This window comes from Durio zibethinus, chromosome 26, assembly GCF_047325235.1.
Source record: "Durio zibethinus cultivar Kanyao isolate XHJ-2024 chromosome 26, ASM4732523v1, whole genome shotgun sequence".
Lineage (NCBI taxonomy): Eukaryota > Viridiplantae > Streptophyta > Magnoliopsida > Malvales > Malvaceae > Durio > Durio zibethinus.
The window spans coordinates 19,271,284-19,405,000 of record NC_143187.1 but is presented as its reverse complement, the minus strand read 5'-3'; the positions used below and the strand labels follow the sequence as shown (position 1 = coordinate 19,405,000).

Genomic DNA, 133,717 nt, shown 5'->3' with positions numbered 1-133,717 from the left:
CCAAACCCCAAACCCCAAACCCCAAACCCCAAACCCCAAACCCCAAACCCCAAACCCCAAACCCCAAACCCCAAACCCCAAACCCCAAACCCCAAACCCCAAACCCCAAACCCCAAACCCCAAACCCCAAACCCCAAACCCCAAACCCCGAAACCCCGAACCCCGAACCCCGAACCCCGAACCCCGAACCCCGAACCGAGCCCCAAGCCCCCAACCGCCAACCCCTAACCCTAACCCTAACCCTAACCCCTGAACCCCGAACCCCGAACCCATAAACCCCTAACCCTAAACCCCGAACCCGAACCCGAACCCCGAAGACCCTAGACCATAGACCCTAGACCCTAACCCATCAACCTAAACCCTAAAACCCTAAAACCCTAAACCCCGAACCCCGAACCCCAAAAAATCTTAAATCCTTAACTTTAAACCCTAAACTTTTAAAAAACTCACGTAATCCCTATAACCTAAATACCTTGACCAGAAAATCCTAACCCTAAACTCAAAACCCCAAACCCAAACCTCTAATCCCAAAACCCATTTGATAAAAGGAATTTGCTAAAATTTACTGGCATTCGCTTGGAATTTGCTAATCAGTGGCATAATCTTTGCTCAACTTTTTTCTTTGTTTGTTCATGTTTTATTTTGCATAATTGATTCTACTTATATAGATAGTTTGGAATGAGATATAGATTACTTTCAAAAATCTTATCTGATAAAAATCTTCTCTCAATCATACTTTAATTCAAACCCATCTTCACTTGTGATTTATCCATAAAATTCAGGTTTCGTTTGTCTATTTCATTTTCCAAAATCAAATAATAATAACCTAAACTCAACCAAAATTAACTCAAAAAAATGAGAATTGGGCTTCTGATTCAAAAGCCCTAATTATAAACAAATCCACAAGGAAATGGACTAGCTCAAACCCCACCATAAATCCAAGATGATCGAGACTCAAAACAATTCCAATGACAGCAAACAAAATTGGATGTCTATGGCTACTCTTGCTTATGCATTTTCTTTGAAATAAGAATTACGCAAAGACATAAACATCCATTACATCTAAGGTTAAATCAAAATTGAAGCTCAAAGATTCTTATATGAAATAAAAATTCATGATTTCAAATTCAAGGATTACCAACTTGAAATTTAAAAGTTCATAATTTGAAATTCAATGATTCACAATTAAATTTAAAGGTTCACATTTTGAAATTCAAATGTGTGCAAAAACTCAAAGATTCACAAGAATTCAAAGTTATGCAGGATTTTAAAGATTTGTAAGATTTGAAAATTCGTAAGATTAGAAGATACACAAGAATTTAAAATTTGCAAAAGGTTAAAAGTTCACAAAATTTTATATTCACAAGATTTTTAGATTCATAACAATTTAAGATTAGCAAAAATTTAAGATTTCCAAGAATTTAAAAGTCTCAAGATTTCAAATTCGCAAAGATTTAAGATTTACAAGCTTTTTAGATTCACGATAATAAAAAATTTTCAAGAATTGAAGATTTGTAAGATTTTTAGATTCAAAGATTCTCATATATGCAAGAATAGAAGATTCATGAGATTTTCAAATCCGCAAGAATTGAAAATTTACAAGATTTTTAGATTTGGAAGTGAATTTTCAAAACTTCACTATTGTAAAGATTCGCAATTGTAATGTTTAGAAATCCACATCCAAGATTTTTAATTTCACATCCAAAATCCAAAGATTTGCATTTGAAAATTTTAGAGATTCACAACCAGAATTCAAAGATTCTCATTTAAAAAATTCAAAGATTCACATAAAAAATTTCAAGGCTTACATCAAAAATTCAAAGATTCACATTCAAAAATTTTAGAAATTCACAACCAAAATTTCAAATATTTGAATTCGAAAAGAATTAAAGATTCACATCCAAGATTCAAAGATTTTCATTTAAAAAGTTTTTGATACTCACACATAAAAATTCAAAATTTCTCATTTGAAATTTTAAAGATTCACATTTTAAAAAACGTGTACTAATTTTTAACTAAAAATTCAAATATTCACATTTAAAAATTTTAGAGATTCACATCCAAAATTTCAAATATTCACATCTGAAAGCTTTAGAGATTATTCTCGAAGGTCTTACAAAATCATTCTTATCATTGAAAAATGTTCCTTTAAAACAAATGCTTCCATAACTTTAAATTTTGAAAAAAATACTCGAAGATTTTTTAAAATCATGCCTAGAGGTTTTATAGATCATGCCTATCTTTGAAAAAAAAAAACTTTTTTAAACAAAAGCTCTAAAACATTAAAAGTGTAGAATGTTTTCCTCATCTAAAAAAATTTTCATCATGAAAATTTTTCCTCGTTCAAGGATTCAAAATCTCATTATGAAAAGGTTTTCCTCATTCAAAGATTCAAAATTGTATCGTGAAAAGCTTTCTTCATTTAAGGATTAAAATCTCATGTTGAAAATTTTTTCTCATTCAATAATTCAAAGTCCAAAATTGTTTCCACCAAAGTCAAAATTTTGCATGTGATAAAGTTATGTTAATAATGCAAATGTCTTCTAAATTATGCAAGTACAACAATCTAGATTCTTACTAAATGATGCAAATGCATGTCCTAAATAATAATAATATAGATGTCATACACTAAACCATGATTCAAATGTTTACTACATAGTGCAAATGCATGTCCAAACCATGATGTGAATGCAATTATCAAAATAAATATTTAAATATTCACCAAATAATGCAAATGCATCATCCAAACATTGATGCAAATGCAATACTCAAGACAATAATCTATATACTCACCAAATAATGCAAATGCATTATTCAAATGAAAATGTAAATGCAACATTCAAAACAATGACCTTTATATTCATAAAATATAGTAAATGCATGGTTTAAACAACAATGCAAAAGAAACATTCAAAATAATGATCCTACTTGCCCTAGAAAAGTCACTCTTCTTATATTGGTATGGAAATCGTCTGTCTTCCACATCACAATATAACAATTCAAATTCAAGTTTTTTTTAAACTCACAAAAAAATACAATAACAATTGCCTTAAAAAGATCGTTAGAACCTCATTTCTATAAAATATTCATATTCTCGTCTTAAACTCGTTGAATGACAATAGTAATTTACCCTACTTAACTTATTTTTCATGATATAGATGAAAGTGAATCAATTCTTCATTTGAAAGACATGTGATGAAATCTCTTGAAAACTAGTGATGACTAGCTAGAATAAATACAGTGAATCACAATTTGATCTTTCCAAAATGATACAATGCTTTCTTACATCAGAATCTTAATTATCAAATATAACTATCATAGGATAAGAAAAAAAAATCGATAGTTTTTCATCAAGACTCACAAATGATAATTCTCTTTTAAAACACAATCAACTTTGGCATTTTTTTAGGTTCTTAATATGTGGCATTTTAACAAATACCAAGACCAATTATAGTTGGCTCAAAATTTTAGGTATGAAAAAAGAACGAGGCTCAAACTTTAGAAAGAATCTTTAAAGTGAGGTTAATCTCTTTTGACTTTTAAAGGCTCTTGATTTATTAAAAATATCATTTTATCAGTGCTCTTTGTTTTTCCTTAATGCATAAAAAGTCATAAGTTGCTTTCAAAACTTCAATTTTGCCCCGAACTGCCCTTTTCAAGTTTTCACCCTAAAGCTTCATTCTTTCTTTTCTTTTCTTTTCTTTTTTGGATTGTTTTACCACACATTTGAAAATTCAAAATTCATCCAAAATCAAATAATAATAATTTTTTAAGGAACACTTAGGTATTCACATATGATTATAATGGACTTTTTTAACAATGTAACATAGGCCAAGGTTTAAAGTTCAAAAAGAAAAATTAACAAGCCCAAAAATGTGTTTAAAGGTGATTAAACCAAATATCATTTTCTTTTGATAAAAACATTTGTCCTTTCCACTTCCCAAACATGTTTTTCATCTTTTCTTTTTTTTTCTTATTTTTTCTCTCTTTTTTTTTTCCATGCTTCCATTTTGACAAAATGAGTTTAAAATTTTTAGAACTCAGCTTACTTCAAACTTGCCTTTTAGCATAAGGCATCTCTCTTAGCACTTAACATAAGATCTATGCCATCTTGACAAGTTTTTTTTTTTTTTTTAATTTGCCCCCCAATGTAAAGGGTGATTTTTGGTTTAGGTTTATTTAAAGGGAAAAAAATCAATAGGCTTAAAAGAGGTAAGCGAATGGATGATTAATTATTTTGTGAAAGGAATAATAAAGTATGGTTATTTATCATTTCAAAAATGGATACTTCTATTGAAAAGTAATTCTCAATAGATGACTTTCTTTTTTTTTTATTTCGAATTCATTTGAATGCATCACACGCATGATATTACAATCAACACTCTTTTTTCATTTTTTTTCATTTTTTTCCTTTTTGTTCATAATTCATGCTTAGAATGCACCATCTCAACTTTCTAATCAAGGGAAAGCCCAATGTATCAAGTCCATTCAGGTTGTTCATGCAATTTTCATTCAATGACAATAAATGTCACACCAATCAAAATGGTGAAACAAAAGATACTATGGTCATAAAGTAATTTGGCTTTTTAGGTAAATTTGCCTTAAAATGTGGGCAAACTTTGGGAAAAGCGTGAAAAAGAAATGAATGTTGCACAAGCCAAAATGTTGATAAAAGATATTTAAAAAAATATGACTTTTCAGTAATTGTGGCCCCAAGAAAGGAATTAAAGGATTTAGGTTTCATGAAGAAACTTAGGTATTGATGTGTTTGTAAAAGATTTGGGTTTCATGAAAAAACTTGGGTATTGATGTGTTTGTAACATTCTAACACTCTTTAAACTGATACAGTTCAAAATCTTTTAGATAGTGCCTTATATACTAGCTTACAAAGAATTTTTTAGATGATTTTGCAAATTAATCATCCCTTTCATTGCTCATAACATTAAAGTTTATGAAAATTAGGAATTCAAGCTTTTTAAGTGGTGTAATGAGATGGCTAGTGAAACAACTTAATATTTTCATTTTTGACAGTAATCACTAATTCCCTTAAAATTGTTATCACAAGAATTTTCTTCTTCTTTTTTTTTAAAAGTCACTTTCTTTAATTAAGAAATAAAATCATGTGGATCTTTATTTTCAAACATTCCTAAACTCAAAAGATTAAGGAAAACAACTTTCATTATTTACAAATCCCTTTCAATTCAAGGCAACATGTTACAATGCTTAAAAAGCCTTTTTTAAACAAATAAAATAAGTGTTCATTTTTAACTAAACTATACAAAACTAAGGAAAGCAAAAATTGCACCTAACAACTAAACCAATATACCTTAAAAAACATTCACACGGATGAAAAAAATGTACAATTACATGTGTGCCATACATAAAGAAAAATAATAATTTATTTCCAATTATATTATGCTCAAGACTAAAGAAAATGAAATTTCCCTAATATAATGTACATACAAAGATGTTTACAAGGATGAAAATATATGCCTCTATGCAATGCAAAAATTCATTTCCAATTAGAATATGTGCAATCCTAAAATGCAAAAAACTAACTTAACAAATGAAACGATGTAAATAAAAAAATTGTTTAAATGGATGAAAAGACGTATGTACAATTACATGTATGTCAAATATTGTTCATTTTTAATTCATATGCAAAATATAGACAGCAATCCAATTAGACTATGTGCAATGAAATGATGTACATATAAAAATGTTTTCATGGATGAAAAAATGTATGTACAATTACATGTATATCAAACAATGGTTTATTTTTAATTCTATATAAAAATAAAGAGAGCAAAGATTGCCCCAAATGAATGAAACATATATGTACAAATACATGTATCCATTAAATAATGTAAATCAAAACTTCATATTCAAAATTATATGCAAAATAAAAAAAAATAATGAGATAATGTATATAATAAAAAAAATTCACTAAAAAAAAATGTAAAGTTACCCCCAATTAACAGTTACACATTCACACGTTATCCATAAACATGGACAAGTGAAATAATGCTTGTACGAAAGTGTTAACATGGATAATGTAACAAATGCATGTATCTAATGAAATAATATTGTGATGCAAAAAAAAAAAAATTCCAACTTAAAATCTTACATTTTCTTTTTTTTAAGTAAAAAAAAATCTTTGAAAAAGCTTTTTATTTTTTAAAATTAAAAAAAATTTATCTCAACAAAATATAAACAAATATAAGATTATTACAAAGACATGTCTTACATGAGAGATTGACATATCTCTACCTTAAGGCCGAGTTCTCTAAGTTTACTATATGATTAATTATGATGTTTCACAATCTAAAAGATTCTCAAATTGTTTTCTACTATCATCAATGTTGGACTAGCAAAGCACTCCAATTCTCACTCATCATAGGCTACAAACAAAAAAGATATTCAATTTGAATGGGAGTATTTCGCTAACCTATGTGGAGATATAAAACCTCACGAAAATGTAGATACTTTACTCCTTTCTAGAAGGATGGAGCCTGGGTATAAAGCTTATACATGCATATGCAAATAGTATGTGTAGAAAAAACTATCAAATGCTAATAAACATAAAATTAAAGAATAAAATAAAAAACTAAATGGAAAAAAAATTAAAACCATTAAATTAATTAAGGATTGAATAACATAAAATCAGTTACTGGCTCGACTTTCGAAGTTTCAATGTAGTCGTTAAACTATTATAACATATAGATTCATGAACCTATCACTAAACATAAAAAGAAGAGTCATCACCAATCTTTTTTTTTATTTAGGTGCAATTGACCACCTAACTAAATTTATCTTATTTTAAAGAGAAATCCTATATTTGACTTAGGTATCTTTAAAAAAATACCTTATATTCTACGAAACTAGATCTAAGTCTATGAGTACAATAATCCGTAAAAAAGATTATAACACTCTCACAACGTCCATCCAAAAGATAGTAACCATTGATTGCATGTTATCCAAGCCTTAAAACATGTTTTTAATTTTACCAAGTAAATTTAATATTGAAATTTGTACTTAAAATTATTCCAATAGTTTGTAACAATTTAAAAAAAAAATTCTCACCTTAAGAGTATTCATGGAGGCTAGTGTTTCACTTAAAAAAGGCTCCGTCATCAAATTCATTGATGTGTATTCAATAAATTAATTATTTTTAAAAATAGTTAATAAAATCTTTCAATAATTTGGTAAAATTTTATTTTGATGCACATTCCTAATAGTTTGGTAAAAATTTTATTTGAAATTTTATTTATGAATTTGTCTTAAAAAATATCGTTCAGTCTTCCAATAGTTTGGTGTAAGATCTAACTCTGAGATTTAAATCCTCAAATAGTTTAGTATGATTGAAAATTTTATTTTTTCTTATAAAAATAATTAAATCTTTCAATAGTTTGGTAAGATTTAATTTTGAGATTTAAATCATCCAATAATTTGGTAAGATTAAAAATTTTATTTTTTTAAATAATTAATTAAATAGTTTGATAAGATTTAATTTTGAGATTTAAGTCCTCTAATAATTTGGTATGATTAATTTTAAAATATTTTTACTAAATTTTCTTATAAAATCCTCTAATAATTTGGTAAAATTCATAAATTTATTTTATCTAAACAAAGCAATTTTAGTTAACAAATAAATAAAATTCAAAAACAAAAAAAATTAAAAATAAAAATACCAAAGTTGCTTTCGGCTAGGCTCAATGGCTCGGCTTGGCTTACCCAATCTCTCAAAAGCATTAATTGAAAATAACTAACTGGTAACTAAATTTAACTACATAAACTACCTTTAACTTCTAACAAAAGAAATATCTGGAAACTTACTAAATTTGAACCAAACTTTTAAATTAAAAGAACATAATGTAAACTAAGATCAAAACACAATGGAAAAGAAAGTAATAAAGAGAAATCATATAAATTAATAATAACAAGGAAAACCAAAAACTAAATTTTAAATATGGAAATTACCAAATCTTGGAGAAAAAAATTAGATCTATAACTCTATAGATCAAATAACTATCTCGGCCACCAATACCCTGGCCTGGTTGGCCTTTCACACGGCCCCTGATCCCTCGACCCCTACCACTACCACCTTGGGCCCCATTATCCCTTCCCTCTGTACTTCTCTCATTATCACTAGACTCCCTTATAATTATTTTTCTTTTGGATGCCATTTATCCAAGCCTAATCAAATATAAAGAAAACGTAAAAATAAGACCTAAGGTCATTTTTTATATACAAGATTATGATAAGATAGGATAAAATAATATTATAAATAAGATTAGATTAAATAATATTATCTTATTTTGTGTTTGATCTATGCAAGGATTAGGATAGGATAATTTATTTATTTGTCAAAATTATGTTTCCTCAAAATTTATATAATTTAAATTATTGATATAATTTTTAAAGGTATAATTGAACATATAAGTTTAATCTCATGGATTAAAAATAATTCTTTCCACTTAAGGATTATTGAATAATCATATGCCAAAAGGATATTAATCCTCTTTGAAATCCCTATCCTTCTCATTAAATGCAAATCAAACATGATATAAGATAATTATCATTTTCTCTTATTAATAATCCTATGCATCAAACATGACCTAAATACTTACCTAAAAATTCGTGAAGACAATGCCATACGTTCAATACACAATAAATCATACACCAAACATTACTCTTACTCGAAACACTTCACAAGGTGAGTCTAACTTCCTATTTTCCTCTATTTATACCCAGCCAAGCTTTAGTAATATAAGGATATGAATTAAAACACCATTTAAAATGGTCACGACACAGTCCACAATAATTTCCCAATTCAGATTGACGCTTTGGTTACACAATTTTTCAAAAAAAAAAAACATTTATTCCCCATTTTTAAACCAGTACAATTTAAAATTCAAACCCATTAATTTTACCTAACAAGTCTTCAACCCTATTAAGCCACGTGTCATAAACAGCCACACATTTCATAAACATGGGCACGTGTCTCAAAACACGCTCGAAAACACGTTCCATCCACTTGTACCATGTGCATTGCATAGTGTCTAAGACAAAAAAATTTTCTTAAGTTCTCACCAACCACTCCCTATGTCTCTACAAAGCACCTAGCTCGCCATGACCCAGTGCTTTGCCCAACAGGGACATATTATTAGTATGGCTCATCAAGTCAAAGTCCCTCACCAAAAAGGACATATCATCAACATAACTCACCAAGACAAAGCCCTTCACCCAACAGGGACATGTCATCGAAATGGCTTGCCCAGACAAAGTCCTTGTTCAATAGAAACAAGTCATCAGCATAACTTGCTAAGAGAAAGTCCCTCCATTCAATAAGACACATCATTAAACGACCTTAAGAAAGCCCACCAAAATGAAATTCTTCAACCTGATTCACTTGCCAAACTCCATAATGCATCTTCCCATTGGTTTAAAGGTGGTCACTTTATAACCCTATCAGACTTGGGGAACAATTGTTATACCTACCCACTCAATCAATAAAGTCAATCCCTATGCTTGCCAAGTCAATATATGCCCAACTTTCACGTAACCATTGAATAGGGTCAACATTCAGACTCCTTACAACAAAACGAGCTCACCCTTACCCAAAGGGAATTCGTCCAACTACCTTCATTGACAACCCAGCAGGGCATCACCTAACAGCAAACTAACTAGCCTCTAACTTGTCTAGGATCATTAAATGCAACCCAAGTTGGCCTTAAATCATTAAATGCAACCTACACTTACCTACGTAGCTTTTCCTTGATCTCCACATGGATTTACCATCAACTGTCAACAACCCTAGTCAATCACCACATTTTCTCTTATATATAAGATAAAAAGGAGACTTATATATGGTAAAAACTCTGAATTCTTCTCCTTTAAGCTTCCTTGAACATTCCTTGCAATTCACCTTTTTTAAGACAAACTCTAAACAATAAACTAACTTAAGCGTCAAAGCATGTTCCAAAGAATCAACCTTGATACCCTTTAACTATGTTGTCCTATTACAAAGTCCAAGCCAATCCCAGCTTATCTTTCAGATCACCAATCAACTCACCTTCACTCAAAACACCACCAATAAGAGTGAAAAAAAAAAATATTGTGCATGTTCTTTTTTAATGTGATTAGATGCAGGAAATATGGTTTGAGGTATGCTATTGACTTAAGGTTGACAAGGATAGCATTAGCATTGTTGATGGATGGCTGATGAGAATCTTTAATTGTTTAATGGAGAATGAGACTCCAAGTAGGATATGGAGAGATTAGCATTTTCCTGTTAGCTAATCTGGAAGGCTAGATGTGTTGCTCTAATAGTGGGAAAAGCTAATCTGGAAGGTTAGATATGCCGCTCTAATGGTCGGAAAAGCCTAAATACAAATGAAACTATCTTTAGAATTAGATCACTTGTAGATGGGTTTGGTCAAGTTTAGGAAACAAATTGTTGAGTGAGTGGTGTAAAATCTTTGGTTAGAAATAAGGTCCTTTATAGCTGGTGTGGAGGAGATTGCAATAAAAGTTGGGGTGGAGGAGATTGCAGCTAACAAGAAGTATCATAAGGAGATTTTGGAGATTGATTCTTAGGTTGTGTTCTCGGAAATGCTACATAGGAAGAGCCGCTCTTATTGGAAGCTGAAGCTTATTCTAATGCAAGTGGATCAGCTCTTGAATGTTATTCCTATAAAGGAACTAAGAACAAAAAGATGACAAGCAAATATTACAGAAGCTTGGATAGCAACTCACTCTTAAGAGGCGTATGTTCCAGTAGAACCACCATCTTCCTTGGTGTTTATCTTGGCCAAAAAACAACTACCTATAAATTTATTTATCTTCATTTATCCAAGAAAGACTAACCTACAAAACTCTCTAGAATCAACTACCTATAAATTGTCAATGAGACCTTGTCTTACCGTATAACGCAACTTCCTAAAAATCTCATTTCAAGATCGTAGCATGCCGCAAATCTTGATTAAAATTTACATTAAACATACACGTACTCTGAAATTTGAATTACAAACAATTATTCCTACCTTACCAATTTAATCACTGGGTAATTTTTTTTAACTTTTACAAAATAAAAATATTTATCAACCCACTCTTGTACTTTTAATCTTAAAAAAAAAACCATTTAAAAGTTTTTTTTTAATTTATCCAAAAAATACTTTTTGTTGCACAAAAGAAACCATAGTTTAAGAATATAAAAAGAAATCGCAAAGTGTTGGAAGACACCTCTTAATTTGGTGGCATGAAACGACTAACTTATAATTTAAGATGGCAGGATTAAGAGTAAACAGTACAACATTTGTACAATTTAACCAAACATCAATACCCAATCAAACTCCAAAAATGCGCAATCCCAACTCATTGTAGCGCAGCAAGAGGCAGGCAGGCACTCCTCTGGCAAGGCCATTTTACAGAGGCTTTCTCCTCTGACAATGGCATACACATACAACTATTATCGGACATTGATCTGGAGAACACAGACAGACTGGTTGAGCCAGGCTGTCCAAATTTTGGAAAAGCAAATAGTCTCAATAAAACCAGACACCAAGCCAAACCAGCACATCAGAACAAAGTTTCCAGAATAAGAGCATGCTAGGCAAAAATCAAAACTGATAAAACATTATCATTCTCAAAAGTCCTAGCAAACAATAATAACATCAATCAAAACACACAGACTAATGTTATTTGTGGCATGGCTCTACCTTAGACTCAGTCACATAACTGCATCTTAGAACTCTATGATCCATCATGCTTGCTGTGTATGAATTGAAAAAGAGAATAATAAGCAAGTGTAAAAAAATCCCAATCTATAAAAGCATCACAAAATGACTAATCATACTTTCCATGTACAGTAATAAAATCTAAACAAAGCAAATGGAGGAACTGGAAATTAGACAATTTAAAGGTGAACAAAAAGTAACAGCAAATCTTTCCAGACGTGGAACAAGCTTAAAAATCATCAAGAATAAAAACCTGATAATCCACCCCAATTAAACCTGGTTTCCCATTTGCCAAGACAGCTATTATAAGACATATAATAAGCATGTCTTCAAAAAAAAAAGAGGGGCCAATGATGCACAAATTTTGCAACAGAAGAAAAGGTTATCCAAACAACAAAACAAGAATAAGCGTCCAAACCAAGATATGAAACTGCCCCTTTTACATTTACCCCTCTACTTCAGTCTCCAGGACCAATATAGATAATAGACAGACAAATATAAGGCATCCATTCCCTTTCCAGTTTAGTACATAATCAAGTCATTTCCAAAAATTTTAACTAAGACGGGTAAACTGCATTGCAACTCTTTCAAATAATAATAGAATTAAAAGAGCCTCTAAGCAAGCTAATAAAAGCATAGTAAACAATAAACAAAATCAAGGAAGGCCAGTCATAACAGAGTTTTTTTTTTTTCTTTTTTTTTTCTTTCTAATATTGCAAAGATTATCTGTTATCAAAAGACCAAGATTGATTAACTGAAACATGAAATAAAAAATAAGGAAAAGCATTGCCCCACATTCCCCACCCCCCAAACCCTCAATATATCAAAACTTACAGAAGAATCTTTTTCCAAAGAAAAAAGAACTACTAGGAAGACAGAGGAGGTGGAGGTGGCAATAACTGATGTAGATTCTGAGCAACCTGATGTTGTCCTCTGACTACAAAAGGATGCTGCAACAACTGAGCCGCCGTCCATCTCCCCGCCGGTTCCCTCTGCAAACAACACGATATAAAATGTCTGAACTCATAGGAAGCACTAGGCGGCGCCGCCGGTGGCTGAGACATACAAATCGCACACATAAGACTGGCCCAATCCCCTTGTCTCCCAACAGCAAAAGGAAACCTACCTAAATAAAATTCCAATATGCTAACCCCTAAACTCCAAATATCCCCAGCGTAACCATCGTAGAGCCCATGGTTCAAATCAGTGTTAATCCTTTCAGGACTCATGTAAGCTATGGTCCCTACCGATGAATTACATGGATCCATGGTTTGATCCAAGATTCGGCTCACCCCGAAATCAGCTATTTTCACCTTCTTCTTTGAATTGATTAACAGATTCGAGGGTTTTATGTCGCGGTGAACGATGTGTCTCCGGTGAAGGTAATTTAGACCGCTGAGGATTTGTCGGGCTAGATCTGATAAGATAGACTCGTGAGATATGTGGGTCCCTTCTAAGGATCCGCCATCCATGAATTCCAAAAGGACCTGGATTTCGCCGTTGTGATCGTACATTTCATGGCACTTGACGACGTTAGGGTGGTCCACGTCACGGAGGATCTCGATCTCCCTACGGATCTGACGGCGTACGGACTCCTCGTGGTTTCCATAGATGACTTTCAGGGCATAATCGCGAGACGAAGGGCGGTGGACGACTTTGTAAACGGTACCTCCCGTGCCGCTTCCTATTCGGTTGACCCGATCGAGTTCCGAGAAGTTGACTTGGTGAGCCGTTGCGTTAGCGTTGGAGGAGGTTGATGGAACGGAGTTGGGGGCAGGAGGAAGTGGAAGAGGGACGGCGAGAGATGGGTCGCGTTGAGGAAGCGGTAGGGTTAGGTCAGCTCGTCTACGTGGACGGCTCCTATTGGCTGATGAGGAGGAGGAGAAACCTGCCGGTGGTGGTGGTTGTTGATTGGATCTCATCTCTCCCTTCTTCTCATTCAACTTTGCAAATCCTTTTTTATTATGATCTTTTTCTTTCCTTAAATATAAACTTTTGGGATGAAGGAAAGAAGGAAAAGGAAGTCAATGATGGAAGAGCCTGTTGCTCTTTATTTTTTAAAGAAGAGGAAGGTTGTGGGAGGAGGAGAAAAAATAAAAGAAAAAGAAAGAAAAATTATAAAAGGAAAAGAAAGTTGCCTGGAAAGATTTTCCCTCATTTGTTGAAGGGTAGCGAGAGGACGCGACAGCTAAATCTTTTTATATTATTTATTATATTATTTATTTGAAAAGAAAAAGAAAAGTTTTTATGGCCATAAAAGAGAAATTATTTAAATAAAAAAGAGAGATTTAAGGGGATATTATAAGAATTTTTATATTTTGGTCTATAAAAAAATAATTACTCAAAAAAATAATAAAATCTAAAATTAATAACAAGAAAATTGATTTTACCATATTAACCATTATAAAACATAAATATTGATTAGTTTCTTCCGATTTCAATTCATCGTTATTTCTTCCCTCTCTTCCCTGACAGTTCATTTCTCCTCCATTTGTCTAAAATCACTGTGGCCTTACCTTGTTTCCTTCCTCCTCCAGTCCCGTTACCCTCCCTTGTTATTTTCATTTTTTTTCAATTGTTTTGCCCCTCCAAAATCAAAAATAAAGGGTTTAGGGTTTTAGTTTTCACTCTTTTTTTTCTCCATTTAGATTATTGAAGGTAAGCATCCCTTTCGTCTCTTCACTCTTTATTCTGACTATTTGAGTTTTTTGTTGAATTATTTGTCTCGTTGACTATTCCTCAAAATCTCACGAAGGCGAAGAGATTTTGGGAATCCGAAACCGTGGGAAGGAAAAGCAAAGAAAGGAAAAAATATAAATATATACAAATTTCAGCCGGTTTGGACGACGGCAAGGGAATTTTCTGGCGGCTTAAAACTTTGGATTTTGATTTTAGATTTAGGTTAATCTGTAACTTTTTAGGAAAATTTATTAGAGAAAAGGAAAGAGGATACTGTAAGGAATTAGTTGCTACATTTTGGGCAAAACGGACACCGACTAACGGTGGCAGAAGGCTGCCACGGCTACTTCGGAAACGTTAGCGGCGGCCGAAAATCCTCGTGGGAGAGGGTTCATTTTAAAGAGAGAAGGGGGAGGAGAGGAAAAGGGGGAAAGAAGGAAAAAGAAAAATACTAAAGAACAAAAAGGAAATAAAAATTTTCATGAAAAGGAAATAATTTTTTAGAATTCTAAAAAAAAAAATTCGTTTGGTTTGAAAAAATATTTTGTTTTTATTTTTTATTTTTTATTTTTGAAAAAATGTATTTGATAAATAAAAATAAAAATTATTTTTTAAAATGTAAAAATAAATAAATAAATAAAATATTCAATAATATTACTATTAATATCATCTAATTATAAATATAATATATTTTTATTAATTAATGATATTAAAAATCATTAGATATGATAATTTGTAAAATATAAAAAAAATAATGTTCATTTCTTATTTTCACAGTTAAAAAAAATTTTGTTTTCATATATCAATTTATTTTTATTTTTTAAAATAATATTTTTATTTTTAACTATCAAACACGTTTTGATTAATATTTTCTATTGTTTACAAAAATAAAAATAAAAAATAATTATGTTTTCTTAAATCAAATATTACCTTAATTTTTTAAAATACAAGTGTTAGTCACGTTTTTATTACATGTCATTGCATTAATTAAATAATTTAATAGATGAAAATAAAATTCAGACGTCCATTTAAAATATATTAAAAAATTGTAATAATTCAGGGATTATTTAGGGAATTATCTCATTTTTTTTAAAGAATATTTTGTAACAATGTTAGACGTTTGAAGGACGTTTATAAATAAAATTAAAATTGAAGTATCTCGTCTAATATTTTTAGTCAAAATACTACATTAAAAATTTTCCAAATCTAAATATGACATTCTTTTCCTTTCTTTGGTTGAAAACTAATATGATAATTCATTGCTTTTATGTGGTTGAAAAATGAACCTTCTCTTTTATTTGGTTGAAAACTACATAACACATTCAATGTGGGTAACGAGATCGAAGAAATTAACTGCCCAAGTTGAACCCAGTAATCGTTATCATTCTCAAAGAGTTTTAAGTCCAAAGCGCCAATCAGTTCTTTCTCTTTCGGACTTCCACATCTCTAATCTTCAAAAATTTTGAAAAATAATAATAATGAGGAAAAAAACGTTTGTCCACTGATGGATTAAACGTAAAGGGGAAATTAACTATCTGCATGTTTGTTGGACTGGGTTCCAAAAATTAGTGGCAGCACACATTGGAATTAACTGCAATTTAAGGGAAAAACATGTCAATTAAATATCAACATTCTTGTGCCAAGGTTCCATTACCATCCAACTTTCGCAACAAAATTTTAGTCTATCAAAAAGCCTGTGACTGAATGCTAATGTCATAACAATTCACAAAACCCCAAATCGCATTTTCAAAATTTACAGAAAATAAAAATAGGTACAGCTACACTAAATTAAATCTAGAAGGGCATTTCAACCAAAAGAGGACAGGGCTGAGAATACCATATACAGATGCCGTTGGTAACACTGTACATATGCATTTCTGGTGGTAACTGCACTGGGCTGCACTAAATAATTCCCTTCCATTTAAAAGAATGGCTTTTGATGCAAGGTTGAAGAAAATTGCACAAAAAGATTGTTTTCATTTCTCACATTTTAAAGTGGTTCAAGTGCTCCACTTTTTAGTCTTTCCATCCGCGCTTGAAGCCCAGACAATGCCTTCTCATCCATGGGAAGTACACCTCCTTGTGCAGGATTCTCCATACCAGAATGATCTAAAGCACGAGTCAGAGTAGGGAGACCAAGATTTAAGCTGTCATTTACAGACATCAAGGGGCGGGTTCCATAATCAATGTTCCCAGCAGCTGCTGCTAGTTGCATACTCTTCATCCTTTCTCTGATTGCATCCAATGTACCACTGGTTACTGCAGTTCCAACAATAGCTTCCTCGGTGAGTCCTTAAAAGTATATGAACAAACAAAAATAAAAGGAAACGTAACAGCAAATTACCTCCACTCGTAAATTTTTCATTTCTTGGGTCTGCCAATGCATTTTCAGGGGCAAGAACTCTCACACTTGTGGCATTACCAGCCCTGCTGTCTTCAGTATATGATGGTGGTAAATTCAAATTTGTTGGTTCAGGTTTTGCACTTAATGATTTAGAATCATTTAAAGAGTTCGTATGTACTAGGGAAAGAGAAGCAAATTCAGGTGATGAAACAGTAAGAGAAGCAGGGGGAGGGGTTGAAATTGGCAAACTTGAAGGAGTCCTTCCTGCTGCAGCATTCTTCTCCATCTACAATGCAAGTAAAACTCATTAGCAAGCATAAAATCTAGCCAATAAATTTTACTCAGCAGGGGTAAAAAAACAAACCTGAGCTAAGCCATCTCTAATATAAGTGCGAAATGCCTCACTAGCATTTTGGAGCTGAGCAAATATATCAACCTAAAACAAATATAAAAATAAGTCTCCACAGTTAGCTTAGTTACCTTCGAGATAGATAATAGAAACTATACTAATTACCTTGGGGTATAGCTGAGTGATGCGATAAAGTTCATAGAGACCAATTGTGCATGTTTGCTTGTCACCAATTTTCTTGAATATTGCCGCAAGTTCTTGCTGTAAGAATGGAATGGGAGAAATAGATTTTAAGGACCAATAAATTTCAATAATACAAACATCAATCAAGGACAATCACAACTTTATTACTAGACAAACATCAAGTAATAAAAACAATAAGAATACTTTCAACTGGGCATCAGAATTTGTGGCAGGGGTGGAATTGTTGGCTCCACAATCACCCCAATGAGTTTGACCAGGGCCAGTTGATGTCAGCATTCTTGCCGCAGCCAAAGTCTGTTAAATTAAATATAAGGGATAGTGGTAGTTAAAAGAAGATGCCGCCATATACAAACTTAAGAAAGTTGGAATAGCCATTTATTCAATTAACTATTACCTCAAGATTGAGATCAATATAGGCAAGAATAATCGGTTGAGGCTTCATGTCTATCGGCACCAAAGATAGGTGACCCTTTATTGCAGCCCCTCGAAGCTTGACAAGTTCATGTAGAACAGTTTTTACCATTCGCAATGGTTTATCATCAGCTCCAGCTCTTTAAACAGAACCATGAAGGCAGGAAAAAGAAAGAGAATAGAAATCAGTTATCAATTCAAGACCAAGATAAAAATTAACATTCAACACAGAGAAAAAGGAGAAAGAAAAATATTTGGCTTAAGACATGCCTTCTCCGGATTTCTTCCATCCCCAATTCTTGCAGGTAGACATGGATACTTTGAAGGATGCGGTCAAGATCAACATCATAGATAGTGCTTTGAAGAACCTGCATCCCAGAGAATGTAATTGATGATATCATGAAATTAAACAAGAAAACAACCAAATCCATACATGTACAGATATAAATGCCTATGGCGGAAAATAAAAGAATTTTCTCCAACATAAGCCACAATTAGAAGGAATTTTCTTATCAGTTTAATCGAATGATATCAGATGATTTCATTCAATCTCTCAATTATGACGAGAATATATAAATTTTCCATTAATCTTCAAACCCAAATTATCATATTTCATCAGAAATTACTAAGTACTAACAAAGAAGTTCTAGCAATCCTTCTAGGTTTAACATCAGAAAATGAATAGATAGATGACCTTAATTACATCATAGCCAACAGAAATGGTCTCCTCACAAGTATAAAGTCAGACAAGGCACAACTGATAAGACAAGGCTGTTCTAAGATAGATTACTAAGTTCATGAATGCTAGTGGCACAAAATCTTGTTCAAAATTTTATAGGACATCAAATTGACCAAAAAAAAAAAGAAAGAAAAAAACATGGACAATATAATTTTTGGTACATGGATCACAACATAAAAGAGATATTCTTTTGAAGTGAAAATTAAGTTGCTTGTGTGGATAATGATTTCCTGGCAACTTAAGGATTGGCGCTTTATTCATAAATAGCACTGTTTCAGACAATATTCCTAGAAGCACCAAGAATGAAAAAGTACCTTCGTGAGTTTAATCAGACATTTGACGACCAGATCAGAGAACTTCTGATTTCTTGCAGCAAAAGTTTCATTTTTTGCAGGTGAAGGCCATCTTGAAGGATCTAAAGGATGCAAGAGATTAATCAGGACAACAAAGGATGAGGTTCGATCAGCATTGTCCTGCATGTACAATCATCAGTTAAAACCTAAGGAAGAAGATCCATAAATTTGAGGTAAAAAATAAGCATTTTAAAGCAGATCAACCAGAATTTTAAGCATCAAGACATTCAAAGCTTTTAGAAGTTGGCTGCCATCATCCATATGAGGAACCCTTTCATCCAAAAGCCATAGTAGAAGTTCTGTAATAAGATTGTCAAGTGTGTTTTCCTTGACAGCATGTGCAAGTCTCTTATTTTGAAATGTCTGCCAAAAAATTCAAAAGAATTAGTATTTGCCAACAAAACATCCAGTATTACCTAGTTTCTTTGCCAAAAAAAAAAAAAAAAAGATGTTAAGTAACTGCTTAGACCAGAAAAATATTAAAAAAAAATTTTGGAGTTAATTACACGTTTAGTACTTGAATTATAGTAAAATTATCAATTTGATACCTAAACAATTAAATACTTCAACTTTCATTCCATTAAGCAAATTGCACCCCTCACTAGCTCCAACAGTCAAACAATTGATGCGTCCCCAAATACCCAAATAGAATGTGCCATGTGTCTAAAATCGCCACAATTTTTTTATTAGTTTAATTGTCTAAAATTTTTTAATTAAAAATTCAAAAAACAACAGGAAGTGGAGCCTCCATTTCCCTCTCTTTCCTTCCTTTCCCTCTGTCCCTAATTTCCCTATTTCTCTCTGCCCAATTCTTTTTTTTTAATTTTTATGTTTCTTTGGTCAAAATTTCTGTTTTTAATTTTTTTATTTTCAGAATTTTATTTTTTAAAACAAAATAAAAAATTTGTAGAAAGAATTAAAAAAAGAAAAAACATGAGGTGGCTTTTTAGACACATGCTTATTGGTAATCTTAGGACACATCACACATGTTGGTCTAATGTGCAAAATACCAATTTGACAATTCCACTATAATTTGAGCACCAAATGGATAGCCTTTTCTTTAATAGTTTTCGTTCCCAACCCCTCCCAACCACAATCCGGATTCTATTAGAAAGTTACTAGTAATTTATAACGCAGATTTACCTGCATAAGCGTGTTTAGAACATATTTGCAAGCTCTTGATGATGCTCCAGTCAAACTGAAGTCAAAAGTTTTGGCTACCTGTTAAGTGAAGACAGAGAAAGGATAATTAAAAGGAGAGAATATATGTCCTTTTAACAAGAGTACGAACAAAATTAAACTATTTATTGCTATGCATAAGGAACTCAATGCTTGAGATAATTAATAATCATATCATAATGAAACTATGAAGCTTGATTGCCTTATTCGCCAAGCATGAAACAAGCCTATCTGCATCGTTCACTAGTTCATCCATCAAACTGCCTTCTGGGTCATTGGTGGCCTGTGTTAACTCATGGCAGACAACTTTCATTCCTTCAACAGACTGCAATACAAAATGTATCTGATGCTAAGAACATGGTTCTCTTTCAAAATGTGGAACACAAGAGATATTAATTAGAAAGCAATCATGACTTCAAATGAGTAATAACCAAAATGAAACCGAAAATAATAAAAAACAAACATGTCAAGAATGAATCAAGACAAACATGATATAGAAAATGTAAATATTGATTTTCCAATATATATCCAGCAAAGGTACAACTAGCAAGTGAAAGATGGTTTATAGTTAAAGGAAGCAATTTAAATGAGGCCATAATCTCATAACCAACCTGATTAAATTGAGTCATTCACAAACCAAAAATATATATATTAAAAGTACAAGCAGCCTTTCTAACTCATACAAGAAAAGCCTACCAACCTACCCAAGAGATTTCATCTGATTCAAAGAGTAAGGTTATGTCAAAGGCATCGTACTTCTAATCAGAATCAGAAATATGAAAATTCAATTCTTAATACTAATAAACAGAAAAGAATATCCAGGCTCTACGAAATAACTATGAGACACATATAATTTGTGGATTCATTTTGATGGAAAATCTTGAACATTGTAAATTTAAGATGGAAAGTTATTATTTTACACACTCGATAAATCAATGCAACATTTTGCGTTCCATTCTAAAAATCTAATCCTAGCACACAGAAGTTTCGAATCAAGATGCTTTTCAGGGTAGACAACTCTGAACCTACTTATAAATGGGGTAGAAATCATATTAAGAGAAATGATTGACATTAGACAGAGAGAAACCTGCTCAGGGGAACCAAAAGAAATGATATCCAGAGCTTCATTCCAGTTTGTGGGGCCATTGACACCAACAAGCACACGAGGCAACAAATGTCTCTCAATGTTAAGGTCAGGTTGCCCATAGTTTTTCCTGAGGTTTTAAAGACATTCAAAACAATGCTAGCAAGGAGATCAACATGAATAAATCCATCATAGTGAAACCACACTCCATGATTGAAAAGATGACATAAAAACATGATAAAAATAAATAAAACCTTGCAAATATTGACCCAGAAACAGATTGTGAAACTTCACCACTCTGCTCTGCTACATCAGGCCTGGCAAACAAAAGGATATAAGGATTAAAAGTTGAACAATTGAAGTAAACTACCACATCTTCAAAACATTCAGGTATGAAGAAACTATTAGGAAGGCCTATCTAGAGGGTAATACCTTTCACTAATCTGACAGTCATTAAGCTGTGGTCTGAATTAAATTGACATGGCCATTTTCAAAAATGTTTCACATGCAGATTAGTTGAGCATACAGCTAACTTTAGAGGAGAAGCTTACCAAATAAATTTTAACAGCCACAATAACTTCATTTGCTTTTACAGAAACTATAACCAGAAATTGTAGAACATGGCACCACATCAGACAAGGCAAATCACAATTAGTGCATGTGACAATGGTTTATGGGCCATCAAAAATTTTTTAGAGAATCAAAGAAACGAAAAACATAAGATTCATAAAGCAGAAACTAATAGAAATTATTAAAAAAAAACGTGAAAACAGAAAAGCCCAATTTTTTTTCTTGTAAGTTTATCATGATAACATACAAATAAAAAAAAAAGCATCAAGAATCTGTGAGTTAAATCCTCACATTGAAAGAATGGCACTCACCCATTTTCCCTTACTGAACGCCTTAGAGCAGCTCTTGCTTCACCAGGTCGGCCTTCCCTCCTTTTTTCCATCTCTCGCACCTGACACAACATATTACATTGAAAAGGAAGAAATGGAAACATATAAAAGCAAAAACATACTCACCTTCCACTTAAATCTATCATCTAGCATGCTTTTTTGGGCATCCGTCAGCTTCCCTACGTATCTCCATATGTCCTCACCTAGACAGAAGAAAAGCATCTCAACAATCACAAAGCAGAAGCAAGAAGAATAGGAGGAATCCAAAACTGAAATGAATTGAATGACAGCACAAAGAAATAACTTTGAAAGAAAACTCTTAAAATTATATTTGCTTATGCAGCATACAACATTATGTTAATATAGGAGTTACATAACATCATAGCATACCAAGAATCTTATAACCAGTAGCTAGTGTATTTAGGGCAGCTTTCCTAATTTCACCATCTCGTTCTGCTGTCAAGCTTGCAACAATTTGCAATGATTTTAATTGTCCACTTATCTGTTTAAAAGGGAAAAGAATTTATTATTCTAGAAGAAAGAATGTATGAGTGAGACAGTCCAATCCTCTTACCTCAGCTCCATGATGATCAATCAAGAAACCAACAAGATCAACACACTCTATCCGAGTGCGGTTGTTTTTAGAACGAAGACCCTCCAAAATGTAAGGGTAACTTTTTGTGGCTGAATACATTTGAACTATTTGTTTTGTCAGGTCCCGCATTTTTTCTCGAACTTTTTCAATGTTATGTCCCAACTGCAACCAAATTCAGAAATCAGAATATTTGTGCAACATGCAAATATCATACCCATGTAGGAGTATGATTTACCAAGCCAAAACAATAAAGTACTCAGAGTTTGGATTGACCAAAACCAAAACTCAGCTTGATCTCAACCAAGCTTCATCTGTCAAACTTCAGGTCAAAATGGAGAAGTACCTCAATCTGGACTCAAGTTGGGTCCATGATTATCGAGATAAAGCATGAACAAACTTTAATTCCTGCTTTATTTATAATATTTGCATAATAGATATAAAATATAATATTGAAATATTCATATATCAAAAGCTTAACTAGGTCAGCAAGCTGCTCAAGCAAAGTATTAAAATAGTAGAACTTGGCTACATTCAACTTGATGATAAAACCAGTAAGTATTCCACAATTCGAGTCTGAAAAGCTCGCAAATAGGCTTGACTCACTTACACCAAAATACCACATTATAATGGCATAGTGCAAGGTAGAATACAACATGTCTCTCAAAAGAATCTAATTAACCACCAAGCAACATTCATTGAAATGCAGATGTCTGCACATACAGCAAAATCCATGTAATTGAAGATAATGAACAAGACCTTCTCTATCAAGCATGGAAGAAATATGGCAGCTTCTGGCTCTGTCAAAGCATATTCCTCACCCTTCAATGAGTCACAAAGTTCTGGAAGAAACTCCAGCACCTATTAAATGCAAACCAAGTGGTCATTATATCACAAAATGCACATTATTTATCCACTCTACAGGAGAAATCATGAAATTGAAGCATTAATAAAGCGAATAAATTTTACCTTCAACAGGCATGTTGTGTTAGATTTACAGAACTGCAAAACAAACCACCTCAAAAGTATGTCCAGAACTTCAATTATTTCCTTCCCAATAGAAGGGAGTGCCTGCAGTTATTTTGAGAAGATTAAGATAAGAAAAAATATTCACAAAACCCCCTTAAATAACTTTTAACAAGAATGTACTTGTGGAAAACCTTCTGTAACATCTCAAGACCATCAACTTGCTTCTTGAAATCTGTGCTCAATAAGCGCCTATGTAGATCCTCTCTAAAATACTTCATCATATCATTCTGCAATAATGGTGCATACCACACATCTCTTACAAATCAATACTAATTAATGGTAAACAGCAAATTCTTATAAGCAAAGGCCTACAAAAACAAACCTCAAGATCTTGGATCTGTTCAATCCGCGGCTCTTCAAACTTAAGCTTTCGTGCCACCATTCTCTCCCTTTCCTCCTGTGACAAAGGACAAATGAAACATTTTAAGAATATAAGTGGTTATGCACCAAGTTAGCATGCATGGTTATATTTATATGCTCCATAAAAGTCTCAAATTAATAAATCACCCAACCATACCTTATTTGAATCCTTGACATTCAACAAAGCCTGGGACTGAACAGTTATATCTTGAGCAGACAATATCGTTTCTGGTCTCAACCCCTTTGTTGGGATGGCTCTCTTCAAAGCCACACAAAAACAAGATAATTAATAGTCTTCTGATAAAAAAAAGTAGCTAACCAAATCAATCAAAACGTACCAAAGTAACAGTTCTATTTCCATGCTTTGTGACACCATTGGAACTAGATTTTGTAACCTTTCCATTGGTTTTTGAGGCTAGTCCAATAGAAGCTCCTTTGGATGATTCAATTGATTCTAAGAGATATAAAACAGATTAGCATATGAAAAGATTGGGATTTCGAAGGGAGAGGAAATGGTGATGGAAGCAAGCCAAAGCAAACAAAAACATACCTTGGAAAGACCCATAAGGTTTTACCCGCTCAAGGATAAGAGCAAAAGCTGGCCCTTGTATATCTTTAAGATTTTTGTCAATCTGATAACATGACATATGCAAAAGCTAAGATGCTCAAACATTACTCTATAACACAAATGAATGCCAAAATCAAAGAGGTAAATACAACAACAAAAATAAATTAAAAAAGCAACATAATTCTGGTAGACATACTATTTCCTGTCCACTAACTCTTAAAATTTCACCGATGCATCCCTCTGCTGCTTTGCGAACATCCGATGATTTATCCTAGGAAGGATTACAGACATGCAGATACGTTTAAAATGAATCAGAAAATTTGTATAGGAAGAGGACATGCAGAATATTTATCCATTCAACAAAAATTTACCATCATGGCAGTGGCAGCTGGTTTGAGCAGATGCACAGCATCAGAAAATTCACTAAGTCCAGAGAGTTGCCTAGATGACCAATCAAAAAGATCTTTGCGTCCTTCCACCCCAAGCTTAGAGTCTGTTAGTGCTGAAGTGATATATGGAACCTAAAACAAAAAAATTATTTTAGATACCTAACAACAAAGCTAGTTAAAACTACCAGAATGAAATTGGATAAACAGTTACCATCTTATCAAAATGAACGGCTGCACTCCAAGCATCTAAAGTAGACAAAGTGCTCTCTCTCATATGCTTCTTATTGTCACCAAGGCATTTCAAAATATCCAATAGAATTCCCTGCAATTAACAATTTCATGCATGAATTAATTCTTCTAAACAAATAACAAAAACAAGATATTTTAAATGGTAGATTGTGTCCACAAACCTTGCTTGCCTTCTCGACAGCAGGTCCTAACGCAGATGCAACAACACCAATGGTTGTCAAAGTGGCCATAACCAAATTTTTGTTGCTATCATATAGGCGCCCTCTAAGAGCACCAAATAGTTCGACTGGCAGTCAAATAACCCACATGATCAGAATGCTTATCAGAATGAACAATATAGATGGTCCCAATTAGTCCAGAAAAGTTCTCAAAGCCATAGCATACCAGTTCCGGTAGATTGAATGCGCTTGTTAGCCTCTTCCAAAATTTTATTGACAGCTTCAATAGACTCCAACCGAACCTAGAATGGGTAAACAACATGGTAAAACGCCATAAATTCTTATTAAAGGAATCATCATGCATCAAGATGCACAACAAACACGAGAGTACTGAACTGCAAAACATGATCAAATATATTGATAGCAATACCTTCCAATCAGGACTTTCCAAGCTCTTTAACAGGGTAGGAGTGATCTTTCCGCTAATATCTTCACGTGGCAGACTATCCAGTCCACCAACAGACAAAGATGTTGATTCTGATGCCCTGACAGTTTTCTTTGGAGCAGCAGTACCCTGAACAGTAATAGATATAAGACGATCAGTATCCTATTCACAACAACTGTCTAGAATGTAGGCCACTTACCATTAAACTTAGCATGTACTATAATAAGACACACCAGATGTTTCTGCATACATACATTTTTATTTATAAATTATTAATAAAAAATTACTAGAGAGAGAACAGGATAAAAGAAAATTAAAGTACCAGAAAATTGAAGGGAATAGAGAAAGGACATAGTTGTACTGTCCCTAACTTTATTTCACTTCATAATAATTTATTTAAGGGTATTATGGCATTCAATGATTCAAGACAAATAAGTTAGAATTTAATTAATCAGTGGATTAACATGATAGTATACATACCTCAAATGGAGTTTTTTCATATTCAGCATCAAGTGCACTAAGCAATGCAGGTTTGACATCCGTAAGAAACCCCTTGATGTCTGTGAAAAAGGAAATTCATAGAATGTTCAATCATGAACCATAGGTAGATAGAGAACTTTAAATAGGACAATGACAGGCATTAGTCATCACCTGGACCGATAAACTTATGTAAAGCACCCAAAACCTTAATTGCAGCATTTCGGGTGGCTGCAGCACTGGACTGCAGTCCAGTATCTTTACAGAAATCAATTAGATCCTGCAATACAGTTAGCATCAATGTCCATGCCGACAGTTAAAAATTATGAGCGATGACAAAAAATAAAATTAAAAAAAAAAAAAAAAAGTTCAGACAAGTGAAATACCTTCAATTTCAGATGTGATACGCCAAAGTCCTCAACAGCCGAGACCATCCACAATAAACCCTCACTAAGAACCTTGGGATTCTTGTGCTCTTTCATTATTTTATAAAGCTGAAATAAATAATTCTTTACTGCATTAATCAAGAGAAAGAAAAACAAAAGTTGAAAACAAAAGTAACAGAGCAGAGTATTCTTGATCTCTGCTTCAATACAAGCTCAATTGACTGAACTGATATCAACATAGGTATTCATGATCAGAATATGGGATTTAATCTTCACTTACCCTTTCAAAAACAAATGCTGGACCAACTGCCTCAGAGAAAGTGGTGAGGCACTTCAAAGCATGAGCACGAGTCTTGATATCTGCCACTCTCTCACTTATACCTTTCCATTAGGCAAAATAAAAACATGTAACATAATGTCAGACAGAATGAGTATTAAATTTGTCACAAGATAGAAAAATTTAGGCACAAAAACAAGCCCACAAGTAAACCGATAGCAGAAGGACAAGCACAACAAATTCTAAAAGCCAGTTGTTTGAAAAAGGGGATGGGGACATGTCTCAACCTAATACTCACCACGAAGGCAAAGCACAACACATTTCTTTGGAAATTTTGTTGCAGTAGAGGCCAGATAAGTGACAACTTCAATGACTTGTTGCTGCACCTGCATTGTTCAATTTAAAAGTCTTGATATTTCCCAGCACTAAGAGAAAAGAGGAAAGAAAGAGAGACAGAGACAGAGAGAGAGAGAGAGGTTAAAGAAGACAAGCTGCCATCTTAAACTGCAAAATTCTTCATATACCTGAATATTTTTCTCGTTCCAACCAGGAATAGCACAAAGCAAACGAATAAAAATCTCCAGAGACTGATCAAGGTCCTGGAGACCTTCAACCTGTTGTTTCAGTGAGGATATGGCTGCAATCAGAGAGGTTTGGGCACCCCAATTAGAAAATTCAGCCAACAAAAAGTATTTCTAACTAGACAAAAAATTCCAAAAATACCAAAGAAAGAATATATATATATATATAAAGCACTTGACTCATAAACTATCTAGTTTTAACTTCATCATAGCAAGCCTAAATGTCATATTTCAAGCATTTGGCTCAAGAAATTAAATAAGAGAAGGCTCTAACCAATAATGCAAGAAATTTAACCATAATATAAAGACAAAAAGTTAAGATGAATTTTTGGTACTTAGGGATCAAGGGCTTAAAGTGTTTATGCTAAACCTCATAAGGAACACAAATGCCCAAGAAAATCAGAAACTCAAATGAAACCTCTAGCAAAATGAGTTCAGCCTGGAAGTAATTTTGAAGCAATCTGGCAGAAGCTTCTACTTAGTGAAAAGAAAATAAGAAATTCAGTATTACGTGCCCATTTATCAGATTATCAAGTCCAACCCAAACCAACTGGATTAACCATTGTCATAGAATTCCAGAGATTCCTTAAAAATCTTTGAGAACAACAATTTAGTCAATGACCTAACACTATGTACAGAACTCATGTTACTGGTGGGAAAAGGCCATAACCTTCTCACTTTCAGCAGTGAATTTAAAAGTTATGGATGCATATGTATAAATAAAAGTGAACGGGATGTACAAATAACATGTAGCCAGTAACATGTTTAATTATTTCAAATATAATGAAATAAGCAAATGATAATCTATTGAAAATTATTTATTAACCTAGCATACAAACAATATTGTTTAGAAAAGAGCTAAGCATCTCCTATATCCAATAATCGCCAAAAAAATAAAAGCATGATAAAGTTTTAATCAAGTTAATGAATAGATATAAAGTCATTATAAAAAGTTTCAAATTTTATGACAGCCACAAAAATGTACAAGAAAACAACAATCAAAACATTGAAAGATAACTTTTGTTACATTTTCTCATGTAAAATAGCAATATTATCATCCAAGTTAAAAGAAATAATTAGAGGAGAAAAATATTGACATTTGTACTTAGAAACTAATAATAGCAATTCCAGCCACTAAGAATTAATAAATACACTACCCATATATGAACTCTTTTTTTCTTCATATTTTATTATCCAACAGATTGAATAGTATTTCAATTGACTTCAAGATTCAACTTTTAAAGCATTTTTTTTAATTTTTTAAAAGAAACTCTATCTAGAAAATTATAGCTCAATTAGCTTCCTACAATAAAAGTGTAAAAGTCTCATCTAAAAAGAAAAGTGGATTCTTACTCTTTTCTAGTTAAAGAAACAATAACCAAAAAAAAAAAAAAAGCGTAAAGAAAAGAAAAGAAACAGAATGAAATGACAGAAATAAGATACAAGTTACTGATTAATAGAAAAGGAAGAGAAAGTAGTCAAAGGCGAAAGAGAAACTAAAAGACATTAGCTGCCCGTATTAATTTAATTAAGCACCTCTTATAATAATAAGAATGTAAAAGTATGCTTTCAATTGTTGTCTATGAGCACTCTTAATTTCAAATAGTACCTGACTTTACATCTATATATATATATATATATATATATATATGAAACATTAAATATATATATATGAAACATTAAATATATATATATATATACATATAATAGATATATGGTATGCATGACTACGTGAATTTGCAACTTAACAACCATCTATCAAATACACTGTTAAGTCTAATAACTACAGACATTAAATCAAGAGGAAGTTACAAAAAAGTAACCAACCTTCAAGACGCTCTTTCCATAAAGCACTCTTCAGTTGAGTAATGATATCTGCCTGTATGAGCGAACCTAATCTGCTTTCAATCTCTTCAAGATTCATTTCTACTGGCTGTAATTGTCAGAAAAATCCAAAGTAAAGATAGTAAGATCTTTCAAGAAATTACAGTAACGACAGACAAAAAAGCCTTAACAGATGAGTTTACCTCAATGTCCTCAGGTGGTTCAGTCAATTTTGCTATTTCTAGCCGTCCTGATCCATCTACCTTTTTGTTGTTGCCTGACTTCACTGAAGCCCCTTTCTTGCTGGTAGGCTGATCAAAGTTTCAATTAGAATGACACTAGAACAATGTTTACAAAACCAAATAATAAACAATAGAAATAATACCCTAATATGCCCTCGATCTTTTATTGCATAGAATTAAGGCTATTATGAACAACTTTTATTTTATTACAATTAGAACCTTGACGTCACAGAATATTCCATATTTCATTAAAAATTCTCATGGTTGGATGACATAATATATAGAAAATGCTTTCTTGAATTTATTTGGATGAGGTAGACAACAAATATTTGAAGAAAGATAATTTTAATAATTCTGTTAGTTGGATAAAATCTTACTGCTGCAGAAACAGGCCTCTTTCCACTAAGCATGCTTGCCGCTGATTTCCTAACAAATAAGCCTTCAGAAAACTGCATAGACTATAATAGTTAAAAACATCATAAGTTTGTGATCCAATGAGGGAATTTTCTCAATTCTTTAACATGACAGACAAGATAACCAAAATGAAGGATAACAAATATTTATAGAGAAGTTGAATAAAATTTGTGTGAGATGCAAGCATCAACATAAATCATCATAATTCATAATTAATAGCCTTATAATAAATGATAAACATCATAAGCCAGATATTCATCCTTAACTATACTGGCAGTAAGGCATTCGTTCTCATTTTATGGTTGCCTTTCTGGCATTGCTTCTAAAGTAAAAATGAACAATCAAATATAATCATAGACTGTCTTCAACCTTTTGTAGTATTTTCATCTTAGATCAACTTATCTATATTGGCATTAAGGTGCTTGTTCTCAGTATGATTGACTTTTCTAGCATCATTTGTAGAAATGAACAATCTTCCATGCAGAGTAAGGAAGACGGTGAAAGAGAACTTGGGTCACTGTATGTCAGTAAACGACATCATCAAGATTTCTTTTACTTTGTAATACAGAAAACTGTATAGAAAAAAATCATCACTATACCCAAATATGCTTTTGCAAAGTTAACCACGTTAATATCATGTCTTTATACTTCCAATCATCCATGTGTGATCACCAAAAATCAGAAGACTCCTTTCTGATAAGCATCAAACTCAACACTTTCATTTTGCTTTGGGCAAATAAATTAGATCTTCTCCATATACTTCAATAAAGGCTTACCAGCCATGCTAGATATTATGCCACAAATAGGTTCTATCCTAACTTCTGTTTGAAGAAACCTATTAATATTGCTGCTTGCTAAGGTTACAGATCCAAATAATATAAGGAAGAATGAATCATTTAGTTACAGACAGAAAAAAAGATAACACTTGATGATATCATATGTAAAAAGCATAAAGAAAACAAATAAAATGCTAAAGATTAGGTTCCAGAGTTAGCACTCACCTCTGTAGAAGAGACACCACTACCTGAATTTTGAACAGCAACTGGAATGTCATGATAAAAGGTAAAAACAAAGACACAACCAGTTAAAAAGGGTTCTAAGAGTTCCAACGCTAAATGCAATGTCAGTATGCAGAGAAAACTATACACACCAGAGCTAGTACCACCAGACACAGCAGAACCAGATCCCACAATCATTTCAGAGAGCTTCTTTTTTCTAACATCATCAAGTTTCTCCAGTGACCTCTCTAATGGCCTCATACCAACAGACTAAGAGAGAATAAGCACATAGAAAATTTATATAGGGGTAAAATATCTTATGGAATTGAAGAGATGATACCATAATAAGTGAAAATATTACCTTAGCTACAGCAGTCAATGCTGAAAAGGCTGCATCTCTCACATCTGGGGTCCCATCATTAAGACACTGCAATCCAAATTCATTCTGATGGTTAGAGCAATATATAAAGAGAAAAAAAGCTATAAGAGCATTAACTTGTATTTGAACACTGACTATGTAATTAACTTGTATTTGAACACTGACTATGTAAATTTTATTTTTAAGAACTCTGAAAATATACACAACCATGTATGATAAGTCAACTCAAAAGGTTCTCAGAATTTCCCCGTTATCCTTAATTCCTTATAGTTTTTTTTTTTTTTTTCCGGTGGGAAAGGAGAAGGGTTAAAGTGTTCTAACCTAGAATAAGCATTATTCAAAGGAGCACTGCACTGACCTCCATACAGATTGAGACATAATCCTTATGCACCTTCAGAACAACAGCCTTGTTACTTGTTTCGATACAGAATGTCACCCAGGTCAAAGTTAATGACCGCACAAGTGGAACTTTGTTTTTAACTGCAGTTTTAACATCTGCAATAAACAACAAATATTAAACAATAATAAACTTGATAGCCACCACCTAACCAGGGTCGGTGTCAGTAAACAATTTGTTTCCTCCACCAATAGCTTATATTTTGAAAGCAAAATCTAGATGTAAATATTAGTCAGAAACTGCTACATGAGAGGGGGAACAAACTAAAAAATGTAAATGAATCAGAAAGTGATTTCATTGGAAGCAGAAAAGGCAATATAAATTGTTCGTCCTGATAAAGACAACTCGAAAATTAGTGATTAGAATACGAAGGTACTTGCCTTCCACAATTTCCACCAGATTTAGGCACCCTGCTTTATGCATCGCTTGAAGAGTTTGTGTGAGTGACTCGGTCAAAGCAGGTTTTTTCTCTTTCAATTTTTCCTACTCGAGAAGAAATGGTTCATACAAACAATAACTTAATGTTGAGTCTGTATTTCACCCGTAAATGATAAAAAGAAATTGATAACAAAAATCTATGGAGCAAATACATGATAAGTCAATTTGAGAGCTTGAGGACCTTTAGCGGCATGAACTTTTACATAAAACAGCAACTAGATTCCAGAGGACAGCGGGGCAAGTAACTCAACTAATGCACAGAGCCACACCCCTCCCCACCCCCCAGAGCAAAAACAAAGCATAAAACAAAAATAATTAGAACTTGATTTGCCAGGTTAGGTCCAAAGAAGGATGATCCAGAAAACAAGAGAGTCCTTCCAACATTTTTGGCATGTGATTGTGACACTCAAAAACTTAAACCAACAGTACTGTACAGGTAAATACAAGTAAAGAGGGAAGAAGGGGAAAACAAAAAGAAAATTTTAACAAAAATCAAAACAGCTCATCCATTATATCAATGACACATTACTTCCAAGTTGCATCAAATTTTTTGTTATATAGCAAAAATAACGCATGCAATAAGTTATAACAAACTAAACATTTTCTAGCTAAGTAAGGTTCACCCCAAGGCCCCACAATGACATTGTGACGGAAATGACAAAAGACTTAGGAGCAATATGATAAACCGTTGAAATTTTTCAATTTTTGTATTTTTGTAAAGTGATTGGTTATTCATTTTGGGGGAACACTGTTTAGAATATTTTCACTGAAAAAGTGCTGAAAACATGAAGCAGTTAAAACCTCATTAATGTATTAGGTCAATATTATTTTATAAAAATTTTATCATTAATAAACAAACAATATCTACAAGTCAAAAGCAGCATCCAAGATGTATGAACAGTTTTACTTTCAGGTACGTGATTAGATGAGAATTTAACTTTGTGCTTCTGTTATTCAAGAAAAAAGACAGCTTTTGTCTGTCTTCGTTTTTATTGTCAACCAGACAAGCATGGTACTGTCAGTTTTGCCTAAAGAATTAAAATTTCACAACCACATAACTTGATGATAAACAAAAATGAAGCAAGAGAGCGATAAAATGCAAGTGAAGCTGATTTAAAAGTAACAACAGATGTAGTGCAGCATGCAATTAAATGTTTTCATAAGTACTAAAGTTATATTGCACTTACAAGTAAAATTGGCAACAAAAAGCGCGAACCACCAGAAAAATGGGTCCGCAAACCCCTAGCAAGATTCCCAATAGCTTGGATGGCCTCAACTGCGACAGCCATGTTTACATCTGTAGCAAGCTGCAAGCAGAAACACAAGTTAGGCAAATCAAGTACCAAAGGCGTGAAAAAACATAGAGGCTAAAAATTAAAAGGAGAGTTTGACATGCCAAGATAACAAAGTAGAACCTAGGTAAGCTGATACCCAGAAATACACACACACACAAACACATACCATGCATGCATTACTGTCAAAATAACCTTATGCTTATGCTCAAAAATGCTTCAACAACCACCTGTAGCAGTTACACTAGTCATAAAGTAAATTAAAAATAAAAATGAAATTGAATCATGGTTTCCACTCTTGAATGGGGTAGCAAAGATTAAAGGACCTCTTACATGCTAACAAAGGAAAAAACCAAGAGGATTTAGAAAGAACTAAAAACGGTAGCACTCAGGCAGGCAGACTTTCATCCTCATACAAGTAAAAGAAGCATTATAAAAACAGGGTTCGATTGGAAATTAGTGAAAAAGGTAATATTCATGCAGTAAGAACATCAAGACAGTGTTCATCCCTATTTTGATTGAAACAAACTTGTCTTGTCCCATTACGGGGTTGACCGCAATTTTTTAAGAGATGGGAGCAGATTAAAAACCTTCTTCAATGTCCGACAAACTTCCGTAAAATCACCAGGTGCTATCTTCTTTGTTGATGCAAGCTTGGTGAGTTCAGCAACAGCCTCCTTTCTTTCTGACCACTTGGTAGCTTTCTACAAGACAGTTTTTATAGAGAGGCAACAGTCAACAGCTTAAAATTCCAATTTGAGAATCACTAGTATCAAAAGAAAAGAAATAAACAAGTGGTACAGTTTGTCCAAATAATATCAGATACAGGGACAGTACTAACCACTCCATCCCAAAATCCAGACTTCTCCAGAGGAGTTAATATATCAACAGGATCAACAAGCTCATATTCATCAATTTCCTGAGGAGCTGACAATACATGACAAAAGTATGAGATTAGCTTGATTTAGAAAACATTCGAAAATTGTGCAACCCAAAGTTCACAATAAATTACATACCATCAGCTACAGATTCTTCAACAGAGCCAGGGCCAGCAGCTTCAGAAACAGCTTCATGTTCTGGCTCCCTGTCTTGCTCAGATCTGAAAAAGATAATGAAGAGCTTAAAATATGACAAATCTGACCTAAACAGTGTTAACTGAACCATAAACTTGTAAATTCTTAAGATAAATAGTAGCTAGAAAACATGCAGATACAACTGTTGTAGGGATATGCATTTCTCAGATGTATCAGACACGAACACATGAAACTTCACAACCATATTCTAATTGTCTCTCCCCAGTTGAATTTGGTGATACATTAATTACATGTACATTTGTGACTGTAAAAAGAAACAATTCAATCAATTATTTGAATATCTAAAAAAATACATTTTTACCAATCCCTGGCAATAATCTGTAAAATTTTGTACCTGTATGGCTGTACCAAAGTCGTTGTAACATGCAAGCTCTATTTTGGCACATGTTAAATGATTGAAGTCTTATTGAGAGATCAAAATGGTCCCTACTAATTGATGTTTAAGTGTTATTTTTCTGTTTCTTGCATAGGCTGCACTTTTTTTTTTTTTGTGTATCTGGCCACCAGAGTTAAGATAGCTTTGACAGCTTCAAGATTTTAAAGAAATGCACATGACTCATTCAAAGTATTTTTATTTGCTTATCCTGCATTCAAAGCAGTAATTCATTCTTCTGCATTACCCTTATTTGTCCTTTACTCAAACTGATACCAACTGAGCTCAAATACATGGTCAAACAAATGAAAGCACAACATTTCTCTAAATATACGCATAAATACAACAAAGCACAGCTTTAAACACATCCATACATAGCACAATGCAAAATTAGAGGATTTCTAAACAAGAAATTTACCTTATCTTCCGTGATGGCTTCGCTGTCCCTGTTACGTTCACAAGCTCAGCCTCAAGCTCTTTTTTCTTTAAACAGAGGAAAGAAGATAAAAAACATATTTTATTTCAATATAACAGGAAAAAGGCATCTATAGAATAGACTAAACTTAATAATATTTTACCATAGTGTCACGCATCTTCTCAAACAATATTGACTTGACAGGATCCTTTCCAATCCAACGACAAAGCTCAAGAGTCAGTCCTTTGGAGGATGCACGGACATTTTGATCTTGGTGGTCAAAAAGTTCAGGAAGCATCTTCAGAATTCTTTTAGGAGGGACAACTTTGGCTCCAAATTCACTAATTGCAAACAGACAATAAGCAGCTGCAGGGAGCAAGTAATAGAATTAATACATAGTTTGTGTCAAGGGGATCTCATATACAAACCTTAATGCTTGAAACATGACATCAATTGCAGGCACCACTGCTTTGGCAACTTTATTCTTTATGGCCTTCTCCATTGAATCCTATGATTACCGCAAAAATGTAAAGGAGTTACAAGAACATCTCTACCATACCAAAGCAAAAACCAATTACAGTAAAAATTAAAAAAGACTCAGAAAGAAGGTCAACAATGCAGTTTAGAGAGCCCCAAAATACAGACATGTGAAATGCTTTCTCCTGCAAGACAAGGATATGAAATAATACTTAGCCCCTAATACAGGAGAAGATAAGAATTGAGCACAGTCTATAAAGAGCTGTCTCAGTATCCCCGTACAATTAGCTTAAGTCCCTCTCCAGTGACAAAAGAAACCAAACAGTATTAAATGCCCCTATAAAACCCAAAGAAAAATGAGAAATAGAGATAACAAAAAATGTAGGTAAACAGCCCTTTGCATAAATTCAAAATAATCAAAAGAACTAAAACTCACACTAATCAACTATTGCAGTATTGAACATGCAAATACACACAAACACAAAGATCATATGCATCACAAAGCATCTGGCAGATAAGTTTCTCTCAACCTCTACAAAACCATGCATATTAAACAATTTCAGATTTGCCGAACAAAAGAATTCCAATGCCTAGCAACTTGGTTTATAACTATATATAAAACCCTGCAGACCCAACATAAAGAGAAGAAATTACGTAAGAGGGAAAGATGTGGTGAAGAAAAAGAAGAAATGTAGCTCAAAAAGTTTAAGATTCATGTGCGTTAGATAACCCAATGCACGTCTAGTAATATTTATTAGCTCAGTATCCCCGTACAATTAGCTTAAGTCCCTCTCCAGTGACAAAAGAAACCAAACAGTATTAAATGCCCCTATAAAACCCAAAGAAAAATGAGAAATAGAGATAACGCAAAATGTAGGTAAACAGCCCTTTGCATAAATTCAAAATAATCAAAAGAACTAAAACTCACACTAATCAACTATTGCAGTATTGAACATGCAAATACACACAAACACAAAGATCATATGCATCACAGAGCATCTGGCAGATAAGTTCCTCTCAACCTCTACAAAACCATGCATATTAAGCAAGTTCAGATTTGCCAAACAAAAGAATTCCAATGCCTAGCAACTTGGTTTAGAACAATATATAAAACCCTGCAGACCCAACATAAAGAGAAGAAATTACATAAGAGGGGAAGATGTGGTGAAGAAAAAGAAGAAATGTAGCTCAAAAAGGTTGAGATTCATGTGCATTAGATAACCCAATAAACGTCTACTAATATTTATTAGCTCAGTATCCCCGTACAATTAGCTTAAGTCCCTCTCCAGTGACAAAAGAAACCAAACAGTATTAAATGCCCCTATAAAACCCAAAGAAAAATGAGAAATAGAGATAACGCAAAATGTAGGTAAACAGCCCTTTGCATAAATTCAAAATAATCAAAAGAACTAAAAATCACACTAATCAACTATTGCAGTATTGAACATGTAAATACACACAAACACAAAGATCATATGCATCACAGAGCATCTGGCAGATAAGTTCCTCTCAACCTCTACAAAACCATGCATATTAAGCAAGTTCAGATTTGCCAAACAAAAGAATTCCAATGCCTAGCAACTTGGTTTAGAACAATATATAAAACCCTGCAGACCCAACATAAAGAGAATAAATTACATAAGAGGGGAAGATGTGGTGAAGAAAAAGAAGAAATGTAGCTCAAAAAGGTTAAGATTCATGTGCATTAGATAACCCAATGCACGTCTACTAATATTTATTAGCACAGTATCCCCGTACAATTAGCTTAAGTCCCTCTCCAGTGACAAAAGAAACCAAACAGTATTAAATGCCCCTATAAAACCCAAAGAAAAATGAGAAATAGAGATAACGCAAAATGTAGGTAAACAGCCCTTTGCATAAATTCAAAATAATCAAAAGAACTAAAAATCACACTAATCAACTATTGCAGTATTGAACATGCAAATACACACAAACACAAAGATCATATGCATCACAGAGCATCGGGCAGATAAGTTCCTCTCAACCTCTACAAAACCATGCATATTAAGCAAGTTCAGATTTGCTGAACAAAAGAATTCCAATGCCTAGCAACTTGGTTTATAACTATATATAAAACCCTGCAGAGCCAACATAATGAGAAGAAATTACATAAGAGGGGAAGATGTGGTGAAGAAAAAGAAGAAAAGTAGCTCAAAAAGGTTAAGATTCATGTGCATTAGATAACCCAATGCACGTCTACTAATATTTATTAGCTCAGTATCCCCGTACAATTAGCTTAAGTCCCTCTCCAGTGACAAAAGAAACCAAACAGTATTAAATGCCCCTATAAAACCCAAAGAAAAATGAGAAATAGAGATAATGCAAAATGTAGGTAAACAGCCCTTTGCATAAATTCAAAATAATCAAAAGAACTAAAAATCACACTAATCAACTATTGCAGTATTGAACATGCAAATACACACAAACACAAAGATCATATGCATCACAGAGCATCTGGCAGATAAGTTCCTCTCAACCTCTACAAAACCATGCATATTAAGCAAGTTCAGATTTGCCGAACAAAAGAATTCCAATGCCTAGCAACTTGGTTTAGAACTATATATAAAACCCTGCAGACCCAACATAAAGAGAAGAAATTACATAAGAGGGGAAGATGTGGTGAAGAAAAAGAAATGTAGCTCAAAAAGGTTAAGATTCATGTGCATTAGATAACCCAATGCACATCTACTAATATTTATTAGCACATTTTTGTTACTGGCATGTTTAATTGTGTTAACTCTATTGATTAGAGTTATTATTCCAAACAATTTAGATCCATTCTTCATGAACCATCTCTTTTCATATACTATCAACTCTCTCATCTGCTTAGTTTCATTCTATTGCGTAATCAACAAATACTCTATTGCCTAATCAACAATTTTTGAATACTTTAAATAACAACAACTTAGAATAGATAACTTGAGTAAAAACAACTAAGAATAGATAATAGTACCCTATCTATCATCGCTACCCTATCTATCATCGCTACCCCTAATCCTCCCCCTGGAGTCCTAATACTTTAGGAGACATTTCGCTCAGCACTGAATCTCATAAAATATACATTTCAATCATTTGAATCAACAAATTTTGTCATATTTAGACCCTCTCCTAAGCCACAAATATGAAATCAACAGCAAGTCAAGATACGTAAAAGAAAAAAAGTAAGAGTGCAAAAGACATTTTACCCAGAGTTTTAATTTCATTTTCAGTTAATATCTATACAACTGAGAATTCTAGCATGTTTCAGAGATAGCAGTATGAGAATCCAACCTAAAACCAATAACATTTTAACTCATTCTTAAGGGTGGATTTTCCCATGCTTTTATACTGTGTTTTAATTTATCCAAGTCACCATATGTAAGGCAAGAAACCTAAGCACATTTTAATTTATACCACAAATAAATGAAGAATCCCAATGCACTGATCAGGTACTGCTCTTCTTTTCTCACCGCTTTTCCTATTTTGCCCTAGTACCCACTCTATCACCATTAATCAAATTTGAATTTGGATCACATAACACCTTTAAAAAAAGAAGTTTTTTGAAGACATTATCAAACATACCAGGAAAACATCAACAGCCTCCAATTCTACCCAGAGCATGAACACTGCCTGAGCCTTCTCGACCGTCTTAGGCCTGCCGGTGAGGCATTTTGCCACGATGGCATCACATACTTCCTTCGCATACCTGACACCGTAACAATCTAAAGATCAAAAACCGGAAGCAACCCTACAAAATGTAGATTTCAAAAATAAAACAAATTTCAGAAAAAAATTTAAATAAAACGACATCACCTTCCGGCATCAGCATCAGCCGCTTTTAAGAACGCAATCAAGGCATCCAGCACCTTCTCCTGCACCGGCGCATTCGAATCCGCCACCGTCTTTTTGAAAAACGGAGCTGTACATTTGAAAATCACGAAGATCCATCAATCAATTGAGGAAATAAGATCTGATCCGTTAAAAAATTTAAAAAGAAAAAACCTAAGAAAAATTTTTTAAAAAAAAGAAAAAGAAAAACTGACCTATTTCGCGGAGCCTCGAATCCTTCGGATCCGTAATGGAATCGCAGAGAGAAGCTAAGTCGATGTTAGCCTCGTTCCTTACCTTCCAATTCTTGTGCAGCAACCGATCTTCCCATGGCAATTTCTTCGCCTCCTTCAATAATTTCTCTTCTTCAGACATTTTATTTCTATTTTTTATTTTATTTTCTTCTTTCAATCAATCGGACTATCCAAATGCAGAGTTCCAGAATAACGGAGCTTCTTCTTTTTCTTCTTAATTTTCTTCCTCCTCTTTTCTTTTTCTTTTTTTTTTTGGCTTTTTGCTTTTTGTTTCTCCCCCCGAGTGCCGGCGAGAGACCAAACCAAATGATAAAATGGTGTTTTAAGAGTCTTAGTGATGTGCGTCAAATATCAGTATCAATCTCCCAAAACCGAAAAGCGAGCGATAGGTTATTTGAAATGTACGTTTAAACAATTTCTCTCACCACGCGCCACTACGTGCCCTTCTCATCACTTTTGACGGCTTCTAGGTAGCTATTGGATCGTTTAAGTACGCGACCTATTGACGCGTGACCCGCTTCTTTCTCACTATATTATAATCGCCGTTGGTTGAGCAGTGTAAATTGTGGGGCCCAGGATATGGGTTTCAAAAAAAGGAGGAGCGGAAACGAGACCCTGTTACTATTTCGGTCACAGTTGATTTTCTTTAAAAAATTTTCAAATTTTTATTTTCTAGTGGCATTTGTTATTACTACGTAAATAATCGTTATTTTATTTATTTTTAAACATATAAATATATATTTTATAAATTTTATAAATAAATTAATACTCATGACATTAATTTTTTATTTTTTATTATAATCAGTAGTGGCAAGAGATTAATTAAATGTAAATTGTGACATAAAGTTATTATTTTTTAAAATTATTTTGGATTTACATTAAGTCATTTCATAACAAAGGTAATTTATCTATTAAAACTTTTATTGCGAGGTTTTCGAATGACAAAGCAAGATTTACATATGATATTTATTAATTTAGAGAAAATATACGATAAAATTTTTTGAAAAATATTTAGGTGAGTCTTAATGAAAAACGAAACATTACCAAAAATTATTTTATCACTGATAGAAAATTCTATCTTAAATCACCAATAAATTATCAAAAAAATTGATAAAATATAATTGTAAAAAAATTTCAAAATCATCAGTGAAATATTGATAAAATTTATTGATGAATTTCATTCCGTCGATAATCCATAAGTGAACATTTGACAAGAATTAACGTGAAAATTACTAATTAAAAATTTTATCAATAAAAAAATTTTGAAAAAAAAATTCAAAGTAGACGATTACTGACAAAAATTTCATCAGTAATCTATCAAAAATTGAAAAAAAAATTAAAACCTCCAATCCATGAATCATGAAACCTCAAAATTCCCATTTTGAAATCCCCAAACTCTTTCTTTCCCTATTTCCCTATTTCCACCACACCTCTCTAATCAATAATGTTGTACTTCTATCATGATATATAGGTTAGGGACTTCGACCATAAATTTATTCATAGGCTGGATGGCCTGCCAAACTTGAAAGCCCTCATGATCAAAAAATGGATCTGAACAAATAAATGAGGTCCAATCAAAAAATAAAGTTTGGGTTAGGTTTCACCATTTAAGGTTCAGGCTCGACCCGATCCAAAAATTAAAAAATATTTTTTATCATAATAAAATAAGGCCAAGGCTTGGTTTCACGATTTGCTTTATTTTTTATAATGGATAATAACCATTTGCTTTAATATTCATAATATGATCAATTCCATTTTTACTTTATACAAAACAATGACCCAATTTTAAATTGCATTCAATAAAATAAAATTGGACATAAGTCCAAACTACTCATAAATTTAATTAAAATTAATTAAATTAGTTAAATTAACAATTTATAAAAAAATGAAAAAAAAAAATTTTCCTCAATTTTAAATGCTAATGCTTTGGATAATCTTAAACATTATTATTATATTAAGGAATAGCCTTACGTTGAAAATAAGGCCAAAAAAATAAAGCAAGGGCCGAGTTTGGGCTTACTTAAAATACTATAATATCATGTCAGGCCCAGTCTGGCCCATGAGCAGGTCTAAAGACTGTTAAATTTTGGGAATGAGAAAACAAACAGAGGGCTAAAAAGTAATTTCAATAAAAATCAAAACGAAAGTCATTACCAATCTTTTTGAGGGTGCGATTAGCAACCTAAAAATTTTGTCATCTTAATAAAATATTTAAAATGAGTTTAAAGTTTATCAAAAAAATATTTTACAGTTTACAAAAATCAGAGTCAAATCCGAAAGTTAGTTATACATAAGGAAGGATTAACACTCTTACAACCTCTGTCGAAGACTATATTAATTAATTGTATATTATCCTTAGATTTTGATAAAAAGGGTCTCACTTTAGTATTTACATAATAATTCATTTCTTTTACTTGTTTATTCCAAAAGCTAAATCCCTCTTCTTCTTTTTTTAAACAAATCACTTTTAATTCTTTTTTTTTAAAACAAAACAATTTATTTTTTGATTAAAATGAAAAAGTTTTAAGTATCTTTAACTTGTAACACATCTTTCACTTTTTTATATTTAGATAGAGTTTCAAAAATATCTTTAACTTATAAAGTTTCAAATTACCTTACAAAAACTAAGATAACACATTTCATAAATGATAGATATTAAAAGTCCTTATATATTTAGCTTAGATCTCAAAGGTTATATTTTATTTAAGATGTTATATTGTTCAAAAATATTAAAAAAAAAACTTCATTTAAAAAAAATATATGCATGAAATACATGAACATAATAATATATAATGAGTGCATGATAATTAAACATGAATGACAAAATATGAATGCATAATAATTTAAAAATGCATCTAACAATAAAGTAAAATAAAATGCAAATGCATAAATGGGGTCAAAGTTTGATTTTAGGGTTTGGGAAATTGGTTGGGGTTTTTAAGGTTTGGGATACTTTTAAGGTTTAAGTTAAGGTTTCGGGTTTAGTTTAGGGTTAGGGTTATTTGGGGTCTAGGTTAGGGTTTAGGGTTTAGGGTTTAGGGTTTGGTTTAGGGATTAAGGTTAGTTTGGGGTTTAGGCTAAAGGTCAGGGTTTGATTTAGGGTTTAAGGTTCTAGTATAGGGTTTAGATTTAGGGTTCAAGGTTTATATTTAGAGTTTAGGGTTACGGTTTAAGATTTAGGTTTTAAGGTTTAGGATTTAGGATTTGGATAATGGTTTAGGGTTTAAGATTTGAATGGTGGTTTATGATTTTAGGGTTTAGAGTTTAGATGATAGTTTAAGGTTTGGGATTTAAGATTCAGATGGTAGTTTGGGGTTTTATGAGAAATCTATATGAAAAAAATCAATAACGAGAATAACATTAGCAAAAATGTAAATATTGATGCATAAAAAATACATGACTATGGAACAAACTTATTACAAACTTAGGCATTTTTAAAACTATATTACAAACTAAATATGCATATAACAACATGATCAAAATAGATTAAACACTAAGATTTTAAAAATTTTAAAGATATGTTCCACTATTTTTTTTTTGTTTTAAAATTCATGCAAGTAATTATAAAACCATAAAAAAGTCCACTAATCTAACTTTTTTATTTCTTGAAAATTGATCAAACATATGGAAAACTTAAAGAATAAACCAAAAACACATGCAAACAAAAAAGAAACAAACAACATTTAGCCACCATTCAAGCTAGGAGGTTTGGTCAAAGCATAAGGGCTTGGCCGAATGCTCTATTTGGGCCTCACCATCATTTCAACACCATATTTGATTAGAATATGTATCAAACAACCATAATGCTATAATATAAATCACTTATATCACGAATGAAATTTTATCAAATATAAAGGTACTTATATCATGAATGAAATTTTATCAAACATGTAGTAAATTAACTAGTAAGGAAACCATGAAAACATACTTATCTAGCCAAACACCACACAAAACACTAAACTAACAAACATACATGCATTAAACATATGAAATAACATTTAAATTAGTCAAAAACATTATTAGTAACAAGAAAAATAATTAAGAAGGACCAAAAAAAGGTTCGATTATAGAGGATGGGTGTGTGGCCAAACCTTCTAATGGCTTTTAATGGTGGATTTTTTTTTATTGCTTGATTCTTTTGGTTTCAATCCAAACTATTGTTTAATTAAATGAAATCTTAATTCAAGCTTGGATTAAAAGAGACGAAAAACTATGGATTTTCTCAAGAAAAACAAAAAAAAGATTAAATGATATGAAAAATATGAACAATGTTATGGAATGTTAAGAAAATGTAAAAGAAATAAAGTAATAGAGATTATACCTCTCTTAAACTTGTTCAAAATTTTCTCTAGTTTTTTTCTTTTTTCCCTTATTTTCACACCATTTTTTTTAGCTTTTTCCCCTTCTTCTTACCCTAAAAGATGAATAAATATCTCATGCAAAATGCATGCAAGTCTTTAGATCCATTTTTCATATAATGGCTATCATTTCTCTCTTATTTATTTTGCAAGGAACCACATTTCACCTTTGAATTTAACCCCTTAAGATCATCCTATGACTTAAAATGTTTATAGCCAAAGATTACAATTTTAATGCTGTTGAGCTAAGAAAAATACCATTTTACCCCTTCATTGGAAAGTTTTTGCCTTTTATACAATTTTGTTGGAGCATCATGATCCTTTTTTATTTTTGTGATTTTAAAACACCAAAAATCCTAAAATAATATGAAATTATGATCTAAAGTTTTTACTAAAAACTTACCTTAGGAATGTCAAATTACAAAATTACCCTTAATGATATTTTAGTAATTTCACACCTTTTGAGGTGTGATTAAAGTTTTTAATGCATAAAAAATCATCAAATAATATAAAAGCATAATTTGGAGTATTTCGTAAAAAATCAACATCAAGAAGGTCAAATTACGAAAATATTCATGAGGATATTTTAGTAATTTTACACTTTTTGAGATGAGACCAAGGTTTTTAATGCACTAAAAATGATGAAATAATATAAAACCATGATCTGCAACATTTTGCAAAGGGTTAAATACATATTTGGCCCTTGAACTTTCAAATTTTGATTACATTGATATCTAAAGAATTTTTTTTCATTGGTACTTAAACTTTAATTCTGTAAGTTAATTTACCTTAAAAGTTAACTCTATTAGAAGAAACGCTGATGTGTTTTAATGGCCAATCAAATATGTCAACTGTCAACAAAATTTCACATCTTCAGCCCGATTTTTTTTCATGTCATGACATATTGGTCACATCAGATATCAACCTAAAACAAAAAAATAACAATTTTATTTTTTAATAGAGATAAAAAAATAATAAAAAGTTAGCTTATCTTAAAAGAAGAAAAAAATTATTACTTTAAGAAAAAAAAACTTAATGATTTTTTAGGGATTAAGTTTTAAGATTGACTATTTGTAATCATTTGAAACTGAGTGATTGGAGTGTGTTATTTAACGCAACCGATTCAAAAAGTTCCATTAGTTGGGGGTTTTGTGTTTAAGGCAAACAATTGGTCTTTAAAATTGGGGGTTTAGGATAATCGATTAGAAAATGCAATTGATAATCGATTGGAAGTTTGCATTTAGGGCAATCGATTTAAGGTTTAAAATTAAAGGTTTAGGGTAATCAATTTAAAAAGTGCAATCTATTTGTGGTTTTGTGTTTAGGGCAATTGATTTATGGTTTAAAATTGAGGGTTTAGATAACTGTTGTGTCCATTTCATCCAATATTATTTTTTTTTTCTTTTCTTTTTTTTTTCTAATTAGTTTTATAAAATCTTGGTGCATTAAATGCATTCTCCCTAAAGTCCACAATCTTAACCACTGCTAACCACCGGTAACCACCTGACACCCCTACCTAACTTAGCAGTATGAATTTCGACCATCAAAATTCCATAGTCCAATGGAAAATTTGATATTTGAATCCTAGAAAGCTTTATAAATAAAGCTCATTTCTTGCACAAAATGAAGGGATCATAGAAGGAAAAACTCCAGAATCAAGTAAAGAAAAAACTAGATTAAAAAAAAAAGGCTCTACCAAACTAAAAAAAAAAAAAAATTGTTGCCAAACCTTAAGAAAGACCAAAAAAGAACCAAACACCACAAAAAAACACAATCCCTAGAATGAGATCTCAGCACCAAAAACAAAAAAAAAAATTTACCAAAACTTTGGGCCTCAATCAGAGATTTAAATAACAGTCACGATCACGTTTTCGGTCGCGTCGCGTTTATCATGTTTTCTGATATATCGGAGATCATTGCAGTCACTGTGGTCATCGCGGTGGTGATTTTTTTTTTGCACAATTTATATAAAATGTAATAATTATAATTATAATTATAAAAACTCTTATTTAATGATTTTAAAAATAGTTTATGACACTATGTTTTTTATTTTTTAAAAAAATTATTCATAATTTTATTTAGATTATAAAAAGCATTCATATTTGATTTATTCACAAAAAAAAATTATTAAATTTCATATAAAAATTATAAATTAATATATAACACAATCAAAATATAATATTTAATTTTAATTAATTTTTGTCTAACTTATACAAAAAAATTTATCAAAAATTTTCATCTAAAATCTTTATATATATTATATTAAATTATTAATCCCTTAATTTTTTTTAATTATAAACCTTTAATCTCTCGAATTAGATTTTATCTAAAAAAATTTCAAAAATTAAAAATTTTCAAACTTATATTTTAATAAAATTTTCAAATCTATATTTTTTATTTTTTAGTTTTTAATCTTAGTAAAAGTAATAGATCATAAAATGCTAAATTTATTAAATAACTTAATCTTTTTGATACACTAATTGATATAAATTTTTTTGTCACAAATAACTTTCAATAATTATATAATAAATACAATCTTCAATAATTACACAAAAATAACAAGAATTAATCTAATATCAAAAAAATTGACAACAATAAAATATCAAAACAACAAAAAAAAAATTAAAATTCAGATACAAAATTATAAATTAATATATAACACAATCAAAATATAATATTTAATTTTAATTATTTTTCATCTAACTTATACAAAAAAATTTATCAAAATTTTTCATCTAAAATCTCTATATATATTATATTAAATTATTAATCTCTTATTTTTTTAATTATAAATTTTTAAAACCTCTAATTAAATTTTATCTAAAAAAATTTCAAAAATTAATTACAGAATTAAATAAAAAATTCAACTCCCACCCCCCAACACCCCACCACACCCAATCCCTCATCACGTGTTTACCTTAATGCCCCTAAAATGTTTAATTGTAGCAGGACAACAGAACCATCCAGAACCAGCTTCTGTTCATCTTCTTCGCGCGTCCAAAGCTTTGTTTTTCATAAATTTCTTTTTCTTTTTTTTTTCATATCTCATTTTCTCTCGTATCTTTTCATCATTATCACTTACCCAGTACACCTCGTTCGTCTCTCTCAAGTCTCAAACTCTCACAACAGATCATTTTACAAAAATTTTACAAAAAGAAGATAATTTAACTTTCTTTTCTTACCTTATTTGATCTTGAATGTTGATTGAAAACTTGATGCTAATTTGAATTTGGGTGTCGAAATGCTGGATGGTTGAAACTTGAAATTTTATTTTTTTCTCGAACTATTAAATCCGTGTAGGAAAACGAAATAGCAACAATAACGGTCCGTTATTGTCGCTATTCTCCGTTAAGTTGTTATTTATGACTATTACACTCTGTTTTTATTGTGAATGAATTTCACAATCGTATTTTATCCAATAGCGGTGGTGGGTGGTGACGCTATCGCTATTCCATTTTTAAACCGTTATTTGAATCATTGGCCTCAATCTAAGCTGTTTGAGGTCGTTTCTCATAAAACAGAGTTTGAATTTGAGTTTAGGAAGTCGATGGGAGTTATTTAATGGTTTTTTAAGATTTTTCGATCACCAACGACGGTGGTCGAAGATTGGTAGTAGCCACGATGACTCTAAAACGACAATCAACCAACCCCTGTGTTTTAATTTGAGAGAGAAAAAAAAAAGATTTTTTTCTAAGAGAAAAGGGGAAATGAAGTAAAAAAAATTTTTGGCTTTTAAATAAACTACCAAAAGCAAAAACGACACCATTTCAATAAAAATCAAGACGACGTCGTTTTGACCTTAGAAGGATCCGTTCATCAGCCTTGACCTGACTTAAGATCTGTGCACCTAACTCGGTGACCCGCTCATCCTTTAGCCTTTGACCGGTTCATTTGAACCTGAGTTAACCACCAAATTGCCAGAGAACCGCTGAACCGGTAGACTGAACCATTGAACCATCCTTTGACCAAATGTTAACCAAAGGTATTTTTTATATTTTTACCATAACCTTTTATCTTTTTATGTTTTTCTCAAAATTTTTTATATATTTTTATTATTTAATTTATGATTTTTTTGTTATTTTTATTTTATTTTTTATAAACTTTTGATAAAAAATAAAATAAATGATAGAAAGTATAGGTTTTTATAAAAAAAAAAAGAAAAAAACTTGCTTAAAAATAAATTTATAAAAAATCTTAATTTTCCCTTAGATATTTTTAAAATAAAAAAATGACATAATAAAGATTAAAATTTTAATGAACAAGAATAAAGAAATATAATAAAAAAACAATAATGAAAAAAATAAATAAAATATGATAAAATAGAAATAAAATCACAAGTGATGATTTTACTAAAAATATTTGCACAAAAGAATTTTCTAAAATATTCTACAAGTGTTAGAAATATTTTAAAATTATTTCAGTATAAAAAATAAAAAAATTTTATTAATAAAAAATTACAAGTTTTGATTTTCACATAAAAAAAATCTCTAAATATTCCAAAAGTGTTGGAAATATTTTAGAATTTTTTTCATAGCAATAATAATAATAATAATAATAATAATAATAATAATATTCACATCAAATAAATAGAAAAAAAAAACAAAATATAATAATAATAACAATATTTATAAGATTGCAAGTGGTGATTTTTTAAAAATATTTTCTTAAAAATTTGCCAAAAGTTATTGGTAAGATTTTTGAAAATCTTTTCAAAAAAAATAATAAAACATAAAATGTTTAAATTCTCAAAATAAATAAAATTTTACAAAAATGAAAGTCACGAGTGGTGAGTTTATCAAAACTTCTTAAATGAAAGATTTTTCTAAAATAGTTCGAAAGTGTCGAAAATATTTTGGGAGTTTAACCAATAAATTTTACTTCAATAATAAAATAAACAATCAATAAATATTACTAAGTAAATTAAAATTTTTGTCAATAATAAAATTAAGAGAGAATTACAAGTGGTGATTTTCCTTCAATTTTTTTTTAAAGCCATACCAAAAGTGTTGGTATAAGAAAATTATGATTTACTTAAAAATATATATATTAAAAATAAATCCAATTATGGAGTCTCTTTAAGGAAATAAATGATTTTTTTAAAATGTACTTGAGTAAAAAAATTTTAAGTTATACCAAAAGTGTCGAAAATAACTTAAAAAATTTTTAACAATTAAAATAAAAAATAAAAAAAGTAAAAGACTATTTACACAAGATCATTCTAGGACATCCTTAAGAGTATTCAAAATAAAACTCATTGTTTACTTAAAGAAACTATATTATTGGATTTATTAAATATTTTATGTTAAATAAACTAATTTATTCCTCTTTTATTTATTTACAAATAATTTCATACAAAAATATTTCTATTGTATTGGTTTATATTTTGGCTTTAGAGACAATCTGTGTGTTTACAATTTCTGTACTAAGCCCTAGCAAGGAACTGAAGTAGCACTTTTAATTTATTTCTTGTTTTTAGAATCTCCAAAATTTATCATCTCTATAATTTTTTAATATGGCTCAATTGGCTTTCTTTCTTATTCTACTAATCTCAATAAATTAAGAGGTAAGGTATAGTAATATTTATTATCAAGTTCAGCAATTTGACTTGAAATTTCAAAGTTAAACCTTAGATTATTGTCATAACTATCTTCATTATTTGAAAAACCTAAAAATAAGTAAAATTGGAAGTATATTGGCAAAGTGTTTTGACATGAAAGAAATGGAAAATGAAATTGAAAGAATAAATGAAAATGCATTTTTCCTAATTTTTCTATTAAAACGATAAAAAATAAATAACCCATATATAAAAGATCTTCCTAATGCCATTAGGCGCAATTAATTAAGGGTTCAATCTATTACATTACTTTTTAGAAGATTTAAGAACAATCGATAGCTCTGTTATCTTTTAATTTTTTAATTCTTAACTTGGAGGACATGGATGCATAATAGATATTCACTTTGACCTTTAATTACCTCTTTATTTATCATCTGAATAGAAAGATTAGCAAAAGCTTTTTCTATACTCATTATAAACTCCTCAATAATGGATTCTAGCATGTCAGGATAGATAGATCCTTTTAACCAAAAAGTGTAATAAATGTAAACGATAACCAATTTTTTTTACTCTAGTTCAAATCCCTTAAGGCTAATCATCTTTCTCTCTTTCTTAGCTTCTATTACTTTCTTTCTATCCAACCTAGTTGGCTTATATCTCAAACCAAACTTTTATTTGTCATCACCTATCATTGATGGCTTCTTAATCCCTTAAAGATCTTTTTCTAGCTCTAACCTAAGACACCAATCCTTTTCAATAATTTGCTTAACAATTATTTTAGTAGTTGTAAACAGTTGAGGAGAATATAATTTAGACCTTTCACTGACATAAGTAGCATTAACAAGCTTAAAGGCTTTATATAGGGATTCGACAGCCTTATCTATGGCCTCTGCATATGGAATGGTAATTGGCTTGATTACAAGCAAATCTTTTTCACCAAATACACACACAAGATGATCATTTATAAAAAAAACTTTATCTTCTAATGTAATAGGATGGCATAGTACTCGTTATGTGAATTCAAGACCTTTTCAACAGATAATTATATAATAGTGAAATGTCCATAACTTAAAATTTGATATCAAAGGTACAAGGACCAATTTGCAAAGGTATCTTAATTTTACCTACCACTTCTCTTCGAGCTCCGTTGAAAGCTTATAATATCATCTAACTGGTTTGCATATAAAAAATGTCAACTAGCAGTCTAATCAATGTCTACATAATCATGATATTGATTGAAAAACAATTATCGATGATAACTTTTGCCATGATATAATTCTTGCAATTAGTGGTGATGTGAAGAGCCTTGGTACTTCATCTACTTTTTGAAATAATCTCATCATTGTCATCATTAAAGGTTATGTAATTTGCAACCACCAAACTTTTAGTTAGATGATTGGCATCTTTAATAGATATATTATGAGAAACATAAACTTGATTTAAAATCTTGAATAAGCATTACAATGAGGCTTTAAATGTTAGCGGACATCATCACATAATGCTAGTTAGCATTTACTATCAATTTAGATAGTTTCATAAATAGAAGGATCAAAATATGATCATTTTAGATAATTAGGGATCCAATTAAAACTTTTAAAAATTGAAGACTAAAATAAAATTTAGGTCACAATTTAGTGACCACAAATACTATTAACCCATAAAAGTAAAGTTAAAAGTCCATGAGTAATTAAATTCTTACTTTATATGTACTATCATCTTTTGATTTCAATAACTATCTCAATGCGTAAAGGTTGTTTTAATGAGTTTGGGTTTAGAAATTAATTAGATATATAAGTTCATATTTTTATTTATGTGAATTAAGAGTTCTTTAAGAAATTTATATAATAAACAATGGTAAATTTTCAAAGATGTATTTTTTTTGTTTCATTTTATTTTAATTAATATTGCATATATAAAATAAGATTTATCTTCGATATGTTTTTGCTATATTATGCTTTTTTATTATTTTTGAGTTGATTTTAAGAGTAGTTAATAAGTTTTTGTCGTTTTAAAAAAAATTATTTTTACCACGTCTTTGTTTTTAGAATGGTAAATTCAAATGAAACATTTTTGGTAGGAAATATATGCAATTATTATAATTTAAAATTTATCATCTATAATTTATAATATATAAAGTACGGATTTAAAGAATATTTTGAATTGATAAAAATAAATATTTATATTCAATATATTTCTAAATTGTCACTTTAGATTCTTTTATTATATAAACAAAATTTATCCAATTTATAAAATAATAATTTTACTTCCATTTAAATACCTTCATTAAATAAATTTATTCGATAAATAAAAATGAGCAACAGTTTATATTTTTGTCAAAATTTTAAATTTACATTAACTTTAAAAATACTAAATTTTATACTAATATGTGCATGTAACAAACTTTACACGTTAATATGCACTATATATATAAATATATATTTGAAAGATTAACATGCATTATATTATTTTCAATTATTTATACAATATATAATTATATATTTAATATAATTATTATTTAAAATTTTTTTAGAAGTTTAATTTTATATTAATGTTAAAAATAATAAATTTTATATTAATTTAATATATTTTACCCACTAGACAAACTTTACATAGCAGTATTCATTTTATCAATTTCAAATATTTTTTAACTATCATATTAATTTTAAATATTTATACGATATACATATATATTCTATATATATTTCTATTTAAAAATAAACAATAAATATTCACTTGCATTGCACTTTATCATTTTCTACATATTCTATTTACCAAAATTATCTTAGAAATGATAAAATAATTCAAATTTAATAAATTTTGACTCACTTTAATCTAATAAAAGTAATTTTTTAAAATTAAAAGTCAAATCAAAAGTTAAACAGATATTTTTAAAAGTATTCGAATCAGGTTAAAGGTGAGATTTAAGATACTTTACCTCAGATATAAAAATATATATAATTTTATTATTTATTTAATTTTATATGTATGTGTTAATAAAATTATTATTTAATATCTTAATGTAATATATTAATTTAATAAAAATATTATATTTATATATAATTAAAATGTAATTTATATAAAAAATAATATTTTTATAAATATTATATTACATTAAAATCATTAAATTAATTTTAAGTTAGATTTACATTTGATGCATGTTATATATATATACACGTATATGTGTGCGTATGTGTGTTGTAACAAAATCGTGTATCAAAAATAATAATGCAATATATGATGTGGTCAAAATCGGATAGAACCTTTTAAAATTTTGGTTGAAGTAAAGTGAAAAAGATTTTACGTCAACTTAATCCCTTACCATCTTTAACCATGCAGTATACCAAGCAAAAAAACTAACTCCGTAATTTTTTTATAAAATTAAAAATATAAAAAAATTTCAATCATAATCAAATATTACATTTATATATAAAAAATTATTAAACCAATCAATAAAATTAAAATATAATTATATAAATTTATCATAAAATTAAATTAAATTCACAAAAAAATTCAAAATAAAACCTGTCACTAAATTAAAGCTTGACAACCCGACCCATTGCCGTACTCACCCGTGTAGCGCACCTGGCGAAAATCTAGCTCCCTTGTTCAACTTTTTCTCTATTATTTACCTTTTTTTTTTTTCATTATTATATCAATCATCGAGTCTTGATTTAAGGTTTCAGGTTTCTACTTTCTATCGGTTCTTGACATGGCGGGTGCTGGAATCCACCCTTATCACCAGCAGTGGCCGCCGGTACCAGCTCCTCCGCCCCCAGCAGCATCAGCAGCCGCTCCTCCACTGCCGCCTCCTGTCCACCATCCTCCTCCACCTGCTCCCTCTCATGATGAGGTCAACTCTTTATCAGTTGATCTCCATTTGCCTTTGTTTTTCCTTTTCAAGCCTTAGGTTTTAAGCCTGAATTGCATGATTTGATGGTAATCTAACCCTAATTATCTCTCTCTCTCTATGACTTTGCTTTAAGTACTGCAAATATGAGAGTTCCTTTTCTCTCTGCTTAGCTTTGTAGGTTCCATTGTTTCTCTTTCTAAAAGCATTTGTATATAGATGATTTACATGGATATTGGGCTTCCAGTTTGTACTTAATTTTTTCATTCAGAGAATTAAAATAATATTTTCTAATTAATAATTAAAAATTAATTTGTATGACTAACAACATATACTACTCCATGATTTTGTTTTTATAGGAAACAATTCTATATGAATGTGCATTACAACAGTTTAATTATTTGTTCCTGTTTTAGTGAAACGAATATTTTCTTTTGCTTTTTTAGCAACATTGGAAGAAGCAGAAAATAAGATGAAGTAAAAACAAAATAGAGCTTTGTTTTTTTGAAGATAAGTAGTTGTTCGACATTTATATGTGTGAGTACAAATGTTTGTAGAGCATGTTTTTGTGTTTTGCATGGACAAGTTCATTGCTATTTTCTTGGATATTGTAAAAATAATAGAAATATTTGTTCTGGATTCAGGTTCGAACTATCTTTATTACGGGTCTTCCCGAAGATGTCAAAGAGAGAGAGCTACAAAATTTACTGAGATGGCTTCCAGGTTATGAAGCTTCGCAGGTGAACTACAAGGGAGAAAAGCCAATGGGTTTTGCTCTCTTCTCAAGTGCACAATTTGCAATTGCTGCCAAAGATGCCCTTCAGGTAATATAAAATGATTACATTGGCGTTTTTTATTTACTCATCTGAGATATGTCATCCTGTTCTGAAGCACTAATTGTGTTTGATTCTGGGGGTATTAGGAAATGGTTTTTGATGCTGAGTCAAAGTCGGTATTGCACATAGAGATGGCCAAGAAGAATCTATTTGTGAAAAGAGGTGAGTCATCGTTAACACCTTGTTTCATGCCAGAGTGAAAAAGACTATGCGTGGTTATCAAGAAACATATGGACAGAAATTGTTTTAATCTGGAGATAAATTAATGAAAAATGTATAATTTGGTTCCAAATGATCCCGAAGTATGAAAGACAATTAGATGATGCTTCAAAGAACAGAAGAGGACTGTGAAAAGGAATATGAAGCAGCTATGAACAGAAGACAATTAAACAATTTATTTTTGGTATTACATGGAGAGGTTTTTTGTAATTTCACCGAGTTGGTGTCACATGACTCATGACACCAAACTCAGTTAGAGGTTTTATAATAGCCTAGATTTGTTGGCATTATATTGTAATATGATTAGATGTGGTTTCTTTTTAGCTTAATCATCGAATCTATGCTCCAACAAAGTTGAATATGAAGCAGCTATCCCCTCTTGGGAACATTAATTCAAAAGTTGGAAAACTTCCTTTTAGATAACATAATTTTTGCAATTGATAAATTTCTCTGTTTTCATTTCCTACCCTTTTACTTTGTTTTCCATATGGTAATGCATAGTGATATCATAAGTATTGACAAAAAAGAGCAAGAATGATGGAAATTGTCTCCAAATGGGAGGAAGAAGTTTTTCAGTTGTCACTCGTTTGAATTTTGATCTAGGCTCTTTCTTTTTGTTGTTGAAATTTGATTTTATTCATTAAGGGTCTGTACAGTTTGTAGTTTCCTGCGAAAGAGTTATAATGTCTTCTGAAATTTATTTTTCCCCTCAGGAATCCAATCTATAGTTGGCTGTTCTAGCTTATTATCTACATGCACATGAATAGTTTTTATTTTCAAAATTTCATATTGTAGTTACCAACACTCATTTACTACTGATTAATTATTTGCTTCCAGGATCCTGTAAGTTGTTCTTATTTTCAGAATCAAAATATAAACAATGGAACATCCTTCTACCTTGAGAAGCCTTTAAGATATAATGTTGGCCTTTGGTTATCCACCACTTCATGGTTGGAATGTGTTGTGTGTGGGTTTGTGGCGGGTGTAAGTGGGTGAGTGAAAGAGAGAGGCATAGTGATATGATAAAATTAAATTCAAATTGTGCCATAATTAAGATTGTAGTTTTATTTTGTGATATTTATTCTGTAGGAATTGTAGCAGATTCTAATGCATATGATCAAAGCAAACGTTTGCGAACTGCTGGCGATTATTCACACAGCGCTTATACAACTCCATCTCCATTTCACCCTCCTGCTCCTGTTTGGGGACCACATGGGTAAGAAGCTATGTCAGGATGTTGGATACTGCTATGATCAATGCTTAGTAGTAAAAGATTTCAGCTGTAGTTACAGCATTTCTTGTTAAGTTGAACATTTGTGTATTTGGCATAGGTATATGACTCCAACTCCTCCTCCATATGATCCGTATGGAGGTTATCCTGTCCCTCCTGTGCCAATGCCTACCCCTAGTCCTGTGCCTCCTAGCAGTTATGTGCCTGTTCAGGTAATTTCTATGTGCCACATGCCCTTTTCTCCCCTGGTTTAGTTCTTGTATCAATTTTTATCGGCTGTTTATTTCCTCTAAATTATGGAAATGGTGAGTTTTGACTATTTATTTAATAACAATTGACTCTGATGTAACAAAATACTAAGTTTTTTATCAGCTTATATATACCTGGATTTGGAATGAATTTCCACTGAAAAGTTGGCTTGTTGGACACTGGAGATATGACCCTTTTGCCCAATGCTTTTGTGGATAATTGTCAGTGAATGGGTCTTAATTTGCCAAAGACCTTGCAATTTATGAGGATGTTGTTCGTTCTTTCTGAGAAACCTAGATGCAGCATCAATCGTGTGTAGTTTTTTCTGGCAGTAGATGGAAACTACTTAAATATACATATTCACCATTATAGATCATTATGTATCAAAAGAACATTTAAAATTATAAAAAATACCTTTATGTAGCCTTGTTTCCTGTTTATTAATTTCTGACAGCTGGAAAGTTGGACTTCCATTGTTTGGTTTAGTGTGTTACTTGTGTCCATGTCTGCTACTCATCTGTTATTAAGTTTTCCTTACGGTTGTTTGGTATACGTGTAATATTTTCAAATATAAACAAATGATTTTGATTTTATTTTTCCACTATTTACTAGTTATTTTTCCCTACATGTTTTTTTTTCTTTTAAATCTCATATTTATTCAGTAGAACTCTTTTATCATTCTATCATCATTATATCGTATGTATTGGTAGACCAAGCAATTTTTTTCTGATCTAAGAAGATATTTTCTAGCATAAGTTTGCTTTGCATCTTGCAACGCTTAAAATTTTCATTGATGGGTAACAACCAAAGATGTATGTGTTTCTGCAAATACTGCATGGGCATGAAATATCTCCTTTGGGACTCCTCTAACCTGAAAATCTTTCCTTAGCCATGAGTTTGACTCCCATACCTTGCAACCTGCCATTTTTAATGTTTTAGAAAGAGAAGGAGATGGGGAGGAGGTCCATCTGTGGTTGTAATAAATGCATTAAGAATCTGTTTACTCTGTAGAATAGGTTGATAAACTTGCTGAGGTTCGGATCTCCATTTTCTGGAATTTTTTAGAGAAATGTTTTCTAAGAGAGGAACCTGCCTGAGGTGAACTTGAGCAAATACCTTTGCTGCTGTATGATAATTGTTTGATTGTGTATTAGGATAGTGTTTTGCTACAAGGACATCTTCTATAGCTGTTTGATTCTCTCAAGTTTCCATTCCTTGTTATAACTAGGGTATTCTTTTTTTTCATGGAGTTTGAAGTGGAATGGTTTTTTATTTTTTTCTATATAATGACACATCCAGCATTGGATTGTCATATGAGTAGCCAGGTAAATTTTACAGTTTCTCCATTATTCACTTTGTTTTTAACAATTTTTTGTTGGCAGAATACCAAAGATAACCCTCCTTGCAATACGTTATTTATTGGCAATCTTGGAGAGAATATTAATGAGGAAGAACTAGGGGGCCTATTCAGCGCGTAAGAATGTCCTAGCTCCCAGCTAGTTTCTGAGCTGTTTTATTTCTTGTGTGACCTTTGGGTTGCTCACTGATGACAGCCTTTATTTCGTACTTCTGCTTTACATGCAGGCAACCTGGTTTTAAACAAATGAAGATCCTGAGACAAGAAAGACATACTGTTTGCTTTATAGAGTTTGAAGTAAGTTTCTTATCTTAATCTACGTGGATGCAACCAGTTATTCATGGAATGAAATTTTCTTGGATTTTATTCATAACCTTAGAGTTTGTTTCCCCAACTTGCAGGATGTGAATACTGCAACCAATGTGCACCACAGTTTACAGGGTGCTGTGATCCCTAGTTCTGGTTCTGTTGGCATGCGAATACAGTATCCTTTGTGCATTTCATTGTGGCTTTACTGTTTTAAGTGTTCTTGTTTTCCTTCATTTCTTTTCTTTGTTATGTCAACTGTTACATTTATACTGGTGCTATTTTGATGTGCTATAATGTGTCTTGATTCTTGTACGTTACAATCCATCCAGACAGGTTGTCTACCTACTAATTACCCTTTTCATTGCTTCTTGTTATCTCAGTGTAGGTTAGAACATGACATTCCACAAACACCTCCTTTTTTCAGGAACAAGATATGTTTTCATTGGCAAATTTTGATTCAAAGAACTTCAATCTCTAAGAAGGGTGGGGGTGGGGAGAAAATTCTTTAGTTTTTTTTGGTCAGGAATGGAGCTATGGTTTGAAAGAAAAAGAAAGAGAGGAGGGCGGGGGGTGCAATTCTTAACTTAAGAAAACTGACAGTGTTATTTGATAGTTTTATATTTTAAAACAAATCTATTTTTTCAGAAAATAATATAAAATGTAACTTTTGAACTTTTAATTTTTTTCATAATTTCTTTATATTAATGTTATTACTCTTACTTTTATTCATTAATCTTTAATAATTGGATTATATGTTCTCCTTTATTTTGTTAATGTTTGTACTTCTGTATGCATTATTTTACAACATTAAAAAACATTCTTATGTATTGAAAATGCTATATTTTAATTACCTTTCTTGTGTGTCCCACGTATTCAAAACTAGTAATTATACTAATTATTTCATTAATAATATGCAAGATATAAGAAAATATATACTTACAAGAAATAACTCCTGAAAGAAAAAAAAATTAAAGAATATGAAAAATAAAGTATGAAATTTTTTTGGCCAGCACATATAATGTAAATATATAAGAATGTAATATAGCATAATGTAAATATAAAAATAGTTTTTCAGAAAGTAAAAGATGTGTGTGTGTGTGTGTGTGTGTGTGTGTGTGTGTGTGTGTGTGTATTAAAATACTCAAAAGACAATTTAAAAATTCTGAATGCCAGAGAGTAGAATTAGGAAAGTCAAGGGTGCCAAGTTAAACTAATTGAGAAAACTAAAAATTTCCATGGTACTAAATGAGAGGGCTTCATGGCTCTCGCTAGCCCCAGCTGGCACTGCAGGTCTATTTTGGTTACGTTATTAGCTTTGTTGCTTGTTTCACCTGTAACTTTACTATATAAATGCTTCTATGAACATTGTTTTCTTGACTCTATGATAGATACTCCAAGAATCCTTTCGGTAAAAGGAAGGACTCCAGTCATCCTGTTGCTTCCCCTGGTGCAAATGGGGCTCCACCACCTATGACTTACCAGTAGATCAAGGGGATGTTCTCTGTATTCTGTTCTCTGACAATCACAACTCTACATGCTAGGATGCATCTTGCAGCTTTTGCATGCATCCATGTCATTGCCACAATCAGCATTAGCATCTTCTCTTGTGTTTGAATGCACATAGTGGTATCATGAACACACCATTTGCTCATGTTATATCAATTTACCTAAGACATGCATTTGTCTGCAGCATTTGTTATGTCAGGTTAACTTTATAGGGTTTCAGATAATATAATTTAATATATGTAGAAGTAACGCATTATCTATAGTTTTGGTTAATTTGTGTGCTATTCCACCTCATATCGAACATTGACCATTCCTTGATACTGGACTACTGTAGTTCAATATTAGGTTCAACTGCGTCATGCAACATACATCTGGAGTTGATCCAAATACATTACATTACTAACATGAGATTAAAAGATGATCCTCAGTTGCATTTCATGGCATTATTTCAATTTAAAAAACGCTGAAAATCATACCATTTTTCATTCTAGACTTGGAATTGTTAGAACCATTGCCGTAGCCATACGCACATTTTGTTCCAGATTCATAGGCCCTATTTGTTCCGGTCAAGTGAAAAAATGATTGCCATGTTTTTAACATATTAGGGGTCTTCAAAGCATAATTATAGGACTAATTTTGGAAATATGTATGCCAGTATGATCCAAACACATTACATTCAGAAGAAAATCATGATTTTCATATCATACCACTGTTATGATCTGAAAATGTAGGAAGGCATACCATTGCACATTTATTATGAGGAAGAAATATAACCGTTACCATAGCCTTAGACACTGTTTATTCCATTGAAGTGAAAGGATGATGATCATCTTTTAAGCATTTAGGGTCTTCAAAGCATAATTAAGGAAGTATTAGAAGATTTATGTGGCTATGATATATATGCAGGATAAGCTACTCTGTTTGAGGTGAACAGTGCTTCAGCTGATATTTTTGTTTCAGGTAACCTTTTAGTGGTAGTCAAAAGTGAAAACATCCCCATGTGGATGTTGAGCTGACAGACACCTCTTAGGAATAAATGCTTGTTGGTGACAGCTACAACTGCATGTTTTTTATTGGCTCTCTATTTCTGGAGGAACTCTCTTTGGTCTTTTGTTTGATGCAGAAGATTAGTGCAGTGTAAGGGAAGAAATGAAAATGGTAAAAAAAAAAAAAACAGTTACTTGCTGCAGTGAATAAAAATTTTCTAACCATGGCTGACTGATTATTTTTAATCCATTGGTTATATATAATATAATATCTTTGGTCGTTTTAACTTGTAGGTTGTAGAGTTATTCAAGCTGTTCCATTTCTCCTAGCAACGCAGCTATTATTATAGTGTAGTATAGGAAGCCCATTTCTCATGGATTTTTCTAGGTTTAACTCGCTCTTTTGTTTTGGGTCACGTTTGTAGTTACATAACTGATATAATGTGCAAGCCTTGAAAGTCCAAGCAATTATGCATACATCCCAGATAAAATAATTTAATTATTAATTCTATAATTTGACTAAGCCACACGCTTCCGGCTCAGTGGTTTGCCTCTCCCCTAAGACAGAGGTTAATGTTGCTTGTTTGACCGTAAGCTGCCACATGCATCATCCTCCACTGTCAAATGCTCCCTTCAGTCCGTTGGTGTCAAGATCAGATCAGTTCAGTCCAGCCATGACTAGCTCTTTTCAGCGTCAAGACCAGCCACCCACGCCCAAGATCAGCAACTTCCTCTCCTTTTCGCCTTTGACCTCCTTATGTGTCCTCCCCCCCCCCCCCCCCCCCCCTTTCAATTTCCCAAACAGATCCAGCCTTGACTACCTTTCTTGGGTTTTAAGCTCCAATCATTGTAGTTCTTTTGCCACCATCTGCCATTTCTCCACTTTGATCTTTTGACTTCATTATTCTTACACTCCTTAGTCGGTATTAGACAAATTTTGTTTTCAAACTTTTTACTCAAAATTAACATATATTTGAATATTATGATTATTTGTTCTGGCTATTTATGATTTTCTTTTGGGTTCTTTTATGGTGTATATAAATCATGGGAAGTTGTTAATCTTAATGATAATGAGAAATTCATGCATTGCCTTGAATATCAAAAGAAGATAATGAAAAATGTATAGTTCAATTAGCATACTAAGATCATGATAATGAGAATTTATGGATGGGTTTGGCATGATTGTTTGAAATGCTTTATGAGTTTGTTTTTAATATTAAAAGTTTAGCTTTACTTTTATTTAGTGTCTTATTTTTTTTTAAATCCGAAAAGTGAGATGGTGAAAATTAAAAAAAAAAAAAAATTTATTAGAAATTTTTAATAATTAGTGTAATGAAAAAATTATTATTAAAAAAATTATAAATTTTAAAATTAATAAAAAAAAGTTAATTTTATTATTTCGATCTTTTCTTATAAATTTAAAATTCATTTTTTTAATAAATATTTTTTCTTGATATCGATTATCAGTGGATTTGAATTTAAATTTTGGCATTTGTAACATTTTTTTTTTATTTTCGAATTTCATAGTGTGGTTTCTTTTATTAAAAAGTATAGATGATAAGAAAAACAAATATTAAGATTTTTTCAGTTATTGGTTTAAAGAAATAAAAATTAATTATTAAGTTTTTAAAAAGTATATTAATTATTAAGTTTAGAAAAAAAAAAGATGTGGATTAAAAAAATGTCTGTGGTATATCATTTAATCCACGTTTGCATTTTTTCAAATTTAATTCAATTAAAATGCCACATTATTTTAGTCAATGAATATTTAAATAAGTCAAACATCAGTATTTTTAATGAAAAAAGGGATAGAATTAGCGGTTAGATTATATTTATTAGAATTAGGATGAGATTAAAATTATTAAATCAAAAAAATATAAAAATTAAATTTATTAAATTTCAAATTTTGACACAGTAGAGAAACTTCTTATATAATTTAACTGACCATAAATGGTGATGCAAAAGTTTCATTTTGAACCTTTTGACAAAATGGCAATTTGGCTCTCTAAATTCTATCTGCAACTCCGTATTTATTTCACTGTAGAATTATTTCACCGACCGTACTTTTTAATCTTCCTGAGCCACCTTCTTGCAACATCACCATCAGTCACTGCAGTTAATTTTCAGGGGTCTGCTTCAATCTTCCATTTTGCCGCTTCCAGCTCATTTCGTTTTAGTGGTTTGCAAACTTCTTTACCCTAGCTAAAAGAACCCTCGACGGTTTCTCTAAGGGGAAAATAAAAAAGGACAATGCAAAAAGGCAATAGAAGAGGAGAGGAACCAATATTACAAGAAACATAAGGTAGTGTGAAAAACGGTTTTTGTACTTGAGAATTGCCAATTCATGATGATGTCAAGCGTGAAACTTTTGACTCATCTATTCAGATAGTAAGCATTTAAATTTAATTTATAAAAAACGTTTGACTCATCTATTCGAAAGCGTGAAGCTTTTTAACTCATCTATTCGAAAACGTTTCCTCACTTGATAGACAAGAAAAGACAAATTATCAGATAGCCTACAAATCTGGCTCTAATACCATGAAACAAAAAATATCTTAGTCTGAAGAATGCAACAGTAAATGCAACTACTTTATTCATAATCGGAGTACAATTTGTAAACTAAAACAGTTGAAAAATATCAGTTATCCATGACCACCATTACCTCCAACAAATAGATCAGTATCTACTCCTAAGTGGACCATGATGTCCTCCTAAAAAATCTCTTAACAGTCTTGATTTTATCAAATCTAAATGACTTCTACTCTAATAGAATCAAATGCATCAACCTGAGCACAACTAAAGTAAAAACCAGCAAAGTATGCACTAAACTTTAACATATATTAATCTAATGCATGCAAAATTGTAAATTAACGTTAAGTCTTTTATTGAGATTAGCAACATTTATTGGAGATTACTCTATGAGTAATAATTAAAGTCTCCATTATCTTCCAACTTAATCTACAAAAACATTAATGTTAAGAAACCTTGACTCTTATTTCAAATGATAAAAAGCTATAAAATGATTTGAGGTTTAGTTGCTTCAATTAATAAGACGATAGCAATCACTTGCACAAATTGGTCACAAATTAATAATTAACAGATCATCCTATTTTTTATTTAGATATAAAGTGTTTATTTTAAGTCCATAAAATTTTGATCTTGTTGGTATAATTGATTACAAGTGCAAAGGACAAGCCTTAAAAAGAGAAGATCCTTTAAGCTTTCAATGGAAATTTGGTTCTTAAATTGTTGTGGTCTTATTTTCTAGAATTTTATTTTATTAATTGTGTAAAAGTGAAATGAAGATGGTTTAAAAAGAGATGGTACTTTAAGGTTTCAATGAAATTTTTGTTCTTAAATTGTTGAACTATCACAAAAAATCATGTTTCATTCAAGTTATTTAAGAACAGCACCCTTGATCGAGATTTGGAATCATGTAAAATTACCTCCCTAAAACCAAACTCCTTTTTCCCTCTTCTGCTTCTTTGAAGTAGCAAATTAGTAGCGCTATGATGTTATGGTATCTGTTAATAGTTTAATGTGCCATACAATTTCTCTTTTTTTTGTATGATGCTAATTATTTGATTGTACAATTATTTGTTGATGTTGATAGAATAATAACGAAACATGTATTTACGATTACTCACAACTGAGTGAATTTTAGATTTCAAGGGCAGAAATATAATGTCTTTTATTATTTATATGAAATGTTAGTATAATTTGAAGTATTAAATCAACTTTTTTTCATTGTTTATTGTTCATTTTCCGATCATAATGTTAGACCTAGCTGATTCATTAAGATGGGTTTATTTTTCTTGATATTGGTATTTTACTTTAAAATTTTATTAGGTACCTTTAGTAAGATATCCTCTTTACACGGTCATTGATGTCACTGTTTTCTTTTGGCTTAAATATGAAATTTAACTATCAAGTGCAGAATTTTTTAGTTGTCATTTTTTAAAGTCAAATTAATTGGGCTTCATCTTTCGTTAGCTATAGATTGAAGGGCCATGTCTCTAGACACTTTGCTATTGTGCATTTGAGTCTAAGATTGTTCATTATCCTTTTGAATTTGCATGTAAACATGCACTTTGATCTCGGGACTATGAAACTAAATAGTTTGATATTCATTATGTTTTGTTATATGTCTTTGATTAATTATGTTAAACTAAAATTTAAGTTGTGAAACACCCAAGATAGTATTGTATGATTTTTTGTTTGAATGGAAACTTTGTGACTATAACTTGCTGATTATGTCTCTAACAAGTGTTGCAATGCAAATCAATGTCACTGTTAAAATTTTAACTTGTTTAAGGTGATTTAAATTGATATTCAGCTTTGTTTTTTACTCAGAATTTGAAGATTGATAAGATTATTGGCAATTACATGTGTGGAATGATTATTTATGAGTTGTTTAAATAAATTAAGGCAGATTTATTAATAAATAAATAAATAAATAATCACTTCATCTCATATGTTTAACATATTAGTATGAAATGTAAATTTCATCCGTGTTTTTACTTCCCCTTATATCTTAAACGTTTATATACATATCATTTCCCATTTTTTACCCTTTCCTTTTTTTTTTTTTAAGTTTTAAGTCTTTTTTTTTTGTTGTCTATTCACTACAAGAAAATGGCATTTTAGCGCCAAATTTGTAGCAGCCATTCACTTACAAAAGCTGCTAGCTTCTGTGTTTTTATAAAACTTAAAACGTTTATTATCAAAACGTCACTAAATATTCAAAGAGCGGTGTTGTTACTTATAAATGCCACTCAAGACTTGTTATCAGCGGCGTTTCTCGACTAAAACGCCTTGAATAATCCTACCTTAAAAAATTCAGTGAATACTAAAGGCGTATTTTTGACAGACAACGCCTTCAATAATCACTTTAAAAAATTGTATAAGATTATTAAAGGTGTTTTATACAAGAAACACCTTTAATAATTGACCAAAGTTTTTCATAGGCTTATTGAAGTCGTTTTTGTTTAAAAACACATTCAATAAATATCATATCAAAATGTTTGAATCGTACGGATGTTAACCATAAGGTTATAAATTCGATCCTCCCTTTAGCCTTTTTTGGATTTTTGCAGAGATTATTTATAATTGATTATTGTAAGCATTTTCTTCGAAAAAACACCTTCATCAATTGCTTTAAAAATTTTTGCATAGATTATTGAAGGTATTTTTCTTAGAGAAACGCCCTTAATAATCCATAGAAAAAATATGAGCCGATTCTTGAAAGCGTTTTTAGCCGAACTCGCCTTCTATACTCCAATCAATAAAATTTTGTTGTGATTGTTAAATGCGATTTTGGTAAAAAAACATCATTAATAATCCATAGGCAACAGTTTGAACGGAAGGTTGAAGGCGTTTTTTGGAGAAAAACGCCTTTAATATTCAAGACGATAAATTTTAATGGTTGGATTATTAAAGGTGGTTATATCCAAAAACGCCTTCAATAACATTTTGTTAGGGATTATTCAAGGCGTTTCCCTTAGGAAAATGCCATTTATAATCCATTTGATTAATTTTTAATTGGTATTATTGAAGGCGTGTTTTTGCTCAAAACGCCTTTAATATTCCACACAAATTTTTGGTCGGATTATTGAAGATGGTTTTGGTAAAAAATCGCTATCAATATTCCAGACGATAAATTTTTATGGTCAGGTTATTGAAGGTGATTATATCCAGAAATGCCTTTAATAACATTTTGTTAAGGTTTATTCAAGGTGTCACCTGTAGGGAAACGCGCTTCATAATTCATATTTGTAATTTTCAGTTGGTATTATTGAAGGCGTTTTTTTTGAAACACCTTCAATAATCCATACAAAAAAGGCACGATGGATTCTTGAAGATATTTTTTTTTTCTCAAAACGCCTTTAATACTCCACACAAATAGTTTTTGGAGTGATTATTGAAGGCGGTTTTGGTTAAATACGCCTTCAAAATTTTTTGTTAGAGGTGACTCAAAATGTTTTCTTGCTAAAAATGCCTTCATTAATCCCATAAAAAATATATTTGATATTGTATATGTCAAATCAATTATAGGTTTATACCCAGAAAACATTTGCTGTCAGTTGTATATTAATGCCCACAAAATATTTAGTTTTTATATGTGATACTACGAATTACATTTTAGAATTTACATAATGAACATTGTTGTATTTCAATAAATTGACATACATTCAAAATTAAAACTGATAACGTTGCTTTATTAATAAACTTTTCAGAAATATTCATACTCAATAATTTATTAAATACACATAGTGTATTCATATTAAGTATAACAATAATATTAAACCAATACCCCGATGTACAAACTTAAAGTTTCCATTCAACATGGTATTTTCAAAACATTATAACAATTTGTTCCTTATATATTTACATTCAACCAACAATGTCTAATCTGAAGGTTTATCAATATTGATAAATGATAATACATAATCATACCATTCTTTACGGACTTCATCCAGTTCCTCTTCCGTGAAGCTTTTTTTACTCTCCCACTAAAAAAAATTAGAAGTAAATGCTAAGAAATGAAAACATAATGTACCTTTTTATTTTTTTGAAGATATAACAAGTTTATGAAATTTATACTAATATTGAATGGTGTGATCATAAAATCATGTAACACTATCTTCCGTATAAAACGAAGGATATAATATCCACATTAAGTATTACCGAGTTGATGAGGTATTTGAAAATTAATACTTGAGTGGGTTTTAGAAATATTTATCTACACAAACTCAGCATAAAAGAATATATTTCACATTTACTGGTAATAACACCCATTTTGATTTTTTTATCTTCTTATTGAATGCAGATATTACCCTAAATTGAAAAAAAATTACTTAATACATAAATAAAATTACTTATGAAGAAACAGAAGATATATAATATAATAAAGTGTAATACCTATTTATAAAAGTTTCAATATCAGTGTTAGGCATCGTCGTTGGATTAATTGAATTAAGTAAGTAAGGTGTTAAGAATTTAGTGTCAATCACAACAAGCACCTAATGATGACTGCAAAATAATAACAATAATATACTCAAATTACACATCAGATCAGATTTTGGTAAGGTTGGAGTAATTATGTTTGAAATATAGCTTATTGCGCATATACGGGAGCAAATAATAATCAGCCGGTGTTTTCATGCATAGGATCACATGATTAGCACAATAAGTGATTGTCCCACTTTGCTCACTTATGAAGTTTGGGTTAATGAATTGAAATCTGTTGGTCCATTGTCTCTTCTTGAGCTCTCTATATAGGAAATTGCATGATAACAATCAACATTGTTAGTTAGTATTACACCCTAATATAAATTACTACATATTGAATGTGCATATTTGTATTAATAAGCTAACCTCATATAAGTAACGATCTCAGCAGCTGATAATTCGTCCAGTTCACAAAATTCTTTAACCTCCTCCACACCAATGAAAGAAAATGATGGTTTATCAAATAACCCTTCATCAGACTCAATGGTTATGAAGTTTCCTTCGAAATAATGCTTCAACAAATATTTGGATAACTCATCTATGAAAGTCTGAGCAAAGGTCATACTGTGAGTCCGAATATCCTGCTACAATATTTAATGAAATATAAGTATTAAAACCAAATCAATCAATATAATAAACAAATTAATATTAAAATTATAAACAATATCATTCTTTTTGGGTGGTAGCGGAGGATGGGTTCGCTTCTTTACTTGCAACGAAAGCTTTTCGTATGGGGACGATGCTGTCAGACCAATGAACTGGCATGTTATGTTGCATTGCTGCCAACATGGACTCCAAAGCAATAAGTCTTTATTGTTGGTCATTGAGGCATTGCTCTTGGTCATCAATTCATTGCTGTTGTTGCTCAATGATTGTTTTATTATGCATTTCTCATTCGTGAGATTTTTTGTTGATTACCAAAAAACTTAGATGGTAAGACAAATTTACCAATCCCACGAACCTGACCAGGCCTTTTTTTAACGTCTAATGCTAAAGACAAAAGATCTTCACCATACTAAGTTGCCAGTTCACCTGATTGAACTTTGGTAGCATAATCATCCTAAAAGACAATAATAACATAGGCTGTAACAACAAATCTATACAAGCTCGTAAACACTCATGCATACAACCATAATACCAATCACACATTATATTAAAAAAAATAATTATACATACAATCTTTTTTACCATTTCCTTGGTTGTTTTATCTGCAAAGGATCACTCTTTTCGTAAATGTCCTTAATTTTTAGACATCCCATTTGGAAACTTCTGTGTCAGAGTTCATTGATTCCTATTAAATTATCACAATAAAAAAATCAAAATGTATGAAATAAACGTTCATAAATATTCATTAATGAGTATAAAACAAGTGTGTGAATACATAAAAGTTAATACTTCACATTTGCATATCTCTTTCTTACTGTCCGATGGTGATATTGTTGTTTGGCCTGAATGTCCCGTTGCTGTTATTTGATTTTCGATAAAATCAAGAAATTACGTCAATTACATATGAAGATCAAAGGTTATATTGCATAAAGACTTATAAACAATTTTTTTGGTAATGGGTTTGCTTACTGAGAAATCTTCTGAAAGTCGATATTGAATAAAATTTATTCAATCTTCAACACTTATCACATTTATTTATGCCGCAAGTAGAACAACCAATACATCACCTTTACCTGTCAGCGGTAAAATATATTGGGTCATCAATATACTTTTAAAGTCCCTAAATACTTTTCTAGCAGATTGCAACACAATCTTTTTATAGTTATTTGGGATGTCGAACCGTTCCTAAATAAGTTAACACAATTAGTATGAACACATTGAATTTCAATGTTATGATCATTTAATAAATTTTACGAAATAGTTGAATAAACATACTACAACCAATTGCCATAAATCATCCTTTAGCTCATCAGGAACTCGTCACCAATCGGTGTACGTAATGAAAACCCTACGACGGATGATGGCTCTAATATGAGTAGCCACCTTAGCAACTCTTTTAGATACAGACTGCTCACTTTGATTGAAGTTAACATGAATTTTTGTATCACTAATTTTTATTTGTTTATTTGGGCTCATTTTTTTTCTTTTTTGGCCTATAGCAATGTCTTGTGCATATTTATTAGAAGGAGAATGATGTTGTTCGGAGTCCATGATACCTGTAATATTGATCATAATTATACGAGTTACACAATATGATCGTCTAAATTTAACACTATACTTTATTAAATACAACTAATATCATACTACGTACAGAAACACCATTCACCACACCAATCAACAATGTGGTCAGACATACCCTTAAGCAAACCACTCAAAAAGATCATTCAACAAACCATTCAGCATACAATTCAGGCCCCTAATATCATACAAAACCATTCAACAAAACAATATCAGAAAATAAGGTTCAGCAAATCATTCAGCATATGATTCAGCCCCTCAATATCATACAATACCATTCAGCAATACAATATCATACAACAAGGTTCAGCAAACCATTCAGCATACGATTCAGCCCTCAAATATCATACAATACCATTCAGCAAAAAAATATTAGACAACAAAGTTTAGCAAATCATAATATTTAAGACGTACCACATAGAAACAGCATACATATAATGAAAGTTGCTTGGACGACTATGTTTATGGTGAAGTTAATGAAAATATATAAATGCATATGTAAATATTAAGGAACCGAAAAAAAAATTCTCTATCAAATATTATAAATAATACAGTAAAGTAAAAAAAATAAAAAATAACTTACCGATAAAAAGAGAGGTGCGCACCGTTGATTTGTTAAAGGTCGTTGGCGATGATAAGGATAAAGAACCAATGGTCTGACAAAAATGTGTTTAAGGGTCAGGTTTGGATGAATAATGTAGCTTTTAATCGTTATGTGTACTAACAGTTTGTGATACCGAAGTTCAAGGCAAGGAAATGAATATATAAATTATTATTAAAGGTATTTTTCTAAAAACAACGCCTTCAATAAGCCCTTTAAAATTTTATTAGAGATTATTGTATGCATTACAAAATACGCCTTTAGTAATCAAAAAATTAATTGTCCAACGAAACTATTCAAGGCGCTTATATTCACAAAATGCCTTTGATAATTTTTAAAAATTATTAAAGGCGTTTTGAGTAGAAAATCGCCTTCACTGATATGCCCATGATAATGATGAAGAAAATTATTGATAACGTATTATATAGAAAATGCCTTCAATAATTATGGACGTTAAAGGTTTTTAATAAATTATTGAAGGCGTTTTATAATAAAAGACACCTTTAATAACCACAAAAAATTTTATTGAAGGCATTTTATTATAGAAAACGCCTTTAATAATCCCAACAAATTCTACAAGGAAATTATTGAAGGCGTTTATAATCAAGAAACGCTTTCAATTTTTATGAAGATTTTTTAAAAAGAATTATTGAAGGCGTTTGTTAGTAGAAGACGTCGTTAATAATTCCAAAATATTTTTTTGAGGAAAATTATTGAAGGCGTGTGTTATTAACAAATGCCTTCAGTAATTAAGTACTAAGTTTAAATGAATTAGTTAAGGTATTTTTTTTAGAATAAACGCCTTCAATATTTATGTAGATAATTTAAATAGAATTATGGAAGGTCTTTGTCAGTAGAAGACACTTTTAGTACTACAAAATTTCTTAGAGGGAAATTATTGAAGGCGGTGTTATGGAATAAACACCTTCACTAACCGTTATAAATTTTAATTCTTGATTATTGAAGGCATTTTTCACTAGAAGACACCATTACTAATGCTAATAATTTTAATTAAAAAGTGTTCAATGCGTTTGTTATTAAAATAAAACAAAAGCTTCTAGTAATGGCATTTTCTACAATAAATGCCTTCACTATTTTGAGCAATGGAATATTGAAGGTGTTTTACAGCAGAAAATGCCTTCAATAAATTGATTCAAAAATTTTTTACGAATTAGTCAAGGTATTTTTCTGGAATAAAAGCCTTTAATAGAAGGACATTATTGAAGGTGTTTAACAGTCAAATACGTCTTTACAAATCCTAACAAATTTTATAAGAAAATTATTGAAGGCGTTTATAATCAAGAAATGCCTTCAATTTTTATGAAGATTTTTTAAAAGGAATTATTGAAGGCGTTTGTCAGTAGAAGATGCCTTCAATAATTCTAAAATATTTTTTAGAGAGAAATTATTGAAGGCGTGTGTTATTAACAAACACCTTCAGTAATTAAGTACTAAGTTTAAATGAATTGTAAAGGCATTTTTCTGGAGTAAATGCCTTCAATATTTATGTAGATAATTTAAATGAAATTATTGAAGGCCTTTGTCAGTAGAAGATGCTTTTAGTACTACCTAAATTTCTTAGAGGAAAATCATTGAAGACGGTGTTATGGAATAAACACCTTCACTAACCGTTACAAATTTTAAGTTCTCGATTATTGAAGGCATTTTTCGCTAAAAGATGCCATTACTAATACCAATAATTTTAATTAGAAATTGTTCAATGCGTTTGTAATTAAAATAAAATAAAAGCTTTTAGTAATGGCATTTTTTTACAATAAATGGCTTCACTATTTTGAGCAATGGAATATTGAAGGTATTTTGCAGTAGAAGACGACTTCAATAAATTGATTCTAAAATTTTCTACGAATTAGTCAATGCATTTTTCTAGAATAAAAACCTTCAATAGAAGGACATTATTGAAGGTGTTTAACAGTCAAAGACGCATTTACTAATCCCAATAAATTCTATAATGAAATTATTAAAGGCATTTATAATCAAGAAATGCCTTCAATTTTTATGAAGATAATTTAAAAGGAATTATTGAAGGCATTTGTCAGTAGAAAATACCTTTAATAATTCTAAAATATTTTTTAGAGTGAAATTATTGAAGGCGTGTTATTAACAAATGGCTTCAGTAATTAAGTACAAGTTTAAATGAATTAGAAAAGGTATTTTTCTGGAATAAACGCCTTCTATATTGGCGGTGTTTTTCAGTAGAAGACGCCATTAATAATTCCAAAATTTATAAAAGGCGTTTATTTTTAAAAAATGCCTTCAATATTTATGTTGATAATTTAAATGGAATTATTAAAGGCCTTTGTCAGTAGGAAAATTATTTAGAGGAAAATTATTGAAGGTGATTTTTTGGAATAAACGCCTTTATTAACTATTACAAATTTTAAGTTCTCGATTATTGAAGGCATTTTTTGCTAGAAGATGCCTTTAATAATCCCAAACAATTTTTAAAAAGAAATTATTGAAGGTATTTTTTTATAAAAAATCGCATTCATTGATATTGTAAGAAAATGAAGGAGTTATTGAAGGCGTATTATGTAAAAATCGCCTTCACTAAATATTTAAAAAATTTAGGTGAAATTAATGATGATATTTTTTGTGGTGTAAATGCCTTTAATAATCTCAAATAATTCTACTACGCCTCTATTGAATGTGCCTATAATATATTCAAAAAATATTTATGATGGAATTATAGTAGCCGTTTTGGTTAGTAAACACCTTTCATAATCATGTTCAATAAAAATATTCCCAAACTTAGTGTATCCAATCACTAACTTCAAGCTTCATCTTTATTATTATACTATTTCTCTTTCCAGACCAAGTACAATTTACTTTTCATTTCCTTCAGCTTTTAGTATTCGAGCATTGTCTTTTAGAACCTTATTTTCACTATTCATTACTTATTTAATTTAGCTTTTACTTCAATCGACTATTCCTTCAGCTTTTGCAATTCGTGATTTTTTTAGTGTAAATAATTTTCTCTAAAAACCACCTTATTTCACTTTATTTCAACCCCAACTATAAATATTTTTGAGTACTGTCTACGTTAACAGCAGAGTTTTAACATTCATAATATCTGGTAATTGATAAATTACTTCACAACAAGGAGTTCTCGTTTTATGTAAGTGCTGGTCTTGTTATTATCTTTTGTTTAAAACATAGTAAACCTAAGTATTGTACATGATCATTTTCATATAAATTATTTATATACATTTGGTCTGATAATGTAGCAAGTTCTAAATGGATAAGAGTTGGATGTAAAAGTCAAGATTAAGTCAAAGTATAGAGATTGAGTGAAAAATTTTCTTAATTTTGCATTTGAGAATACAAAAGAAGATAATATGATATTATGCCCATGTGTGAAGTGTGCTAATATCGAGTGGCAAATCCGTCAAGTTATTTTTGAACATTTAATTTATATTAGATTTCTTTCAAGATATGTTAATTGATATTTTCATGGAGAGTCTATACTGTCAAAGTCTTCTACTAGAGTTTCTTCAACTTCAAGGGCTCTCTAACACTAACATGATCTTTTTATAGTAGATGACATTAAAGGCATGTTACGAGATGCTTTTAACATTCATAACCAATATTTTTGTAATCTTTCTCCCCAAAATGAAAGATTTAATTAGTCCAATGTTGAAATGCATGAATTTGGTGAACCTGATATAGGTGTACACGACCAACAACCTAGAAAAGAAGCATTAAAGTTTTATAGGTTGCTTGAAAATATGAATGAAGAACTTTTTAAAGGATCAAAGCATTCAAAGTTATCTTTTTGTGTTCATCTTTTTCACTTGAAATGCTTATGTGGATGGACAGAAAACTCTTTGACTTTATTATTAGAGTTTATAAAAGAAATGTTTCCCTTTACAAAAATCCCTGAATCTTGTAAGCAATTAAAGAAGATGATAAAGGATTTAGGTCTCGGATATGAGAAAATTCATAACTGTCCCAATGATTGCATGTTGTATTGAGAGGATAGAAAAAATCAAGAATCTTGTCATTTGTGTGGTATTTCTTGTTGGGTGAACAAAAATCTCGATGAAAGGTTGAATGAGGATGGTGATAAGGTATGTGTTAAAAAAAAGCCTGTTAAGGTTTTACGTTATTTTTCATTAATACTAAGACTTCAACAACTTTTCATGTCTTCCAAAACTGCAGATTCAATGGAGTGGCATCATAAAAAGTGGATGGATGATAGATCATTGAGGCATCCTGCAGATTCATTAGCATGAAAATCATTTCAATTTAAGTTTTTAAACTTTGCATCTGATTCTCAAATGTTATGCGTGGACTAACATCTGATGGATTCAACCCATTCAAAATGATGAGTACTTCTTATAGTACTTGGTCAGTTGTATTGATTCCTTATAATTTACCACCATGGATTGCTATGAAACAACAATCATTTATATTGTCTATGATAATTCTTGGAGAAAAAAGTTTGGGTAATGATATAGACATATACTTATAACCTCTTATTAAAGAGTTAAAGCAATTATGAAAAGAAGTTGACACCTATGATGCATCAAAAGAAGAGAACTTCAATATGCGTGCTACTTTATTATGGACTATCAATGATTTTTCCATTTATGCGAATTTATCTGGATGGAGTACAAAAAGTCATTATGCTTATCTATGTTGTGCTACACAGACATGTTTGACGTGGTTACCTAATGGTAGAAAGTTCTATTATATGGGATATCGTCGATGTTTAGATGATAATCATCGATTTAGATTTTAAAAAGATCTCTTTGATGGAACTGAAGAATTAAGGATATCACATTTACCTATTAGTAGGTTTAATATCTTGTCAAAGTTAAAATATATCAATTTCACTTATGAAAAATAACTCCATCAAGAAAAAGAGTGAGTGACATCTTTGAAGGTGTATGGCCTCGTATTACGCAAGTTGGTGATACTCATACTCAAGTTGGTGATCTTGATGTTCAAAGTGATGAAAAAGACGATGAAGCAGATGACCCCAATAAGTCTGAGTTATGAAAAAAAGTATCTTTTTTGAATTACCTTATTAGGAATATAATTTATTATGCCATAACCTTGATTTGATGCATATAAGGAAGAATGTTTGCAAAAATTTTATTGGGATAATTCTCAATATGAATAGAAGATCCAATGATGACTTAAAGAGTCGGCTTGACCTAGTTAATATAGGGATTCACCTAGACCTTCATCCGAAGTTACTTTCTAATGGCAAATATCGATTACCTGTTACTTGTTTTGAGATTTCTAAAGCTAAAAAAGATATGTTTTGCAAGGTTTTAAAAAATGTCAAAGTTTCAGATGGCTATGCGTCAAATATATCGAGATGTGTGAATCTGAATGAGTAAAAACTTTTTTCATTGAAGTCACATGATTATCACATTTTGATGCAAGACTTACTTTCAATTGCTTTACGTTCATCAATGTCAAACCAAGTCACTTCTATGGTAATTGAATTGAGTAATATATTTAAATCTCTATGTCATAAATATATGAATGTGAAAAAGCTTGACAAACTTCAAGATCGAGTTTGACAAACTTTAAGATCGAGTCGCGATTATTTTATGCTATTTAGAGAAGATCTTTCCTTTAAACTTCTTCACTATTATGATGCATTTGGTTATCCACCTTCCATATGAAGCAAAAGTCAGTGGGCCAGTTTATTATCGATGAATGTATCCTATTGAAATGTATTATTTATTAATAGATTGATTAATTTTTTATTGATGATCAAGCCACTCTACTTAAAATAACATATGATTAATGTTTTATGCTATAGCTTTTTAGGCAGGTTAAAGTCTTATTATCGTAACAAACACTATCGAAAGGTTCATTGCTGAAGGATATTTAGCAGAAGAGTGTATGACATTTTGTTCTCATTATTTGGAAGATGTTGGAACAAGATTTAATAGACCATCAAGAAATGTTGGTATGCAATATACAAACTCTGCCTACAATTATCTTTTTTAAAGTTTTCGACAACTAATTGGCAAAGTTGAATTGGTGGAGTTAGATGATAAATCTTGAGCACAAGCATATCGATATGTTCTATTTCATCATGACTCAATTGAATCGTTTCACACATAAGTTTTTTAGCATATAAATTATTCATTACATTAAGCATAATTTATTATCTTTTAATTTTTTTTGTTAATACTTTATCATGATGCTTTATAGTGAGTATAGAAATAATTTGAGAGATCATGCACATTATTGACGATCAAACCCTCGAAAGCTTGATAAGTTATTTGTTGAAAACTTTCATGAATGGTTAGGAGCAACTGTAAGTAATGCCATATTTCCCATTATAAAAAATTTACATATAATACTTACGGTATAAATAACATTAATAACATATATATATTTATTCCATTTTTATAGGTTTGGAGTGGAAGGCTTATTAGTGAAGAGATGAAATGTCTTTTACATGGTCCGAATTGGATTATGAAATGATACAAAAGTTTCATCATCAATGGATTTAGATTTCACACTAAATCCTGTGAGAAATTTAGAAGTACACAAAATTCAGGCATTGTGTGACTTCATCAACTACTAGCTATGCTAGTGCTAGGGACACAAACCCTTTAGAGAAAAATGTTGACTATTATGACATGATTAATGACATGATTAATGACATCATTGAGTTGGATTATTATGGCAAGTGAAAAGTTATCTTATTTCGATGTGATTGGGCTGATGTGAATAGTACAAGGGGTATTAAGAAAGATCAGTATGGATTTACACTTGTGAATTTTTCTCGATTAATTCACATTGGACAACAAGTTATTGATGAACCTTATATTTTTTCTGTTAGAAAAATGGGGTCCAGCCCCATGTAATTGGTTTTGGACCAAGTAAAGCCATGGGCCTTGATTTTTCTTTTTACACAAAGCCCTAGCTACTTAATAAAAGAAGAGATTGGGTTATTTTAAGGTTGTGTCGCAAACCAAGAAGAGAAATAAAAAAAGCCAAGAAAAGTAGAAAGAAAAAAAAAAGAGTTGATTGAACGAAAGTCAATCCGTGGTCCGATTGAGTTGAAACTTTGTAAGTAGGTTTATGATTTAGAGTTTTACATTCTGTACGGTGAAGATCGGGTTTAAAGCTCTCTAGGAATAAATCTAGGGTGTATTTGTTGAGTCACCTATTTGGTGAGATTTTTTCAATTGTCTCTCTAGTTGTTGACTAGCTCTAGTTTTAGCTAAAAAAGAACTTTGTATATCCATTATTTGATAGTGAAGATTTTTCTGATGGTCTGCAGTTTTTCTCTTTACACTAGAGGGTTTTTCACGTAAATCTTGGTATGCTTTATTTTTCTTACGTTTTTTATTATTGATTGTTGTCTATTATTGTAGGTTTATTACGATATATTGCTTATGTATTATTGTGATTATTACTTCAGACGCAACAGTAGTATCAGAGCGAAGATTATTTTGAGACATCGATACAGAAACAACTCGGGATAAAAGTAAATTCTGTTTGAGATCATGGAAGGTGATACAAATTTCATGATAAAATTGACAGTATCGAATTATTCAATTTGAAAGCCTATAATGAAGGATCATCTATATTGTAAAGATTTGTATGAGCCAATATTGGGTGATTTAGCTAAACTAGCATATATAAAAGATAAAATTTGAAAGAAGCTAGGCAGAAAGACGCTGGCTATAATAAAAAATAGGTTGATATCAGCGTGTTTCATCAGGTAGCGTAGAAGTCAAATGCTCACATTGTTTGAAAAAAATTGGCAATATTGTATGATAGAAAAATATGTATGAATAAAGTTATGCTTGTTAAAAAGCTTACAACTTTACAGTATAGGGATGGACGATCTGTTACAAAGTACTTGAGTGATTTTCAAGATATATTTAATCGGATGACTACTATGAAGCTTAAGATAGATGATGAAATGAAGGCGTTGTTTCTTTTAAGTTCATTGACAGACAACTGAAATACTCTAGTTGTGACTGTTCTTAATTCAGCTCCTGATTACAAAGTGATATTGAATATGGTAAAAGATAGTATGCTTAATAAAAAAGTAAAGTAAAAAGATGTAGACTCAGGGAATCAAGCTCTGGTCATAGAGAACAGAGATAAAAACATCGATAGAGGTCAAAACTTAAAAGGACATAATAAGTCTAAACATAGATCCAAGTCCAGAGATAAAGTGAAGTATTTTCATTATGATAAGGTAGGTCATATAAAACGGCACTGTAAACTCTTAAAGCAAGAGCGAAAAGATGAGAAAGACAATAGTTCAAATGATGGTAATGTTGCATCAGTGAATTCAGATATTGATTCAGTTACTTTGATTTGTACACATGGTGATTGTAATCATGTTGATGATCCCGACATTGAGTGGATAGTTGACACAGGAGCGACATATCATTGTATTCCTAAAAGAGAGTTTTTTACAACTTATAAAGCAAAAAACTTTGGTTGTACCAAGATGGAAAATAAGAGTGTATCTCAAATTATTAGGATTAGTGATATTGTTATACAAAACTAGTATAGGCTGCCTGTTGAATTTGAGGGATGTTAGATACATTTCAGATATGAGAATGAACTTACTTGCTATTAATGTCTTTAATAAGGAGGGATATGAAAGTCGATAAAAGAATGGGCAGTAAAAACTTCTTAAAGAATTTATGGTAGTTGCAAGAGAAAAATTATGCTGCACAATATATAAGACATGGATGCAATTGAACTATAATCAGGTAAATGTCGTTAAGGATGATGCTTCAGCACACTTGTGGCACAGGAGGTTGGCATATATGAGTGAAAAGGGGTTACAGGTTTTGGCAAGACATCTCTCATTCCCTTGATCAAAAGGTATGTCTCTCGATTTATGTGATTATTGTTTGTTTGGTGAGCATCATAGAGTTTCTTTTCGTATGAGTTCTCAGAGAAAAAAAAATAGATTGAAGTTAATTTATTCTGACGTATGTGATCCCATTAAGGTTGAGTCATTAGGTGGTAGTAAATATTTTGTTACTTTTATTGATGATGCTTCATGTAAGACTTAGGTGTACCTGTTGAAATATAAAAGTCAGGTACTGTAATATTTTTAAAAATTTCATGCTATAATTGAAAGGATGACAAGGTTACCCTTTAAGTGTATTCGAACTGATAATGGTGGAGAATACATATCCAAAGACTTTGAAGAGTATTGTTTAAAGCATAGGATCAAGCATAAGATGATAAAACTTGGAACATCGCAGCATAATGGTATAGCTAAAAGAATGAATCACACTATTATGAAAAAAATCAGATATATATTGAGGATGGCAAAATTATCAAAGCCATTCTGGGGTGAAGTAGTCAACATAACTTGTTATTTGCTTAACAGGTTACCATCAGTTCCTTTAGGCTTTGACATTTCAGAAAGAGTGTGGACAGGAAAAGATACTTCATACTCTCACTTGAAAGTTTTTGGGTGTAAAGCATTCATATATGTGCTAAAAAAGTAAAGGTCAAAGCTTGACAGTAAAGTCACACAGTGTGTGTTTGTAGGATATAGTGATAAAAAATTTAACTACAGGGTATGGGATCCAATGAAGAGAAAGATAGTCAAAAGCAGATATGTGGTGTTTCATGAAAAAAAATCATAATAGATCTTGAGAAAAATAAGAAGACTACACAAGTTACCATTGAGTGTGATGTTTCAACACCGATAGAAGTTTCACGAAAAAGAGCCACAAATGGTGAAAATGAGTAAGAAATAGAACTTGAGGATATGAATGAGCCAGTTATAGTTAGTGATGAGCCAGATGTAATTAGTTTTGAGCAGAAGGAGCAATACTCTCTACTTGAGAGTATTAAGTAGGGAGAGCTACCTTTGGTATCAAGTGATGTAAAGTCTCAGCCTAAGAGATCTACTAGAGAGTGCATTCCATCTACCAGGTATCCAAGTTTAAATTTTATTTTAGTTACTAATAAAAGGAAGCCAGAAAGCTTTCAAGATGTGCAGACTACTCTAGATAGAGAGTATTAGTTAAAAGTAATGAAAGAAGAGATGGAGTTATTATGAAAAAATGATACTTATGATCTTGTTAAACTTTCAAAAGGAAAGAGGTCGTTAAAGAATAAATGGGTGTTCAAGTTGAAAAAATATGGTGACAAACTAGTGAGGTAAAATCTCTATTAATAGTAAAAGGTTTTTCTCATAAACCAAGCATCAATTTTGATGAGATCTTTGCTCCAGTTGTAAAGATGAGTTCCATTTAAGTGGTACTAAGATTAACAATTAGTTTGAATCTTGAGCTTGAGTAACTTGATGTTAAAATTGCATTCTTACATGGTGACTTATAGGAAAACATTTATATGAATCAGCCTAAGGGTTTTAAAGTGAAAGAGAAAAAGCACTTAGTTTGCAAATTAAAGAAAAGCTTGTATGGCTTAAAATAAGCTTCACGATAATGGTACAAGAAGTTTGATTCTTTTATGGTGAATCATAGTTATAAAAAAATGGTAACAGATTCTTGTGTGTATGTTAAAAAAATTTTTAATGATAACTTCATTATTCTCTTATTATTTATTGATGATATATTGATTGTGGGACAAGATACTAGTATGGTTTACAAGTTGAAAGAATAATTGTCTAAGTCTTTTGATATGAAAGATTTAGATCCAATAAAGTAGATTCTCGGTATGGACATTATTCGGGATAGACGAGCTGAAAAGCTGTGATTGTCATAGAAAAAGTATGTTGAACGAATGCTTAGTAGATTCAACATACAATATGCTAAATCAGTTAACAATCCACTTGTCAACTATTTTCATCTAAGTAAGAAATCTTGTCTAATGTCTAAGGAAGAGCAACTAGCTATGTCTATTATTTCTTATTTTTTTACAGTCTGTTCTTTAATGTATCTTATAGTTTGTACACGACCTGACATTACTCATGCAGTTAGTGTAATGAGCACATTTTTTTCTAATCTGGGAAAGGTTCACTGAAAGGCAGCGAAATAAATTTTTAAATATTTGAAGGGCACCTCAAAAATGTACTTGACTTATGGAGTTTCACAACCAGTTCTAGAAGGGTTTATTGATGCTGACATGATAGACGATCTTGATGGTAGAAAATCTATTTCAGGTTATTTGTTCACTTTTAGAGGAGGAGCTGTGTCTTAAGAGTCTAAGTTACAGAAGTGTGTTGCTTTGTCAACTACAAAGGCTGAGTATATTGCAGCAACTGAAGCAGGTAAAAAAATGCTTTGGATGAAATATTTTTTTTCTTGAATTAAAGCTGAATCAGAAAGAGTATATAGTATTTTGTGATAGCCAGAGTGATTTAAATTTGAGTAAAAATACCATGTACCATACTAAAACAAAGCACATTAATGTTAAATATCATTGGTTGTGTTAAGTGATTGAAGAATAGTAAATACTGTTGAAAAAAGTCCATACTGATAAGAATGTACTAGATATGTTGACTAAGATACTTCATAGGGAAAAGCTTGAGTTTTGCAGTAACTTGGTCGGAATGAGTTCTCTGGTCAAGGTAAGTTTCAAATGAAACTGCTATGGTAATGAATCTCTTCCTAACGGGGCTGGAGGGGGAGATTGTTAAAAAAATGGGGTCCAACCTCATTTAATTGATTTTGGACCAAGTAAAGGCCATGGGCCTTGATTTTTCTTTTTACATAGAGCCCTAGTTACTTAATAAAAAAAAAGGTGGGTTGTTTTAAGGTTGTGTTGCAAGCTAAGAAGAGAAAAAAGAAAAGCCAGGAAAAGTAAAGAGAAAAAAAAAAGAGTTGTTGAACAGAAGTCGATCCGTGATCCGATTGAGTTAAAACTTTGTCAGCAGGTTCATGATTCAGAGTTCTACATTTTGAACGGTGTAGATCAGGTTTGAAGCTCTCTAGAAATAAATCCAGGATATATTTGTTGAGTCACCTATTTGGTGAGATTTTTCCAATTGTCTCTCTAATTGTTGATTAGCTCTAGTTTTAGCTAGAGAAGAATTTTATATATCCATTATTTGATAGTGAAGATTTTTCTAGTAGTCTATGATTTTTCTTTCTACACTAGAGGATTTTTCATGTAAATCTTGGTGTGTTTTATTTTTTTATATTTTTTATTATTTATTGTTATCTATTGCTGTGGGTTTATTGTGATATATTATTTCTGTATTGTTGTGATTATTGCTTCAGGCGTAACATTTTCATCTCAAGTCAAACAAGTATTTTACTTTGAAGATCCCAAAGAATTGGATTGGTTTGTTGTTCTTCGAAACACACTTAGAGACTTATTTGATATGGGGTTAAATACCAGAGATGATGTTGAACATGAAACTAAATGTTATCTTTTTGCTTAACAAAACTTGGATGAAAATATCTCTAGTACCTATGCTCAGTGGGTCCACAAAAATGTTAATGAAGATATTTATAAACCATGAAATGGTGCATCTATAATTTGTAATTCGAGTATTTAAGACATAATGTAGTAAATGATTCTATGTAATTAATGTCACATTCGCTATTGTATAATTATTGTATTCTAAATCATACGTTATCTTTTGATTTAATTAAATTGATATGTTCTTTATATATCGTAGGTTTTGATTTCTTAACTTCTCAGTGGCTTTATATATATTCTAAATTAATATCTTTTCTATATTCACTTTTATGATGTAGGTAAGCTACAATACGGAGGAGTAGGTTGAAAGGAAAACATATCAGAAATATTAGTTTAAAATCGTCTGCGACACCTGTAGTTATTGGCAATGGATTGAATCTTTTGAAAGAAAATGAACGTACCGTCAGATCTAACTCTATCACTTCTAATCCTTCAATTGATATTAGATCTGGCAATACGAGAGGTTCAAGTTTAGATAGTATTCTATCAATTGATTATGCTTTAAATTTGAATGCAGGTATGATATACTCCAATTTTAGAATTCGAGTACAATGATAAAAGTATTGCGACTTTACAAATTTATTTTTTATTTGTTGCAGTTGATAATAATGGTCAACGAAGGACCAGAGGTTGAACAACTTTGAAGAAATTGTTTGCACTACCTCCTAACGAGTGTATTGTAGTATCTGTAAACTCTTATAGGCAACCAATTGGTGCTGAGGCTCAATTGTTGGCTGAATTTCTAGGCATGCTAGCCCGTAATGGAATGAAATTACCTATTCATTATGATAGCATAAAGTTCCAGAAGAAGTTAAGGCCAATACTTTAAACTTTATTGAGATATTAGTATAATTAATTAGAAATAAAAATTTTTTTATTTAACATTTTGTTTACTTATTCTAACCTTTCTTATTGTATTATTACAGTCAAGATTTGTACTTGAAATATCAACTTCATTTGTGCTTAAGTCATTGGGAAAGAAGTGAAAAGATTATAAGCATAGTTTAAGAATAAGTATTTTGATCGAAATACTTCGGTAGAGGCGATGATGAAAAATCTATCCCGTAATGTGATTAGGTGGTAATATGAACAATTAGTTAGATTTTGGTTCTCAAGAAAAGGAGAGGTACTAGTTTATAACCTTGTATAGTATAATGAAATGATAAAAGTGTTTTGTGGTTTAACTTGGTAATATTTGAATTTCTATCATATACGCAATTATTTTTTATGACAGGAAAGAGAACAGATTAGGATTGATAGCAAAAAGAAATAGAAATATAGCCACACAAGTGGATCAAAAAGTTTTGCAAGAAAGCAAAAAGAAATAGTAAGTTTACGATAATAAACTTTTTCCAATGAATAAACTTTTTTTGCCATAAAAAGGTAAATATGCAAATTAACAATTATTATTCTATTTTAATAGTTTTGATAGTTTCAATACATGATATTAAACTTATCTAAAGTTTTGAACTTAGTTGACACAGATGATATGTATGAAAAAGTTATTGTTTATGTGTATTTAGGTAAAAATACAAATTTATTGTTATTGTTGTATTTAACAGTTTAGATAACTTCAATACTTGATATTAAACTCGTCCGATTGATTGAACTTATTTTCTACAGTTGATATGGGAGAAAAAGTTATCGTTTATGTCTATTTAGGACTATTTTCGCATATAAAAGGCAAATATACAAAATAAACTTTTGGGTGGCGTTCAACATATTAAATGGCTTCAATATTTGATATTAAACAGGGAAAAAATAATTGAATATGGTTTCCATGATCGATATGGGTGAAAACCCAAAATGCTATTATTGTTTGCGTATGTTTAAGAATATTATGTTGTTACGAAGCCAAAATATAAATACATGAGATTCAAATCATCCAAAATGTTAATACTTGATTGATAGGCTTGATATACATGAATAAGTTTTGGTTGATATGTATACTATCAAATAACATGTTTTTGTATAGAAGAATGAGATGGGCGGTACAATTGGATGTGTGAAACTTTTTCGCATAACACACACAAAAAAATGGATCTTACATAAATGTAAACACAAGAAATTATGGTAATTTGTATCATCTATTTTAACAAAAAGTAAACATTTACTCTTTTTAATGTATTATCAATTAAGTACAAAAAATTGATAGTTGTATATGACAAATTCACAGGATAAAAATAAAGAGAAAATGACTGTTGAGATTGAAGTAGCATCTAATGGTTCTCTCAATATGCAAGAAATGAAAAATCGTATATTCATAGAAGTTGCTGGAAAAGAAAGGCATGGATGGGTCTGAGGCTTTGGATTGGGTCCAACACCATCTGCCTACTATGGATATAGCTCTCAATAATTTACATCCTCAGCAAGTCAGTTTTCACAAGACATTTCAATATTGAGAGGGGAGTTACAAACTATGCAACAAATGGAAGCAAAAAAAGAACAGAAACGTGCCAAAATTGAGGAAAATGTGCTAGAATGGAGCAACAGCGTGCAAAATTTTAGCAGTTGCATGATCGATTCGATCATCTTATGAATTTTGTGCAACAATAATTTTTAAAAAATGATCTTGGCATTCTACTAACTCAGGTATTATATTTAGTATATATTTAAATTTTTAAATATAAAAAAAGCTTACAATGAAGTGTTAAAAATTGTATGGTATTATTCAGTAGGTTCTTGAGCACGCTAGTGACCAAGGTGAAAAATTTTCTTCATCAATTAGTAGTCAGCAAAATGTATGCAGTTATCCGTTTCATACATTTTAATTTTTATTTTCTTAATGTATTAAAAATATTTGAATGTTATTATACTAATTATTAAACTTTGTATTAATTATATGCATATTTAAACATGAATTAAGTTTATATTAATTTCAGTTTCTGAATTTAAGCTCTTTAATGAAATTAAAAGTTATTAACAGAAATTTAAAAAAAAATTACATTTTTACATAATGGTGGCATTTGCATTTAACAATGTCCCTAAATGAATAATTAGTGGCGTTTGTATCGTAAAACGCCACTAAAAGTAGCAGTGCTCTTACTAGCAAATGCTGCTAGTAAGTGACGTTTTTTTATACAAACGCTACCAAAGCAACAGTATTTTTCTCAAAAAATACCACTAAATTAGTAGCGTCTAAAAGATACAAACACCACTAATATAGAGATATTTTCAGATACAAATATCTCTAAAGTAGCAGTGTTTTTTGTATCAAAACGTCACTAAAGCAATAGTGTTTTTCTCATAAAACGTAACTAATTTAGCGACGTTTGAAAGATAAAAAAAGGCCATTAAAATGGTGACATTTTTTCATAAACGTCGTTATTTTTTGTGACGCGTATATAACCGGCACTCTGAGTGACGTTTTTCGCAAACGTCGTAAATCTTTTAGTGGTGTTTATAAACGTTGCTAAACGTTAAAAAAAATATCATTAAAAATCTAAACCCCTGTAGTGATTTTATTATTTCGTTTTGAAAGATAAATTTGTAACAATTGATTTAAATTTGATTTGTTATTTGACGTGTAAAAATAAAATGAATACATTATACACAAATTAATTAATAAATTTTTACTGATAATTGCTCTTATTAAAAATTATAAATGAAATTACTTGATAAATTCAACCCTCGGCAATGCATGAGTTTATTTTTAGTTTAATATTGTTATTGCAATTGAGAAAATTTCATATTAGAAAAAAATACATTTAAAAATATGATTAAAAATTTTAAATATTTGCTATTGTTATAAAAATATGATAAATAATTAAAATATTTAAAAATATATGTATAGAATTATAAAATATTATAAGTATAAAGACAATGTAATGATTTGTAGTTTCTAACACACGTTTTTTCTTGCAAAAGCACTTGGGAGGCTTTTTAGTTTTTTTTAAATCAAACTTTTAAATAAAAATGTCACTTTTCTTATTATTTAACATTAAAATTAGATAAAACAGCTTGTAAAAGCAAAAATTACATTCAACAACATGCTAAAATAGGCTTAAGTAAATAGGAAATGGGAGTTGAAAGATAGAGATACTTGAGAAAAAAAAATTATATGCTTTAGTCGAGTGTACATGCATATGAACAAATAGTCGATATGACCACTATTGTTACTTGGTTTTTTCTTCTTTTTTTTTTTTGTCGAAAGGAAAATTATAAAGCAAAGCAGCTTAATATTTATACTTATTTACAACTAAAACCTGCATTTCTTCTCGCCGAAGCAGAAACCGCGTTGAAAGATTGATTCACATTTCACACCAATTGACTCAAGTCGTCCCAACCGACATTGTCTATCTAATCCATTTTATATAATATATAACAAATACAGCTCATCATTTCACTTTCATAACTAATAAATAAATCAACTCAAGACAAGAACCTGAACCTGCCATTTCCTTTCTTTCAATGCTACTTGTATTCTATACACATTAGACCGATCGACCTTTCTTTCTTTCTTTCTTTCAGGGTTGCTTGCTTCAAATTACTGCTGGGCTGGGCTTTCTCAGTCACCTTTTACCCACTTGCAGTCTTCAACTTGGTGGAAAGAAATTAGGAAAGGTAACAATCTCTCTTCCTGTTACTTGGTACACTTTGAAAAATGATGAACTATAACTTTCTCTTCTCATTACCATTGTTGTTGTGTTGCTTCTTTTTAAACGAAAGCACTACTGCTAATGGTTTGAATTCTGATGGGAAAACTCTCTTGTCACTTCTCACCCACTGGTCATCCCTGCCTCCTTCCATAACCTCCACCTGGAATGCTTCTCATCCAAATCCATGCAAATGGATTGGGATTCAGTGTGACTCTAACGCCCATGTACTCACTCTCAACCTTACCGGTTTTGCCATTTCTGGCCAACTGCCTCGTCAAATTGCTGCCTTGAACCGTTTGCACACCCTTGATTTGAGCAACAATAATTTCTCTGCTGCCATACCTTCAGCTTTGGCCAATTGCACTTCCCTTCAATACTTGGATTTGTCTGTAAATGGATTTACTGGACCAATAGCTGATAGCTTCAACTCCTTGCAAAAGCTGAGCTACCTAAACTTGTATTCTAATTCCTTGAGTGGTGCAATACCAGAATCATTGTTTAATCTTACTAGTTTAGAGTATGTGTATTTGAATGGTAACAACTTAAGTGGTTTCATTCCTATGAATCTTGGCACCTTGAGTGAGGTTGTGGTTCTATATTTATTTAATAATAGGTTGTCGGGTACCATTCCTGAGTCTATAGGGAATTGTAGTAAACTGCAAGAACTTTATTTGAGTGGGAATCAGTTGGTTGGAGTTTTGCCTCAGAGTCTTAACAATCTCCAAAACCTCATCTATTTAGATGTTAGCCTCAACAGTCTCCACGGGGTAATTCCCTTGGGTTCCAGCAACTGCAAGAATTTGAGTATTTTGGATTTGTCATTCAACAGTTTTAGTGGGGGTCTTCCACCTGGGTTGGCCAGCTGTAGTAGCCTGACAGAGTTGGTTGTTGTGCATGGTAACTTAACAGGTGATATTCCCTCTTCCTTAGGCTTACTAGATCAGCTTTTGAAACTTGACCTTTCTGAAAATCACTTGTCTGGTAACATTCCACCTGAACTTGGGAAATGCAAATCTCTGCAAAGACTTCTCTTGTATGACAACCAACTCAATGGGAAAATTCCAAGTGAATTGGGTATGCTAAGCGAATTGCAGGACCTTGAACTGTTTATCAATAATTTCACTGGTGAGATTCCAATTAGCATTTGGAGGATTCCAAGCCTAGAGTATCTCCTTGTATATAAGAACAATCTTACTGGGGAGTTGCCCTCAGAGATCACTCAGCTCAAGCTACTGAAAAACATTTCATTATTTGACAATCAGTTCTTTGGGGTTATCCCTCAAAATCTGGGAATTAATGCTAGCTTACAGCAGTTGGATTTCACAAACAACAAGTTCACTGGTGCAATTCCTAAAAATCTTTGCTTAAGGAAGAAATTAAGGGTGCTGAATTTGGGCCAAAATCAGCTTAATGGCAGCATAAGTGCTGATATTGGAGGCTGTAAAACTCTCTGGAGATTGATCCTTAAGCAGAATAATCTCACGGGCATGCTCCCAGAATTTGCAGAAAATCGAAATCTTGCACATTTGGACATCAGTGAAAATAAGATCACTGGTCCAATTCCATCCAGCTTGGGAAACTGTAGAAATCTCACTTCCATAAATTTGTCCATGAATCAGCTCACAGGATTGATACCTTTGGAGTTAGGAAACCTTGCGGACCTTCAGACTCTGGATATTTCTCACAACCTTTTACAAGGTTCTTTGCCATCTCAGCTGTCAAAATGCAGCAAATTGGAAAAGTTTGATGTCGGGTTCAATTCACTGAACGGTTTGGTTCCGTATGCTTTGACGAGCTGGAAACATTTGTCCACTCTGATTTTAAGCGAAAATCAATTTACCGGTGGCATTCCATCTTTCTTGTCGGAATTTAAACTGCTTTCAGAGCTGCAGCTTGGCGGGAATCCCTTTGGAGGTAATATTCCCTCATCTATTGGAGAAATGAAGAATCTGATTTATGCCTTAAATCTGAGCAGTAATGGATTGAATGGAGAAATTCCTTCAGAGCTAAGAAATGTGTTCAAGCTCGTTAGATTGGATATATCTCATAATAATTTGACAGGAACTTTAACGGTTCTTGATGGAATGGATTCCTTGGTTGAGGTTAATATTTCTTACAATCACTTCTCCGGTCCAATACCAGGAACACTGTTGAATTTTGTAAACTCATCTCCATCATCTTTCCTGGGCAATCCCAGCTTATGCATCAATTGTCTTCCATCAGGTGACAGGACTTGTCCCAGAAACAACTATCTTAACCGTTGTGATAATCGATTGAGAAGTCAAAGGGGTCTTCGCAAATTGGAAGTTGCAATGATAGCTCTCGGTTCCTCTCTAGTTGTGGTAGTGCTTCTTGTGGTTTTGATGTTCGTCTTCTGCAGAGAAAGAAAGCAAGAACTTGAGGTGTGTGCCAAAGAAGGCCCATCTGCCTTACTAAACAAAGTGATGGAGGCTACCGAGAATCTAAATGACAGATATATGATTGGCAGAGGGGCACATGGAGTTGTTTATAGGGCATCACTGAGTCCAGGGAATGACTTTGCTGTAAAAAAGATTATGCTGACAAAGCATAAAGGAGGAAGCCTAAGTATGGTTAGAGAGATTCAAACCATAGGGAAAGTCAAGCACCGAAATCTGGCGAGGTTGGAAAACTTTTGGTTTAGAAAAGATTATGGTTTAATCTTATACAGGTACATGCAAAATGGGAGCCTCCATGACGTTTTACATGCAAAAAATCCGGTACAAATCCTAAAATGGAGTGTCCGGTATAGGATTGCTGTTGGAACGGCGCATGGATTAGAATATCTTCATTATGACTGTGATCCTGCCATAGTTCATCGAGACATCAAGCCAGAAAACATCCTCCTGGACTCGGAAATGGAGCCTCATATCTCTGATTTTGGAATTGCTAAGCTCCTGGATGAGTCTGCTGCTTCGGAACCATCTATCTCAGTTGTGGGCACTGTAGGATATATTGCTCCAGGTAATTGTTCATTTGCATAAACATAACCTTGATAAATTAATTACCACTTATTGTTGTCCTTCATTTTTAAAGATTATATGGATAACTAATATGGGATTTGACAGAAAATGCATTTACAACTACACGGAGCAAGGAATCGGATGTGTATAGTTTTGGGGTGCTTTTGCTTGAGCTGGTAAGCGGAAAGAGGGCATTGGATCCATCATTTATGGGAGGGGAAGAGAGAGATATAGTGGGGTGGGTAAGGTCAGTTTGGAGCCACACCCGCTTAGAAGAAATCGAGAGGATTGCTGATTCAAGGGTTGTGGATGAGTTTGTGGAATCGGGGACCAGAGAGCAAGTTATTGATGTGCTCTTGGTAGCTTTGAGATGTACTGAAAAAGAACCAAGCAGAAGACCTACAATGAGAGATGTAGTGAGGCAACTGTTGGACGCCAATGTCACTCACAAAACCAAACATTTAACTAGCTACCGTTTCTTCAGTTTCTAACTCTAGACTCGGTCTCTTCTCTAGGTGGGTGTAGTGTAGCCTGAATTTATGTCATTAATCTTCTTCATCTGAAAATAGTAAGATTTTAATCTAAAAACACATTTATAAGTTCAATTGAGGGGAATGTCATTTTTTTATGAAAAAAAAAAATGCTGAATAAGGGATTTGAACTCTCAAATTTCATGACCCAATAGAATAGAGAAACCCTTGAAACTTTCTACAAAAGAAGTGATGGGAATTGTTCAAGACCAACCTTAAGAAGACTATGATAGATCTTATTATGTCTTTGATGATCAGAAAAGAAAAGGCAAGAAATCATTTGGGTTTCTTTTTCATTCTAACTGCTTTATGGATTTGTTTTTTATCTTTTATAAAAAAAAAAAAAAGGCTGCATGGAATTATTGAGCTGAGCATGCAAAGCTAGCTAGCAACTTTATATTTGCAATTTAGAGATTTAGACCCAAGCCAAATAATAGGCACTAGGCAGCCATGCGCCCGAAATAAGTCGGTTGGAAATTCCTTTACGCGACCCAAGTCACTTGTTTGATTGTAAAATATATATATATATATATATATATATGTGATCAAATTCTGATAAAAGTTATAATTCTAATGTTACTTGCTGAAATAAAAACCACTTATTTTGGCATTGTAACACTAAAATCACCTGATTTTATTTTTCTTTCACCAAACGAACGTAAAAATTCACCTCTTTTCTAAGAATTTTTTTGTCTACAATAAAATATGGTTGCATAATGCTGTGCCAGAGCTACCACAGCGATCAAGACATAAGTTTGATGCTTAATAAATTTCTCCAAAGTACATCAAAGAATGCAGCCACTGTTCAAGACAACTATTACATGATTGACACTCAATCTGCAAAAGTATCAAATGGTTGAACTAATTGATTGATTCTGTTTCATGCGATTTTATTTCCAATACTTATAATTAAATGAATACAGGATTTCAACATATTATCAAAGAACTATACATTCATTGGTTTCCTTAAAAAAATCAAGCAATCAACATTTACACAATCATGTTTCGCTCAGCCCAAAATAACCCTTGTAAAAACTAAAGAGAAAGGGAATTCCAACTTTATGTCCATGCAGGCATCAACCTGCAGAAATTTAGTGTACTGTCTACATTCAACAGAAGATTTAAAAAAAAAAAGGTAAAAAAAAGTGTGAAAAAAATGCCTTACTATGAATACAGAAATCTGCCCAGAGATCCATTACCAGCTCGGTTAGCTATCAAATATACAAGGTGAAACAAATGCCTAGGAACTCCCATGTGATCTGACAGATGAAATTGATTGTGCTGAGACAGAGGCAGTGGGGCTGTTTAGATCTCGATCAGCTTTCGGTTTTCCACTCCATCTTTCTATTGCATCTTGACAAATGTCATTGAACCAGTCATCATCAGGCAGCACGCTGACATAACAAAGAAATCAAAACGCTTCAATGCTAACGCCAAAATCTACTGTTACTCTGTCAGAACCCAAACAACTTCTTTCATAATAAAAAAATAAAAAAATAAAAAAAGAAAGAAAGATGGGAGGGGTTAAAAAAAAAACTATACAGCAATTTATGAGAATTTCCTGTGCTTGTTCATGCATCCAACAATTTTCCCAAAGGCATTCTCGTCTTCCTGTTCAATCCAACAATGTTAAATAGAAGGTATTCAACAAGAACTGCACTTTTGTCCCTCTAAATACACCCTATAACCCAGACCCATCTCATTAAAGCTCACCCTCACTCTTTCTTTATTTCTTGCTGGACAACTTTCTACTAAGATCAGACGTTATAAGACCATTGATCTCTATTACAGCATCCTCCTACTAAGATAATTCTAAAGAAGAAACGCAAAAACTTCACTTTCTATGTCAGCCAGTTATTACTATATACAGCTATTTATGGTCATGAGAAAAAAATATAAGAAAAGAATAGAGCTAATTCTTGGATCCTTACAAGATCGAAAAAAAAAAAAAAGAAAAAAGAGAGTTCAGCAGATATTTGAATTTGACTGAGGAATAATATTTGTCATGACAAGATTGGACGATCCGTAATACAGATAAAGCACATTTTAGAGCGAGCATGACATTGTCTATTTTAGTATCTTCTATTTCCAAAGCCCTAGAGTTTCATTCTCTTCCTTCCCTAATTCCATTCTCCCTATTCTCCCTCCATTACCCAAAATCTCATTTTCAATCTCCTCTTTTGCATAACCATAACTTTTATGTATGTCATTTATATTAACAGAGCTGCACTTCCTTACCCGCAGAATTTCCCTGGCAAGTCTGGTAAGACATACGTGTGGAAGGGGGCAAAAGATTACACTTATTAGTGCAGGAAATAACCATGAAAGGCCCCAATTTTAAGAGTAGAATTTGGAAGCACATAAAAAGATGGAAACATATGATGAAAAAAAAAAAGTTGAATCTGAGCATAAAAATTGGGGCAGAATGAATAAAGTTATATTACTTTTTAACCAGCAATTTAGATACTGATTTGAGCCAATTGGCAACTGTGGCTCCTAACATTTCAAGGAATTTTCTGTTCTCAGAATTTGAACAAAGAGCAGGAACCCAAGAAGAGAGAAAGGGGGATAGTGACTAAATGACTGCTATGGAACCACCCTAGACCTTAATTTAATCAAACCGCATGTAAAATGCAATACTAACATAAAAACAACTAAACTACAAGTTCATCTAGAACTGGTACAAAAAAAGTAAAGGGATCAAGCAGATCTTTGGCGTAAACTGTAAACCTATCGTGATAGGAAACATGGTACTATTATTCCCACTCTCACACATTTGGGATTACTCCCTTACTCAGACAAAGAGTGACCTCTGAAATTGGTTGTACCAATATTATGCATCCATTCAGAACATAGGCATTCTAGAGTTGGGGAGTCTAAGGATGAGAATAATTTATTAGAGAATAGCACACAACTTTAATAATAAGAAGAAAAGAAAGTATCATAGCATACCTATAAGGATCCATCCCTGTGGAAGCAAATGCAGCCATGGCTTTAGCAATTATTTCATTGACAACTCTATGCAAATTCCTTGATAGGTACCGACCTTGGGAAGCAAAGCATATGACAAATTTTATATCTAGATAAAGCTGCACATGTACAAGAAATAGTTCAATTTTAATAATCCAATATAAATTTAGTAACACAAAAGGAATGATACCAAGTTTACATGCCTGTTGTAATCCAAGTGGACCTAAAGGCCTTGGTCCTTCCTCAATATCATCCCAAAAGCTTTGATCTTCCGAAAGCCATATGATGACAGTTTCTGTAAGTCGCATCAATAGCAACGTAGCAAATCTTTCCCTTCCTACAAACATATCTGCCGCTAGGCTAGCCATCCTGTTTAGTTTTGCAAAGAGTTCCTGAATGATAACAATATATCATGACAAAGGCAATCAGAATTCTCAAACCAAAGAGTGTACAGAAAATATTGAAGAAAAATATCACATGAAAAAAAAAGAGTGAAAGCTCATTTTGTCACCCAAAACCTAGGCTGTAAATAGAAAGGAAAGAATAATAGAAAAACAGAGAGAGTGAGCAAGCAAAAGTCTCTAAGCACCCATGTGTTGATAATTACCTCATAGTTTTGTTACCCAAAATCTAGCAAAAAACATGACGATTTGTATGGTTATCTATAGGGAGATCTCAAAGACTTCCTCCCTCATTCACTAGGATTAAAATTGCAAATAACAAACTGGTTGATGACCGCATACATGTTCACTTCCAGGAAACACATATTGAAACTTTTAGAAAATCCAAGTGACTCTAGACTACAATAAATTACTAAAGCCCTAATAAGAACAAAATTACAGAAAAAGACAGTTTTGCCCAGCATCTGAAAACTTTCTAACTTACGTATTAAAAAAGTAGAACAAAAACAAAAATAGCATCCCATTGTTGCATCAAGAATTAAAGTTCAGGACAGATGCTATGAGATGTTAAAAGCACAGATGAACATGATGTAGGATCTGTATAAACAACACATTAGACTAGGACTTAAAGTTTAGGTTCAAACAATAACAATGGGAAAAATAAGACTTGAAAACTTTGTTGATATGTTAACATACACAATCAGAAAATTAGGAAGGGAAAAACAAAGGGAATTTAGGTGAACCATAAAAACTGAAATCAAGGAAGACAATAACTTCAGAAAACACCCTTAAGCTTAGGGAATCACTCCCTAGGCATGCATCATATATTCAACACTCAAACTTAATTACCATCTCTCCACATAACACTATCAAACACACAAAAATCTCCTAAATTTAGAGGCAGTTAAGGTTTAGGCAGCCTGCTATAATCATGATTAAATGGCAGCAAGTAGATAATGGCTTAGGCAGCACTGCAATAGACAAGATTAGAAGACAGTCAGCATCTTCATAATGTCTATCATGTATAAAGCCTTTATTAAGTGACAGCAAGCATCTTATTGATGATCACCAAACATTCCCCTTAAGTGGTAAGGTTTTACCTAGGTGGCAGCATGTGAATGCCAGCTAGCTAAGCAAGTTCAGCTTTAGAATCTTGCCATATTATAATATCTGCACTGTTGTCCTTGCCCCTCCTATAGACTTTACTAAATTTCCATCTTGCGTCAGAACAGCAAAGTAAAATACAACTGTTCATATTAGGTGGTTTGAGCCACTAACAACAATTAAAAGAAACAATGCAGCAAGAATCAGATAAAATGATATTAAAAAAAGAAAGAATGATAAAATCACCTGAAATATTAGAGATGGAAACCATTCTACCTCATCTGCAGTACCATCCATATTAATGTACATTTCAGCAGTAAGATGGCTATCACCTTCTTCTGTGAAGATGAGATCTAGGGCATGTTGTTGACAAAATGTATTCTTTAGCCTCTCAACTGAATTCACAAGGCGCCTCTTCCATTCTCGTTGTTCAGGATGACGATTTTGCCTATCTGAAGTTCTTCTACGGTGATCATCCTTGTAACTAGCCTGACTTGGGGACAACTTCATGGCCGCACGTGGAAGAAGTTCATCTGCTAACAATGATGCATTTGCTAGCAATGCAATTTGTTGGGCCTCAGTCTCAGCCATTCGCACAATTTTATTTCCAGTGGCCTCAAAGTTTGCTTCTTCATCCATCGAACCAGGTAATGCTTTTATGAGCATGTTTACATACGAGTTAAACACCTGAAACAAACCTTCCAGTGTTTGCCCCCCCAACTGCATGCTTAATAGTGGTCCAACATCCTCAAAGAAGTCCTATAAGAGCAAGCAGAATAGACATCGCAATGAGTGAAACGATATAATGCCATTGCATAACAAAATGAACCAAGGGAGATGCATAAAACACCAATCTAAAATCCCCCAACTATTAACGTGTCAAACTTTAGGTCATAAATAGACAATATTTTAAGAGAGGTCATGTAGCCATAAAGAATCTAACAAGACCAAGTAAAATACCCAGTCCTGTAGCCAAAATGAATTAATAGACCTCAATCATGATCATTAAACAAGTATCATATCAAAGAAAATGTCATCAAACAACACTAATTAGCAATTTAACATATCGGGGTTGTGATATAATTAGCATTTAGTAATTAAAGCAAAAGACAGAAGCAGTTAGTAAGTAATTTATTGAAAATCACCAGGCAAGGAACCATATCCATATCAAGGAGTAATTTATAATACAAACAAATAATAACAACAGCAACAAGAGAGCATAGAACCCTAGAACAGAAGAGGTAAAGAACAAACCCCAAAAAGTAATGATAAGTATCTTAAAGGAACAGAAGAAATGTTGGAAAGGAATCTTCCAACCAAGAAAAGACCTCATAGCCCCTTCATCCTTTTGAGATCAAGCCCCAACATTCAAAAAAAATAAATAATAAGTTCCCTCCTTTCCAAATGTATTACATAAAGCATGGTGGCAGTAAACTCAAAGCTTCATGATGGGTTTATCCACGCATCCCTAAAACAAAGAAAAATCTAATAACAGAATAACACAACTTCCAATGTAGGAAACGATGGATTACACAATAGTCCAATCTCTCACCAATAGTTTTGCACATAGCTGACTAACCAATAATGACGCAATTTGTCTTAATCAGATTGTTCATAATTATAAATTTACCTAAAACCCAGTCCAAGTAAAAGAGGAACCTTTGGATGAGCTTTATAGGGCCAATTTAGTTTTAGAATTTTTTTTTCCATTTTCTATCTTCATTTCCGATTATAATGATCAATGAAATAAGGGTAATAACTAAATTTGGGAACCCTTGTTTTTAATTTTTCCATAAAAGAGGAGAAATTTTTATGAATTGTTTTCCAAATTTTGTTAAAATTTTGAAACCTTTCTTTTTATTTCCCAACTTTGGTTTTTTACATTTTCTAATTGATCATAACTAAAGCATACATGGAAACACAAAATAAATAGGAGTTTCTAAAACAACAGGCCTTTACCTTCCAAATACTAATCCATTGAACCAATCTCAAACCTCCGATCAGTATGATACCTCTTGAAATGCATTTAAAAGAAGTATAGGTAAAAACAACTTCCCATCAGTCAACACCTAAGATAATTTATCTCCATTGCTATACATCAGGACTGTACATTATAGACACCAATCTCCAATTCTGTAATGCTGTAAAAAATCTTGGTCCATATATTATGATGCCACAAGACCAAATAAAACTAGGTACATGTCTCTTCTCCACTCTAGGTAACATACCCAAAGAAGAAGGTTGTGCAATCTCTTATGTGGCTGTGTCTAATCCCCAAAAGAATAATGTTGCGAACAAATGCCATCCACCTCTAATTTTCCTTTACAGGTGAACAACTAGAATCTCTATAGCTAAAAAATCCAGTGATCCTACTATTTTCCATATTTCAACATACTTAATCTAACCGTAACCATTCCATAAAGCCCATTGAGACTAGTGAGATTCCTAAGCCCAAAGGATCTTCACACCATTGGAGAAGAAATATTTAGATGAGTGAATTCTTTTATTAGAAGAAATGCCAAAATATTTAAGAGTGCCAAAGACTCATTAAGACCAAATAAAACCACACTAAATATTCTGAAAAAAAAGTTTCAAACCTGTAGAACCAAAGAAAAGAATGATACATTAAGCATCAAATTACTAGTATCTTATCCACAAAATTTAACGTTGCAAATTTTGGTATCCAATTATCAAGCAAAAGAACCATTAAAAATTATTATATTCATGTATGAATGAATAAGTGCAAGTAAAAAAAAAAAATGACGGGCAAAAGACATTTATATTAAATTAAACTGTTCACCTGGACCATTGAATTGAATCGATGAGCACTACATGTTAATTTATGATGAAATGCCATTGTGTTACCAAGGGATGCACTAGAGGGCCAAACAGATTGACGAGTACCAGCCGGGGGATATGTTAGCACCCAATCATCAGCAGCAGCCAAAGCTGCAGTGCTTTCTTCAATTCTTTTCAGATTAGCATTAAGTGCCTGCTCAACACTAGGCCTAAAGAGTTTCAAAAGCACAGGACAAAGTGCCAAGCCACGAGCTTCCAACAATGAGCAATGACCTAAAGCTATCTGAACACACTCTGCGGCGGCCCTTAGACCACCAGCAGCTGCTGAAGAAGCCAATGCATGTCTTTTAACAAGAAGGGCAAAAGCCTCTGTTTGCTTCGTAGCCCACATTACAAGCTCCGAAGAATAAGCATGTTCCTTACCAAAAATACCCAAGGAATCGCTAGCAGCTTGAGCAATAGCAGAGAACACCAACTGTGAGAGGGCAGCAGTATACGCTCCTCCATATGAGGTGCTTGATGGGCGAAGGCTAAGCATGTTATATTGATATCTTTGGAAATGTGCATTAAGGAGCAAAGTATGAGCACGTGGTCCATCACCAAGCTTTTTAAGAGCCAATATTGCTGCACGAAGTTCAGCACCATGTGTAGAAGGTTGACAAGCAGCTTCAGCAAGCTGGTCAGCCAACTTCTGCTTGCGTTCTATAATAGCAGTTCGTAGAGATGTAAGTACCGCAGGACTCAATGAATTTGTTTCCTTCACTTCAGCAACTGCACGATCTCCTTCATCAAGGGCTGCCAGAGCTTCATCTACTCTTTTCTCGGCTAATAAAACATCCAGGAGATCAGGGAATTCAGCTGACCATTTCTCCAGATCTGAAGGTTCTCTATCTTCAATATTTAACAAGCCATTAGCAATCAGACCTTCAGAAACTTTGGGAGACAATGAATCTATATGAACCCCCTCAGCCAAACCATGAATTAATGTCGCTTGCGTTGACAGCAGATTTCTTATAGATGAAAGCTCTCCTTCTAAATCGGATATCTCCTTAGATGTGCTGCAAGAAAGAAGCCCTTAAAATCCAGGATCCATCCAATTTCTAAACAATGACAGCATCTTATAAACAATAATATCATCGATAACAAATAAACATATTAACATCTCATCCTCTTTTCCCGGGAAACCAACAAAAAAATTTTATTTTCAACACCTCTTAGGGCCTTCGGCTTCATGGTCAGGTCCCACCCCTTGAAGGTTGGAGAATTGTAGGCCAAGGTTCAACTCCCCACCCAACCTGAATCCTGAAGTTTAACACCTCTAAAACTTCTACTAACCACATTAATAGTTTTTACCGATACTGAAAATAAATATATAATATACAATTCCATATAAATTCTTCAGAAATAAAAAATTAGTTGCTGGATGCAACAACAATGAATACATGCTTTTCAATATCCTTTTCGAGTAACCTCAATAAAATCAATGGCAATCTCTGCATCTATATAAACTGCAGCCCTTGAATAAAAATAAAGCGCATAAAATGAATTGTCCGCATTGGGCACCAAATTTCAGCTGACAGAAAAATATTCAGTGTGTGTGTGTGCGTGTGAATGAATAGGTGAGTGAGTGACTGAGAGAGAGAGAGAGAGAGAGAGAGAGAAGGTATAAAAATGAATGCAATGCCAACAAAACCACGATTCTCAATTAAGCAACAGATATCAACATAATGCTGTAAATTATGAGAAGAGAAAGAGTTTGGAAAAGAGCTAATAAAGCTTCAAACTTGATTTAGCATAGAAATTTTTTTAGAGGGCACAGGCTACAGGCTACATAAATTCTTTTAAAAACAGAACTACACTTTGTTTTTGAAATTAGTATTGGGCCATTAACACAGGTAAGCACCTCCAGAAATCCCTTGAAAAGTGAATCTATTTGCAAATAATATCTCTGCAGGCTAAGTTTCAAGAAACTGAAATCAGTGTGATCACTTCTAAAGCACATGGCTCTTATGGGATAATGTCTTCTATCTGTTCCTTGATGTGGTTCTTCGATCTATGTAATTCTATCAAATGACATGGTATTTACTAGGCTTTTGAAACAAATAGAAGGTTGCTAGAAAACAACCTTTCTCTTGCCCCTTTTTCCACTTTTCCAGTAAATATACAAACATTTATGCGCATATGCAATCCAGACCAGGATACTTACACCAGATAACTCAATAATACTTTTTCACTTTATTTTTTTTCACAATTAAAATACATTAAGAAAATCAGACAAAGCTGCCACCTTAGCAATAAGCTGTAATAATGGAGTGAAATTATCAAGTATGCAATAGAATAGGATTCCATTCGTCTGAATTCAACCCAGTGTACTATTCTTTTGCTCCCAACCAGTGTTTGGTGTAAAGCCTAAACCTTAAGAAAAGCAAACAACCAAACAAGATAAAGCCCATATGGTTTGCTCTAACAGCAATTATGATAGTATGGGATTTTTGGGAGCTTATAAACCAAAGGAAGGGCTTGTGATTTCGTGTTCGGGGGGAGGAACATTTTTCTCGTTCGCAAGATGTAGCAAATTGAATCCTTAATTGAAATGAGATAAGGAAGAATCAAATGAATTGGATCAATAGGAAGCGCTAACTATGAGAACTGCAACAAATTTGGTAAGTATACGCTAAAGAAGCAAAGGCAAAAGGCTGAGGTTAGCATTTAGCATTGGAAAAACTAATGTTCCATGTCCCCTCTTTGTAAAAAAAAAAAAAAAAAACACTAGTTTAGTAGGTAGAGCAGAGGAAATGATCTCTTTTTTCTGGTCTTAAACGACAAGTACTTAATTAGATTAAGCAACAACGAGGAGTAAAGCAGAGGAAGGGTGATTACCGGATAAAAGCGGAATAATTAGCATACACACTTTTACGCATTTCCTCAGCAGAGGCTCTCTTCAAATCCATCAGATAGGAACATAATTGCCTTATTTCCTGGTAATTATTAACTTATCAAAAATTCTTTTTTTTTTACTAAAAAGAAAAAATGGCGAGAGAGAGAAACCTTGTCGTTGAGAGAACACTTGGACTGAACAAAAGCATCGGCGTCGAACTTTTCGGATTTGAAAACGTTGAGGCCTTCATCTATGTTCGTGCCGTTTTCTATCGCAGCTGCCGTAGGTCGTGTGGACCGTCCCGTTTTCGCTGTTGCCATTTTCGTTTTTTTTCAGTTGAAATCAGATCGAAGCTCAGGGAAATTATTTGTTGAGAAAATTTTTGAAAAAGTAAAGCACAATGGATCTAAGGGCAGTTTCGAAATTTCAGATGAGTCCAGCCATGGAACGCAGTTGATGACTTTGGTGGGAGGCAGGAGGCTGGTGGGTGGGTACAAAGAAACCCAAAGGAGAAACAAGTCTTTTTAATTGGAGGCGGCACAAATTTTCATCTCTCCCTGTACTGCTTTGCATCCCTGGCCTCGTTTGTTTGTTTGTTTGTTTGTTTGTTTTTTTTTTCCTACTCTTCCTCGCAAATATTTCACGCTTCTTTTTCACTTTTTTTTTTAATTTTTATATTGCTATTTTTTTCTTAATTTTATTATTTTTTACTTAAAAAAATAATGTAAATTGTGAAATATATATACACTAAAAATTGACCAAAACTAGATATGATAATTTTATATAAGATATGATAATAAGAAAAACATCATATATGTATTTTAAAAATATATATTTATATTTATTCATGTTAAAATTCGTAATTTATAATTTATACGTATTAACATGTCTATCAACATGACACGACATAAATAACACATTTAATTTAATTTTATCATATCAATGCACGTTTAACATGTTTAATACGTTTAATATGTTTAATACGTTTAAAATATTTTTTATATTTATTTTAAGTTAATATAAATATATATAAAGATTATTTTAATTTTAATTTTTTAATTATGATAATTAATTAGCTATTTAATATCATATAAAAATTATTTTAAATATTTAATTATGATAGTCATTTAATAATTATTATAAAATTATTTTTTGTATTAATAATATAAATATAATATAAATATAAATATTAGTCTTATACATTATTATTTTATTCTTTAATTATTAATAATTTATTATTTTAAATTTGATATTAAAAATTAATATAGTTATCTAATATATATTAAAATTTTAAATATATATTAAATACATATTAAATTGTATTAAATTTTTTTTATTTTTTAATATTAGGTACTTTTTATATTATTAATATATCAAATTTATTAAATTATAAATGATGAAAAATTTATAATTATTTATTATTTTAATCGTATTTTTATATATATTCGTATTAGTCGTATCTATTCATATATATCTATATTAGTCGTATTTATTCATATATATCCATATTATTCGTATCACTTTTAAATGAATTAATTGTATACGTGTTAATCATGCCGTGTCACGTATAATACGTATAATAAATGTGTCGTATCCATATTTAAGATTTAAACATGTTTTATAATTTGTGTCGTGTCGTGTTCATATTTCAATAATTTATGTTATTATATGTGTCAAATACGATATGATATGAAAACATAAATTTTCAGGTCTAGCCAAAGCTTTGTCGCAATTTTAAATTTTTTTCAATTGTTCGTACATGATAATGTTAATTATAAATTTAATGAATGATAAAATATATATTTTATATTTTTAATAGGAATAATGATTATTAAAATATAAAAAATATATTAAAAATAAATAAAAATAATTATAAATAACAATATTTTTAATGTCTAGTTGCAAATCTATATTATATAAATACAAAAAATATATATCTTTTTATCAAATCGAAACAAATAAAAATCCACTAAATACGAATTATTTTGATATCTTTATCAATTGATACATTTCGTTATAAAATTTTATTTGATTTAAAAATACAAAAAAAAGGCAAAAGACAAAAAAGTAAAAAAAAAAAAAACCACATGGACACACGTGGACACTCTACTAGTCTTTTTTTAACAAATTTAATTTAATAAAAAGTATATAAAAAATAAAATAAAACAAAATAAAAGAGAAAAGGAAACAAATTTATTGGATTACTACGTAGACATTTCAATGAGTTTAAAATATTAATATTTTAAATTAAGATATTAAATAATAATTTTATTAATAAAAAATATATATAAAAAAAAGATATCATTGGATGAGGGTGATAAAAGTTTATATTGGATTCGATTCAATTCGATTTTTTGGATAATATATAAATTATAAATTTTTAAAATTCAATCCGAATCTAAATCGAATTTTCACTTGATCCGATCAAAATTGCATTCAATCGATTTGGTTCGATTCATTGCTTTTAAAATTTAATTTTTTATTTATTGTTTTAATATGATTTTTAACATTTAAATAGATTTAAGTATAAAATAATTATTTTTTTTATAAAAAATTAAAACTATATATAAAAACTAATAAAAATATATAATTTGATTTAATTTTTCTCGATTTTTTTACTTTTTGATGTAAAATCTAATCCAAACATAATATATATACATTTAATATCTGAATTTAATCCAAACAAAAAAATAGATCTGAATTAAATCGCACACTACGATTTCAAATCAATTTTGATTTATTAGATTTTTTTCTCATCCTAATCATTAGGGTGTCCTGTGAGAGCGTAAAATATGAATATTTTAAATAAAGGCATCAAATAATAACTTTTTAATATAATAAATATACACAAATATAAAATTAAATATATAATAAAAAATTATTTTTATATACACCATGGGATAGGTTTGATAGAGCATCCTAAATCCACTTCAAGCCCATCTTTATTTTTTTTTTTTTTTAATTTGATCCAACTTGACTTAAGATTGACTTTTCACAAAAACGCTTATAACGAATTGAAAAAAATTGAAATTCATCTGATAGTAATTGTTTTACCATCATGGATTATTTTGTTATAAATTTTATTTAATTAAAAAAGAAAAAACAAAAATGGCAAAAAGCAAAAAACTAAAAGTAAAAAAACCAAAAGAACAAAAAAAAAAAAAAAGAGCTAATAGAGGTGCCACTTGAGCATTTTGTTACTCTTAAAATTTTGCACCTTTTTATGTGAAGATGCATGGATGAACAGACTTATTGTATGAATGGATGTGAAAGATCTAGATTATAAAAAAAAAAGAAAAAATGGAAATAAAGTCTCATGTAGAAACTTACATTGATTCTTTCGTTACAATTTCATTTTAATTAAAAAAACTAAAAAAGTTTTAAAAATCTAAAAAAACAAAAACAAAAGAAGGATAAATAAAAAATATTTTTTTATCAATAATATTAAATGAATCCCACCATAAATCTAAAAAATTTACTTTTTAAATATGGAGAGAATAAAAAAAAAAGAAAATGAGTTAAAGGAGGTGATATATGGAGTAAAAAAAGTACAAAATTTATATTATGGATATTAAAATATATAACTTTTATATGTGCTTTTAAAGGGGTCAAGGTAAAACACCATTAACTTGTCAGCAACCCGATTTTATTTCTTTTAAAAACTCAATTTGACTCAATTTGATTTTGATTTAAAAAAATTATGTCTCTATTGGATTGGGTTAAATCGAAATCATCAAATATAAATTATTTTATCATTTTTATTTATCGACACATTTTGTTGCAAAATTTAACTAATGAAAAAAAACAAAAAAAATGAAAGAAAAAAAAACCAAATTGGGATACCATAAGGATACATATAATGTTTTTTTTTTTTTCAAATTTTATCTAAATTCAAATAAAATTTTTTTAAAAATTAAAAAAGTTGAAAAAAAAAAAGGTGTCACGTTGACACCTTAAATGAGAGTTAAACAAAAATCAAAATGGGTAAGATTAATATATAATGATAGATAGATAAATTACATCTTAATTATGAATAATTAATAATAATATTTTTATTAAATTAAGATATTAAATAATAATTTAATTAATATAATACATATATAAATATAAAAATAATTAATTAATTAAAAATATAACTATATATATTTGGGTAAGACAAAATACCTTAAATTCACCTTTGAATTGATTACAATTTTAAAAAATTTAACCTGATCCTGAACTTTTTAAAAACTTACACATATTGAATTGAATAAAATCAAAACCCAAGAAATATAAGTTATTTTATCATCCAAACATTTATTAACCTTTTTTTTTTTTACAAATTTTATCTTATTAGAAAAGGAGTCTAATAAAAAAAAAGGGAAGTCGTTTCTGGTTTTTATATGATGCCATGTTAACACCTACCTATATACAAATTTTCATCTCTCCCTCTACATTTTTGGTGCCGTTCAGCTTTTTCTTCTTTTTTTTTTTCTACTCTTCCTCAATAATATTTCACTTGCCTCCTTCTTTTTTCTAATTTATTAGTTTTTTTGGTTTTTATCTTTCTATTTTTCTCTTAATTCCAGTATTTCTAACAAAAAAAAAAGGAGTAAATTGCAAAATATATATACACATCAAAATTTGGCCTGACCTTCGTCAGAAGTTTAATTTCTTCAATTGTTCGTACACAATAATGTTCGTTACAAATTTAATGAATGGGAAAAATATATATTTTATATTTTTAATAGGAATAACAATTACTAAAGTAGAAAAAATATAGAAAATTAAATAAAAATAATTGTAAATAGTAATATTCTTAATGTTTAGTTACAAATCTATTTTATATAAATATAAAAATATCTTTCATTAATAAATTGGGATGAATAAAAATCCCTTAGACATGAATTATTTTGATATTTTTATCAATTGATATCTTTTGCTACAAAATTTATTTAATAACAAAATATAAAAAGGTAAAAGACAAACAAGTCAAAAGATACCACGTGGACATTCTATTTGTATTTTTCTTAAAAAATTAATTTAATTAAAAAGGTATAAACACAAAAAAGAAAGAAAAAGGGAAAAAAAATGAAAAAAGAAAGAAAAAACTTACTAGGGTATTACGTGAACATTTTAATGAGTTTAAAATATTAATCTCTTAAATTAAGTTATTGAATAATATTATTATTAATAGAAAAGAAAAAAAATATAATTGAAGTGCCATATAAGAGCTTAAAACATAAATATTTTAAATGGTGACATCATATAATATTTTATTAATATAATATATATAAATATAAAATTAAATAGATAATAAAATATATACTTTTATATATACTACGAAATGGCTTTGACAAAACGTTCTAAATATGCTTCAAGCTTGAAATTGATTTTTCACAAAAACATTCATAACGAATCGAGATGGATTGACATTTATCGGATATTAATTGTTTTACTATCTATATTAATTAGATTATTTTGTTATAAAATTTATTTAATATAAAAAAAACAAATGATATTAATTTGTTACAAAATTTATCTAATTAAAAAAAAACAAAAAAGTTAACAGTTAGAAGTTAAAAAAAAAAAAAAGCACATTTCATTCTTGAACACAAATTCTACAAACAAAAAAAAAATACAAACTTTTTTAGATGCAATCTAACCTTGCTAAAACAAGTGTTTCTTCTTTGTTTTCTAGTTTGACAAATATGAAAGATTCAATATGTGCAACCATAATCTATCTTACAATAACAGGCCTAGATATAAAATTACTAAAATAATTATTTTTCTTTTTACAACAAACTTTAATTTAGTTATTGAAAGCAATACTATTAATATTACATTTTTTGTTAAACTGAATAATTACATGAACTTTTTCTTACTATAATACTTATTTGAACATAATATTTATAAGGGCAAGACAACTTACAAAAAAAAATTTATATCTTTTTATATATATTTTTTTATTCATTGATTTTAATAAATCTAATGGATAAAATATATAAATCAAAAAGATAAAAAATAATACTTTAATCTTATCTCTTAAATATATTGAAATCAATAGTTAAAAAAATATAAAAAAATGTAAAACTTTTTTAATGTAAGTTATCCCTCCCTAAGTTTATAATATAAATGTATAAATTAGAAATAGTTTTTTTAATACATATTTAATTTTAATCAAAATTATTTAAATAATATAATTAAAAAATAATATAAAAAACTTACGGCTTCACAACGGATGTGACACTACTTAGGATTAACAGGAGATGAAGATGCAAAAGAAGAGGAAAGAATAGAACAAGAGACTAGATGAGATGAACAGTTTTTGCCGAAGGTCGATAATGAAGAAGTAGAAGATGGCATGGACTGGCTTGAAATTTGTTTAAAAGTATATTAAAATATTAGAAATATTAATATTTAAAATATTTAAAATAAAAATTAAATAAAAAATTATCAAATATATTATCAATGTAATTTTTTAATATTACAAGTAAAATTATTATGATGAAACATCTCTTAGAATATATTTAAAACTAAAAAATAAATAAATATGACATTAATTACCATTTTAGTCTCATTTGTAAAATTATAAAATTTCATTTATAGTATATCAAATATTTTTTAAAAATAAAATAATTTTTACTATTAAATAATAATTTGGGCTGGGCTAAGGCACTAAAAGCGTTGTCTGGGGTCTGATCCAAATTGAGCAAGAATTAAGTCGGGCTAGGTCCATCAGACGAGGTGGGTAGCTAATCCTTTGACAAGTCTACTACTACACCCTTCAAAGGCATTTCAAAAAAAAAAAAAAAAAAAAAAAAGCAATATTGATTAACGTGTGATGCATAAAAAAGAAATCAATTCCGTTTGATTTCCAAATTTGATCCGAGTACTGATATACTTGTCTACAATTAATCCAATAAGACCACCTTCAAATAATAATAATAATAGTATATAGTAAACTACTTGTATTTTCATTTTTATATTTATTTTGAAACGTTCCAAAAGTATGTTAGTTATTTTTATTTCATGTCTTGACCTTATTATTTCTTTTGTTATATTTCAAGATTAGCTAGCACTTGTATTTTTTTAATTAAAAAGCATTCTCTTAAACATAAATATTCTTACAAACAAATTTATAGTTTTTTTTTTGGAGAAATTAAGCCAAATGGCAACATATATATATATATATATACGTTCAATTTCGAACTGATATGTGAACTGAAATAATTAATTAATTTATTTAAGTTTAAAAAATAAAACTTACTTACATGTATACAACACTACTGGCAATCTCCGAATCGAACAACTCATCTCATCTCTACAAAAGAAATATTAATAATAATTGACCATCCACGCAGTGAGACAAATTAATTGAGCAACATTAATATTTATTTAAATGATAAATCCTATCTTTTGCACAAACACTAATATTTATTTATTATAACGATTAGAGACCTAAAGACATGCTTTAAAAAAAAAAAAAAAAAAAAAAAAAAAAAACCCAAACCGAGCCAGTGTCTTGTCGGGTGAATAAATAAATAAATAAGAAAAAGTTAAAACAAATAGTTTATCTTAAACTAACTGTTTGGTAGGGGTAGAGTGATCCGACAACAGTGCGTGGCAACAATGTTTTCATCTATCTCACCAACCGCTTCTTTTGGCGGTGTCCCTACTCGCCCCAACATAAATATCGCCTCTTGATTCCCTACTTTTCCATTCCTCTCATTCTTTGCATTACTCAATTACGCCTCTAAGTTTTAGTTAAATACCATTTTCCCCTTTCAATTCAAAATGGAAATATTGTTATCCTCAAACGTTAAATTTATATCAAATAAATCCTTTCATCAAGTTAACCAGTAATCTTGTCATTGACTTGTTAGCTTATGACACATGTAACGTTTGCAATTTCATATATTAGTTGAAAGGCTAATGGTTGAATTCACAATTAGGGATATAAGGTACAAACAAATCAACTTAATTATGAACTATGTGAGTTTGATTTGATGAATATTTGAATTCAACTTGTTTATTATTAATTAAATCAAGTGAAGTTGAAATTTATAATGCTTATCTCGCTTGGATGAATTAGCCATTATCTTAATTTGAGTTTTTAAATTTTTTTTATAAATGAAATTGTAATTTAAAAATAGAGGTAAAAGTTATAAATATTAAGATTTAAATCTTAAATTTGTTATATGTTATTTTTTAAAATAAATTTACAAATTAATTAAATTAAAATTTGAGATCAACTATTAAATTTTTTAGTAAGCATATTTTACTACATAAAAAATATTAAAAAATTAAATATATGGGGATAAGAATGTCATGATTGAAATTATAAAGACAAATTATAATTGAGACTAATTTTAGGGTGAGAAATGCAAATGAGTTTTTTGCATAGCAAATGTGGATTGTTTTGATGCGAGTATAGATGCATGAAGCTAAGCGTCGGTGGATCAGCGAAGAAGCTGCCAAGAAAGTGTGTTTTAAAGTTGAGATCGCCGAGTTTGAGCTTTTCCGTTCTGTGTGCGTGTGAAAGAAAAGGATCAGATGAAGAAGAATAATAATAATTACAGGTCGGGAAGGAGTGGACCACCTTCATTGGCTTTTTTATTTTTAATTTTTAATCTTCAATTTTTATCAATAATTTATTTAAAGTGAACATTACACATTTAAATTCTTTTAAATCTTTTAAATTTGAAACTTTTATAAATTTAATTAATATGTAAAATATTAGAATTAATATTTAATTTATCACTTTAACAGATCATTTATTAATTATTATATTTACATTTTGGGCGTTCAGCTCAAAACTCATGATAAGATCTCCAATTTTTTTTTTTTTTTTGCAACAAAGAATACTATTATTGCCATGCTCATCATAAATTAAAAGATTACCCACCTCAAATCAAATTCAAAAACACAATGTTTTTGCTTTTTACTTTTGCTTTGCATACTTCTTACTTGATTGAAATATTCTTATTGCATTATTGGCCGTCATTCTGGCTTCTTGGTTTGGTGTGCTTGGGTTAGAGAATTTAAGCCACATGTCCTAAATTCTAAAAGGGTTGGTGAGATTAAAAGTAATAACAGTTTGAATCGGATCAGATTTGATTTGATTTTTTAGGTAACGTATAAATTATAAATTTTTAAAATTTAATTTGAATTTGAATTAAATTTTCATATGATTTAATTTGAATTAAATTTTATTAGTTTAATTCAGTTCATCATTTTTTAAATTTATTTTTCTTGTTTTTATTTAATATAGTTTTTAACATATTTAGATAGATTTAGGTATAAAATAATTATTTTTATTTTTTAAAAATTTAAAATATATAAAAGCTAATAAAAATATATAATTTGATTTGGTTTGATTTCTTTTTAGTTTTTCTCCTTTCGATTCGAACCTAATATATACAATTAAAATTTGCACTTCATTTGAATCAAATAAGAAAAAATCGATCTGAAATAAATCGAATGATTTAGAATAGGTTTTTAATTTTCTTGATTTTTTTACCCTTAGGTGAGAGAAAAGAGAATGAAAAAGAATGAAATATTCTTATTGTATTAAATGACACAACAAAATATTAATCTTTACCAAATATTGCTCATTCTTTTATCCATTCTCAAGTTTAGAGTGGGTAGCTTTTTTAGTTTATATTGTGCTATAGCTATTGTTTGTGTCGAGCTCGGTACGAATGGTGGAAACTTGAAATTATAAGATCAGAAGTTGGTTAAAAGCGAAGGTTGGAAAGGTTTCCAATGTTTGTGTTTCAGTACTCAAATCAGTACTCAAAAGAAGAAGAGAAAGAGAGAGATAAAAAAAAGAAAAAAGAAATAATAGATAAGGATTTCTTAGGATCCAATCCACTTACTTAGAATGGAGAAGAGGTATTTATACTTATAAAGGAGAGTGATCAAATTGGAAGGACATAATCGGGTAAAAAGAAAGTTAGTCTGGTGTGGGACAATCATGTTAATGTGACTAGTGTCTATAATATTTATAGGACATATAAGTATGGTTACACAAGTATTAGGAGGGACATTGTCCCAGTACTATTGATATTAGTTCCAAGAAATAAGGTTGGCACACCAAATTAGCTCAAACCAAATGTCAAAAATACCTTTCAACTTTGCTGATTCACTCTTTATAGTGAAAAGACCTGTTTACCCTTTGGACCTCCAAACATCTTTATCATTCTATCCCCTTATCAAGAGGTCTGATGTGTTAAACCGATCTATTTTGAAGGGATGTAAGGACTTGCATTTATTTTCTTATTGCACTATCCTGTTAAGCGTGTAGCTGATTTTATAAATTACTCTGATGGGGGTAACAATTTTACTAGGGTCTGAGCTTGATAAGTGTTGATCTTGTGGTCTAGGTTGACAAGTTATTTGTTAAGGTTGACAAGTTATTTGTTAAGGTTGGTTGACTTCATGTAATTCGAGGCTAGACTTGAGCGTATTTTTAATGCAATTTTTATAAGGGGAGATTTATGACATATCATCTGTCATTATATATATTTTATTATTATCATTTTTTTGAATTTCAAATGGACAGTTGAAGGGTCATCCTTGATTTTTACAATGGTGATGTGGCTTTATCCTAATCATTAATCGATTCAAGCCCTTGCCTATATATACTTTGACACTTTTCCTCCCTTACACTTTGCCATTTTCAAGTTCTTAAGGATCTTCATGTGTTCTTTGCACCCCCATCTTATTTTAAGCTATTCTTTCACCATTTATTTTATCTTTGATTTTCTTGATATATGCTGATACTTGGTAAATAATGTTTGACTTGTCAAGTAGTTTAGTCTTTTTTTTTCTTATTTTTTTTTCAACTGACCTTAGAGTAGATGTAAGTTAGTCCTATGAGGCATGTTAGTCTTCTAAAGTACGAGTTCTTAAAAAAGACTTTATCCTTTTTATAATCAATGGTTGAGATTATTCCCAGGTAGTTTATTGGTTGAATCGAATGCTTCATGAGTCTATAAAAAAGTTAAATGATAAAATGAAAGCATAGAGGATAAAAGTCACTTATAGTAGTTCTTCTCAAACCTCTTTACAGTACTAATTACTGAGGATACTGATAAAGGTTTTCTTCTTTTAATAGTGTTGCCTTCATACCCATTGACCCTGCATACTTAAAGGATTTTAAGTCCAACCTTGATTTTACCAACCTATAAGTCTTGAAGTTGAGGGCTTGGATTTCGATGGTCCTTAAGATCTTGCTAGGCCTGTTGGTATGAATGTGATTGATTTACCAATGTCTTTTCATGAAACTATTTTTATAGGCTCCAATTTTGATTTTTCCACCGTTAAAGTTATGAAAAGCATAAAACGTCAAGCAATTCCTCAGGACTATTCTAACATTTGTACACCATACCACATTGCTGATTTTAATACTTTATTCAACTTATGAAAGTTTATTTTCATTGAAGACTTTAATTCTACTGATAGGGTTACTTAAATTTAAAGTCTCTTTAAATTTTAGGTGTACAAGGAGACTATGTTTGTCAGGCTTAGATATTTTTCTCCATTATTTTATTGTACAGTTATTAAATGTTTACAAGATAACCATCTCCTAACATATTCTAAATGCCTGGCGATATATCATCGATTTTACCATTGTCTATGAGAGTTTATAGTTCTTCCAACCCCAAACTTATTCAATCAGTTTCTCACAATAAATCATAGTTTGATGGCCAACATTTTAGCTTAACTTTGTGAATGGCTTAAGAAGCTTGAAAATAAAAAATAAAAATTTTATAAATATTTTCTCTTTCTCTTTATCTTGCTTTTAACCTTTTACTCTTACCTTCATCCATTCCCTCATCCAGAATTTTGATCTTTGAACCTTTCACAATTGCTTTTGGCCTAGCTGAACCTTGCACTGTTGGGTTCCAATCCTGCCCTTCAAAATGGATACATGACACTACCTTACTAGTGACTGATTTCCTATGACCTTTTTTATCTTGTGAGGAGTAGAAAGTTTAAGTTTAAGATGAAGAGCAAAACACACAGCTCTTAGCAAGGTCTAGCTTGACCTTTTAAATATCATATTGTATGCAGAATGTACATCTATACCACAAAATAAAAAATTAAAGTGACAATCTTTAGGTCGGTGCCCAATATGATCGGTAACTTTATATTTCCCCTAACTAGACTTGTTCAATTTTAAACCCTACCAGGATGGTCTAGAATGACTTGATCTTATCTTTAAAGATCTCATATTCTTCATTAAAAAGTAATATAGTACATTGGTTGAACTCTCATTGTCAAAAAAGGTCCTTTTGACCATATGGTTGCAAACAACTGGACTGATCACTATAGCATCATTATAGGGGAATTAGATACCTTTCAAATCTTTTGAGCTAAAACAAATTGGCTCTTTTTCCTAGGTGTTTGGCTTCCTAATTGTGGATCCTACTATCATGACTATTCTTTAGTTAAACTTTTTTTTTAGCCTACACCAAGGTTTCTTCAATTATAACATCGGTAATTCCCACTACAAGTCAGTTATTAACTTCTTCTCTTTATTTGTTTTGCCTTAGAGGTTTATCATCCTTGTTACCTCGATTATCATTAGCTTGGTAGTCACTGTTAGCCTTAAATTGATTCTTATTTTTAAATGACAAAACATTAAGTTAAATAAGTTTGATTGTGATTTTGTAAAATGAATTATTTAATACATGTTCTTATGGTTTATTATGTTTGTACTAAATACATAATTTATTTATCAAAATGATTTTTATTGTGCTAAACTTTAGAAAACTTGGAAGTATGTTTTAAACTCAGAATGAAAATGTTTTAAAGTGAATTATCAATTGAAAAATATTTTAAGATAAAAAACCATCTTCTTTCCTTGATTAAAAACATTTTTATGCAAGTTAGGAAAGAAGGAATGGATCCCCCTAAAGGACCGGATCGATCCCCTGACTGAACCAATTGATTTTTTATTGTAATGGATTGATTGATTTTCTTTCCAAAAAGCTTTCAAGTTTTACTTTTACAAAAACTAATAAATCTTATAGCTAAAAGGATTGATTGGGTATAGGGTTTCATGCATAGGATTGATCACCACATCAATAGGATTGATCCCTTCCTTTTAAAAAAGTCATGGATGGATGCATGAAGATAGCTTTAGAGGATCGATTGGGTAAAGCATAGGATCGATCCCCTCTAAAAATCAATCGATTAGGTCATTTACAAATTACTCCAAACAACTAGTTTTTCAAATTTTCAATGGGCATTTCTTCTTCCAAACCACCTCTAAGGCTAGTTGTTTAATTCCTTTATAAATGCAAGTTTTCCAACACCATTGAAACCAAGAGAGAAGATGTAAAAAGCTACATATTCATATCTCTCAAGAAATTAAGAGTTATAAAGCTAAAATTTCATATATTTGTATTAGTTGTATCAAAGCTATATTTGTTATATTCTTTAATCAATTTCTTTATACTTTATTAGGCAAATACTTAGCCTTTAAGAGGTATTTGAGTTTGCAAAAATCATTTGAGTTTTTTATAATCAAGAGGTAAGGTATCCTCTTAAAATCATAAGAATGAGAGGTCGCTGCTTAGCCTCTAAAAATAAAAAATGTTAGGTTTCTATCTTAGGCTTTAGAGAGAAAAGATAGAGTTGTATTTTTTCAATTCAAGATTAGTGAATTGAAGCTTTATAAATCATTATATTTGATTTCTCTATCCTTACTCTCTTTACATTTATTGTTGTTTATATTTGATTCTAGGTTCATTTATTATTGTTGATTGCATTATATCTCCATTAAAGAGCTTATTGTTTTAATTCCTAAATTCAATTATCTTGAAATCATTGTTTAGAAATAATTTAGAGAAATCCAATTCATTCTTCCTCTTGGGTCACCATCTCACCTAAAAAGTTAATAATTTGTATAAGAGCTTTGATCTCTTTTTGTAGGTTTAACCACATTAAGTAAAGATCTTAGGACTTAATTTAGGTTCTAATATGGTGAAGAAGTCTTCAAAGCTCTAATATTCGATAAATATGAGTTTTGTGAATGAAGAATTAAGATGAAAGTGTTCATAATAACCGAAGATTTTAAAGCTTAAAATGTGATAGAAAATGGGTTTGGAATTCCTTCAAATGATGTAAATTATTTGAAATAAGGGATGGATGATGCAAAAGCTAAGTGCTTACTCTATAGAGCTCTTGACTCCCTCACTTTCAATATTATCTCAAAGTGCTTAACCTCAAATTAGATATGAAAGAAATTAGAAGATATACATGTAAGGCAAATCTCTAACCAAAATGCATCATGCTATATGACTTTTGAAGAATCGAAGGTAACCTCTAATTTTGATGAATTGCAAGATGTTTTTAATAAGTTATATGTTGAATATGAATAAATGAGAATAAGGTATAAGAAAATGATTTCAAAGTTGAATGTAGAGAATGAGTTTTTGATGAATGCAAAAATTATTTTGGAAAAAGAAAATGAAAAGTTGAAAATACATTTTAAAACCTCTCAAAATATAAATGAATTTTTAGAAAAAGAAAATTTTAATTTGAAATAGAAATTTGATGAATTGATAAATGAAATATAAAATCTTTTCAAGATATGTTTAAGTGCTAAAATGATTAAATACAATTTTTGTTATTTTTATTATCATACTACACATACTTGTCTTATAAAGAGAAATGTTTCATTTAGAATTAGACAAGTATGGGTTCGAAAAGGCACTAGAGTCTTGGTCACTAACTATCAAGAACCTAAAGTAATTTGGGTACTAAAAATCAAATGAGTAATGTATCTTGTAGGTGTGCTAGAGAAAGGATCTATAATGTGCTTTTGCAAATTGGATACTTTAGACACATAATGGAGATGAATAACCTCTAAATTTTTATTTGACATGAATTTAAATTTGGTTGCATATTCTAGATTGAATATTGAAGTGCTTAATTGTTATATGCTTTATTGATATTTCTTGATTGATTCTAAATTATTGTGAAAAAAATATATGCCTATATATGCTATTTTGATATCACAAATTTGATTAAAATTGATTATATGTTATAATTTGAATGATTTTAAAAAATATGAGCTTGATTGTGTACAAGTATGGGTTCCAAAAGAAACTAGAGACTTAGTCACTAACTTTCAAGGACTTAAAGTAATTTAGGTACTAAAAATCATATAAGTAATGTTTTTTTTATAGGTGTGTTAGAGTATGGAGCTATAATATGCTTTTGAAGATTGGATACTTTATACACATAATGGAAATGGTAACTTTTAAATTTTTATTTGAAGTGAATTTGAAATTGGTTGCCTATTTTGGATTGAATATTGAAATGCTTAATTGCTATATGCTTTATTGATATATCTTGATTGATTCTAAATTGTTTTGAAGAAAATAAATGCCCATATATGCCATATTGATATTGCAAATTTGATTGAAATTGATTATATGTTATAAATTGCATGATTTTGAAATATATGAGCTTGATTGTTTATATATTTATTTTTGCTATTGATTTTAATATATTTCTCATGATTGTTGATATTGCATTTAATACTTATTTGCTTGAGATACATTTTTAGGAGAATCATGAATGCTCTAATGAATTTATGGGATTATATGTGAATGCTCTTGATATTAGGATAGCATGAATGATCTTGATATTTTGATAATATTTGTGAAATTGATATTTTTTAGAATTTGTGCTTATGCATGATTGTGTATATGAATGTTGGATATTACTGATATCATGCTTTGTGAAATTGTTTTTGGTGCTTAATGTAATTAATTGTGTGATAAATTATTTTTATATTTATGCATAAATTTACGGGGGCACTCAAAGTTTAATAATTTTGAAAATTTATGATTTTCTTTGAAAATGATTTTTGCTAGAGTCAAGTATTAAAATATAAAATTTTGTTTAAGTTTTTAATTGTAAAATGGATTTGAAAACCTTGAGTTCAATTATTTAAACTTGCTCAAATAAAAAAACTTGATTAACTTGAAAAGTTTCTAATTTTTTATGTGTTAAGTGCAAGTTATCATGGATTTTTTAAGCTTAAATGATCAAATCTTATTTTTGAACATTTTTTGGCATAAAAACCATTTGGACATTTTCAAATTGGTATATAAAACTTTTCTAAATGGTTTGAAGGCTTAAAATATATTTTTAACATTTGTGCCTATCATAGTAGCCTTTTAAGAAAAAATGAGGTTTAACAGTTGATTTTTTAATTTCCTTGTTTCTATGGCCAAATGATCACTTGAACAATTTTGTTTTGTCATTTGAAATTTGTTGGAATAGTTCAAGTTAGTTAAAAATTAGCTTGACTAGGTTTGAGATTTATTAAGGTTTTTTTCAACCAAAAATGAGTTTTAAGGTATCAAAAATTAAAATCTAGAAAATATTAAGTTTTGAATGGTTTATCCTATTTTGTTTGACATAAAGAAATTTTCTTACAGGATTTTGGTTCTACAAATAGGATTTTAAGGTCGTAATGCATTTTTGTGTAGCATATATTGATGTTTGAATTATTTATTTCTTGATTTCTTATAATCTTGAAATATACTTCATGATTGTTCTTATTTATTTCTTCTTTTATGTTCGTGAATTAATGAACTTCATATGCTTAAAAGATACATATTGATTCTTGGTTCATTTATGTTTTTTGCCAAGATATGTGCTTCAATGATGAATGATTCAATTTGACCTTAATCATTATGATTTGAAAGTGTTAAAACTGTTTATCTTTTGATTGTGAAAAATATTTTGTGAAATATACTTATTTTTGTGCTTAAATTTTTTATTAATTTTTTGTGAAATAGTTTTAAAATATTTTTTAATTTTGTGCTTAATTGATTTATCTTTTGATTTGTGATTAAGTATTGATGAACTATATGTGCTTAAATGATATATATTGTTGGTTCCTCTATTTCTCTTGTCAGGTGTGTGTGCTTATATAACAAATGTTATTTAGCTTGACATGACTTAATTGCAACATGATGTGAGTGAAAGATTTTATTATGATGCTTATTTTTAGCTTAAGTTATTATTGATTATGGCCTATAACTTGTGTTGACATATTTATATTTTTATGCTAATTTTTTTTTTGAAAATTTTTGGATAATAAATATGACTTAACATATTCTTTGGTGATTTATTGAATATACTTGAATGTTGATTATGTCTACTTTGTGTTCATGAATGACCTAAAATATTTGATTTTTGTACATTACATTAGAACTTTTATTTTAGTGCCAATATTATGATATTTGATGCTTAACTTGATATATGTCTCATTTGTCATTGGTAACTTGTGCTTAGTGAACAAAATTTTTTTGCCTATAATGAGTTAGAATATAAAATTTATTTTCTGACAATTGATATAATTTTTATTGATTAATATTCTTGATGCTACTAATGAATATTTCTTGTCAAAGCAAGTCATATTCATTAATCAAGCCCAAGTACCTCAAAGATTTGCTCAAAACATTTGGAATGAAGAACTCAAAGTCAAATGAGTATAACAACAAAGCTTGACAATGATGGAGCTAAATATGTTGAATTGAAATTTTATAAGTCTATGATTGGTTCATTGCTTTATCTTGTTATAAGTGGATCGTATATGATGTTTAATGCATAATTTGATAAATGCTTGCTTTGATAAGTGTTTAAAAGACTTGTTTGTTTTGAATGCTTTGATTATGTGTAAAAATGAGACTTTGTGCATGAACATATGGACACTATCCACAAATTAGTCACCAAGTTACTTGATAGATGTTATAATATATAGATTCATAAATCTATAGCTAGACTTAATAAGAGGAGTCGTTACTAATCTTTTTTACTTACGTTTTATTAGCCACTTAATGAATCTATCATTTTAAGGAACTCCTAAGCTTGCCTAAGGGTTCCTAAAAGAATAAGTTCTAGTTTACTAATCAAAATATAGTTCAGAAGTTCGGTTACATATAGCATCCCCACATGCCTATCCAAAAGATGATACAATTTTACTTTAAATTATCCTAAAGTTTTGATTCTAATGGTTTTACATTTTAATGTTTAAATATTAAAAATAATTCTTAAGATTTTTTCATTAATCTGATAGAATTCTTAAAAATACTTCTTCATCTCAAGAGTATTTAAGAATTTCATTTGTTTTTTTGAAGAGGCTTCATCATCGAAAAAATATTTAATCATTTTTTTATTTTATTTTTTAATTAAAAATACATTTAATTGATCTACCATTTAAATCAAAATTAGAAATATCTTCTTATTTGAAAATTTCTTAGATAATCAATCATTTGCACTTACTAAAAATTTTGTTCTTGGAATTTATTTTTATTTTTAAATTTTTTACCATTTAGGTCAATTTAGAATTTTCTTTTTAATTTCTAAATTTTGCACCATTAGAATCTATTTAGAAATTCTTTTTTTTTTAATTTTTGAAAAGAAAATAATATGATAACTATTTTTTAAAGTTTTATTTACATTCTTCTACCATTTGAGACAAATTTAAAGAAATTTCTCACCTAGAGATTTCTTAAGAAATTTACCATTTAAAATTTTTAAGAATATCATCATTAGATAATTGTCAAATATTTTTAATCAATACAATTACTTTTATTTAAATTCTATTTAAATTATTTCATCATTTGAGACAAATCTAAAAAAATTTCTCGCTTAGAGATTTCTTAAGAAATTTACTATTTGAAATTTCTAAGAATCTTATCATTAGGTAATTAAAATTAAATTCCAAAATTTTTATTAATTTTTAATTTTTATTTTTTGATTGAAAATAAATATTAATTATTATTATTATTGAAACTTTATCTAAATTGTTCTACAATTTGAGATAAATTTAGAAAAAAATTTTCACTTAAGAATTTATAAAAATTTACTATTTAAAATTTCTAAAAATTTCATCATTGGATAATTATTATTTTTTCTCAAAAGATTTATTTTATTTTATATTTTTAAATTTTTTTAAATTTAGTCATGCAAGAAAATACTTGAAAAATAAATAAATAAAAAATAAAAATACCAAAATAAGAAAACAGCCCAGTTTGGCTCAAGCGTAAAGCTCGGCTGCAGAGAGAGATAGAGGTTGGAATGGCTCACTTTACGACTCGGCTCGGCTTGAGCCAAGGACTAGGACATGAGTCAAAAACGAGTCAAGCACTACGGTTTAGGTTGGCTTGAACAAAAACACGTAGATCCTAGAATTACCTAGGGCAAAAACGGTATCATTTCTGGGTGGTATAAAAGCCAAAATTTCTTTTTTTCCTTAGATTTTCTCTTTTTTTTCTCTCTCTTCTTCCCTTTTCATCTTTTTCTAGAAAACAATGAATGCCAATGCCGTGTCATGGGATTCCTGATTAGAGTTTGGAAAACTCATTGAAAAATTGATCGAAAACTGAAAATCTCACCAGAAACTTCAAGTCTTACCAGAATCTTCATTGAAATCTGAAAAAATTCATCAAAATCTAAAAAATTTTTAGAGTTTTGTAGAAAAAAACTTCAAATCTTCTTTTCAAAACAAAGATTTCCCTAAAATTTTTGGCTGCTTTCATGTGTGTTTTTTCTCTGCCTTTTTGTGTTTTCATATTGTGGGTATGTATTTAGAAGACTTAAATTCAAAGAACCCTAAACCAAAAAAGGTTTTAATCTCCTTTAAGTTTCAACTCCAAATTTTAAATATAACTTAAACTCTTTAGTCTACACACACAGTTTTACACAAACCTAACCTGCTATATTTTCTTTTTTGATTTTTTTTAATTTTCATTAACAAAAACAAAATCATCCCTAAACAGATTGGAGTGTCTTACAGACTTTATGTGAAACATGAATTGTACAAAGATGTAGACAACCTAATCAGGAATCAACTCGACACATTTTTTACTTTTTTTAACATATTCAGATTTCTTGAACAACATAAAAACTCTTCTAAATAGAGGTTTCACAACTTTTGAGAAATAAATAAAGCACCTCTAAGCAGAGGCTCAATGACTTTTGAAAAGTAAATAAAGCTCATCTAAACAAAGGCTCATAACTTTTGAGAAATAAATAAGGTTCCTCTAAGCAAAAGCTTATGACTTTGAAAAATAAATAAGGCTCCTCTAAGCAGAGGCTCATGATGTTGAAAAAAAATTAAGGTTATTTTAAGTTGAGGCTCATGACTTTAAAAAATAAATAAGGCTCTTTTAAACAAAGGTTTAATAACTTTGAAAAATAAATAAAGATCATTTAAGTAGAGGCTCAACAACTTTTAAAAAATAAATAAGGCTCCTCTAAGCAAAGGCCTTATAGATCATCAAAAGAAATTATAAGAGATTATGCCCAAAGGTCTTACAAACTATTTCTAATATTGAGAAATATAATTTTTCAAAGATCAGAATCTTACTTTAGAGGTTTTCTTTTTTCAAATGAGAATTTGAAATTCTTTCATTGGAAAGTCTTAATATTTATCTTCTTCATGTAGGATCTTGAAATATCCCTACTTCTTAAATTCATGCACTAGACATTATTAAATTTATGCATATTATGCACTAGACATTCAGAAATGCAATGCATGCTATGTAAATGTCAATTAATCAATTTCTTTTCAATTGTGGTGCTCAAGTTTCTCAAGCTTTTTTTCTTGGATCTTGAACTCTTCAATCTTCAAGTACTAAAACCAAATCGATTTGATATTTAGTCATCTTTTCATATTTTTTTTATGCTTCTTAGCACTAGCCATTTCAGAATACATTCTATAAATTGATCCACGTTATTTTCACCATCTGATCATAATTCATAAGTTATGTTGACCAATCCATCACCATATTCATCACTTGGTCACACCATGTGTCTTTTCAAATCATCGTTTTAGGTTTTTGCCATCTCTTCATTTTTTTATCCCTATCATTCTCGATTTTTTTCAAAAGAATACAAGAATCTTTTATGAATATTATCATTCATTAATTGTCATTTTAAATTATGACAAATATAATACAATTATACATTTTCTCGATTTGTTATGAGGATGCAAAAATAAGAGACTACAAGATGAATTGGTAGAAAGGTAATCAATACAAGAATGAGTTAGGTATAAAAATAAATGGGCAAATGAACAAATTCAAAACATATCACTAAGGATGGTATTGAATGGTACCATAATATCCAAATAAATACTTAGATAATTCTTAACATTAATCCAAAATTTTTGTTCAAAAACTCATTCTATTGACTTTCGAAATCATTTTGAGCTCATTGAACTTTGCTTTAGCTTTGAGGGATCTTCAGATGTCTTTCATCTTTCATATATTTAAACTATTTATCTAACTCTCAACTCAAATGTTTTTCTACCCAAATTGCCCTTTTAGGTTTTCAAGTTAAGTCTTCTTTTTCTCTCATTTTACAATTTTTCATTTTTTCATTTTTTCATTTTTTCACTTTTTATTTTTCATTTTCTATTTTTTCACTTTTTCACTTTTTTAATTTTTTCATTTTTTTCTTCATTTTTTATTTTTTTTCTCATTTTTTTTTTATCAATTATTGATATCTTCCACACATCAATCTCTAAAACAACATAGCATGATTCCATTGTTTCATAACAAGCATGCCTTAACTCAACATATGATCATTCAATTTGAGCATTCACATTTGATCAAAATAGACTTTTAAAGGTTGTAATGTAGGCTATGATGAAGGATTATGAAAGAAATTGATAAAATAGGCTCAAACATATGTTTAAAGGGTTCAAAACCAAATGATCATTTCTGATCATCTGATACAACTTAGCATTTTACCCTATTTCGCATCATTTCATAAATTTTTCCTTTTTTATTCATCTTATTTCTCTAAAAAAATTATCATTACTTTGCCTTAACTTATTTGTGGCATTCATTTTTTTATTTTTGTTTTTGTTTTTATTTTTTTGTGTAAAAAGGTTCTTCTTTCCTTTTTTTTATTCTTTATTTTTAATACCTTTTATGATATTTTGCCTCTTTCTTTTTTCAAATATGTTTTTCTCAAAATTTACCTCCAGTATGGAGGGTGATCTTTAGTTGAAGTTTTTGTTTAAAAAAATCTTAATAGGCTCAAAAATCATAGTAATGGATGATTTTACGAATGGTAAAAGAAAAATGACCATTTTTTATCTCAAACGTGAATGCTTTCTTTAAAAATCATTTATTGAACAAAAACAAACTCATGGATCTGTATAAAGGATTGCATATTTTTAAAACATATCTATTTTATATCTGTAGCAGCTTACTACTTTCGCTCAAATAGTCTCCATAGATTGAATGAGTTTTCAAAATTAAATCTTAAAATTATTGTTATCATTGTCTAAATATTTATCATTGAAAATTTAAGAATGGGAATAAAAAGATATAACAAAACATAGAATAATGGTTTGAATGAAAGAGTAAATGTAATGAAATGCATTAACTTGCGTTTCATTAAAATAATAAAAAATAAAATCTTATTGTATAGAAGAAATCCTAACATTACTCTAAAAGAAATTTTAAATTATAATTAACTTTCAACTAGCCTTAACATCTTTTTCTTTTTTAAAATTATGCCCCAATGTGATAAGGTGAAGGGCTTTTATTGACATTTGAGCCTCTTGATTCGTTGAAGTTCATCAAGCTTTTCCCGATTAAACTTATTTTTATCCTCACTTAGAGCATTGATATTGTGATTGGATAGTGAATTGCCACTAACATTAGGTATTGTTATCCCTCTTATATCAAAGTTTATCATTTTATCCTTGAACAATCATTGCATTTTATACTTTAAAACAATGTAATTTTTATTGAAATGACTAGTAATTTTATAATAGTAGTCACATTAGGCTGTAAGATCATACTACTTGAGATATGGTGGCTTGAGTGGCTCCAAATGGCTAAAGGTAATCAAATGGTTGTTATTGTAAAGCTCTTAGTATAATTTCATATAAGTCATAGGGATTGGATCAAATACGAATTTTTTTTAGATAGTTCATAGCTCTCGCGAACTACTTACTAGGCCACTTAAACAAATCTGAAGTCTTGCAAGAGATTGAGTGTTAGTACTATATATGAAAGCTTAGGGTCTGAAAGTAAATTGATATGTTGATGGGTAAGATGGTTATGAGGTAGGCTGATATGGGTAATGTGAGGTATTATTCATTGTAGGGTAATATGAAGAATAACCTTATAGTGGATAAGGTTAATAACCCTTGAACTGTTATCTGTTAAAGCTCACAGCTTGACCTTTAGTCTCTTTTTCTTTGCTACCTTCTTGGTGGGAGCTTTACTTTATTTTGACTTGTCATTCTTAATGGTATTCTCAATGATTTTGCCCGAGATCACCATGTTAATGAAATTTTTTATTGTATTTCCTATCATTTTTTTCATAATAAGAAGATTTTAAAGTGCTAACAAACAACACTGTGACCTCTTTTTCAGTTAGATGAGACTGTACTTAAATAGCTATATCCTTCCACCTTTAGGCATACTCTTTAAATGATTCAGTTACCTTTTTTTTCATATTTTACAAAAACAGATGATCAAGAGCTAGATCTATGATATGTCGATACTAACTAATAAAGTCATGAGTCATATCACTTTAAGACTGAATACAGGTCCTGTCTAGCTGAACATATCATCTAACAGTAAAACCAATAAAGCTATATTAAAATGTATGCATTAGTAGCTTTTCATTATTAGCATGGGGTGCCATCTTCTGATAATACAAGGCAATGTGAGTCTTCGAACACTTTATACCATTATACTTCTCAAACTATGGTACTTTAAACTTCAAATGAAGAATAACATCTAGGACTAAACAAAACCCAGCATCATCCACAAAATCATAAAAACCAATGTCCTTTACTGCTTGTAGCATTTCTTTGAGCATATGTATCTTTTTGTCAACTATTGAGTCCCCTAGTAACTCGTCCTTTTTTGGTTTTAGTTTTTTTTTTCTTTTAGATCATCCAGATCAGGGACTTAGATTGGTTCCATTGTCTTTTTAATAAAGATATAATTTATATAGCTATGGTAATGCCCTAGATTTGAAGTTAATGGCATTCTAGGATTTGTATACCTTTCAGGGTATGTGAACTACTATGGTGATGCATTTTGTGTGGACTGGGCTTGCTGCAAACCAAAACTAAGAGAGTATAAAGGATCAACGACCTCTTGTGATAGATGACCTATTGGTTAGTATTTTTTTCTATACCATTGCCCTTGTTCAATTTATTCAAAACATCTAAAATCTTACTCAATTACCCTTCAAGCTTTTTTTAAACTTTCTCTATCTTTTCAAGACAATTGAAATTTTTTTATTCTATTGGTTTGGCTCGAGCTCTTGTATTGTATTAGTAAGTTAATCGTATGGGGTTTTTGCTTGGTGGAGCTATCCTTAAACCTTGGATACCATAATTATGTCATTATTAGAAATGTTATACTTTATGTTTGGTATTTTAATGCATGAATGTAATATACTAATATTTGCCACATAACTATTATTGATAAAAGAAATCTCAATTCAAAATTTTATTTAATAAAATTTCAAAACTACATCCTAACAAAGCCAAAACAATATTCTAAAGTCCTAAACATCAATGTAATATTTCCTAAACATTACTCTAATGCCTCCTTATGAATTTCCTAGCTTGCTGGTAATGATTTTGTGCCTCATCTAGGAAGTCAAGCAATCGCTGCCCATGAACTCCTACTGGTTACACCATGACCTTTAATTTTTTCACTTTTCTTTTATTTTTGACGTTTTGTCTACAATAATGCATAGCTAATCGAACAAGTACCTTAGATGTTTTTATTTTTCCATGCACATGCCATTCTATAGCTCACTCTGTTTAGTATATTTCTTACATTTATTAGTCAAAGCTTTTACCTATGTTGTACACTAATCCACTATCCTTTGTAGTATTTAGTTATGTTTGTACACCCTAGTAGTGGTCTTTTGTATTTTTTCCACCCTTACTTTCAATAATTCATTTTCTTTTAAGAGTTAGGCAAGTTCGGGTGTGACTGATGAATGTGTCATGTCTAATCATTGAATAAGGCTTTCCACTTATCCTTTTGCTAACTTAGGCTTTGGATTTTTTGCTCTTGCAACTTCAAACTTTCTTCCATTTCTACCTTCAATCACTTATTTTCTTGTTTCAGCTCATCTTTTTTAATTTAGAGCTATTTTCACTTTGAGCAAGGGATCTTGAGGAATCAATTTTTGGGAATGGTTAGCTATTCATTTTCAAAGAAGTATAATGTCTTTGCCCCTTTTTATATGCCACATAATATATTCTGAGGTGACATCATCAGTAAACCTCCTTTGGTTAACCTTGATGGTTTGTTTACATGTTTTTTTTTTATCATTTCAATCATTCCATATGCCCATTTTTAGTGAAAAAAATTCTCAGTGGTTAAGTCTATAGTTTCTGGAATAAATTGCTCATATCCAGATTATTTTTTTACCAAAGTTAGGGCATAAGTAACGGTACCCCATAGGCCCAATAAAAACACCTAAAGTTGATTCCCATAACTATATAACATTGTAACATGACGCATCTAAGGTACTCTCCAAATTATCCTTTGGCTATCAAGCGTAAGAAAATATGAAACCCATTCTTCTTTCGACTTTGCTTTAGGTCATATACTGCAATAAAACTCCTTGATTGGAATATTAAAATGAAGGCATGGTTTATGCAACTTACTTTTTCACACTCAATATGACTCTTCATCTATATATAAAGCAGTTGTAAACACCCATTAAACTGACATTTACCATTTTTACGATAATAATTCAAGAAAAGAATGGTTTATGCTAAAATGGTTGTGCTACATTGACTTTATATTCTAACTAATTGACAAAGTCTATTACTATGATATCAACATATCCAATGACTTTTGCAAAGATTACCAATCTATATAGAGCTATAACCATTACCATTAACTCATGATCATCATCTAAATGCCCCTAGATAAAGTCTCATAGAAAACCTCATGGGATAGCTTTACTTTCACCTTTTGTCTTGACACATGCATCAACTTGAGGCAAGCTAAGTCCAAGCATTTGCACAAGTTTCTAACGATAACCCATCTTATTTGACTAAAAATCTTGTTTGGGTTTGGCAAATCAAAGTGAAGTAAGACCATGTACTCTTCATTTATTGGCACTATATCTATTTTATTAAAGACGAAACACATATAAAAAGGATCCCAAAACTGAAGGATGATTCTGATCAAATTATTGTCCACATCAACTTGGAGTAGTAAAGCTATGTCTCTATAATTATTCTTAAATACCTCTTGCCTTGTTTTACTCATGCATCCCCAAATATTACTTAGGTTGGTCTGGTCATTTTATTGGAGATTGAGATGAACTCTCTCAGGCAGTGATGAGATAAAACCTTCAAGCAAGCAATGACTTTGTTTTCTTTTACCTTATTCTAACTTGATTTTCAATTAATAAAGAGATTCATAATGATCTGATGTGTAATTTGATTGCATTTGGCTTTTCATAGATGTAGGTGTGAGATCTAATTTATCAATAACTGATATTTAGCAAATATTTCCTATATAAGAATGATACAAATGACGATATTAAACATGACCATGAAATGACACATAGAATTAAATGATATTAAAAAGATGCAAATGCACAAAGTAAAACAAAGAAAATGGTTAGATAATCAATATATCACTCAAATTATTTTTTTTTTGTGTCCTAACTTTGGGTTACGTCTATCAAGAGGTAAGAATGGCTCTATCTTAAAGCTAGCCTCTTAAGTGTAAATTATATGTTGGGTTAAGTGATTTTGACCACTAAAGGTTCCTAAATTGTTACTTACATCATTGTCCATTACAAAATAGTAAGGCATTCCATTCCTCACCTATTACAAGCTACCAATGAAAATGATTCAATTTGAGTGAGAGTATTTTGTTATCTATTATAGAGATTATCATCTCACAATAGCATATGTACTTTTTCTTTTCTAAAAGGGACAAAGCCTAGGTATAGAGCTCATGTAATGCAAATACATATGATAGTGTGTGTGTGTGTGTATGTGTGAAGGAACATAAAATTTTCAACCCCATAAATCAAGACAAAAAGAAAAAAGTTAGTGAACAAATAACATAATCATTACATTTTCAAACTTTTGGATCATAAGATAACATAAATTTAAAAGTTTGTGGCTTGACTTTTTTCATCCCCTGTGAAGTCACCAAATTGTCATAACATATAGATTCGTAAATCTATAACTAGATTTAACAAGAGGAGTTACCACCAATCATTTTTACCTAGGTGTGATTAGTCACCTAATGAATCTATCATTTTAAGAAACTCCTAAGCTTGACTAAAGGTCCCTAAAAGAATAGGTTTTAGTCTACTAATCAAAATAAGGTTTAAGAGTTTGGTTACATATGAGGAAGGTTATAGCACTCTCACATGCCCCCTCACATGCCCATTTAAATGACAATACCATTTTATTTTAAATTATCCTAAGGTATTGATTCTAATGGTCTTACATTTTAATGTTTAAATATTGAAAATAATTCTTAAGATTTTTTCATCAATATGGTAAAAATTTTAAAAATACTTTCTTACCTCAAGAGTATTTAAGAATCTCATTTATTTTCTTGAAGATGCTCCATCGTCGAAAAAAGATTTAATAATTTTTTTTGTTTGATTTTTTTTTATTGAAAATATATCTAATTCATCCATCATATGGGCCAAAATTAGAAATATTTTTTCACCTAAAAATTTCTTAGATAATCAACCATTTGGGAATATTAAGAATTTCAACATCAAAACTTATTTTTATTTTTAAATTTATTTTTAAAATTTTCACAATTTGGGTAAATTTAGAATTTTCTTTTTGATTTCTAAATTTTTCACCATTTGGGTTTATTTAAAATTTTTTTTTTGTTTTTTTATTTTTGAAAAAAAAAATAATATAACAATTATTTTTTGAAGTTTCATTTAAATTCTTTCACTATTTGGGACAAATTTAAAGAAAATTTTTACCAAGAGATTTCTTAGAAAATTTACCATTTGAAACTTCTAAGAATTTCATTATTGAGTAATTGTCAAATATTTTTAACCAAAAATTTTATTTGAAAAAGAATACAATTACTTTTATTAATATTCTATATAAATTATTCCACAATCTGGGACAAATCTAGACAAATTTCTCATTTAAAAATTTCTTAAGAAATTTACTATTTAAAATTTTTAAGAATCTCATCACTGGTAATCAACATTAAATTCCAACATATTTATTTATTTATTTATTTATTTTTGTTGAAAATAAATATTAATTATTATTATTAAAATTTTATCTAAATTATTCCAACATTTAGGATAAATTTAGATAAAATTTCTCAACTAGAAATTTTATAGAAATTTATCATTTAAAATTTTTAAAAATTTTATCATTGGATAATTATTATTTATTCTTAAAAGATTTATTTTATTTTATATTATTTTAATTTTTTCTCATTTTTTCTTAAATTTAATCATGTAAGAAAATACTTTAAAAATAAATAAATAAATAATAAAAATACCAAAACAGGAAAATGGCTCAGCTCGATTCAAGCATGTGGCTCGATTGTATAGAGGGACAACGACTGGAATGGCTCACTTCACGGCTCGGCTTGGCTTGAGCTAAGATTAGGACACAGGTCAAAAGTGGGTTAAACGCTACGGATCGAGTCGGCTTGAATAGAAACACACGAATTCTGAAATTACCTAAGTAAAAAACGATGTCATTTCTGGGCAGTATAAATGCCCAAATTTTTTCTTTTCCTCAAATCTCATCTTCTCATTCACTCTTTTCTTCTTTTTGCCTTTCTCTCTCTTTAGAAAATGATGAATACCGGTGCCGTGTTTTGGGATTCCCTATTAAAATTTGGGAAACTCGTCAAAAAATTCATCGAAAATTAAAAATCTAATCAGAAACTTCAAGTCTTGCCAGAATCTTCACTGAAATATGAAAAAATTCATCAAAATCTAAAATTTTTTTAGATTTTTCCAGAAAAAAATCTTCAAATCTTCTTTTCAAAACAAAGAGTTCCCTAAAACTTATGGCTGCTTTCCTATGTGCTTTTTCTTTGCCTTTCTATGTTTATGTATTATGGGTATGTATTTATGGGCTTAAATTCAAAGAATCCTAAATTAGAAAAGGTTTTAATCCCCTTAAAGTTTTAACTCTAAATTTTAAATCCAACTTAAACTTTTCAGTCTACACACATAGTTTCACACAAACTCAACCTGCTAGATTTTTTTTATTTTTTATTTTTTATTTTTATTAACAAAAACAAAATCAACCCTGGACAAGTTGGGGTGTCTACAATAGAAATTTTTTTAACATTCTTAAAAGTTTGGAATGACTAAATGCATTTTGATTAATATTCATGCCTAGTTCTTGATTACTTTGATTAAAAGTTTTTATTTCATGAATATTTGTTTGAATCTTTGGCTATGGATATGAGTTAAATAGATTATTTTTTTTGAATATGTTCATTGATCGAGATCATGAAATAGCATGTATCATATTATGCCTAAATGCTTGCATATCTTTTTGAATTAACTATATTGCTATATGATTTGAAATATTTTTGCATATGCTTGTATGATTTTGATTGAAATATATGTTTGACTAATTGCATATGTTTAGATTTAGAATATTGCTTTATATTGAAATAATTTGGATTATATTTGAATAATTATGCTTTTATTATTTCTTTACGATAGCATATGTGATCATCATGTTTGGAAAATCATGAATGAATAATTTTTTTGTTATGACATGATAATTGATTGAACCTTATCACTTATTAGTATTTATATTTTATTACATATGTATGAGCTTATGGTTCTTGTTTGGATAGGATATGCTTATAAAAAATTGCTCTTATCATTTTAGATTTATTGATTGAACTCTAATTATGCATGAAATATTTTTGCTCTTTGAAAGTTAGCGAACAAAATTGCTAAAGAATTTTTTTAGTTTCTTGGATGCTTATTTATGTGCCTTTTATGCAAATTTGTATTTGCCTTAGATTTATTAGTCCTTATTTTGAAAAAGGATAAAAATCTTAGAATACAATTTTGCTTGAATTAAAATGATTTGTTTTATAATAACAATTAGTATACTTTGTGATAACATATCTTTAACAATTGTTATCCTTAACATTTGGTATGAGCTTAAATACATGTGCTTAAATTTATACTTCATTGCTATTGATATTTTAGATTTTAAGCACATTCTATAAAAACATGATTTATGAGTTACATGCATATCATTATTTTATCTTTTTGCTCATAAGTTTCATGTAGTAAATTACGAATGATTTCGTGCTAAATTGTTAAAATTGGATACATTTATACATTTATGCTCTTGTGTTTGAATATATGTTTGTGAACTTCTTGTGAACATTATTTAATTACATGCATTCAAAATACTTTTGATGTTATTAGTATCATGTATTTTGTCCTATACCTTGAATTAATCTCTCTTTCTTTTGCAATGATAAAAAAGAAAGAATTTATAGATATTTCTTCTTATATACTTATAGCAATTAGTATAGGAGCTTAAATATTTGGTATAAAGAGTTTAAACAAAAAGGGGGAGAAATAGTTGATGAATATATTTGCTAATGCCTCTTTGTGCTTATTTGATCATGAATTTTTGCTATGATAAAAAGGAGAAGGAATATCATGTAGATAAATTTGTTTGTGCTTAGCATGCATATGTTCTTGTGTGTGCTTAATTGTATTATATGCTTTGACATATGTATGCATATGTTTATATAATTTGATATATATGCTTTAATATATGTTTGTTGAGTTATGTTAGATTAAGCTGCATAAATTAAGAGGAAATTTTGCTATACATTTTTGCAAAATGATTTTTGAAAGCTATTTTTAAAACTTTTGAAAGCCATTTTCAAAACCTAAAATGTTTTTCAATGTTTTTCATCAAGCAAATTTATATTCAAATTTTTTCATATAAAAAATAAAAAGATTGTTAATCTTGAATTGATCTTTTTTTTGAAATGACAACACATTAAGCTAAATAAGCTTGATTATGATTTTGCAAAATGAATTAGTTAGTACATGTTCTTATGGTTTGTTATCTTTGTACTAAATATATAATTTGTTTATCAAAATTATTTTTGATGTGCTAAAGTTTGGAAAACTTGGAAGTATGTTTTGAACTTAGAATGAAAATGTTTTCAAGTGATTTATCAAGTGAAATATGTTTTAGAATAAAAAACCAACTTTTTCCTTGATTTAAAACATTTTTATGTAAGCTGGGAAAGAATGGATGAATCCCTTAAGGGATAGGATCGATACCCTGTCTAAACCAATCGATCTTCTATTATAATGGATCAATTAATTTTCTTTCTAGAAAGCTTTCAAGTTTTACTTTTACAAAAACTAATCGATCCCTTAACTAAAAAGATCGATTGAATATAGGGTTTCATACATAAGATCGATCACCATATCAACAGGATTGATCTTCTCCCTTTCTAAAAAGCCATGGATGCATGAAAATGGCCTTAGAGGATCGATTAGGTAAGGCACATCATTGATCCCGTCAAAAAACCAATTGATTTGGTCTTTCACAAATTGCTCCAAATGGCTAGTTTTTCAAATTTTCAATTGGCATTTCTTCTTCCAAACTATCCCGAAGGCTAGCTCTTCAATTTCTTTATATACACAAGTCTTCCAACACCATTAAAGCCAAAAGAGAAGATCTAAAAAGCTATACATTCATATCTCTCAAGAAATTAAGAGTTATAGAGTTAAAATTTCATATCTTTCTATTAGTTGTATTAAAGTTATCTTTGTTGTATTCTTTCATCGATTTCTTTATACTTTATTAAACAAACACTTAGCTTTTGAAAGGTGTTTTAGTTTGCAAAAATTATTTGAGTATTTTTACAATCAAGAAGTAAGATATCCTTTTAAAGTTGTGAGATTGAGAGGTTGCTACTTAGCCTAGAAAAGTAAAGAGTATTAAGTTTCTATCTTTAGCCTTAGAGAGAAAAAAATAGTGTTGTATTTTTCTAATTCAAGATTAGTGAATTGAAGCTTGGTGTAGGTAGTTAAAAGAAAAGACATAGGTGCCTTGTGAAAAAGTATAGAACCTCTATAAATTATTGTATTTAATTTCTCTATCCCTATTTTTTTTACATTTATTATTGTTTATATTTGATTTTAGGTTCATTAATTGTTGTTGATTGCATTATATCTCTATTAAAGAGCTTATTATTTTAATTTCCTATTCAATTATCTTGAAATCATTGTTTGAAAAGAATTTGGAAAAATCTAATTTACCCTATCTTGGATCATTATCTCACCTAAAAAGTTAACAATCATCATATTCTCTTCTTGAAAAATCTCTTTTATTTTGCCTTTGTCTTTTGTTGTTGATGAACCTATCTAGCTGACCTATTCTTATCAGGGTTTTAATCTTATTTTTCAAGTTAATGCATTCATCGATCGTGTTGTCATAGTCACATTGGAAAACATATATTTTGTTCGAGTCTTTTCTATTATTCTGTCTCAATGGATTAGGCTATTTGAGTTAGGGTCCCTTTCAATCTACATCAAAATCTTCTATTGAGAGGTATTCAGTGCTATGTAGTTATCATATCTTTTATTCATGCTCCTTACCCAAAGGTACCCCTTTGTAGATTTCTTTATTTTTGGGTGATTGTAGACCTTTATACCCTTTTTATGTCCTTTGTGAGGACATGCCTCTCTTTCACTTTGGCTGTTTTTCATCGTAATTTTGACATTGATGTACTTTTCTTCTATCAAAAGCACATTGGCTAAGGTTTTTGAGGGTTTCAAAGAAAGTCAGCTTAAAGTGGGATTCTTTATCATTAAGCCCACTTGTAGGGAGGCAATGGTAGCAGCTTGCT

The 133,717-nt window shown here is 30.3% G+C and overlaps 4 protein-coding genes and 1 pseudogene across 16 annotated transcripts; 2 read left to right on the top strand and 3 right to left on the bottom strand.

Annotated features, from left to right (window-relative positions):
* Positions 1-12,310: 12,310 nt before the first annotated feature.
* LOC111275415 (mitogen-activated protein kinase kinase 5 pseudogene) lies at positions 12,311-13,914 on the bottom strand (annotated as a pseudogene). The gene has a single exon (XR_016334191.1). The product of XR_016334191.1 is annotated as a mitogen-activated protein kinase kinase 5 pseudogene (transcript).
* Positions 13,915-16,035: 2,121 nt separating this feature from the next.
* Positions 16,036-40,206, bottom strand: LOC111275414 (protein MOR1-like). 4 transcript variants are annotated; one of them, XM_089755266.1, is made up of 54 exons: positions 39,877-40,206; positions 39,647-39,752; positions 39,416-39,539; positions 35,785-35,864; positions 35,520-35,697; positions 35,360-35,424; positions 34,491-34,573; positions 34,316-34,401; positions 34,065-34,178; positions 33,370-33,489; positions 32,125-32,227; positions 31,706-31,842; positions 31,330-31,395; positions 31,121-31,238; positions 30,972-31,012; positions 29,934-30,014; positions 29,518-29,625; positions 29,318-29,423; positions 27,434-27,546; positions 27,208-27,295; positions 26,913-27,013; positions 26,633-26,740; positions 26,421-26,526; positions 26,250-26,329; positions 25,755-25,898; positions 25,551-25,626; positions 25,328-25,452; positions 25,129-25,239; positions 24,900-25,049; positions 24,725-24,799; positions 24,511-24,592; positions 24,299-24,414; positions 24,118-24,219; positions 23,923-23,997; positions 23,732-23,827; positions 23,541-23,642; positions 23,331-23,432; positions 22,554-22,736; positions 22,370-22,481; positions 22,106-22,182; positions 21,962-22,041; positions 21,335-21,397; positions 21,084-21,210; positions 20,199-20,321; positions 19,961-20,038; positions 19,022-19,180; positions 18,779-18,937; positions 17,996-18,093; positions 17,709-17,865; positions 17,498-17,608; positions 17,276-17,371; positions 17,126-17,197; positions 16,762-17,047; positions 16,036-16,676 (listed from the first exon to the last, which is right to left on the bottom strand). In XM_089755266.1, the coding sequence occupies exons 1-54, from the start codon at positions 40,034-40,036 to the stop codon at positions 16,408-16,410; spliced, it is 6,078 nt and encodes a 2,025-aa protein (XP_089611392.1). In that variant the 5' UTR covers positions 40,037-40,206; the 3' UTR covers positions 16,036-16,407. The 4 variants fall into 4 exon arrangements, with proteins under 4 accessions (XP_089611392.1, XP_022716533.2, XP_089611391.1 ...); XM_022860798.2 differs by having other exon boundaries at positions 29,934-30,005; XM_089755265.1 differs by having other exon boundaries at positions 24,299-24,592.
* Positions 40,207-53,481: 13,275 nt separating this feature from the next.
* LOC111275413 (uncharacterized) lies at positions 53,482-60,655 on the top strand. 5 transcript variants are annotated; one of them, XR_016333990.1, is made up of 10 exons: positions 53,482-53,677; positions 54,319-54,498; positions 54,597-54,672; positions 55,819-55,945; positions 56,061-56,172; positions 57,592-57,683; positions 57,794-57,863; positions 57,968-58,050; positions 59,264-59,501; positions 60,342-60,596. XR_016333990.1 is itself a non-coding variant. In XM_022860795.2 (9 exons), the coding sequence occupies exons 1-9, from the start codon at positions 53,537-53,539 to the stop codon at positions 59,358-59,360; spliced, it is 978 nt and encodes a 325-aa protein (XP_022716530.1). In that variant the 5' UTR covers positions 53,482-53,536; the 3' UTR covers positions 59,361-60,655. The 5 variants fall into 5 exon arrangements, 2 of the variants coding, with proteins under 2 accessions (XP_022716530.1, XP_022716531.1); XR_016333989.1 differs by having other exon boundaries at positions 60,288-60,596; XR_016333991.1 differs by having other exon boundaries at positions 53,482-53,763.
* A 26,236-nt stretch (positions 60,656-86,891) lies between these two features.
* On the top strand, positions 86,892-90,725 carry LOC111275412 (uncharacterized). The gene is made up of 2 exons (XM_022860794.2): positions 86,892-90,121; positions 90,226-90,725. The coding sequence occupies exons 1-2, from the start codon at positions 87,145-87,147 to the stop codon at positions 90,609-90,611; spliced, it is 3,363 nt and encodes a 1,120-aa protein (XP_022716529.2). The 5' UTR covers positions 86,892-87,144; the 3' UTR covers positions 90,612-90,725.
* Positions 90,726-91,583: 858 nt separating this feature from the next.
* On the bottom strand, positions 91,584-101,158 carry LOC111275411 (exocyst complex component EXO84B-like). 5 transcript variants are annotated; one of them, XR_016333918.1, is made up of 9 exons: positions 100,973-101,158; positions 100,805-100,902; positions 97,926-98,982; positions 95,372-95,884; positions 93,824-94,012; positions 93,603-93,739; positions 92,193-92,261; positions 91,816-92,044; positions 91,584-91,731 (listed from the first exon to the last, which is right to left on the bottom strand). XR_016333918.1 is itself a non-coding variant. In XM_022860790.2 (8 exons), the coding sequence occupies exons 1-7, from the start codon at positions 101,120-101,122 to the stop codon at positions 92,222-92,224; spliced, it is 2,184 nt and encodes a 727-aa protein (XP_022716525.1). In that variant the 5' UTR covers positions 101,123-101,158; the 3' UTR covers positions 91,584-92,044; positions 92,193-92,221. The 5 variants fall into 5 exon arrangements, 3 of the variants coding, with proteins under 3 accessions (XP_022716525.1, XP_022716524.1, XP_022716527.1); XR_002688362.2 differs by lacking the exon at positions 92,193-92,261; XM_022860790.2 differs by having other exon boundaries at positions 91,584-92,044.
* Between the last annotated feature and the right edge of the window lie 32,559 nt (positions 101,159-133,717).

What these genes read in the sequence shown, in the direction of transcription:
- LOC111275414 (XM_089755266.1), bottom strand. Translation starts at nt 40,036, where the DNA reads ATGTCTGAAGAAGAGAAATTATTGAAGGAGGCGAAGAAATTGCCATGG. An exon ending in GTGGTGTCTCTTCTACAGAG is followed by an intron (nt 30,015 to 30,971) that starts GTGAGTGCTAAC and finishes TAACTATTATAG; the next exon opens with TCTATGCAGTTTTCTGAAGG. An exon ending in TACTGGTTATAAGATTCTTG is followed by an intron (nt 22,183 to 22,369) that starts GTATGCTATGAT and finishes TCTTCTGTCTAG; the next exon opens with GTGAGGACATATGGAGATAC.
- LOC111275413 (XM_022860795.2), top strand. Translation starts at nt 53,537, where the DNA reads ATGGCGGGTGCTGGAATCCACCCTTATCACCAGCAGTGGCCGCCGGTA. An exon ending in CTAGGGGGCCTATTCAGCGC is followed by an intron (nt 57,684 to 57,793) that starts GTAAGAATGTCC and finishes CTTTACATGCAG; the next exon opens with GCAACCTGGTTTTAAACAAA. An exon ending in TTTGCTTTATAGAGTTTGAA is followed by an intron (nt 57,864 to 57,967) that starts GTAAGTTTCTTA and finishes CCCAACTTGCAG; the next exon opens with GATGTGAATACTGCAACCAA.
- LOC111275412 (XM_022860794.2), top strand. Translation starts at nt 87,145, where the DNA reads ATGATGAACTATAACTTTCTCTTCTCATTACCATTGTTGTTGTGTTGC. An exon ending in TGTAGGATATATTGCTCCAG is followed by an intron (nt 90,122 to 90,225) that starts GTAATTGTTCAT and finishes GGGATTTGACAG; the next exon opens with AAAATGCATTTACAACTACA.
- LOC111275411 (XM_022860789.2), bottom strand. Translation starts at nt 101,122, where the DNA reads ATGGCAACAGCGAAAACGGGACGGTCCACACGACCTACGGCAGCTGCG. An exon ending in AGTGTTCTCTCAACGACAAG is followed by an intron (nt 100,903 to 100,972) that starts GTTTCTCTCTCT and finishes AATAATTACCAG; the next exon opens with GAAATAAGGCAATTATGTTC. An exon ending in GATTCAATTCAATGGTCCAG is followed by an intron (nt 95,885 to 97,925) that starts GTGAACAGTTTA and finishes TTGCTCTTATAG; the next exon opens with GACTTCTTTGAGGATGTTGG.